Below are 144,179 nucleotides of genomic sequence, written 5' to 3'. Positions count from 1 at the left end.
ATATATATATATATATATAAATAACTCTTGTTCTATTATATTTTTTATATCTTACATGATACCAATATTTTGGTCATTTTATAAAAAATTTTCTAGCATTTGATTTCTCAGAAGCATATGATTGATCAAGTATGTTAGTTTAAACAAAGTAAATAAATGATAATTGGAATTAAAATACAAATTTCAAATTTTTTATTTTTTCAGGAAAAATACGAAATAGATTTTAAAATCTGATGGGAAAAAATGCATTCAGCACATAAAAAATGGATTTAAATGGTTTCACATTCTTCCTTAATCATTGCTTAAACATGCCAGTTTTACGAGTGTACACTTCTTACTGACTGTTACTTTGGATGCAAAATCTTTTATCTAGACCAATCATTAATACTGAACGTTCATTAAACTTTGTTTTCAGAAATGCGATATTAAATTAGAAGAAATAAATTAAAATTAGAATAGCTTTTAAATTAAACGAATAAATTTAATTTTACGTATGAAATGATTAAATTGTGCATATAAAGTTTTAACAATAGTTTTTTTATAGTTTCAGTGTGGATATTCTGGATGTAGAAGTTGCATCCTGTGTGAAACCTGAAATTGTGGCAGACAATTTCACCCATGAACTGGGTTATGGAAATGAGGGCAGAGAAAGGTATTATATTTTCGTTTGAGTTGATGGGTTTGTGTTTAAAATGTTACAATAGTTTCATCGGAATTTTTATTAGTTTAGTTTTATTATTTCAGTTTTTTGTGCAAAGGCATTAAAGTTTTTATGCTAAATTAAATCATGTTTGAATGACAAAAATCATAATTTAAACCAAAGCGGTTAAAGATTTGTTTTAATAGTGGTCAAAAAATCAAACTTCAAGTTTACGTCTACTTAAAATACGATAATTTGCATCAATTTTGTTAATTTTTTTTTTTATTTGAAATAATGTTTAAAACTGAGTAAAAATTTCTTTATTATACAATTGATATTAATTTCGAGAATTTTTGAATTAATAATGCAAAATAATAAATATTTATTCAAAATAGTTTTCTGCATTGAATTAATTTTGGAAAGGCGAATTTTATAACTGTGCGCAAAATGTTGATTCGCTTGAAAGTCTGGTTTTCTAAATTATAATTACATTCATTAAAAAATACGTAACAGAAAAGTAAATTTAACTGAATAAATTGTTTTTAATGCAACACACAAGGTATCATGATAAAATAACCAAATTTTTTCACATTTATTTATAACTTAAATTTAAATTATTAATTATCCATGATTTTTGAAAACTACGGATCCTTCAGCCTTCTTACGGTGTTTTTAGTATTCCTTTTATTACAATAGAGCTAGAAACCATATTCCATTCCATTTATCATATTTTGGTAGCTTTCACCATAATTTTTTTATCAGTGTGGTTGGTGTCCTTTTCTTTAAAGTATTTAATTTTTAAGTTACAATACATATTTATTACTCGAAAAATTGTTAGGACAATATTTCAGTGAAAACTGAGAGATTAAGTTTAAATCATACTTGAAACAGGTTTTAGTAATTGTTCATACGTTAGTATTTGTTTGTACTCAGAATCGTAAGGCAATCACTAAGTGAATAATTTAAGTACCTTAACAGCACTGCGAATATCACGTCCACTGCAGAGAATTTTGGAAAGTGTTGAGATATGTCTTAGTTGAAATTCGCTATGGGCTTTGTATTATTGTACGTTTAAAAGCATTTCGTGCATATGAATCATTTTTAAACTTAATTATAATACCATTATACTAATTGAATTGTAAAAGTTATTTTACACCATGCTGGATATACACAGAGCTGAGTATATTTTAATAAGATAGAATATTAATTAACGTGAAGACAACTAAATAAAACGCCGTTTCATACAGAGATTTTTTTTAATACAATTCTCTCGTGTACGTCTTTTATTTAACTTAGATGTATTAGTTGTTTTTGTTTTATTGTAACGGTGATATACTTTTGTTTCGTGTACTTGGCCAATTCGATGCATAATTAGTTTGTTTGCGTTCTACATAGCTAAGTGCCTATCTTTATGTTAAGTTAGAAATATATAGCAAATGAATTGAAATCTTTGTGAAAGAATGTAGAATGCGTCAATTAAGAGAATTAATATTTGACGGGATTGGATTACTCGAAATGGAAAAAACAGTTACGAATGTAAACAATTTCTACTTTTCAAAAACTAAGGCTCCTATACTATCAGAGCTGACCTATCAAGCAATATTGGAGCAAACAAATTCGCAAGTTATCGTTATGTTAGTATTGTACTTATGTTAGCTCTTTGCTCCAAAAATAGATGATAAGTCGGCCTGTCTAATTCAGGGGCTTTATCAAAAACCAATCAGGATCGAGATACCCACACTACGTTACTTGCAGGCATCCTTTTTATCAATATTCATATCTTTTTTCCCCCTAAAAGTTACAAATCATTAAAAGTTAAAATGCTTAATGATCTGCTGCTGCATTTCATTACTAAATTTCATTTAATGTTTAATGCTCGTAAAATTTAAAATAAATGATCAATAGTTTTTTATTTTTATATGATATAAATGTTTGTTTACTAACCTTGCTATACAGAATTAGAATACATTGATTCTTTTTTTTTAGGAGTGGTTGCTATGAGACTGCCAAAAATGAGATTGGTGAAGCAGGGGAACAGAAAAAGATTAAAAAGACAAAAAAGAAACGTGTTAGAAGGTTCTTCCGCAAGTTTTTCTGTTCCTGCTTGAGGAAAAACAAAGAATAGTTAGAGGTGAAAAGTGACTGATGAAACTGATTAACGCAGTCTCAGAAAGATATATTTGAAAGAAATCTCGTCGAAGCCATCGTTTCTGTCATTTATCGAGGCAGATGAATTTCATTTCATGTTCAAATGATGTAATTTTAGATTTAGGCCTTTTTGGGTATTTAATTAAATAAAAATGACAGTTTTCGACGATTATTGTTTCTGTTTTCTTATGTTTCAATTAAATCATAAAATTATTAGTAACTAAGTAGCTCAGTTGATAGCAACACTGAAAAAAAAGACCAATCTGGAAGAATGGTTCATATCCAGGAAAGTTGATTCTGAAGGGGGGGGGGACGGATTTTGCGGTAACCATTACCGCTTTTCCCCCAAGCCCACCCATCCTCTCCACGTAATAACTCTCAGGTATAACACCTTTTCATCGTTATAGATTTGACAAAACTTATTAATTTTCAATTTTAAACAGATTACGATCTAATCCCCATTTTTGTAAAAAAAAAATAATATTAACCGTTCTTTCCTCATGATCTTCAACCACTTTGCTATAGTTGAAAAGAACCACAATTTAAATACCTTATAATTCCGAGAGCGAGAGAGATCCAGTGATCAAAATATTGAACAATATTTAATACAATTTTGTCTCTAAGAATAATATTTTCGTAATAACACTTTTATAATTTTTATTTTAGTAATAATACTTTTCAATAATACTTTTTAAATAAAGATTTTCAAATCAGATTTTTTTTCATTAATTGTCAAATACGAAAGTAGGAGAAAAATGAGCACTACACTCTTCTTTCAGGGTTAATGAGCTCACTCACTATAGCTCTTCAGGATGAGCGCTACACCCAACTACCTCAGTATAGAAGAGAGTTAGACTCCACTGATAGCTCTTGTAGCATGGCATTTTACGTAGCATATGGTTTGGACAAAACAAATGCTTCTTAAAAATTTCGAGTACTTTTCTTCAAAACTATAAATATATATTTTAAAAATTTGATGCTAACTTTTAAATCTGAAACAAGTTTCATGTGATGAAACTTGTTTCTGACGCTTTATGATCTGAAACGAGTTTAAAATTATTTCCTGAATGCAAAAAATTAAAAAAAAAAATAGCAAATTGTCCTTCTTCACAATAATTATACATATATGCTCTTAACGTGATTAAACAAATCCTTCTTAAAATGTTGACTACTTAATTTCTGAAACATATTAGTATTTTTTAAAAAAAATGACGCTTTATTTGTAATCTGAGACAAGTTTCAAATGAATTCTTCATATCAAAAAATTATAAAATTAAAAAAAATCGCAATTTATCCTTTATTAAGATAATTACATTAATGCTCCAAACGTAGCATGGTTTGCACTAACAAATGATTCTAAAAAAAAATTGGGTATTTATTTCTTCACATTTGTGTGTATTTCTTAAAAAATTTTAAGTTTACTATGTAATCTAATACAAGTTTCAAATAACTTCTTCACTTCAAAAAATAATAAAAAATTCGGAAAGAGTTCTCAAATATGTTAACTATAAATATGTTTTCAATGCAGTGTTGTTTGGAGTTAACATTCACTTAAACAAATAAATTAACTAAAACTTCAAAGTTTTTAGTATTTATATCTTTACACGTATGAGTATTTTCGAAAAAACTGACGCACAGTTTGTAATCTGAAGAAAGTTTTAAATGATTCTCTCATTGCAAAAAATTCTTAAAAAAAAATTTGCAAAATAAACTAGAATATGTTAACGATAACATAACATGATTCTGACTGAAATGCTTCTTAAATATTTTGAGTATTTATTTCCTCACAAGTAAGGGCATTTCCGAAAAATTTGGCAGTTAGTTTTTATCTGAAAAAAGTTTTGAAGCAATTTCTCATTGCAAAAATTTATTAAAAGAAATTCACAAAGTGTTCTCTGTTATGTTACCATTAAATATGCTCATAATGTGAGTAAACAAATCCTTCTTAAAATTTTACTTAATTCTTGAAACAAATTTTTCTTTTTGACAAAAGTGACGCTCACTTTTAAATCTGAACAATTTTACTTTTTCCTCTGAAATAAGTTTCAAAATAAATTATAAAAAATTCGCCAAATGTCCTGCTTTGATCCTTATGTATGCTCATAACGTAGCATTGTTAGGACTAAAAATTGCTTCCTAAAAATTTTGAAAACTTACTTTCTGAAACACATTGATATTTCTGAAAAAATGTCGCTTTATTTGTAATCTGAAACAAGTTTCAATAAAATTACTCATTGCAAAATATTATAAAAAAATTTGCCAATTGTCCTCCTTTAGGATAATTATAGTATTGCTCTTAAAGTAGCATGCACTAACAAATACATTAAACAATGTGTTTACTTATTTTTCCACATCTATGTGTATTTTTAAAGAATTGACGTTTACTTTGTGATCTAATACGAATAAATTCCTAATTTCCAAAAATAATAAAAATATTTTAAAGTGTCCTCCAATATGTTAACTATAAATATGCTCTTAACGTGGTATTGCTTGGTCACCGCAGATGGCCAGCCAACCTGCGGAGCGGGTTTGAGGCATTTCACGGCCACTGCGTAAAACATCAACCTTTGCGCTCCCGGAGGTCAGAAGGACCCTGACCCCTCGGACATGGAAACCACCCAGCCGTCACCCAGAAGACGCGTGTGCGGTCCCGCTCACATAGTACCCAATCGTACAACCCTACAGACCCACTAAGCTCGTCTGTCTGATCTTGCTGAAAGGTTAGAACACAGAAAATAACAAAATTAAATTGAGATTACAAATAATCTAACAATAAGAAGCTATGGTAACACTAGAAATAAAATTGGGGATAAAATTTAAAAAAGGAGAAATTGAGATTAAGGAAGAAAAAAACTTTTCCCGGATATCAGTTGAAGTAAAAAGTATAAAAAGTGGATTGAAAATAGATATAGCAAATAAAATTAAAACGTTAGTATCGAGTGGGGAGAAGGGATCACAACTATCAAATAATCAGTGTTGGATGAACGGAAGTCTAGGGTTCAACAATGGTTAAATTGCAAAAATCACATAACATTCCAATGGTTAGAAAAATTAATTTGAAGTAGCATAATCGTGGTACAAAGTTAATAATTACTTAAATTGGTAGATTGATGGCATTACAATTGATAACGTTGAACATTATTTGAACCAGTGGTAATAAAAGATAACAGTACAGCAATTTAGACAACGTTTAAAATTGCATAAATATAAAAATTACAAAAATTGATAATGAATAAAATCGTTAGATTACAGACGCTTTGGAGTTCAATTTTACCAGTATGTAATACTAGTTATCTGATGGAACTATTGAGAATGACGTTAGTTGACGGATTGTAAACCATTTTCGGTAATTTGGAGTGAGATGTAAAAAATGAATTAGTTATGGTTAGTGTGAGGTTGAGACAAGGTGATATTAAGAATTGAGTAGAGATTGAGATGGGATTGTAGCCCTGGTCATTTAATCGAAATTTCAAAAAAAAAAAAAAAGGAGGAATTCTGCTTGGAATGGGTCTCTGGAAAATCAAAACTAGGTTTAGTTTTCGTCCTCCAGCGGAACCGACGACCGGATCCATAGAACTGACTCTGTCACGGACAGGGTGGCATTGTTACTAGTACGATGTTTCACCCAACTCAGCTTTGGCGAACCCGACACGTTTAGTGTACCAGCATGTTATATTGGCACTGAAAAATGTTTAAACTTGTTTCAGATTATAAGGTGAGCGTAATTTTTTTCTTCAAAAATACCCATATGTACCAAAAAATAAGTACTCAAATTTTTTAAGAAACAATTTTTAGTGCAAACAATGCTACGTTATGAGCATACCTATAGAAATAAAGCAGGATTTTAATAAGTAGCAATTGAATAAGCAGCAATTTATTTTGTCAATATTTTAAATTTTTTTGCAATGAGAAATCATTGACAAAGTGAACAAAGTGAACTTCAATTCTTTAAAAAATACCCATGAGTGTCAAGAAATAAGTACTGGAAGATTTTTTGCAGCAATTTTTAGTCCAAACAATGCTGCGCGTTAAGAGCACTAATATAGCTGACATAATAATGGATATATTACGAATTTCTTAAAATTGTTTGCAGCGAAGAAATCTTTTTAAATTTGTTCCAGATTACAAAGTAAGTGCCAATTTTTCCAAAAATATCCACATGAGTCATGAAATAAGAAATCAAAATGTTTCCGATGAATTTGCTTGTGCATGTTGACGCTCGTTTTTTAATTTATTCTGAACTTCATTCTTTTTTAATCCTTTCAAAATATTTTCTTGAAATGTGTCAGGAAGTAAATACTCAAAATTTTTAAATAGGATTTGTTTACTCCAAATAATACTATGTTAAGAACATATTTACAGTTAGCATATTTTATTTTATATCCGTCGTTGAACAGTCGACCCAATTTTGGGTTCACGACTACTAATGTTCATGATGGCGAGGTTATGGCTATTTATGTGGTACTGGAACAAATTGCCCCCAGATCTTACAATAGGGTAGTTATACTGTCTGTCTCCAAAGCTGCCATTCAAGCTAATAGATCTCGTGAAACACTTATCTCTGGAACTATCCAGGATTGCCAGGTTCTCCTGGAGAGTTTGAGGATAGAAGGGCGACAAATAACACTCCAATGGATCCCAGGACATTGCGATATCTACGTCAATGAACAGGCCGATATGCTGGATAAGAAAGGCACTCAAATAATTCAACAGCCGAGCACTATTAAATCATTTCATTCGACAAAACTCTATATCAAACATTTTATGAGACAAAACTGGAAAGCGCTGCTCACTTCTCGTATTTCTTCAAGAAGTTGGAGGAACAGATTAGAATAGGGTATTGCCGATAAGCCCCGCAACAAAGCTGTTGCAGAATTCAGACTTGCGGTGGGCCATGATTACCTGGCGAACCACCTCTGCCTCATCGGCAATCTCGCTGATCCAATTGCCCGTTATGCTCAAATAATGAACTTATGGACAGGAACCATCTATTGAGATGCTCGAATCTGCTTGGGGAGTCTGAGGTGAGGTGCTACTGGAGTGTCCGACATCTGTTAATGAGATAGTGACTTTTTTCTCTTACTTGTTGTTCACCTTTTTGTTCACTGTTTTTTGTAAGAGTTTGTCATTTTCTTTTGCCATTAGAAATAGAAACAAAATTTAAAAAAATATTATCAAAATCTAACTAAAACATTTGAAAAAATTTGATACATACATAAAATAAATTAGTTCTACTCTTAATAGACAAAATAATTAAATAATAATGTGTATTTGTGAAAATATCAACAAATCCTTATTGGAAGCTCTGCCACCCAGATGTTTATTAGTAAAAACAAATAAATTTTAATGTACATTAACAAATTTTTGTTTCATTATCCTGCTCTGTTTATGAAACAAGCATTATACTTTACACAGTCCAGTCGCATTAATGTGACCACCACCTACCTTCGACGTCAACGTGAAATAACCATTCACAGAAGGCAGGTGGCAGCATATTACAGTAGAGTGTATATAAAGGATGTCCTAGGACATCGGAAAGCATTTCAAGCGTTAGCGTAATGCAAAAACGTAGTGATTTATCCGGCGTCCAAACGGGCATGATTATTGGCTTTCGGGCCAAGTGTGGATGCATTTCGGAAACGGCTAATTTTGTGAACTGTTTGCATGCCACAGTGGTGAAAGTATACCGTGCATGGTAAAATGGCACTTTCCAAAATCAGCGGCTTGGCACATGCTGTACACCACGGGCTATAGATGACAGAGGCGAAGGAAAGCTACGGAGATGCGTTCGGGTGAATAGACGTGCAACTGTTGAGCAACTGACAGCCCAGATGAACCAAGGGGCTACCAAGTGTGTATCCTCAACAACGGTTCAGCTAATTTTGCTGCTCATGGGGCTCCGTAGCAGAAGCCTGGTTAATGCATCTATGCTGACTGCTGTTCATCGGCGACGAAGGCTGGAATTTGTATGCCAGTACCGCAACTAGACGTCCACAGAGTGGCGACAGGTGGCTTTTTCCGATGAATCACTTTTTATGCTCCATCGGACAGATGGACGTTGGCGTATACGACATGAAACGTCTGAAAGCAAACACCCTGCAACAATTGCCAGAAGGATCTAGGCTGGAGGAGGGAGCATTATGGTTTGGGGAATGTTTTCCTGGCATTTACTGGGTGCACTCATCACTGCGGAAGGGATGATGGACCAGTACGCATCTGCCCTTGCGGACCATGTCCACCCCTACATGTGAATGATTTTTTCTTAGAATGATGGCATCTACCAGCGGGATAATGCGAGGTGTCATACAGCTCACAGTGTATGTGCGTGGTACGAAGAGCGCAAGGATGAGTTTACCGTACTTCCCTGGCCAGTAAGCTCACCGGATTTAAACCCAATCGAGAATCTGTGAGACCACCTCTATCGGGTTGCTCGCGCCACATATCCTCAACCGCGTTATCTAGCGCAGCTGGCTATGGTACTGGAGTCGGCATGGCTCAGCATCCCAGTGAGCACCTTCAGAAACCTAACTGACTCTCTTCCTGCACGTCTTGCAGCGGTCCACTCTGCCAAAGGTGGTTATTCCTGCTTTTGACAGGTGGTCACATTAATGTGACTGGACTGTGTATCTACCTAATTAATATCTGAAGAAAAAAATCAAAAACTATAATGTGAATCATAATATATTATCGTTAGAGACATCATGCTCAACCACATACAGGATATCTGCGCACCTGGAAAGTCATGAAAAATCATGGAAAGTCATGAATTTCAGTACTGAACAAAATTTGTCATGAAATGTCATGATTTTTGCTATTTTTTAAAAAAAAAATAATCTGAAGTCATGGTTTTAGTTCTTTAGTGTTGCAAGTGCTGCGCCGATCAGAGCCAATTGTGGAAATTTGCGCCTACATGCTCCAAATTGAAGTAGTAGGCTTAAATTGCGCCGATCTGCACCAAAAGGGATATTTTCCCCTTGGTATCGCTACGTCACAATTTTGCGGCAACCCAATTACTGTCATGAGGGTGGTTGCTCTGGATTCAGTGGGAAGGATTCTTGCACTCTCATGTGCAACTCTGCTTCATTTGGCAAGATATTCTCTATTTCATGTTTTCTTTTTCCACTCTCTGAAACGGAACCGAAACTTCTCTCGAATTTTCGGGGACAAACTAAACATTGCCAAATTTTAATAGCAAAAGAAAATTTTATTTTTCTTGTTATTGAAGTGCCATCGTCTTCGTCAATGGCAAGCTAATGGCCTTCTTGCTCTATTCTATTTATAGAATAGTACCCATGATCTTGGAATTAACTTGGGGACCATTCACTGAGTACATATTTTCATGTTGATCCTCAGAGCAGTCAGGAATCACAAAGCTTCATAACCTCAAAATTTCCATCTCCCTTTTATTCATTTAATTTAATAAAAATAAGAATTAATTGAGTTTCTTAAATGTAAATTTTTATTTGAGGGACCATCCACTAATTGCATATTGTTTTTAAACATTTATTTATTAGTGAAAAAAAATATTAGTAAAAAAAAGTAATGAAACATTTTTTTTACTAATATTTCTTTTTACTTATTGCATTTTAATATTTTGTTATTACTTTCAAAATTTTCATTGCTCTTATTTTGTTTTAGCAAAAAACTTAATAATATTTAGAGTCAAGATTTCAAATAAGTATGAAGAGATGGGCTTTCAGAATTTTTTTTAAGCAGCAAAAAAATCTTAATCTAATCTTTTCAGATTTGTCTTTCAAAAATACTTTAATTCATCTCTTACAAGTTTTTTAAGTTTGGATTAAATTTACTGCCACTTCTACGATAAGTTTTCACAAGTTGTTTATTTAGAGGGTTTGGAGGATTTAAAGAAGTTTATTTAAGTTAAAGAAGAGTCCTTTGATATTTAGTTTCTACATAAAAATTCATTGCCAAATTTTTAAAGATTGCAAATTAACATTTGCTACTTTTACCTATAAATAAGCATAATTCAAACTAATGGATTATTGAAAACAAAATTGGTATTTAAATTCGGGTAAATGTACCTCAATTACTTTATGCATCGCTTGCTCAGGGATGTTTGGTATTGAACCTTTAGTAAAGGTCATATAATTAATTACAGTAAACTGATTTGCTTGTGGTAAAGTTCCTATTTTGATAATATTTAATAAAGTTTTTCTTTCATGGGGATAAGAAAGTTTTGTTATGAATAATTAAGACAAACAAACCACAAATCAACTAATAGTTATAGGAGCGGGACTTAAATTTAAATCGAAAATCACAAGAAAAGTTATATTAAATTTTTCAATTGTTACTCGTATAGTAACTGTATTGTTATCCTGAAATATTAGGGGAACATGGTGTTACGTGTGACAAAGCTCAAATGGCACTTTAATATGTGATGCTTGTTAAAGTTGAATATTTTTGGTGTATACATAACCAGATGTCTTTTATTAGTTTTAAAAAAGTTTAGTTTTGTGAAAACTCTTTTATTTTATTCAAATCCAAACAAACATGAAGACAATCTTGACACATCACTTTATGATAATCAATTTCCTTTAATTAAGGTACTGACAACTTGTAAACAAACTTCTTCATTTAATCACAATCCTCTATATTCTGCCTTAAATAAGAGCACTTAATTAATAGTTTTTTTTACTTTTACGACGCTTCAAAAATGAACATAGATATGTTTTTTGACCTCTGGATTATGTATAGTAATAAATCGCCATTTCATCAAGTGCTTTTCCATAAATTAATCACTAACAATCTTTTCATATCAAAAGAGCATCAATTTGTCAAATCCAATATAATAAAAAAATGAACTTGATAAAAAAAAAGACTTCAGATATATTAACTTAACAATTGATTTTTCTTCTTCCTTTTTTAAACTTAATGAATAATAGAATCAATATCTTCTAATGTTTCTAATTAAATGTATTTTAAAAGTTATGTTTAAAATACATATACTCCAAAGGAATTTTTTTTTAAAAAACTGGAAAGAAGTTCAGATTAATTTATTATTTTTATAGGTATGATATTACATTTGACGCACAAACGTTTTAGAGAATGCTGAGTTTTCAAGAAGATAACAGAAGTTCAATTTCAAACCTCTCGTATTAGATTTTTTTTATACTGCTACTTATATTAGTTAGCAAGAAGAAATATATCCATGTGAATTATTCATATTTTTTTCATATTTAAAATGTATGTAGTTCTAATTAAGTAGTTTATTGAAAATACTTATATATTTCTTAAACCCCTAAAAACTATGAAATTTTATGAATAATAAGGAAATTATAAAAAATTTAGATTCAGAATTTTTTGTTCGAAAGTGTTGCACTTGAAACTTTGAATATGGCTTGCACACCTTTGTATGAATGAAAAATAACTTTTAAATGACATCTCAAAATACATAGCTTAGTTATATAAAAAAACTAAAAAAGTGAAACGTTAAAAAATGTATAAATGTTTATAATACGTTAGGTTATTTCAATTTTATGTGTAGAATAACAAAATTTATGATAATATGCGTAATATTTAGTGCGTTTAATTAAAGCAGCTCATTATGTTTGCCCGATTGTTCTTGATTGATGTTACATTTTTGCAACATATTTAAATTCACTCTCAATGACAAGAAAATAATTTGTTTGGACGAAGTATGACTGAAATAAAATCATTGACCTTAGTAAATAAATAATCCCAGAAACTGAAACGATGAGATAGAACCTTATTGTAAACTTCATTCGCTTCAGAAATGAACGAGTACGGAAAAAAAAAAAAAACAGTCGGCATGTTTTAAGCGCTTTAATTTTAACTCTGAAATTAACTTCCTCCGTTCATTTGCTGCTGACTGTGGATTTTTCCCTCTATAGTTGATTCAACTCTTGTTGATATCGTCGACCATTAAGGCAGAGGGATTGCGATTGTTCTTGTTTTCCAGTGGCGCCATCTATGGTCGAAAATTCGATTTGTGCCTCACCCATAAGTCACTCCCGACACCCGTTTATAAGGCAGATCCATTCATACATTCTCCACAGATCGCAATTTTGAACTGAAACAGAGAATGATCAATCTCCAATTCAGTACCGCCAGAGCTATTGAATTGTTATGGGAACATGGAGGATTTTATGACCCGATAGATTTTAAGTGCACCAGTCACCCTTTACTAAACGGGGAGTCTTCGACCGGCTGGGTTCGAACTGCCGTTCTCACAAATGTGAGTCTAGTGCCCAATCCACCAGGCCGTCCAGGCCATTAATTGAACTCTTGCTATACTCATTAGACTCTAACGCCCCTTATCCATACAAAAAACCGGTTACTTTGCCGTTTTTTTCTCTGCCGTTTGTTATGAAATTGATAGTATATATTCTCTTCCGTTTCGGCTTTAAAGTCATTTTCAGGCCTGTTCACAAAATCAAATTTAAGTCTCATGAAGATCTTATTTGCTTTGATAATCGCTGGGGCATTTACTGCAATCCTTGTCAGTGTGACCTTAACTACATCGGGCAATTTAAACATGCTTTGAATTTTAGAATTAGGGAACAAAATAGATGTGTCCGTTATGATGAATTTGAGAAATCTTCAATTACTTCTCATTATTGGAATCTTGGGCATAAATTCAATTTCGACAAAGCTAAAATTATTTCCACCCCAGTTTCACTAGCTAATCTTGATGCCTTGGAATCCTGTTTTACTCATTTGAATGCTGATTTCCTTGTTAACGACATTAGTTCTTCCCACCTCCAGGGGTGAAAGCGAGACGGAAAAGAGGAATGGCTGGTAGTAAAACCATTTCAGTTATAGCTAGTTTTGGGGAGGAGTTTACTTATTCTTTTTTTTAAATTTTTCAACAATATCTACTTTATCTTGGAAAAGAAGCAGTTTTATATATATGCCAGAATAATAAAAGAAATCTTGATAGTTACAGATATTTCATTTTTTTCGAAAAAAATGCTGGAATGAAATGTTTTACGTACCAGAGGTTTTTCTCTTTTCCGTCTTGCTATATAAGGGCTTTCACCCATGCCCACCTCTCCTTAGCGCCGGGAAATAAATTTTACCCTGATTTGCCTCTCTGATTTTTCTTGTTCTGTTTTTCATCTTTTTTCGCTTTGTGAGGTTTTTCCAGTTTTGTTTCTCAGCTGTATTTTTCCATTTTTCGTTGGCAACGTTGCGTTTTTAATTTCAAATATTTTTGTTTCTTCGCATTCACATCTGACATTTCTTGAAAATAGGCGCCTACTTTTGAAGCTGTTTAAATATGTCAATTATTATTTTTTTTATTTGCTTATTTCTAATTTGAGCCGGCCAAGTGGGCGAGGGGTTAGCGTGCCTGACTACGAAGCCAATGGCTGCCGGTTCGAATCCCGCTCTGATCATGAATGTCTCTCTTTCTCTGTGTTGTCTTCCGATGCGTGAATGTATAAGTGTGGCCCACCCTATAAACGGGTATTTGTGGCAGTGTGGCGTGGGTAATGTTGCTCGCCTCCGTGACTTTGGTTCACTGGTGCTCACTGGGTGACGATAAATGAGCAACACTTGCGGCATCTTCTAAGGCGAAGTACGGAAGTTCATTGATTTTATTTTAAAAAAATTCTATAGTAAATAAGGTTTTTAATCCGGTAAAATTGATTTCATTGTAGCCTCAGGAGCATGAAAATACACTAATGGAAAAAAATCCCAACACTAAAAAAAATAGTTGCATAGTAATGAAATTTCTACAATACGTTAGTCTGAGTAACATATTTAATTGATTAAAGTTTTGAGATCATAGGTTAATGCAATTAATGGCAAAACCAATTCAGTTGCGAAATGTTGGTACATTAATAACCGATGCAACCAACAGAATTTTGAATGCAAGCATGCAAACGGTTATGCATTGTTTCATACAGATGCCGTATATCATTTCGTTGTTTGTTGTATTTGGTCAGTCAATAGGAGGACAGTTAATTCTGGTTGCGTATGTTGCTGAAAAGGCCTTCTAATGATGTCCCATGCGTGCTAAATTGGTGAAAGATCTCGTGATATAGCTGGCCGGCAACATATCGACATTCTGTGGAACATGTTGGATTACAACAGCAGCATGAGGGCGAGCGTTATCCTGTTGGAAAATATCCCCTTGATGGCTGCTCATCGATGGCAGCACAACATGCTCAATCACCAGGTTAGTATCACCAAAACAAATTTGCAGTCAAGGTACGTGAAGTAAGGAATAACCACATAGTTATCTTGCTGTCATATGAAATTGCTCTCCAGATCATAACTCCAGGTGTAAGTCCAGTGTGTCTAGGTCGGAATGCTGTGTGTGTTGGCAGGACTGCAACTTTTTTGTATCATACAATTGTTTGAAATTTAGTGCTTAACTCTGGCTGTGCACAATCTATACTTATATATATTTTCCTTATATTGCACCATAAACCCAGGTACGCTCTATCTATTGACAACACTATTATTATTCTTTTTGATAGGTTGTCTTTAGTAATAATTTTAGTAGCATTGAAAAATTTGTTATGCCTTAAGATTTTTTTTTTAAAATTCATTTCGTTAAGTAGTCTTAAGTGATAGTTCAGGTAATGTTGAATAATTAGTTGTACGTTAAGTAATTATTTAGAATAATTTTGTATTTTTTACAACAATAAAAACTCTGTAGTTACTGAGCAACGACGGAAAAATACTCAGTTTTCAATTATTCTTTTAAAAGAGGATGTAGAAATTTTAAACATAAATGGGGCTATGGTGTTGCGTACTCTCCTACTTATTTTTGGTGACGGTTTTTTGGAGCCTCCCTTTATACTATACTCAAGTTATGGTTCAAGAAGTAAAATAAGTAACGGAGAAATGGGAGGAGTTTTCTATCCTCTCTCACGACAGAGATGGAAATAATTTGAATACTTCTATTGCTTACTATGCTGAAATATCCCGAACTTATATTTAGGGTAGTTTGTGGGATTTAATGGCTGCCTGACAGATTTTAAATGTTAAAAATGCAATACATAAAGAATTTTGTCAATATCGAAGTTATAATTGCTAAAATTAATTATCACAGTTAAACAATTAAAATTGAAATCAGCGTACTTCTGCGCAGACTAATGCGTGGGTAGCTGCTAGACAGCGATGAGCAGTTAGTTTATAAGCGGTTTAAAATTAAATGAAGTGCTATGATTGGAAGAGAGATTAAAAATTTAGAATATTCAAATGCAGTTGTGCTGTGCATTTGGATTGGTTAACATTAAAGTTTGTATGTTGTAAAAGATACTGTTTGTATGTTGTAAAGTTCGTATGTTTTGAAACGTGACTAAGTTTATTGCCAAAGACGAGTAGCATAAAATAATATAACAATGGTCCAATTAATTCATAAGTCATTCCATGGTTAATTTTAAACAATTCAAAATGCATTCTTCAGTCCAACTTTCTTGTTCTGTGGTGATTAATTGGATAAAATTAAAGAATAACTATTTTTTGTACTATAATCAGAATTAAAAATTTGGGGAAAAATCATGTATTGACTGTTTTCATCTAATACGGTTAACTAACCATTCTTTTTTAACCAAATCAATAAGGCCAGCAGTTGAGGAGAATCGAGGGCACCTTCTTCGAAAGCTGGTAGCTAAGTCATAAGATAAGTATTAAACCTTATTAAGTTTCCTAGCTTCTTGCAGCTATCCTGGGAAAATACTTTACTCGAAAGGGTTGATTTCTCAATCTCATGACCGACTGGACGGGGATTCGTATTCCAGCGTTAACGCTACAATATTTCCACTAGTCCTTCAACACATAGTACTTTGCAGTGCTTTTCACTTCTGAATTGGTGACCCTGGTCTATTGGAATATGAAACTCTGATTTACGGAAAAGAGGCTGCAATACAGATTTGTTTCACAAGTAAAATCTAGTATATCCAATCACAATTTTCAAAGCTAATAAAGCCATATTCCACGTTTTATTTGACAAAACTCAACCCCTACCTAACTCCAATAAATATCACATAACGATAAGCCTAGAATGCCTAACGAAAGCTTAATGTCCAGTAAAATTTCATTTTTACTGTTTAGAAACCAATCTAGTTATAAACAGTTCAAAGCTGTATAATTTTCTTGAACATAATAAATAATCAAAACAAGCAAGCAACAACAATACTACCAAATGCAATATGCCTAAATATATATCTTAATCTTTATAATGATGATATAAGATAATGTTGGTGGGGAGATAGAAAAATTCGCTTTATATTAGGGAGATTAGAAATTAATGTCGTTTCGGTGCATTTTATATTTGTTATCAAGATTTTATTTTTAATCAATAATGTATTTACCCTCGTTAGTAACAACTTTTCAATGCCAGATCGAAAATGAGAAAAAATGGATCGAAAAAAATGAATTGGTTTTTAAGACTAACGATTATTTAAGGCACCGAAACGACATTACATTCCGGTCCCCCTAATATTGAAAACACACAAATAAAAGTAAATTTCCTAGAGAATTTCGCATTAAAAATAAATTTATTAGTAATCAGCATGTTTAATTGTACAATTACTATGTTTATTCTGTAATATATATGAATTTACTACATAATTTTGGAGTTTACGAACAAAAATATTTATTTGGAAATAATTAATAATTAGAATAAAAAGAAATTATTCTCCAATATAGGAACTTTCCAAATGGCATAAGATTGGAGAACAATATCTCACTTAAATAATTTCCGTTAATCGCAGTTCCGTTAATTAATGCTTTAATTCACACAATTGATATAAAGGTTTGTGCAATCGATTTCAAAAAGATATTTGTCTGATACGTTTTCGAGTGGAAAAATGGTTTTCAAAAATTTCTATTGGATATACTCAGCAGAAGAATTCAGCGTTTCATCATTTTCAACAGCATTGGGAAATAAACTATTTTGAAAATTAAATTTTATCGTTATTATTATTTACTATAATTTAATTTCAATATTTGTATTTCTTCCTTTTTATTCTGTACATCTAGGTTCAACGTTGCATTCTGTTTCAACCAAAGTTTTGTAACTGGACTTAGGCAAATGGAATTTTCTGGAATAACGTTTTTTCTCCACCCTGCAAAAATAAAAATTGGAATTACTATATTGATTTATTTTAAAATGACGATTTAAAAAGAATCAATGAATATGGCAAAAAGGAAGTTAAGTTTATAAACTACTATAAGAAATTAATTAACAATCACAACATTATCCCTACATCTTTAAGAAAAAAATTAGTCATGTAATGAATTTAAAATCTGCTACTTGAGGTCTTTTTACTTTAAGCGAATTAATTTTTAAAAAAATAAAATTAAGAGTTTAACGAATAATTTGTAATAAATATATCTAAAAAAATTAAGAACCATTATTTTTTCTTTTAAACTTGTCTTTTTAGCCTTAATTAGTCTTAAGACAAATTTTGTGAAAGAATATTTAACAAGACTGCAGTTATCCCGGATTTACTATGAACAAATTTTCTAAAGGCTGAACTAAAATTTTATATCAATGAGATAGTCCTTATAATCCTTTTTAAAACTTATTCACCCATCTATTATCATATTTTTACTGCGTTTTTAATAATTATCTTTCGCGTTAGAGGCGATGAAAATTCACTACCGAAATTCAAGTCACTTTCCAACGAGCTACAGCACTTAAATCTCCAATGGAATTCTGCGCTTGAAGACATTTTAACCGTTTCTTAATTGCTTCAAGTCAAATTTATTTCTATACCATCGCAAATTAAATATTATTGTCATTTGACATTTTAACTTTTTAATAGAATGACATAAGATTTTAGAATGTTTAAAGTTTAACAGGAGTAGAATGCTGGGAGGCTGACCAATCAAAATTCCAACCGGTGTTTCAGTAGCTAGAGCGTCCAACTGGAGAACTGTATCGAATAATGTCACAAGCTAACAATATTTTCTAAATGGAGTAAGCAAAATCTATCACCCGTTGACCAACTTTATTGAATATTCGGTAAAAACAAAACTATAGAATAATAAAATAAAAATTAAAACAAAAATTTTAAAAACTTCACTTTTTAATCAATCTAAAAAGGAGATAATAGTTTTAGCTCGATCAGATAAAATTTAATAAACGCAGGGTGGACACCGTAAAATATTCCGGATCAAATTACGTTAAAAATTACAGGCCCATAATTTTTTACAATAACAAAAATAATTAGAGCAGTTAATTAGAATAATTATTAGAGTAGTTAATTAGATTTAATTAAAGTATTTACGTTATTCAGTTAGGGACTCTACGGTAACGATTATTGTAAAAATCGCGTTATATCAGATTTTTAGTTCCGTAACACAGTCTGGTAAAAATGGATTGTATTGTAGAAAGTATCGGTACCCTTAGTACCGGTACTCTTAGAGCAAGGGAAATTCTGTTATTTCATACTTTTGCATGAAAAAAGTAACTATTGAAGTATTTCCCTTTTTTTCTTATTATTACACTTTCAAAAATAATAGTTTTGAAATTGCATAAATACCTGTTGCAATAACAGCTAAGAAAACAAGGACCAAAGTAAGTATACATCCGATGGTGCTATACCACACAAACGAAATTTTATATAGCACAAAAATTTCCCTGAAAAAAAAAGTTTATTACTTAAAAATATGGTTTGTTAAGAAAACTATTAAAAAGAGACGGAGAAAATGATATTTTTTTTTATTTTTCAGTTCGTGAATCTTCTATCGTTAGGGGAAACACTTTGGCACCATTGTTGTTTAAACTGTCAAGAAATTTTGTCATAAATGAATTCCCAAAGCTCTCAATTACACGAGTTTATTCTTTATCTGCTTGAATTTGTCTGAGAGATACCAATCTAATAAAAATAATTGAGGGTACACAGTGAGGTACATCTACTAATAATCGCTAAGCCTCATGTGTTAGAATCTCCTAGCCGTCGGGCTGACAGTAGGAAGTTTTCGTGGTTTTCTCTTCTATGTAACGAAAATTGTGTGTTAGTTCAATCGAAAAAATCACGACGAAGGCTATTCTGGTCGGCAGTTCAACGCCGATTAAAAATATTCCCTAAGACTTTCTCCCTAGACTATGTTCATATTTTCAGTAAAAATTATGGTCTCATAATGTTTGAATAGTCAGTTTTAAAAAAAAGCATTCATCTGTATAATGTATTATTTATGTCTTTTTTCATAACTAAAACATACCCAGGTGAATTAAAGGGTTATTAGCTCCTGGAATGATTGTCTCTTAAATATTATTTGTAATGGTGATGAAACAATCTGAATTCGCATGCTTACTACGACTTGTAAAAACTGAAAAAAAATTCAAATTACGTATGAACATCAGAAGACCAAAAGAAAAAAAAGCAAAGTCCCGGTATATTTACTTACTTATTAGTTGTTTGAGTAGGAATATGAGAATTCTTGGTTGAAAGTATTGAAGAAAAATTAAAAAGACTTGTGGCATTCAGGGGATCACAGTCATCAGTGCTAAGTGGCAACGTAGGGTGAGTATATTCGGAGAATAATGTCCCAAAAGACAGACAAGACATCAAGCTGTATCCCACAATCAGAGCAAAAGAAACACACTAAGCGAAGTAAATTAATTTTGTTTCATAAGCTAGATAAGAGCCAATACATCAATAAATTATCAATGAATATTATTACAAGCAAGCTAACATAAAATTACCAAAATAAAATAGAAATTGCGACTCAGAACTGATGATGGCAGTCATCAGTGCTGAGTGGCAACGCAGGCTGATTGTATTCGGAGAATAAAGTGGCAAAAGACAGATAAGACATCAAGCTGTATCCCACAATCAGAGCAAAAGAAACACACTAAGTGAAGAAAATTAATTTTGCTTCATAAATTAGGTAAAAGCCTATACATTAATAAATTATCAATGAATATTACTACAAGCAAGCTCACATAAAATTACCAAAATAAAATAGAAATTGCGACTCAGAACTGATGATAGCAGTCGTCAGTGCTGAGTGGCAACGTAGGGTGAGTATATTCGGAGAATAATGTCCCAAAAGACAGACAAGACATCAAGCTGTATCCCACAATCAGAGCAAGAGAAACTCACTAAGCGAAGTAAATTAATTTTGTTTCATAATCTAGATAAAAGCCAATACATTAATAAATTATCAATGAATATTATTACAAGCAAGCTAACATAAAATTACCAAAATAAAATAGAAATTGCGACTCAGAACTGATGATGGCAGTCATCAGTGCTGAGTGGCGACGTAGGCTGATTGTATTCGGAGAATAAAGTGGCAAAAGACAGATAAGACATCAAGCTGTATCCCACAGTCAGAGCAGGTGAAACACACTAAGTGTAATAAATTAATTTTGTTTCATAAGCTAAAGATAAAAGCCAATACATTAATAAACCACCAAAGTATATTATTATAACCAAGTTCACATAAAGTTGCTAAAATAAAATAGACAATGAATTCATAAAATTCCTTTGCTATTGACGCAACCAATAGGGAATACTCCCAGCGAACATTGAGGTAATTGCTATCTTCACTTGTTGGAGGATACGGATTTCTTCAAAAGCATTTAGACATAACGAGCAAAATCGTGGAGCACTCTGGGAACAAAAATACCGTATGTCCGTGAAAAGATTAGACAGATAGTGTTCTGACATGATGCATGAAATGTAGTTTAACAAATTTTCTTGCTAGCAACGCTATCTGGTGATGAATTCAGTTACTTATTTCGTAACTAAATTTATATTTTGGGGGAAAAAGAAATGGTTTTCTAAGCAGAATGTGAGACACGCATTTCTATATCGTTTCCATTCTCGTTAAATTTAACAAGAAGTGGAGATTTTGGACACTCCCAGGTAGAATTATAACAAAAATAATGTGGATTATCACATTTTCGTCCAAAATTACTATTCTTTTGAAGGGCTTGATTTTAATTGCTTTTTAAGATTATTTTGGAAAAGCGTGAATCCTTAAAAAAATGTAGCACACATGAAAATAAAATGTTACTTATAAAACGTTACTTACATGAATACTATTAAATGCACATCACATTTTCATAAATGTTTACATCATTAAAAATTAATAGTGCAACATGATAGTATATAAACTTCATTTGTTTAAAAACAATTATGACGGTGGTAAAAGACAACATGTTTTGTGAGTTCAAAAATAGATGCCCATTCTCAAGACTTGCTAGACATGTATGATTTATTTTAGCAAATATTAATTAAATAATGTATTAATTAATATAATTAATTGGCACTTTTGAGCGTTCATAAGATATCCACTTTTACCACCTTCTTTCCTTTTTTTTAAGCAAATGAAGTTTATATTTAATCTTTTATATCTTTCCACTTCAGTTTCTTGTGATTACTATTCATTTAATGGTTCGCCGTATTAGCTCAATTTTTCTTATTCACTATTAGAATTTTTATTCTAAACTTATGATTAAATAACCGACAGCAGTCTGTCCATCTAATTTACCTGAAGTTTACGGTAAAGGGAATTTTTTACTTTTATGGTTTTGAAACCATTTATAGTTACTATGGTTAAGAAACCATAAAACTATACGATTTTGTTACCGTTTACAACTAGCATGGTTTCAAAACCGTAAAAAATGAATCTGTCTGGACATTGGATATAGTTTAACAGCTTTATGGTGCTGCCATCCATGCGTGAATGGGAGTATCGTATTTTAATAGTCTAGAGTCACAAATTGAAAAGCACAGGCAGCTGGAAACTCTATATTGTATAGTGTCAAACCTGGAGCTCAAATCTTCGTTATGTTGATCGCGAATTTGACAAATAAGCCCGTTTTGCTATAATATATATCCATCCGCAAGAATTTAAGTGGCTTCAACAGGTGGGCCTAGTTGGTGCAATAAAATTCTGGTTGTTTAACCGTATTAGGTAAAAGCAGTCAATTAACAGTTATTCTCACAGTTAACAGTTTAAATTCCATCTTATTTATGGTTATTTGACTGTTTAGTTTGAATATGATAAAATTACAATTGAACAAATTGTCATTTAAAAATTTTTTTGAGAAATTTCTAACAATGTAGAAACTAGTTACACTATTTAATACAGAATTTTTTTTTTTTTAAAAAACAGAATAATTTATTAACATTTCTTAAATATTCCCTTCTTCAAATAGAAAAAAATGAAGGAATTTAAGTTTACAGGCCTTTAATTTTTATACTTAAAATAATCGTGGAAAGTTAATATTTGTGCTTCATATTAACGAAATTAATTTAACGTGAAAGTTTTATTATTAGATCAAATTAATACATTTAATAATTATTTAACTGTACCTTATCTGAAGCCTTCGTTGTTAATACCCCAACTGCAAAAATAGCCAGCATAGGTCCTTCCAACGAGCTTACCATAACGTTCATCAACTGCAAAAGACTCCTAACTTCCATAAAATAAAAGCTAAGAGCTACGCATAATCCTCCATAAACTAAAGCTTAAAAAAGAATGAATAAATGAAAATTTAAAAAGAACAAGGAATAAACCAAAGTGTCATAAATCAAGACAATTTGGAATGAAGTTAAAAATCAAATTAATATAGCAAAGGAGAAAACTATAAAGATAATGCCTATTACAATCATTTATATTACATATAAGCCGAAAAATTTATAATCTATAGTTTCTTTAAGGAATTTTAATTGTCAAAGTTTTCATTTGAGCTTAAACACATCGTCTTAAAGTTTTATTTTTACATTTTGGACTTTAACTAATCAGCTTCAGTAATAAAATAAATAAATAAATTCGTACATAATAAGTACGCGTCTTCAAAATTTCCATAGATGGATTACCTTTTAGGTATGATCCCAAAATTGTCGCCACATTCTGGCAACTATTACATGGTTGGTATGGTAAATAATACGATGGACATCGCCCATGCGATGAAAAACAGTTCGTGCAATGCTAAGGCGTGTGCGTATTAAATTATGAAGTTGATCTTGGGAGAGATTGCTCCAAGCAATAAGTAATGCTTACTGAAGTTCCGTTACATAAGTAGGAGGTAGTTGAGCTGCAATTCGTCCGTCAAATATGTCCTACACATGCTCTATCCGATTCATGTTGGGTGAGAATCCTAGCCCTTCCATGCGATGTTTGCTAGTGAGGACGGAGACTGTCATCCATAAATATAAATTAGGAGCCCCTGAAAAACAAACATGTGGTTCCAGAATGAAGTAGCGATAAATTTGGCCTGTCGTAGTTTCGATTTTAACATGCATTTTCGGACAACATTACACAAACCCATTGCAATGGTGTTCACGTTGCTTGTTCTCTACAACAGGCTAATCGCCTGCGACGGTGACTTGCCGTGAGTTTAGCACATCGAACTGGTCAGCGAGCATATAAATTAATCTTTCCCAAACGTCTCTACTCGTTTTGCTTAGAAACTGTTGCTCCCGTGACTGCAGATAGCTGATGAGATAGCTCGGATACTGTGGTACGTCGACTTCTTTATAGTTGCTGCCTAACGCTGGTCTTCATTTGGCGTTGTAACTCGGGAATGACTTGTACTCTAACGTATACTGCCATTTCACCAGTGACTGCAGATAGCTGATGAAATAGGTCGGATACTGTGGTACGTCTACTTCCTTATAGTTACTGCCTAATGCTGGTCTTCATATGGCGTTGTAACTCGGGAATGACTTGTACTGTAACGTATACTGCCATTTCACCCGCGACTGCAGATAGCTGATGAGATAGGTCGGATACTGTGGTACGTCTACTTCTTTATAGTTACTGCTTAATGCTGGTCTTCATATGGCGTTGTAACTCGGGAATGACTTGTACTGTAACGTATACTGTCATTTCAATAATCTTGAAATCATTGCCAAAGCCTAGAAATGACACTTTGAGAAAGTCCAAGCACCTTGGATACTTTCATATGAGTACGCCCATGTTCCTGGAGATCGATAATTCTACCATATAAAATCTTATTCACATGAGTCCTCTCTTTCATCACTGAGTGGGGCGCTAACTGAACTCTCTCTCTCTCTCTCTCTCTCTCTCTCTGTATATATATATATATATATATATATATATATATATATATATATATATATATAATTCGCTATAACTCGAAGTACGATAACTCGAATATTACTATGACTCGATTTTTTTATGAGGTCCCGACCCTTTTATCTTCAATTTCATGTTAATTATTCGCGATTACTCGAATTTTACTCCCTTTAACTCGATTTTTTTTGGATCTTCTGAAGCAAGAAAAAAAACCTAGGAGTTGATATCTTGTCCCTTCCATTGCAACACACACACAATGTCTTTCGCACTCTTCATGGAGAAGCTAAAGCTGTCCCTCTTGAAGTATGTGGACAGTGGTTAAATGAAACGTTAACAAATTTACTTCAAGGATACAGTTAAAATGATGTTTTCAATACTGATGAAATGGGTTTATTTTTTAAATGTCTTCCAAATAAGACTATGATGTTTAAGGATGAAAACTGCTCAGGGGGTAAAATGAGCAAGGAACGTTTGACTGTCCTAGTTGGAGGAAATGCGTCTAGGACAGAGAAATTGCCCTTACTTGCTATCGGAAAATGCCGAAATCCCCGATGTATCAAGAATGTAAAAACGTATCCTTTGCATTACAAGTCTAACAAAAAGTTTTGAATGACATCAGTATTATTTGAAGACTATGTAAGAAAATTGGTTCGGAAATTCTTCGCTGGGAAAAGAAAACTGATACTCTTTATGGATAAATGCACAGCGCATAGTGATCTACCTAATTTGAAAGCAGTAAACTTGCAGTTTCTCCTGCCAAACACAACAGCAAAGTTGCAGCCGATGGACCAGGGTATCATAAAGTGCTTCAAACAGTCTTATCGCAACTGGCTTGTCAGAAAAATGATCTTAAATATTGTAAGCAATTAGAAGATTTGTAATTATTAAGCATTAATTAAATAATCCGACAATATTTTGAAAGTCCAAAACCGAAACTAACGGTAAGTCGAACTTCCGATGTATCGAAGTTTTTCGTCAGTCCTATCAGATTCGAGTTATCACGAATTCACTGTATATATATTATGAATATATTTTTTTATTAATTTATTTATCTTTTACCTTAAATCAACGAAACACATTATGTTTCATAAGGATTACCATTTTGGCTAGCAGATAATATTTCATAGTTAAATTTCGTGTCTCTCCATTCCTTATTTTTCAGCATATTTCATTCTTTTTCTAGCCCTGAATTAAGACATCTGCTGTACGTATTAGCTAAAATCTAAAATTACATCTGAACTTACTAATTTTAAAATGGTTAAATGTCTTTTAAACTACGAATGGCTTTGAATGACTATGTTGAAAATATGCAAAACTTATCTCAAACTTTAATAATTTTGATTAGAGCACCAAACTAGTACTCATATGGCATTGTGATTTAACTAGAATAGTTGCGTACTCTTAAACTAAGCAGTATTGAAAACAAAAAAAAACCCAAAAGGGCAAGGGGATTTTATTTAACTGAAATTCTTATTTTTCTAGCAACTTACATAATATTTTGGCGCACCACACTACTTGTATTTCTGACATATTGCCTCTTCTATAAAGTGGCTTTATAATATCTATTACAGTCACACTGGCGATCGAGTTCAGGCACGAAGATATAGTACTGAGCGCTGCACTGAAAAGACCAGCAATACACAGTCCTGTCATACCAGGGATCCAACTAAATGTATTCACAATATAAGCTGGCACAATCTGAAATAAGTAAAAAAATGTAATTAGCTTTTACTTAAATTGCTATGAAATCAACCAAGTAAAAAATGATAAAATAAAAAACTGGTTATTTAATATAATATTAAATATTAATTACTGGAAAGATTATTGAATTGGAATAACTGAAATGTAAGCGATGTACATTTTTCAAGCATTTTTGAATTATGTGAATTGTTTAAAAAAAAATCCACAACTCATCAAATTAAATCAAATCAAATAATACTGTCAATACTCTGTTCATAAGTGCATAAGAAATAAAATACTGTTCAAAAACAATTGCCTTTATGCTCTTCTGTGTTATCCATTAACAATAACTTTCCAATATAAATTATTTCATTAAAGAGGTAAAACAGGAAAAGGAGTAAATGGGGACTGGTACAAGTTAAATCTGTAGGCTCACAAAGTCATCCATGTCCCCATAACAAATTATGCCACTGGGGGAACTGAATTAGAGATTAATTGTTCTCTGGTTGAGGTCAAAATTACGATCTGTGGATGAATTAATGGATGTATAAATGGGTACGGTGTATAAACGGGTGTGACGTGGGGATGTGGCAGAAGTGAAATTCTTGTTCATAGATGGCACTATTGGAAAACAAGAAAATATCGCAACCTTGCTTTAAGGGCCTATGATAACAGCAACAGAAAAATAACCTGAAGAAAAAAACCGTAATACATTTTAAGTATTTGAAATATTATAATAACATTTCTACAGGTGGAATTTTTACATAAAACTATTCTTTAGTACTATTTTCTGATATGCACCACAGTTTCGGGAAATTTAAATTAAATAACATAGCAAAACTCAGAAACATCTTCTTTTCTATTAGGAAATTGTAATTATTTCACCATAGAACAATTAGAAATTGTGGCTTATTCATGTCATCACAACCACTTGAATTACATAGTAACATTTTTATGATATTCTTTTAATGTTAGACCAAAGTCTTCGTCATGTGTATGTAACTTACTTTTTTTTAGTTTGATCAGTGTTTGTTTAGTGTAATTTTTTTCTTCAAAATACTTCTAATAACTTACCGATAATAACCGCTTTAACTTCGATACCATGCTAAGTTGAAGCATTCTTATTGCCATACTTACATTTCTTTGCGTGAATATATAGTCTAACTTAGCGAAAAATAAATTAAATTTTATACCTTTTGAAGTTTTTAGAATATTATGTTTCAATATTCAGTCGAATATTTTGAGTGTCTTTTTTGGGCTCAATATTTATCAAATTTTAAATATATAAAACTCAGTACTAAAACGCGTTTAATCCTTTTTTTGTTCAAATTACTCCTGTTAACATAATTTTTCGTGTTAAATAATAAACATGCGTACATAATTTTTTTAAACTTCTGTGAAATTTAAATATGGCTGCTAAGGACGTAATGCAACGTGTTGGGTTTATAATGGTCCCAGCTTTTAATTAAAAAAAATAAATGTCTAAATATTAACAAAAATTACAATGCTTAGTAATGATACCAAGAGTTATCGTAATAAAAAATATTTAAGCAGGATGATGTCTCAATATATTAGTTAAATATAAAATCTGAGTTAAATATATTTTAGAAAAAAGGATTCCTTTGATTTTATTTGCAGTATGGTGCACATAGAATAAAAGCTATTTCAAATTAATTATTAACTTTCCGCAAATTAAAAAATATATATTGTGCACAGTAAACTTAATATTTTTCATAAGTAATATACGATTGAACACAGCGAATTGAACATTGTTAGAATTTTCATGCTAAAACTATGGTAAAATAGCCGGCAGCAGTCTATCCATACAATTAACCATAACGTTTGAGGTAAATAATTTTTTTTTACCGTTTTTAAACCTGTCTCAACTGCTATAGTTAAAAAATCATGAATACAAAACTATACGATTTTTTTAACCATTTACAACAGGGGTGTCAAACTCAAAAGCTAACTTGGGCAAAATAAACAATGCTTAACTTTAGGTGGGCCGCAAAAAAAAACAATCAATGTTCATAGAAACAATTATTTTATTTTGAATAATACATTGTAATAAACATATATAAAGTTTAATTATTGTTTGATACTTGACATCTATTCTCTGCTACTATCTTTCCTATTTCGGGAGAAATTTTATTGGCCGTGAGTACTTTCAAAATTGACCCAACGTGAGCGTTATTAATACGGTTTCGAACAGGAGATTTATTTCATTCATTCATAACAGAAAATAATTGCTCGCACTGAATAAGTACTTCCAAACATGGAAATAATTTCATATGCGAATTTTCGAGTATTTTCAAACCTTGCCGATAAATATTTGTAAAATTCAGGCATACCCACTTCAATGAATTTTTCCATCAAACTTGAGTCGCATTGAATCTCAATCACTTTCATTTGCATATTACTGGGCACTGACTCTATATTTATTGAGAAAATCGACTAAAACAAACAAAATTTGTCTTCCAAAGAATTAAAATCTTTAAACCTTGTTTCAAATTCTGTTCTAAGATTTGAAATTTTTTCTGCGCATTTTTGATACGATGCAGTATCCCTGGAATGGCAGGTGCCGCAAGCCAATTACAATTTTACATTTTCGTGCGTACAATTTAAAATTATCCGTATAGTTTATAAATAAAGTATATTATAATTTTATATGAAATTTAACTGGATATTGGAGCTAGGCTTTTCATAAAGTAATGTGCATTGGACTTAGGTTGTGGTTCAGTTATGCTTTATCAAATGAACCGTGAAATATTGTTAGAATGAATATCATCTGGTTGTTTTACCTATCTTAAGAGATGGGAAATACGAGACTTTTGGGTCTTAATCTGCTTTATGGTGCTGCCATCTATGTGTGAATGAGTTTATCCGATCCTAGTTGTCCAGAATGACAAATTGGTGCGTGGAGGAAGCTGAAAACGCTTCATATGTCGAGGAGAATAGAGGAAATATTGCGGTGTCAACGCTAGCACTCAACCTCTCCCGTCCTGTCGGTCATGTGGTCTGCAGATAAGACCTCTCGGCTATAATATGTACACAACTGCAAAGAACCTAGTGGCTTTATCTATGGTTATACTCTGGATTTATCTACGTTATACAATCTAATCTATGGTTAGTGAACTGTTTTGTTTAAATATGGTAAAATAACAATAAAATAAATTGTTATTTAGCAATTTTTTCCTAGAAATTTCTGACTGACTATTATTAAAAAAAATTAATATCTAAGGTAACAATTACTGACGTGCTTAAAAAAACTAAAATATAACATTTTAGTAAAAAAAATTCGTTTAAATAAGAAGATAATAGAAAAGCAAAACAATATAGAATTTTTAAAATTGGATGATGCAAGAAAATATTATACCAATCAAATAAAAAATTAATATCATCTTCACGTAAAATTTATCTTTAATAATGTAGCAAATATTAATGTTAGTTTACTAGTTTGTAAAAGTGATTTAAACCCACATATTCCTATTTTTGTTGGATGCGGATATTATATAGATACTAGGAGGCTTCGCCCCCTGCTCGCTGGCGCTCACCAACCCCCGGAACTGCTTTCACAGTTCATTTCGGATTGCTTCGCAATCCAATGCTCGCTTTGCTCGCTCATTGGATACGTTCTTAAGGTCCAGTTTTTTTTATACTTTTTTGAATACTGAAGTTCCGAAAACTTTTCACTGTAGAAAATTCTAAACCTGTACATTTCAATATTAATTTGAAATTGCAAACAGTTCACATATTTTTTTTAAATCACACTATTCTGAATTTCAGTTGTTGAGAAAAGTAACTGTTGTAAGTTTTGTTTTAAAGTCTTTCCCACCAGAGGGCTAAAGCCATGTGTTGTAAAACAATAGGAAATAGTAGTCTGCCACTGAACGCAGGATGTAAAGCATCGGCTTTGATGAAGATAATTTTGTATTTTTAATTCTCTGAAGGGCGCCACCTTAATAATGTGGAACTTGTAAAATAAATGTATATATTTTTGATTGTTCATGAAGCTCATCATTTTGTGTTTTCATCAGTGTTCAGAAGCAGAACAACTATAAGTTTTTTATTTTATCAGAAAAAAAACAAAATGTATAAAAAAACTAAGAAAAGAGTAAGAAAATGAATATAGTCATAGAAAAAGTTAAAATTATAATATAGTATTTGTCAGTTAAAAATAAAACTTTTTGTTTAAGTCATTGCTAACAATTCAAATTTCTCCGAGGCAATTCTAAAGTATAAATTAAGGTAGTATTGTAAAGTTGAAACACAATATTTTTTAGTTTTGATGTCAACAATACAATTCAATTTTTCACAGAAACGATTATTTCCATTGTTAAGTTCAATGTCAACAATTCAAATTTTTCTGAGGCAACTCTTAACCTCTAAATATAATTTTTTTTATGTACACATTTCTAATTGTCAGTATTTTATTAGTTCCTCGCGAGCCGCTGCCCGGAAGTTGCCAAGACTTGGTGATTATTCTGCCTAAGATCACGATATGGAAATCTCCCTAATTTTTATGTTTCAATACATCTAGAATGCTCTTTTTCACTACTTGGTGTAAAGTCACCATTTTTTTATTTAGTTACACTTAAATTTATAATTGCAGCAAGATGTAATACACATAAGAATAAATAAAGTCATTTTAGCGATTCATTGTAGAGCAATAATCATTAATTAATACACACAATATTTCTTAAAATAAAATTAGTTTGTTAATTAATCATCCAAACAGCGCAAGTTGAATATTAATATGTAATGAAATAAGGCTTAACAAAAGCGAAGAGCATAGAAGTAAAATATTATTAAATTATTTTATACAATTGACAGATTTGTGTACAACTTCTTATGAGAACATAATTCTCATTATTATACATTTAAAAACATGAATTCCTCTGAATAATAATACTTCTATTTCTGTAGTATTTTCAGCAGCGTTCGAGCGAAATCATACTTTCACCTTCATGTAAACAAAATAATTCGATCCGTAGACAGTTGAAAAATTTACGCCAAGATTGGCGAGAATAATTCATGAATGTAGTGAGTTCGGTGTAAATTTATCATTTATTAAAGTTTATATTTAACTTAACCATTTAAAGTGTGTATGCTACAAATTTTACAATAAAGCAATTTTATTAAAATTTTGTAAAAGATTAATAGTCTCATAGATTTTTTACACCAATTTGAAAAAAAAAAATTTTTTCTTTAATGTAGTTTAGATAATCAATTTATAAAACTAAGAATTGGAAACAATAGCATTCTTTTGTAAATAACAAAATCAAAAAAAAATTTTTTTTTCTAAATTCGTTTGATGTTTGACTTGCTTTAAGTAGCTGGTTCAAAACATTTCTGAAGAAGAATTCTAATACAAACTCATTTGGAGGAAGTTTTTAAACTCTAAGTTATTAAGAACATACATTGATTATACAGTTGTACTAATTTATGTGTTAATAGTTAGAAATAAAAAAGATCAACTGCGTTGTTTCAGTGCTATTGCATAACTTAGACTCTAGGCTTCAAAGGATTTTTTGCATTTTAAAAGGAAATGTATGCTGTTAGTGTTAAAGAATAAATAGCTAGTAACATTCAATTTTGTTTTATAATTATTACTAGGAAATATCAGTAGGGGGCAATTAACATAGGACTTTGAAAAAGGAAGCAATAAATGAATAAAGAAACATATAAGTATGGTATATTTTTCAACCATTTGTTGTACCTTGCATGCCTATTTTAGTTGCGCTGAATATACTCTGACTCTATTTATAAACGCATCTTAGGATCTATAAAATGTTGAGTCCCACAGTGAACGGTTCCCACTAGACACGATTCTCAGTAGAACAGCGAAATCAAGCATTACTTGACTGCTGCCAGTTAGCGGGTGGGTGATGGGGTGCGATGTACTGGTAACTGTTCACTGTTTGACTCTTCGTAAAGTGATCGTCTTCGCGCTCAAGTTCTTGGGCTACCAAAGCGAAGGAGCTATCCCCCCTGCAGAGGAACAAAGCTTGGTGTTGTTTGTTGCTATGTCGAAAGCACAGTTAATGTTCTGCATAAAAACATTTCCAAAATCCCTAAGAGGGCAAAGACATTTCTATTTTACGTAATGTATGTATATTTTTAATATTTTATAATATATATATATAGCATAATAGATCAATACAAAAAGGACAAAAAGAAAAACAAAAACTAAGAAAACTAAGAAAAACAATAAGTTTTATTTACTGCGCATAAGCTGCAAGTAAATAGAACTCATGAAATAAGTTCAAAAAGTTTTGTCTACATTTTACCTACTACCATGCTTTAAACTTTTAATTTTATCTTAATTTATATATATATGTAAACTATTCAATAGTTTTTCTGTATTTAATTTCCACCCGCTTCTATTAGTGTTATGTCAATTAAGCAAAATTCTCTCGTCTATGTGTGCGTGTGTGAGAGTTACAAACTAGTTTTGTTTCATAAACTGGTATGTGTATGCATCCTAAATTAATTGTATCGTAATGTAATGTATCTTTGATGTAATGCTAATCATCTTTGCCTCCTTATCATCGCCATCATAAAAACTTGACCGGAACTTTTTTGCTTTGTATGAACAAATCTAAATACTAATACCAGATGTATTGAGTGACACTTAATAAATAGTAATGTATTTAAAACTCACGATTTGGCACGAGCAACGGTACTTAAACTTAGAACTCTTTGCACTTCTACTTGATTGGTTCCATAATAGCAGAGTCCAAACATAAGTCCACGGCAGAATGAACCCCAAACACTTAAGCGTTTCGTCAAGTCCAGCCGGAGACTAAAAAAGAGCGATTTTTTATTAAGTTAATTCTTAATTGAAATTTACAATTACATTCAAAAGAAATCATATTTAAAATCAGGCAATTTAATATGATGTATTAGAAGAAAACATTCAGAAATAATTTGACAATACTTGTAAAATGTCTATAAATAAAACTATAAATCGGGGGAAAACTTCGATGCCAAATATTTGGTGAACAAAACTTCGCGACCAAAACTTCTCCGATCCATAACTTTGCGACTATAAAACAACGCTGATTTAAAACTTCATCAAAGTAGAACTCAGCAGGCAGGGGTGTAGCTAGAAAGAATTTTTTAGAACGAAAGAATTGTCTAGTGAAACAACACAAATAATAAACACTTATCGTTATGTTAAAAATTGTTCAATGATGGACATTTTTCCTGTTAATAAATTTGATCACGATAATCTGTCTACAAACAGCGTTTTCAGAAACATGCACTGAAATCTGATGTTCATAAAACAATGAGAGATATGCAGTGGGCTTTTGTTATTTTGAACTTTTAATCTGTAATATTTTCTTTAAAAAAACTATCTATAAATTTTTAATCAGCTTGTCTCAAAAGCTTTTTTTAGTGATATAGATATCGATGTAAGGATGAACAAGCCAAATTGTTACATTATAACAAGAAAAAAATACTATGCTTTGAAAAGGCAACTAAATACTGCTTCGAATTTATAAGTGGTATTTTAAAATTCTAAAAATATTGTTACATTTCGTTCACAATGAATGAAAAAATATTATAATACTTTGTTAGATTTCAATTTACTTTTAATTGTTAATGTAAACTATTTGTTAATAACTTTTGGTGTAAAATTTTTTTAAGACAGCAAGCCAAGTGTTGCCTTCTCTTTAATTGGATAGTAACCTTTTCTCGATAAATCGCAGATCGTCGGGCTAACGAAGCGGGGGTGCCATCCCCTCCGGAGAGGATCAAAATTGCTATGTCGTGTCTTCGGATCATCCTCCGGGATGTTTCCCAGGCCGTCGCCAACAGTCCATTGTGCAGCTCTAGTGCGACGTAAATTAACAACAACAACAACATCGATAAATTGCTAAATTATAATGGGATACTTGCAAGTGACGTAGTGTGGGTATCTCTATCCTGATTGGTAGTTGAAACGGGGCATTTTTTTATGTTAAGAACTGTTCTTTCCATTCTATATCGAGTAAGCCAAGCCCATCAAGCATCAATTCTCTTAAATGATACATTCTATATTTTTACACAAAGATTATTTTACAAAGATCTCAATTCTTTTACTATATATTTCTTACTTACACAAATTACTTTGTGTAATTTATGACACAAAGACAGACTTTTTACCCTTTAGAATATAAACGAACTAATTATAAATTGAAGTTGCCACGCACACAAAACGAAAATATATCACGGTTACTATAAAATACATAAATAATAAATCTAAGTTAAGTAAAAAACGTAGACGAGGAAGAATTATATTTCAATAATTACGGCAAATGGTGATAGGGTATTGTATATAATTAACTTCACATTAATTAACATTCTGACTTTTGTGAAGAATTACACATGCCATTTTGTGCTTAGCTTGACATTAACATGCCATTTTGTGCTTATATACGATCAGCCGGTGCTGAATTCATAGTTCACATGTGTGGGTATACATAGTCTTCTTCTCATTGAAGTTCAAGTAACCAATTGCTTCAATAACATTTACTGTATGAAATATTATATATGTATTAGTTATTTAATAAACGAAATAATTAATTTTAAAGTGCACTCGATATTTGAAATAGTTTTTTTTTCTTTCTGTAAGTAGCATAAATGTTTTATAAACTTCTGACGCCCCCTAAGATGGTAGTGTCATATAAGCATATTTAATTAATTTACATCATTGTAACCTAGGTTGCGAGCTAATTATTTCTCTTCATGCTAATTCAAATTTTTCTAAAAAACACTCCTCTCACTTCCCCGGACTCATAACGCAACGAATAACTCAGCGCACATTATAACCTAATGAATAAAACGAAATCACAGGAATGCTTAACTGTAGGTTATATTATCCTTTTAAAATTCGTAAACATTGTTGTCATCTTGTACAAATTGTATTTTTGGTTAATTTCATCCCAAGATGCAGAAAAACTAACAAATTATATCAAATTTACAAAAAATTATTTAAAAAATTAAATAAATATGGAAATGCAGTCAAATTAAAATCAAAACTTACTTCACAATGCAAATTTAAAATGTGTATAAAAATATAATTCAAATTTCAGTTGCTTATTAAAATCATTATATAATTCTTATTAATAATTGAAGTAATAAAATATTTAAAAAAATGCAATTTAATATTCTTATTTCATTAAAATTAAACTACACTGGTTATCATAAATTAAGGAAAAATCACAAAAATAGCGATAACTCTTTCAAAAGTAAGCCAAACCGTGCAAAATTTGCATATGTTGTCCACTAAGAGTAGCTGAGTAAAATTGCAATATGCAAATTAGTGGCGCTGCACTCGGCTTACGTCATCTGCCTGGAGCATAAAAGTCCAAGTTTGAGAGAAAGCACACAAATTTTACTGTGATTGCGACATTGAAAATCTGAGATAGCCAATTCGTAATAATGACCTCTAGGCATCATTTGCCTGAAGAACTACGATGGAGAGCCATCGGGAGACTAGAGGCAGGGCAGAGTCAATCAGAAGTGGCCAGATGGCTAAATGTGAGTCCATCTGTGGTTCATAGACTTTGGAGGCAATTTCAAACCACAGATTCGGCATCTAGGAGGTTCAGTCAAGGACGGCCAACTGTTACGACCAGTGCCGATGACCGATATTTGACATTAAGTGCACGCAGGAATAGAACCGCTACTCCGACACATCTTAGATCCTCTCTTGCTGCAGCCACCGGAAGGTTGGTGTCAACGTCAACTGTGCGCAGAAGGCTCCACGAAGGTGGTCTGTATGCGAGACGACCAGCCATTTGCGTACCGCTCACATCACGCCATAGGAGAGACCGTTTGCAGTGGGCCCGACAACATGTCCACTGGACGTCAGATCAATGGAGGCCTGTTCTCTTTACGGATGAGTTCAGGTTTAGTCTAGAAAGTGACAGTAGACGTTATTTGATATGGAGAGAACCTGGGACCCGTTATCATCCATCAAACATCCGTGAAAGAGATGCATACGGAAGAGGCAGTGTCTGTGTTTGGGGAGGCATATCCTTAGGAGGGCGCACATACCTCCATGTCTTTCCAAGGGGAACCGTGAATGCTCAGGTTTATCGAGACAACATCCTTGATGCTTATGTGCGCCCATATGCCGGGGCAATTGGTGATTGCTTCCTGTTACAGGACGATAATGCAAGACCACACAGAGCTCGCATTGTTGATGATTATCTTCAACAGGAAACAATTACTCGCATGGAGTGGCCAGCTCGATCCCCGGACTTGAATCCTATCGAGCACGTTTGGGATGCTCTAGGGAGGCGTGTATCTGCCATCAATCCGCCCCCTCAGACCCTTGCCACGCTTGCAACTGCTTTACAAGAGCAATGGCTCTCACTTCCTATTGAACTGATAGACCGCATAATTGAAAGCATCACACATCGCTGTTTGTGCTGTATTGCTTCTAGAGGCAATCATATTCCATATTAAAGGTACTTTTTCTATTGCAAACCAATACTTCCAATTTGTTTATTTTATACATGTGCTAATTTCTATACTACTATTAATGTCTGATAATTTCTTTTTATGTTGTTTAATACCTTACTATGTGTTGTATATTGTGGGTAAGTTTCATAAAATTCCATGTGTAATTTCTTGAGTTATCGCGATTTTTGTGAATTTTCCTTAATTTATGATAACCAGTGTAGTTTTTAGAATTATTAGTTATTATAATTTAACGCTTTCAAACATTAAATTTTCTAAATTTACATTAAGCGTTTTTTATTCTAGATTTTAAATTAAAATTTTAAAAAAAAAACTACAATAAATAATTAAATGTTTTCAAAAATCAGAATAATTAGGAATTAAAAGCTTCCGAGCATTGACTACATTTCTAAATTAATATTAATCATTTTTATTCTATTGTTTTAATTAAAATAATAAAATATAAAAAATTATTTAATTTAATATGTTTATTCTTATTAAAATAAAGTTAATTATGAACTTAAATTATATGAAATATTTTCTTTTAAAATTAATGCATAAATTAATTATAATTTAATGTTTAATAATTTCTGTATTTTCCCGATCGAAGTTTTGTCCATGCGATGTTTGTCCGCGAAATTTTGTCCATGTGAAGTTATGTCCACGCGAAGTTTTGTACATGTGAAGACCCATTATCTAAAACTATCATTCGAATTATATTTTAAAATTATAAAGTGCACTTTATTTCAATTTTATAAAAAGAGCAATAAAATCGTAAAATCAAACATTACTATCAATAGTGATTTGCGTTTTATCCATTTTAGATAAAAGATAGAAGTCTTATAAATTTTATGACTGTGGTATTATTTTCATTGAAATATGCTTAAATTACATTCATTAAGACCCATTAAAAAACTTTCGTGCCTGAAAAATTGTATTTTTTTTTAAATATATAATGCTCTGCATATGTGCCATCAGCCCAATAAAAGGACGAATCAGTTATTTGAAAATTGTAACATTTGTTCGATTTATTTAAAGATCTTGTAACTTTTATTCATAATGAAAACATATAATAAATCGCAAAAGGAATAATTATACATTTTCAAATATTCAAATTTGTCATATACACATCATTGCAGTGATATCACATATTTTTGTCACATACATATGGTAAACGAATGACTAATCCCAAATGGAATAATTAAAAGATTTTCAAATATTCGAATTTGTCACATGCATATCATTTCAATACATTTATATCACAAGCATTTGCCACATACATATGATAAACGTAAAACTAAATTCAAATTTAATAATTATAAGTTTTTAAATATTGAAATCTGTCTACAATTATTTCAAATTAAAGAAAAAAACAAGCGTAGTTTAAAAATTACTTAACATTACGTAGTTCAAAATTACCAAAATAGTATAATTCAATTGAAATCAGAATCCTTGACAATAGTAGAAAAATAAAATAAAATAACAAATATAAGCCGCAGTTTTAATAAAAAATGCTCACTGAAATGGTGCGTTTACTCACTTTTGGCCGGAAGTGGGTTAAAGTAATTATACGCACCATATTAGATACATTTAAAATAACCGAACAGATTTCTGAGATAACTGTGCGTATATGTACTCTAATTCTTGTGTACACTTAAAAATGAGAATACTTACTCAAAAAAATCATCTAATCGATTCCCTTCTCCTGCTCGTTGATAAATGTTAGTTACTCCTCCTGCATCTTTAATGCCAGCTATGTATAAAGCTGCGGTGCATGTTAATATAAGTATGGCTTGGAAAACATCTGTCCAAAGAACAGCTTTTAATCCTCCCTAGAAATGTTTCAGAACGTTTCTAAATGACACATAGGAATGACTCGAGGAAGCTATTTTAAAACCTTTCTTCCTATTAACATATTAACATGATAATGTATAGAATTCATTTAAATTCTATCTATTGACCATTACTTAAAAGAGAGCAAGTTTGAAAACTTAAAAGTACGTGAAGAAAACAAAAATTAAACTATTAATTAAAAGTGAGTATTATTTGGAAAAAACGCAACATTTATATAAATGAAGAAGACTTACTTTTATCAATTATTTTTAAACAGCAGCTTAACTTTACGAGCAAAAAACAACTTGAATGTCTATAGAATGTTACTATGAATACCTTCTTAGAAGAATTCAATCGTCACATTCATTAACCCCTTACCAATCGGTTAATTTTCAAGAAAACGGTCATAAAAGTGCCTATTTTTCTTATCCTATCACAAATAGACGTATTTGATTAGTGCTGTCATCTAGTTTAGAATAAACTAACTATCTACAATTACCTTAAAAATATCCTGGTACTGCCAGCTGGTGTGTAAAATGAGAAATAGAATGTTTTCCGGGCAAAAGAACTGAATTAGTTTTATTCTTATTGGCACGTTACTAATGAGCACTGAAGCCCAGAAATATCACGGGAGCGAGAAATAGAGGGCGAAACCTCACTCCGTCATTTTCACGGGAGCGAGAAGGAAGGGGTTAATTAGTTCTGATACTCTAATTAATAACTGCTAATATTGTATACACTGATTATTCAATGCTAATATTAAGTGCTCATATTTAGCGCTAATATTTAGTGCTAGTATTAAAATACATAACAATGAATAATTCAACAAAATAAATGTACATTTTAAGGTCATGGATATAAAACAATTGAGAAAAAGTGGGCGGGTAACCATATTTTGGGTAAATAACAAATCTCGTCAAATAACAAATCTCGTCAATAAAGTGGTTTCATTCTTTCACCTCTTAATGTTAATAATGTATTCTTTGTTTTCAGCCATTTTTCTTTATTTTCAGGAATTTGTTTCTATTTTCAGCCATTCATTTATAGTAACAGAAGTAATTATTCATATATTGAAAAAGCATTTGAAAAAATAAAAATAATGTCAAAGGATCAAGGGACATAAAAAATCTTAATTGTTTTATTTTTTTCACAAATAGCACACTTGTTTAAATGCTGCTAACAAGCTGAAATTTACATAGATTTGTTCTCTTTCAAATTAATAAAATAAGATATAAAAGTAAAAACAAAATATTTTAATATCTTAAAACTATGCTTATGATGTATATTTTTTTCTCTACTATAACCAAACCTTCATAGATCTCTTTTGTTTTGTAAAGAAAGCTTACGCAGTTTTTATCTAGTACTTAACATTTAAATTTTGTAACTTTTCATTATTTTTTCATCATTTACATAGAGACTCTATAAATATATTTGCATGAAATAAATTCCAAAATGCCTAAATTTTAAAATTTTTGATATGTAAAATAGATATACTTAAACTTACTATAGAACAATATATTGTGCAAATGATCCCCAATGATATCATGGAAATTTCAAGAGATATATCAGTGACTGCGCTCAAGGCTAATACAGATCCATACAGACAAGTAACCATATAAAACATCTAGAACAAAATTCAGTATGATTTAAATAAACATGAACAATGTACTTATGCAAACTATAAATAAATGTTGATTTTTTTAAATTACCATTTGCACAAGGAACAGAGTTGAGATAATGAACCTAATTATCTTTCCAAAACGCATCTCTAGGAACTGAAAATGTAATAAAATAATTATAAAATAAATAAATTTCGAAGGTAAAAAAATATATTGTTTTCAAAAAACATGTATCTTAAAGTGTTTCCCATGGACTTAAATGTTAATCAGAAGTTCGAAAAACACGGGTGGTTTAACCTACCTTTTCTTTTTCTTATTTTACCATTTATTTAAGTGATGAGAATGCAAAATTGCAGCATGGTATCAATAACAATCACTTGTTTCTGACAAAAAGCAAATTTCAAGTAAAATGAAAGAGAAATCACAAAACAATAAAGTAGTAATTAGCAGAAGAAAATAGACAAAAAACCCAGCTTAGAAAATGTAGCTAATGTAGGAGGCCTAAATAAATTAAAAGAAATACTGCACAACTACAGGCCATAGTGATTAGTGAGGTAATTTCCTGGGAAAGACTATGAACTGAAAATGATATCAAGCCATTTTGGACATCTGAGTTTGTTCTTTATTAGTATTAATTATTTAAATATAAAAAATTGAAAAACAAATTTTATTTCCTCAAATCTTCAGTACTAAATTTTGGTGGTGGGAGCGTAGTCAACGGCGTTAGAGTTGGATGAGGAACTGACGAAAATTTTATTCCTGAAACAATAACTGAAACACGAGTATTGATGGAAGGTAAAGTTACCTTTACTTAAATGGCAACAATGAAAAACTTGTGTGTGAAGAGATAGCAAACAAAATGCAGCAGCTCTCGACCTAATGCAAGTGCAGTAAACTTTTAATTTAATTAAATTTTCTTTTAAGTATAATTGTTTGCTAAAAACTAACAACGTTTGAACTTATTATAGTTTGTTTCAAACGGAGTTTTTACTACTATTGTTAAACACCATTTTTTTTCATAATTATGAAATATGAAGTACTCTTAATTAAGTAATTTTATTTCTTTAACGCATTAAGCATATTTGTTTGTTAAAACTAATAACGTTTGAACTTATTATAGTTTGCTTCAAACTGAGTTTTTACTACTATTACTATAAACCATTTTTTTTCATAATCAGGAAATATGAAGTACTCTTATTAATTAATTTGATTTCTTTAACACATTAAGTATATTTGTTTGTTAAAAACTAATAACGTTTGAACTTATTATAGTTGACTTCAAACGAAGTTTTTACTACTATTGTTAGAAACTATTTTTTTTTCTTAATCAGGATACATGAAGTATTCTCTTAACACAGTTTTATTTCTGTTGAATTCGAACAACAATTTTAAAATTACGAAGTATTCGATAATTTTAAAAATGTCATTTTAATTCCTCGTTTCCCATTTCAAAAGTTTATCATGAAACAAGAACAATAAATAATTTAAACTTTAGTGTCATTTAACTTTACAAGACACGTGAGGGGCAAAAATTCACTATATGCATGGTACTAAGTTACCATATTTTGTTGTATTTAGTTAAAGTTTTTTAAATAGGTAGTAATGTCATCACAAAAAGTAATTTTAGTTAAATACAGGTTCTGCAACTCTGATTACCCTATTGGTATTATGTATTATTCTTGTCTATTTCTAGGTTTTACTCTTTTGCTTTTGAGTATTTTGAATAATATTTTATCGATAGCTCAAAGCTAGTAGTATCAATTATTCACTGATAGCAATTTTTCGGAAAAAAAAATGGTTAAATAAAAATTTATTTAACTGTTATTGCACCAAATTTAAACAAAACTGTCAAATAACCATAAATAAGATGGTTTTCAAACTGTTAACTGTGAGAATAACGTCTTATTAACTTCTTTTACCTAATAGAGTTAGATAACAAGAATTTTATCACACCAACTAAGCCCACCTAATATAGCTGCTGGGTACGTAGTATAGCCGAGAGGATAAATCTGTTAGTCTCATGACTGACAGAACCGGGGTTCAAGTCCCAGCGTTGACATACATAACATTTGCTCAATTCCCTTCACATGAAGAGTTTCCAGTATCTTGCATTCTCTAATCCCCATTACTTAACTAAAAACCTAGCTCCAATTTCCAGTTAAATTTCTTTTTATGACTTTGAAGCCATTCTGATTCTAAATGGTAAAAAAAAAAATCGAACAGTTTAGTGTTCATGGTCTTATAACCATACTTGTAAACGGTATCAAAACCGTAAAGGTTTAAAAAAAATTACCGTAAACTTTGCGATTAAATTGGAGGAACTGACGGTTACTTCACTTCACCATATTCTTTGAAGGAAAACTCTAACAGTGTTGATATTTTACTTTTTTAAATAAAAGCAAACATATAAACTTTCTTTACAAAATTTTCAATTTAGTTTTGTTTTGATTAGAATAAGGAATGCTTTATAAGCGTAATTTATATGTTAACCTGCACACGTCTCCATTTACTAAACGGAAACTTTTTGGCCGGCTGGATTCGAACTCCCGCTCTCACGAGCGTGAGTCTACCACCCTGCCAACCAGGCTATCCTGGCCGGAAGTTTAAATAAAACAGAGAGATGAAAAAAACCTGGTAAAAAGATCAAATGACTCAAAACAATAACAAAGCGAACTTTCAAACAATGTTCTAATGCTTGAGCCGCAATGGCTCAGGGGATAGAGCGTTCGCCTTCTAATGAGGCAAACCAGGTTCGAATCCCAGTCGAAACGAATTCCACATCCGGCTTGACGTAAAATATCCTCCGTGGTAGACCGATCAAGGGTTAGAGTCCCCTTGCCGTCAGGATAACCATGGGAGGTTCTCGTGGTCTTCCTCTCCATGTAACGCAAATGCGGGTTAGCTCCCTCAAAAAGTCCTCCACGAAGGCAAATTTCTCGCAGGAGTTCCCTTGTCTTCTGGATTAGGTTCAAAATTACATGGTTACGGATTTGAACATTAGTAGTCGTAAATCCATAAAATTAGTACTGCTGTTCAACGACGGTTATATTATGGAATAAAATGTTATAATGCTTGCTTAAATCAATATCTAGCTTAAAATGATTTAAAATTTAGTGGCAGATGAAAGTACTTGGTTTTATACTTTATCTATGATATTCTATATATATATATATATATATATATATATATATATATATATATATATATATATATATATATATATATATATATATATATATATATATATATATATATATATATATATATATATATATATATATATATATATATATATATATAATATTCTTTCGTCACTCTTTATGTGTAAGTAATAAGGAAAAAGCTATGTATTTACCTCATAGATGGTCGAAACGCCACATTGAAAATACACTGGTATAAATACCCAAGATGCTAGAAGTACTCCAATTGAAAGACCAAAGGGAAGCGTTATGAAGCCTATTCCATATTTGTAAATCTCTGCTGGTACAGCAAGCATTGTTGTGGGTGATACGAAAGTTACAAGAATAGACAATATGACAGGAAGCCTACTCATCTTCTTTCCAGCCAATATATATTCTTTTGTGGTTTTTTGTTCACCGGATAATAATCTCGAAGCTATTCCAATACCTATAGATATTAAGAGTGAAGAACAAATTACAATGTAATCTGTTATTCCTAGGTATTTTCTGTCGAACATATTTGTAGAATTTCATGAAGGCATGTGATTAAAAATGTGTGCCTTGTTTTTTGGAACGAAGTAAATAGTAAAGTATTAAATAATGGACAATAAATAAAGAATTCGCCGCAGAGAAATGTAATAAACATGAAAAGCTATAAATTAGAGATGATTGCACAACTAATGAAGGCAAGGATAATTAGAAGATTTAACTCTGAAATGACTGTGAATTGAAAAATAGTGTCAATTAATTCCAGGCTTCTGGATTTATTTTTTGTCTCTGCCCAAGTATTTTGCCCATTTCTTGTGCTTAAATTTGTAGGCATTAAATTATTAAATTTAGTTATACAAAATTATGCTAATTTTTAATTTTTTTGTCTAATTCTTTTTTAGCATATGAAATTCGTATTCGTAATTAAAGAATTTGACATAAAAGCACAAAATGAAAGTGGTCATTTTGACCACAAGTCTGTTTTGAATTCCTAGTTACAATTGATTCATGCCAAGGATAAATGAAATTACTACATGCCTGATGTATTTTTAAATACTTTACATTTATATTTTATTTATTTTTATTTATTTTTTTATTAGAAAAGAAATATAATTTTTTCTCTCCATGAACTGAAAATTCTTTTGTAAATTTTCCATGAGTGATAAATAGAGAAGATTTAGAGTAAGTGATGAGTGATAGAGTAAGAGAACTTTATATTTGGTTTCTTGAATTTTGGTTCCGTTGCTAGTTTGTCATGCAAGATTGTTTGGTAAATATGCAACCAAGAGTACAAACAATTTAACACTGTGCTTTCTAGAAATCAAATAAAGACCCTATGGAAAGATTTGTCTATGAAAAGTTGATACTCTAATTAATTTAAAAGTAACGTGCCCATGTATGGTTGCTACCATTTTAGGTGTTGTGATAAACAAAAATTTTTAAAGCGTGTTCTCATATTTACTGTTTCGGTGCTATAGTTTTACTTATTAATTAATTTTTTCTTTACTTGTTTATTGACAGTACATATTTTTATACGCGTTGGAATCAATTTACAGCTTTATTGCAAAGCCTTTCGTTTAAAAAAAAGAGACATTTTGAATAATATATTTTTACTAATTTCTTTAAACAATTGCTATTTTGTTAAATATATATAATTTTTGAAAAATAACTGTTCTGTGCTTAGAAATGTATTTAGTTTACCTTAACACCAAAAAATGGTGGCGACAATGCACCAAAATGCTTTTTCGTGTAGAATAGACCAAGTAAACCTACGGAAGAATTTTTGCTGCTCATTATAATTCCCATTTTGGACTGGCCATCAAGAGTTCTTAGCCGTTATCCCATATAAAACGTTTCGATGATAATTTTAAAAGTAAATTTATTTAAGTGTCGAGCTATATATTTATATAATTTATTAAATGTAATTTATGCATTATAAATCTTACTATACGTAATTTAGATTTATATAAAATTCTGATTCATTGTTCAAAGATGCCAAGTTTTCAAATGGACTGAAATTCAATTCGTTCCCACAGCCATTTCTTCAATTAAAATAATTCCTTAAAAATTTATGTCGTACTACATGTATTAGAGTTTGAATATATTTTCATCACTTTAGTAATAAAGTTGATTGAATTCTAAATTTTTAATAGTGAACTTTAGGGTTTATTAAACTCATTCATGCGTTTACCCGTTATGATAATCTCTGGGAAAATGCGTGCTAAAGTAAGTATATATCCCATAACGCTGTACCACAGAAAGCCTATTTCAAACTAAACAAAAACATGTCTGAAAAAGAATAAGTAAGGCTAAATGAAATTCGGAATTTTCTAAAAAAAGTTTACTTGCAGAAGAACATTACAGAAAAAATTATGGAAGAAAGCATGATTTTTTTTTTTACAAAAAAGTACTATTGCTTTTGTATATGAGATACATAAACAGTTGAAAATCAATATAATGATAAGCAACAGCACACATTTAAAATTGATGTTTTTGCATCAAATCGCTCTTCAGTACTTTTTAAAAAGATTTGTACCTTACACGTTTTCCTTATTTCCACTAGATAGCTGCACTATGCATAAAATCATATCATTAACTGAAACATAGTCGCTGTTTCCCTTAACCGAAAAAATTCTCCTAAATAACTTAACAATGTAGCTCATCATTATTTTGTAACATGTCGCAATTTATACTGAAACATGACATCTCTGCAAGGAGCTTTTCCTCAGTATTCTTCTCAGAAAGGTATTCAGATTAGTACTCTTCTCTTCATTCTTTTCAGAATTTCTACGAGACATCTGCGTATTACACGGAAGCATTTAATTTTAATACATTGACATAGTTTTTTTTTGCTAAAACCCTCTTCTAAACGATTTGAAAGTGTGGTTTATGATTGTATTTCCCAAAATCTTTCAATTTTACCCCTGAACTGTAGAACTTAACCGCAGCACAAAACTGTATTAATTGGTCTCTCTGTCTGTGGCATAGGTTTATTAATATGGCTAATTTTGAATTTTTTTTAATGGAATTTACGAAATTATAAAAGTTTTAAGAATATCAAAAACTGAGACGTCAAAAAAAATCCCTGGACAATACTTTAAAAAACTTGATTGTCCGTAATCTAGTAAAAACTAAATTGGAGTTGAATAAATTGTTTCTGAGGCAAGGCATCAATGGAATTACATTTGTAAATAGTCCTTGTCTATTGCATTGCGTATTAGAGAATCTTTAAATTATTTTCGTTACGATTGAAAGAACGATTTATTTTCATATAGGATTACTTAGTTTCAAAAGTTTTCTAATACATAATCTGGAGCCGTGATGGCTCAGGGGATAGAGCTTTCGCCTTCCAATGAGGTGGACCGGGCTCGAATCCCGGGTGTGGCTGGTAGATACGAATTCGGTATCCGGCTTGTACTGACCACAGTACTGATACAAAAATATCCTCCTCAGTGGTAGAAGGATTAGGGTTAGAGCCCCCTTGCCGTCAGGCTAACCGTGAGAGGTTTTCGTGGTTTCCCTCTCCATGTAGCAGAAATGTGTGTTAGTTTCATCAAAAAGTTCTCCACGAAGGCAAAATTTTTCCCAATACTTGAGCCAGGAGTTCCCTTGTCTTCTAGATTGGTTTCACAATTGCAAGGTGACGAAGTTTAACATTAGTAGTCGTAAAACCAAAAATTGGGTCGGCTGTTCAACGACGGCTATGAAATAAAATAATACAGATGTTACTCAATGTTATTTTAAATTATAATTTCTGTTCATGAAAAATAAAAATTGTCTGTTCTGAAATTTTCTTCATATAGCTTAAATGTTTCCAATTTATCGAAACCAATTCCAACAAAATATACACTACCACCATATTTAATGCCCCCCCAATGTTTATGTTGTCAGTGAAAATGTCGACAAAGAAAGTAATTAATAATCCTTTCATATGATAATTTCCAAAATAGTATAATTTTAGAAGTCAGAAAAGGACAGCAGTTTGGAATAACACTTAAAAACATGAAATCTCTCTTAAGCAGGAAAAATCTTACTTAGCAGTTTCTAACACTCGCTTATTCGTTGTTTGAACAAGTATATGAAATTTGTTTTGAGAAAATGATGAAGTTGCATTAAAATGACTTGCGGCCATTTGGACGGCACAATTGTCTGTACTGAATAGCAACGTGGATTGTGTGTAGTTAGAAAATAATGTTCTAAATGATAGGACATCAAACTGTATACCACATTCAGGGCAAATAAAATGCACTATTGGAAAAATAATAAAAACGAAAGGCAATTAAGGGTAGTAAGTTATGCATCATGGTCGTTTATGTTCAGCTAAGTTCCATAAAGTTCCTTATGTAGGATTATGTAACCACTAAACTAAAAATTTTGTAGGTATATTTTAATGCATATTTTGTACAAAACTCGAACATTTTATGATACTTATTGTCTTATATCCATAATAAAGATCTGATGTCAATACTGTAAAAATGTTCATTAAAATATAGCAAAAAATATCAGTGAGGGAGTGAAGGTTATCGAAAAAATTTATGTTCAGAAAATTTTGAATTCCAATGAAATGAAAATGGGTTTTTTTCATTTTGAATAGTTACGCTCTAGTACTATTAAACATTGTAATAAAACTACTGAAAGAGGTCCCATTCATACATCCACTCTATCATCCATAGGTCGTATTTTTGACCTGAACCAGAGAACGAGCAATTTCGAATTCAGTACCCCAAGAGATTTAATTTGTAATGGGAACATAAAGGGTTTTGTAACTCGACAAATTTAACATGCACTAGTGACCATTTACTACAAGGTAAGTCTCAGAATAGCTGGGTTCGAATTCCCATTCTCACGAACGTGAGTCCAACGCCCTGCCAACCAGGCTATCCGGCCCCTTCCTTTTTAGTAATTATTATAACTGCACTATCTGATATTGCATTCTAGTTTAGGCACATTTCTATCATTTTATTTCTTTTCATAACCAGCACTGAACAGCTGACTCAATTCTCCGTTTTTGGCTATCAATGTTCAACTCTGTAACCTTGTAATTTTGAACCCGACCTAAAAGACAGGAAACTACTGAATTAAACATTGAGATAAACAAGCATTCGTGGAGGACTTTTTGATGGAACTCACACGTATTTCCGTTACGTAGAGAGGAATACTTCACGCGGTTAGCCCGATATAAAAGGAAATCTAAATCAGCTTTGTGGTCAGTGCAAGCCAGCAGCTAAAATCGCATCAGCTAGACAACAATGGGATTCGAACATGGGTCACTTTATTGAGACACGAAAGCTCTAGTCTCTCAGCCACCACGCATTACCAAGCTGTTCTTTTTAAAATTCGTTGAAAGGCTGACCTACATTTTTGAGTTTACGGTTACTAATGTTCTTCCCCGCAGCCTTGTTATATTGAACCCAATCCAGAAGACAAGGAAAAGCCTGGATCGAGTATTGGGAGAAATTTGCCTTCGTGGAGGACTTTTTGATGGAACTAATCCGCATTTGCGTTACATGGAGAGGAAGACCACGAGAACCTCCCACGGTTTGCCAGACGGCAAGGGGACTCTAACCCCATGAACCGTCTACCATTGAGGATAGTTCAAGTCAGCACTGTGGTCAGTGCATGCCGGATGCGGAATTCGCATCGACTGGGATTCGAACCTGGTTCGCCTCATTGGAAGGCGAACGCTCCATCCCCTGAGCCATCGCAGCTCGCCTAGCTGTCATTGTTAAAAATATGGTTTTTATCACCGGTGGTGTCTAATTGTGCTCCAAGTTTAAGTTCAATTTCGAATTGCAGAGGAAATAAAATGGCATTTACGTAATACTGACCAACATTTTGATTTTGAAAAATACAAATTCTCAATTTCTATGACATCTTGGCCGATAGAATAACTGTTATTTGAGTGCTTCAATTTTTTAAAAATTTCATACAATGCACTCTGAGTATTTCTTTTTTAAATATGACTGTTTTCTTGCTTAATAAAATAATAAAAAATACGATTTTTATATTAAACCTTAAATATTCATTAAAAATTTGAAAATAATTAATTTACTCAATTAAATTCACGCTGATCGCAATGGAAGATATCTGGACATTCTATATTTTCAGAGGATTCGTTGAAGAGAAGTAATAGTTTCAGATATCAAATAAAAAGTATGTATTACAATTTTTCAAAATAACTTTAATTTCAATAAAACAGATAGGAAACATGTCAACAGATACAAAAATATGATGAATGTCTTATAAGTATCATACGTACATCAAAAATAATTTACATCCGTGAGGTTGAAGTAATGATATCATTATTTTCTTTTTCGTATTTTAGTTCCTTTGTTTTGAGTGAAATTTTTTGTTTCATCCATAGCCGAGTAACTGGACTAAGGCAAACGGAATCCTCTGGGATTTCATTGTTTTTCCACCCTGTAAATATGAAATTGCATTAATGAAAAAATAAAAATTCAGCATTATAAATCATTTTATAAAATTATTTGCTATGTAAACTGTATAAAGCGCGTTTCGATATTTTAAACCATTGGCTTATTAAACGTTTACTTATTTAAAAGCATTGGTAAAAATAACGCTCAAATCAGGTCGAATTGGGTTTAATGCTGTCAAACGTAAGAACCTTCATTACAGTGTACTTTCATGTCTTCTGACATTCAAAATTAGCATTTTATTTAAGATTTATACGAAAGGATTTAATAAAAAAGAGAGTTTTTATTTTCCTTTCTTCTTATTTTGTCTTCCATTATGAGGTCGTGGAGAATAGTCAGTGTTTGGTTGAACCACTGACTAAGACTCAGCATATTAGCTGGGCAGTGTTACCCCAGAAATATATATATATATATATATATATATATATATATATATATATATATATATATATATATATATATATATATATATATATATATATATATATATATATATATATATATATATATATATATATACAGTGAAACCCCGCTATAGTGATTTCAAGGGATCAAAATTTCGGTTCACTATAACCAGTAGTTCACTATAATCGTACTGCAAACAATTTTAACTAATTTTTCCGAACTGCTCCCTTTAATTACACATTATTTAAATAAATGACCAATAAAAAGAGATGCAAAATTGATTAAAAAACAATGCGCAGTAACAGAAAATGCGTTAACCATTATTTTTTATTACTCTTCGTCGTGCGTTCAGAAAATTTAGGGATGGCCTTTATTTAGGGAGGGGAAGCGCAGATAAAAGAAACAAAGAAGAAAAAAATGCTTATGGCTACTCAATGGAAAATAGGTACCAAAAAATTGGGGGGGGGGGGGAAATCAGTCGAAGACAGAAGAAAGTTCAAATATATATATATATATATATATATATATATATATATATATATATATATATATATATATATATATATATATATATATATATATATATATATATATATATATATATATATATATATATATATATATATATATATATATATATATATATATATATATTGAAAAATGCATGTTGAGTTTAAAAAATGTCATTTTTCTTGCTAATTACAAACAATATTTTAGATAATTTCTTATTTAAAAAAAAACTTTTTGAAGTTATTTTAAAAAGTAAGTAGGTTTTTATGATGTAATTTTTTTTTGTCATCTCTAAATCGCTATCTCACGACAACTTATCATTGATGAGCCGTATTAACTGATTTTGCATGAATGAAAAGTGAATCAGAAAGTTCATTTTTCACATTCCATATTTAGACCTCAATTTTTCACCAAGAAAAAGCCTCAGTTAAATTAACGACATAATTTTTTCGATTCAATATCTTCAAATTCTTTTTACGTACAGATAGTAGGAGGTAAATACGGAGCGATTGATGAAAAAGAAAGTTTCAAACAGAGTGAAATGTTGTTGCCCTAAAAGCATTCTACTGAAAGATAATATAAATACTCATTATTTTCTTGAAATGACTCAAATGTTTGATACGATCTCCTGAATATTTTTAAAGTTTCATTTCAAAATATACTGATTATTAAAAAGGCAAATTTAAACTATTAGCAAAAATTAAAAAATTTTTAAATCCTTTTTGAAATGAAAAATGGATTTGCTTCCAGTTTTTTTTAAGTTTTGAAAACAAATTGTAAGGCTTACCTGTGAGGATAACAGCTAGGAAAATAAGTACTAATGTAAAAATAAATCCAATGGTACTGTACCACAAATAAGATAATTTAACCAACACAAAAACGTCCCTAGAAAAAATATATTTTAATGAGCTAAAAATGGTTTATTAAGAAATTTGATTTCAAAACTGATTTGGAGACTCTTTTTTATTTTAAAAGAAGAAATAGAAACAGAGCATAATCTTGAGAAAACTTCAAGATTATGTGAGTCATAATTACAAAGATGATTAAAAATGAGCAAAGTGTGTTTTAAACTGGCTTTAAAAATCATTTTATTGGTGAATAATGAATATTTTTTCATGTTTTGGATAACTGATAAAAATGCGTAAATTATAAAGCTCAGAAGCACATGAAGAGACAGTTCATAATAGGTAAAGCACCCTTAACAGTGTATGGTGACACTTCTGGGCAAGGGTTAATATGATATTTCAATCCTGGTGATGTTCTCGAGCTCCCAAAAAAATTTGTGGCAACATGTATGCGACTTCCTGCTATAACTTTTGTAAACTTGTACATTTCGACAAAATATAGATTTAAATTGTCGCTTTAATTTTAAAAAAAACTGCATCTCTGAGTGAGAAAGCAATTACAGGTTTGAAATCGCCGTCGTGAAAATATCCAAAATTCGTTAAAGAAAATCTTGCGCTACTGAAAAAATTGTAATTGTAAACCAGTGCGATCCACCAATTATATTTTATAATTTCATAAACGTCGTTGAACAGACGACCCAATTTTATGGGTTTACGACTACTAATGTTCCACTCCGTAACCTTTTAATTTTGAACCCAATCTGAGAAGACAAGGCAACTCCTGGATCGATCATTGGGAGAAATTTGCCTACGTGGAGGGTTTCTTGATGGAGCTAACCTGCATTTGCGTTACATGGAGAGGAAGACCACGAGAACCTCTCACGGTTAGCCTGACGGCAAAGGAACTGTAACCCATGATCCGTCTACCACTGAGGATATTTCACGTCAGCACTGTGGTCGGTGGGAGCCGCATGCAAAATTCGTATCGACTGGGATTCGAACCCGGTTCGCTGCATTGGAAGGCGAGTGCTCTATCCCCTGAGCCATCGCGCCTCCCTAAAATTATATCAAAATTTTGGAAGGCACATAACTTTGCAAGTTAAATTTTGTTTCCTTTTATAATATTAGTCGAATGGTATAGCTTAAAAATTGTGCCCTTTGTATAAAAAAAATTTTAAAAAATGTACATTTTTTATAATTTTTGGAAGACTATTTAATAATATTGAGAAGCCTTATATTCTTTCCCTAAGCGTTACACTGAGAAGAAAAAATAGATTAAAATTAAAAATAGGCTGAAATATTGCTATTGAAACAAGTGAGGTATTTTCCAACGCAATCAACCTTGAACAGGGGTGTACAACTATAGTGGTTATAGCATTCTCCTGAAATCTCGGAGATCTTTAGTTCGAATCCTACCACCAAACATCTCTCTCACAAATTTCACCCTCCACATAGTTTTTGAGACTATGCATTTTGCTAAGAAATTAATATATACTGCTTCAGTTTTCTGCATGTCGCTATACTCAATAAGGAATACTTGGGTTATTCAAATTCGACTATGTTTGTTTCGGATCTATTTTGACACACTTTTAAGAAACCCTTTAATACAGTGTATACAGTATAAATTATACTTTGAACACATAAGACTTACGTAACGATTATAATTTTCTGATTATATATTCCATCAGTTTAGTTATGACCTCATCTGGTTCAGCATAACAAATCACAATGGAAACAATCTCTCAGTTTCTTTATTATAAATGCCAGATACATAATAGCTGCGGGCAAAAATCTGTATATTCATGCATAAAAATCTGTACTTTTTATGCATGAAAACTTTAAAAACATTTAACCACAGCAGAAACAGTATCTCACTCGTCGAAATGTCAATATTTAAGAAACTCTTTTACTCCTCTCTTACCACCAGTTTAAGTAAAGAGGTAATGTAAGAAAAACAAATATCTTAAAATCATATTCATGCAATGTACTAACAGTGATAAAAATTGCATGCTTTTATAACAAAGTGCATAATTATACCATGCTACTATCCTACATTTCCCACTTCAAAAAGAAAAATCGAGCGAAATGAGGCAGAAGGCAGAATATAATTAAATTAATAAGTTCATTGACTCACTTATTATTATCCTGAGAAGGTACAGGAGAAATTCTTGTTGGAGCAACAAAAGTACTATTCCCATGGTTTGTAACGTTTTGGAAAATGCATTCTTCAGTACTGAGTGGCAGTGGAGGCTGAGTGTAGTTGGAAAATAATGCTCCAAATGAAATGCAAGACATCAAACTGTATCCCGCAATCAAAGCAAATGAAACACACTAAGTGAAAGTTATTAAAGTTCAGTGCACTAATAAATACTGCATTATTGAATATTGCATTAATAAGCATTGCATTAATAAATGTTGCATTAATAAATATTTGATTAATAAATATTGGATTAATAAGTATTGCATTAATTAATAGTGCATTAAAATATTGCATTAATAAATATTGCATTAATAAATGTTTCATTAATTAATATTGTGTTAATAAATAGTGCATTAATAAATATTGACTTAATGAATATTGGACTAATAGATATTGCATTAATTAATAGTGCATTAAAGATATTGCATTAATAAATATTGCATTAATAAATGTTGCATTAATTAATATTGCGTTAATAAATTGTGCATTAATAAATATTGCAGTCATGAATAGTGCATTAAGGGGGGTCAGGACCCTTAAAACTCTCAAAAAATCGATTTTTCAAGAATCATTTTTTTTTATTCCTTGCATTATTCTGCGCATTTTCATATCTTACATTTCGAAATCTTTCAATTGGTTCAAAAGTTATAAGGGTTAGAAGACAAGTCACTCACCAACAATTGCTTTAGTGGGCGTGGTCGCGAATTGCTTCATTTCGGGCTTATCTTATAGTTTCTAATAATAATCTGAGATTTAAAGTGTCTACAACTCAACTCTGCTCCAACCCTTTGCAGATTTTATTTGTTTATATTCGAATTGCATGCGTTTTTTAATCTTAGATTAATATTTGTACATTCGTCTATTAGCTTTCATTTTAGTCAAAAATCTAGTTTCGGTTTGATTTATTTATTATAAATAATCATGAATAATCCTCGTAGATCTGGTCAGAGACCAAAAAAGAGAAGATTTCGTGGAAATCAATTTCGGCAAAGTGTAAATGTGGGCAGTTGCAATGTTTTTATTGAAAAAGAGGATTTTAAAAGTGCTTCTAAGAAAAAGCTTTCGATGTCATGTTCCAGTTTCAAGGATATCGAAACTGAAACTACAGAGACTTTTGATGGTTATCGCCTTATTGATGTTGCTTCCTTGATAAGTTTTTTCAATAATGTAGCTGCTTGTGGAATTTGTCATGCTTCCTTGAAAATGACTGAGAAATCCCAGTGTGGATTGTTGTCTTCTTTTGAAATAACATGTCAAGCATGTCAGAAAAGGGATGTTTTTAAAAGCTGCAAACTGATAGGAGTGAATAAGAACATTCCAGAAGTAAACAGAAGATCTGTTTTTGCAATGCGGTGCATTGGTGGTGGACTTTCAAGTCTGCAGACATTTTGTTCTGTGATGTGCTTGCCCAAGCCCATAACTCAGAAATCTTATGATAAAATTAATTCTAAAATATTGGAAGTATCAAAAGAAGTTGCTTTGTCATCCATGGAACAGGCAGTTAACGAGGAAAAGTGTCTATCAGATAATCCAAACAGTCTAACCGTCAGTGGAGACGGCACCTGGAAAACCAGAGGTCATACGTCTTTAATAGGCGTATGTACCCTGGTAGGCGGCGAGACAGGAAAAGCTGTTGACATAGAAGTAATGTCGACATTCTGCAAAGGTTGTGCTTCGTACAAGGGTCCAAAGTTTGGCTTGAGATATCATAAGTGGCTATCTTCTCATAAAACAGTGTGCCAGAAAAATCATGCCGGCTCTTCTGGAAAAATGGAGGTTGACGGCATGAAGAGGATTTTCCAAAGATCTGAAGAAAAATATGACGTCAAGTATGAAACATACATTGGCGATGGTGATTGTAAAACTTTCCAGGCTATTTGTGAGGCAAAGCCATATGGAAAAGATGTTTCGATAACCAAAGTGGAGTGTGTGGGACACATACAGAAGAGAATGGGCACTCGTTTGCGAAAACTCAAAACTTCATATGGCAAAAAAAGGCTTTCAGATGGTAAGACGATAGGTGGTCGGGGAAGACTGACAGACGTAACAATAAATAGAATTACAAGTTATTATGGCAATGCAATTCGCCAAAACAGCAATAACTCAGTCAACATGCGAACAGCGATTTGGGCCATATGGGCTCATACTTGCAGCACGGATAAAGAGCCGATGCACTGGTTTTGTCCGAAAGGCGAAAATAGTTGGTGCAGCTATAATAAAGCTGTGCATAACAACAAAGTGCATGAGTATAAGCACCCAATGCTGGTTGCTAAAGTTGTTATGGAGGCAATAAAGCCAATATTTAAGGATCTGTCTCATCCGTCTCTTTTGAAAAGATGTTTGGGGGGTAAGACCCAAAACCCAAATGAGTCGTTGAACTCACTCATATGGAAGTTTTGCCCTAAATTTGCTAGTGCTGGCAAAAATGTTGCCGAAATAGCTGCATGTATGGGTGTTTGTGTTTTTAACGATGGAAAAAAGTCTTTGATGTCTATTATGAAACTGTTGGAGCTACAAATCAACAAAAAAGCAAAGCAAAACTTTCATGCTCAAGATAAACTCCGCGTAACAAAAGCTGAAAAGCGAGCTAGTGAACAGTCTATTGTAGCTCGTAGAGTGAAACGACAAAAAAAGATTTGTGAAAATGAGAGAATGAAAAAAAGTGAAGGGGGGGATATGTATATTTCTGGTGGCTTTTAATTTTTAAATGTTTTTTTTTATATTGATTTTATTATAAAATAATAAAATGTAAGAAACTTATTCCTTTATATCTATGTCTTTGAGGTTACTTAGGATTTCTAGATAAACATAAAAATGGATATTGTTATAATAATCAAAATTTTAACTTTGTGGTCATTTTTATAAACAATTTTTTAAAAGTTACTAATTTGAAAATCTTTTGTTTGCTTTTGAAAATTTATTTTAAAACATCATCTTTTAGATTTTTATAAATCTCAAAAATCTATCATTTAGGTTGGTTTGGTTTTTGTATCAATCATTTCTAATGTTTGAAAAGTTGATTACTATTTGACTCGATGCTCGTTATGTGACAAGTCGTTGTGAAATGTTACTTTATTTTGTTTATAAGTCAAATTTAGTTAATGTATTACTGTTTAAGTTGTATGTAGGTATTGTAAAATGATTTATTTTATTTATTTAGGCATTTTTAGAAAAATATATTGAGTGGTATTCGAAAAAAACAAATTTTTAACTTTAAAGTCATTTTTCTCAAAATGTGATATGTTGAACTTGTGCGCACTGCGTACAAAGAACTAATTGATAGAATTGTACGAAACTTTAGGAAAAGTTTTATGATATGGTTTGCTACAACTGGTACCTACTATAAAAACCATTACTCTCTTAAAATTTTTTTAAATAATTGTGTAATGTGCCAAAAATATAGAAATTTGAAAAACTTAAACTTTTTTAATTTTTAGAAAATTAAAATATATGTATATCAAAATAATATTAGGTAACACAGGTTTAGGGTAATTATAACTTTAATTTAAAATTAGTTTGACATTATTTTGATGATATTTGACTCGTACGCTTTGCGCGCAATGAAACTCACTTTTTCGAAAATAAAAAAATTTCACTATATTAAAAAAAGTCTGTATTTTTTTTATGAATGATTTTTTTTGAATTTAGCTATTTAATTATATTGATAATAGTGCTAGTAAATGATAAAAAAATTTCATAGCTTTAGGATAAATTCAAAGATAGTTACAGTGTGTCGAAAATATGGTATTTCATTGTATCGTTTAAGGCGTTAAAGGGTCCTGACCCCCCTTAATAAATATAGCATTAATAAATATTGAATTTACATTTCCTAACCGTTCATGTTTGTTTATTTCTAGCAAAATTACCAGAGAATACTAGTTGAATATTTTTGCTCTGATATTAAATTTCATTTTTGACTTACTTCGTTATCATAAATAACACATCGTATTTTATTTCGATCTCTAAAACTTAGAGGTATCGAAGTCAAACACTGAACTAGATCAGTATTTCACAATTGAATCGCGATCGCAACGAACTATAGGGGGCGTTGTTGTATGAGACTAATACCTGCGATTTCTATATGAACAGTCATTCAGTTACTCTAGAGACGTCGTTAATGTAGCACGTAGCATTGCAACGTTCCTTCTTTATTGTGGCTAATTAAATTTAAAAAAGAAAAATGCTTGATATTCTTTCTTAATCAAACGAAAACAAAATGCTATCTCTTTTTATTAGAGAAGGAATATCCAAAACACATCGGAAAAATATTTGTACATTAACAGAAAAAGATATGTATATTCTTATAAGAGTTAAAACCCAATGCCCGATAAATAGTATTACTAAATTTAATGATATAACATGAAAGGCCCATTTAAACTTTACATTCTATAGTTTTAAGAATCATATTACTTCAAAAATTAAAATGAACAAAAAGTATACATAAGCCTCATAATTTTATGAAATTTAATTTTGTAAACAAAGTTTTTTGACAACAATTTTTATCAAAAAATTTCAAGTTTCAATAAAAATCATTATTTAAAAACTAAGAAACGTAAAATAAATGCTGACGAAACAAAAACAAAAAAACAATTCTTTTTTGTCGTCATTTTTAGTACTACGAAAATTCGTCTTTGGGATTTGCCAAAAACAAAACGTGATGCAATTTTATCTTTTCAGGAGGGAAATAATTTACCGAAAAAACGAAAATGTACCAATTCCCACAACATGAAACTTTATCTTAGTAAACGTACGTTTTGGAAATGTTATTTCATTTGGAATCTTATTTATCAGAGTTCATATGGCGATATGATTGTTTTGAATCTATGCTAATCTCTATATCGGCTCATTTTCCACTGAAATCCGATTGACTATTTTAATTTTAAATAAAGTGTTTTATTTTAAGGAATTTTAAGTGTAGATTGGCGGCACTTAAAAACCGCCAAATCTGTAGCGGCGGTGGCGTTAATACGTAAGTACCGAATTTTCATTCCATACTTTTCTGAATCATATTACTTCAAACATTGGAATATATAAGAAGTATGCAAAAACACATAATGTTATACCATTTAATTTTTCAAGAAAAGTATTTTGAGAACAATTTTTATCAAAAAATTATAAACTAAAAAACGGAAAATAAAGAATTCTTAGGATAAAAAAACGATTTTGAGAATTCTTTACATTGAAGTAAAAACTTTCATATTGTTTCTTTTTTTATTATTCTTATAGTTCTTAATCAGACGTAAAAAACCATCCTGTAGAGAACCATCATCAAATGGTAAAAAAAATATTTACAAGCAAATTTTTTATTGTAAAAATCATTGCACTCACCTGATTTATAATTCCCGGAGAATTCCAAAATGATAAGTTTCTTGTTTGAAAACTTTATTCTCAAATAATAGATACATAGTTTATCCCTTCATTACTTTTAGGTAACATACTACACAGCAAAGTTTATAATTGTAAGATCTTGATATGAATTTGAATATGTAGCTAAAAGCAGAATGGCTGAATTCTAGTTGAAATTATTCTTTCAAAACAAAAAATTATTACCAAGAAAGCGATAAAAATTAATTAAGAATCAGCCCAAATGGCACTATTTCAAGTAACTTGGATAATTTTTTATTGTTGTTTTCCGAATTACAGAAATATATACTACTAGGAGGCTCTGCCCCCTGCTCGCTGACGCTCGCCAACCCCCCGAGAATTGCTACGCAATCCTATGTGGTTCACGCCGTGAACCATGGGTCGCTCCTCTCGCTCGCCAATGAGCACAATGTTCTAGCACAAAGACATAGTATATTATCATCAAAGACATAGTATTTTATCATCAAAGACATAGTATTGTACTTATGTAGAAGAATTCTATCAATGTTCTTATTGGCTTTTAAAAAAGTATATTAGCTATTGCATGGTACCTATTAGCTATTACATTAGCTATCACCTATGTACATGGTGAAAAAATCAAAACATTAGCTAAATGAGAAACATATTAGCAAAATAAATTATCAAATATTGCAGTTACTCACCTAAATTCAACTAAATGTGCATAATAAATTAGTTAATGCTAGAAATTCTGAAAGTTTTAGAAAAAAATTTTATTATTTAAAAATATAAACTTTAAACCCTAACTTTTCCTGGTGAGATAATAACCCTCAAAAAGACTTTCATTTTCAAGAACACAAAAAAATTTGTTTTATCGCCAAATGAAATATTTTTTGGTGATCAGTATTATTGAAATCAATTTCTATATTAATTAACATTTGTGATAAAGTACATAACATTTTAGAACAAAATAAGGATGTTTTACATACAATAAATTAAAATGCATGACTGTTAGCATTACCCGAGAAATACTAAACTGATTTTCTAAAAAGTCTGACCTTGTGACTTATTTATAGTCATGGAGAAGGCCAGCCTAATTAATTCCTAATAATTTAAATTAAATATTATCATGTTTTTAGGGCATGAATCTGATTTGAGCAACCTGATAATGCTCACTCTGGTTATCGTTTCCGTTTTTAAGAGCGCTATATGTTGAGCCACCTCATGTGACATTTGCCATGTGACATTTTTAGCAGCAATCATTGGCCGATTTTCTGACGTTGCCATTCGGGGAGTTGTAATGAGGCTTTTTTTGGTGCCGTGTAAGAGAAATATATATATATATTCCATAACGAAGAAAAATATGCTATAACTATTACGATTCTGTATGTTCTGAATTCATATTTATTCACCGGAATGACGAAAGCAATGTTGACTTCACTTTAATTCGTAATGAATTGAAGACAGAAGAAATGCATTTTACCTTAATACACACATCTGTAACAGTATCCGAAATCGGAAGTCATCAGTTGCAAGTTATTGAGGAATTTTTCTTCAAATGTTTGGCGTGTTCTGTTCCTGAAAGATTTACTAATATTCTGGAGATTTTTTTCAAGTTCTTCGGCCTTTTCCTTAGGGAAATTTTGTTTCTTATTTGCTGCTAAAAATGGCGTCTGATTCAGTCAATGATTTCGATGGAACTAAATGAAAACGTGATAAATTAATGTCTGATATTTACAGGCTCCCGCTAGACGGCGTACTCGAGCGTTGCGATCGCGAATTGTTTGGAAAATTCGTGTTCTTTTCATACTAGAAACGTATTCCTATTGGATGCATGTTTATGCGTACTTCAACTACTTGGTAATGGATTTCCAATGAACCAGTAATTGAAATAGGCTTAGACGTCTCTAGTATGATCAGTTTTAAATTTTGTAATAGCAATAAAAATTAGGAAATAAATCACACAGCAAAGCATATTGAAGAGTACAAAATATTTTTAAAAAAATAAATGGACGGAATTAAGTTTCTTTTTCCGAAAATTTTCAAATGCAAATAGTGAAAAAAATTTCTTTTCTGAAGTAAAGAAATGAAAACTAAATGTTACTTAAGAGAAATTACCTTATCTGAAGCCTTCGTTGTCAGAACTCCAACTATGAAGACAGCTAACATTGGTCCTTCCTGAGAACTTATTAATACCTGAGCTAACTGCTGGAAACTCTTAACTCCAATAAAGCAAAAACTGAGGGCTATACAAATTCCTCCGTAAACCAATGCTTGAATTAAAAAAATAAGAAGACATAGGCATGTTGCAAAAGTAAGTAAATTTAATAAAAAGATTAGTAAATAATACGACATTTTACTTAAATTTTCCCTCCAACTTTAAATTTAATAACTATGAAGTGAACAAAAAATATATTTTATCCGTGTATTTTTCGGAGGTATAGACGTTACTTGAAAACTTATTAGGGTAAAAATATTCTTGAGGGTGCCCCTTGCCGAAACTGGCGACTTATGTTTGGCGAGATTCCTGTTTGCGAGGAACACCGTGGCAACAAGAATGGCGAACAAAACATCGGCCAAAGCTTTATAAAATTGCATTCAATCCACTATAAAATTAATAAACCCAATAAAATGCATTTTGAAACAGAACAAAAATTAATGGAGTAATCACAGAAAATAAAGGAAGAAAACAACTCACTTCTTCATTAAGCTTGAATATCCTCAGATTTAGGTGCACAGAATTCTCTAATGGCAGTTAGATACTGTCTAAATTTATCATGAATAGAATCGTCACATAAATTCGGCGAAATACGAATCGAAAATGGCGTCTGTGGTACCGGAATGGCAGTGACATTTTTTTCTGAAGTCCTTTTTATGACTGCCCGCATACCTTCGATCTTATTGACCAGAAGCAAAAGTAACCTTACTAGCCGGTTTCCAACGTCGAACTAACGGATCTCTGAAATTACATACGCCGTTGAAAATTTAAAAATAACGCTAAACGCTAAAATCTAAACCAATGAGAATCACGATTGGGTTCCAATATCGCCCAGTCTGGCGATGAACCGCGATCACAACTTGGCGAGAATCAAGGGGCACACTCAAATATAGCATATCCCTTACTAATATGAGCAACTCATTAACTTACTTAAATAAACAATTTATTAATTTCATATTGCACTTTTTAGGTTTTCATATGATTTTTGTATTTATAAGCTAAATTTTATCTCGCTGTTGCATTAGATTCTCGTATAGATCATAGCGGGCATCTTATAAATGACTAGCGAATTGAAAAATCAATTAAAAAAAGGCAAAAAGCGATAACAAAGCAGGTGCATTATGATTGGGAAACTAGAGTTGCTCAATAAGTTTCAAATTTAGTAACAAACGTCATGAATTAGTAACGTTTATAACCAGAAAAATCTAAAAAATCATATTTTTAAAGTAACTACCATTTGCAGTGTCACCAGAGCACAATATAAGATAAAAACTGTCATATAAAAGTGGAAATATTTTCAGTTAGAATGGTTTGACTTGCCGAAGCTGATTTTTAAACCTGATAAAAATTATGTATATATATAATTATTACATTAACGTATCTTATGCTGATATACCCTTAAATCAAATGCGAGAAAAAGAATTTTTCTAACTTTTGTTTCACTATAGAAGAAAATCGTCAGCATGAAAAATTATTTATTATTCTTTCATCTGCTTTCTTTTTAATGCGAACAGAGAAACGTATATTTGTCATGATTTTTAGATATCACTTTCATTAATTCTTAATAACAAAACAATAGCTTTTCTTCAATAAGTTTTATTTTCCTCATTTCACACGATTTAAGGAAACAACCAAAAAGAAGGCCGTCCAACGTCATTTTAGAGTTCTCGATGTTGATATACGAAACTCAACGCAAAGGTCTAATTTTAAGCTATAAATATTGTCTTTTTGCAGAGGTCTTATGCACGCTTTGGAACAAGCAAATAGGTTAGAGTTTAGAAATAAAGTAACATTTTAAAATTAAATTGTTTTAGAAGTCACCAATTGGATTATACTTTTACATCTAGGTACAATGACTTATCGTGCAATTTCCATCCGTAGCATAGGTGGCGTTAGCTAAAGAAAGGCAAAGTTCAACATTAGAGTCACGGATAGCTGTTATAAACTCACACAGTTATAAAAAATGGTATATTATTCGCTCAAGGGATAATTTCATGTCATGCTAGAGCCTTAGAAAAACAGCCTTAAATAAAACGCCCATTTCAGAATACGTACATAGTATTTTAGCACACCAAACAACTTGTTTATCAGACATGTTACCCTTTCTGTAAAGTGGCTTTATGATATCTACCACTGTCACACTGGCTATAGAGTTCAGACACGAAGATATAGTGCTGAGAGCAGCACTAAAAAGACCTGCAATACACAGTCCTGTCATACCAGGGATCCAATTGAATGTATTTATAATATAAGCTGGAACAATCTGGAAAGAAGCAAAATAAAACGTAATTTTAATCGCTGTTACATTAGTACAAGCTGTCACAATTCAGACTGAGAAATTATAAAAAATTATAACAGGAAAGTGGTAAAATTTAAGAAAAATATCTACTAATTCTCGTAAAAGGGCTTACATTTCTAAAGTTTCTGTTTTTAGTTCAAAACTTTGCAAAGAGATTGCTCTACTACAAATTTATCTTTTAATTACTACATGTGATTTCAGCTTGTTGTCAGTACACATTTAAAGGAAATATAAGGATATTTTCATTTGTTAAAGGATTTCAATAAATTTTAAAATGGTTTTCAAATAATTTCTTTAATTTTCACGTTTAATACTTGCAATGTGCCTTCTGCTGAACTGAATCCAGAATCCCTGGAATGAAATATTTATGCTCTGGTGCGTAAGCATGCATCAAAAGTTTATTAATCTTAGCCATGTACCAGTTATGAAGTTTGGAAAACCATCCGTCTAATTAAGGATAAAAAAATTTTACGCGAAAAGAAACTTTTAATAAAAACTGCTATTGTTGCTTCAAATAATAAAAAATAATACCACCATGGAAAACTCAGTCGTTAAATTAGAACGCATTTTTTCTAAAAAAAAAAAAAACAATGAGAAAGTAAAATGTCCGTATTAAAAACACTTTAAATCTTTATTTCAGTTAATCTCTGTAACTTTTTGAACTTAATAAGTTAATTCCGAGGGAAAAAATTGAATAGTTGCTAATAAATAAATTTTACATTAACCTTTTGCATTCGGCTGGTATAATAGTTGGACTTGATTCAAACAGTTCATCATCATAAGCAAAAAACTGAAAAAATATTGTTGATTTATCGCTTGAGTTTCCTAGATGGCGCACTAACCTTATTATGCATAGTATTTGGCAGTCGCTATTAAAGGAAATAATGATAACTGTCCTAGATAGCCTGGTATGTTGGGTGTTTGACCCATGTCCAGGAGGACGTGATTTTGATTCTCGCCTGCCGAAGACTCTCAGTGTAGTAAATGGTGACTGATGCTCGTTAAATCTGTCAGGTCATTAAATCCTTCATGTTCCCATAAAAAATCAATACTGAAAAGCAAATACTTATCAATACTGGGTTACTGAATTGTGATTGTTCGTTCTTTGGTTCTGGTTCAGGTCAAAATTATGATATGTAGATGTATGAAAGGGTCCCCCTTGTAAACGGGCTGTGACGTGGGTGTGCCTAAAGTATTATTCGTGGCCATAGATGGTGCCACTGAAAAATAAGAAACTCGCCCCTTGCCTTTAAATTCGCCTGGTTTAACAACAGGCTTGCTTATATTGGCAAGTAGCAGAAGAAACAACAACGACGACGATAACACATTTTGTTTTTGAACTTTTATTTTATTTTAATATTTTTTTATTTATTTTATATTTACCGATGCCATAAGAAAGCTGCCACTTAGTAATTAAGCTGGGACGTCATCTACCTTACTCAAGAATCAAAATCCTCCAGATTGATAGACTTTATGGGCAAACATATGAAGTTGTGCTTATAAAGGTAATAATTTTTTAGCTTACTGATAAGAACACTTACTTGATCATATCTTTCCACTCCTGTTTCATTCTTGTTTAAAATCGGATCACATTTGTAGTAAATGGAGTATAATATTACGCCTAAAATACTGTTCATAACATATACAAGAGTCATCGGTAAAATACTCATTTGTAGTGTACTGAAAAAAAATATTTTTGTTTCGTCAGAAATGCAGTAATGAGTATAGCGTCACTATGATTTGTAGTTATAAAAGAAGGTAAAAGGAGTGTAACCACAGATTTCGAGTTGTCAAACTGAATTTTAAGTTTGTGATCTTCATTTTGGTCACCAATGTATTGTGTTGTAAATGTAAAACAAAAATAATGCATTATTTGATCACCATCTTTAATCTCAATGCTCTGAAGTTTGCTTACTTAGAATTATTTGCTTATTAGGTTTTTGTTGCTGTTAAAATGAAAATTCCTAAAGGACAATTTAGTATCCTAAAGGACATGAATTACTGTTATTTTAGGGCTACATTAAAGCAGTGTAATCACAGACTTCGAGTTGACAAACTGATTTTAAGTTTGTGATCTTAGTTTTGGTCACCAATGTATTGTGTTGTAAATGAAAAACAAAATAATGCATTATTTGGTCACCATTTTTAATCTCAATGCTCTGAAGTTTGCTTACTTAGAATTATTTGCTTATTAGGTTTTTGTTGCTGTTAAAATAAAAAATTCCTAAAGGACAAAAATATTTCGTGAATTATGGTTATTTTAGGGCAACATTGGCTGATTCATTTTATTACGTTTTTTAATAGTAAAAATCAGCAGAACTGTTTTTTTCTTATTTTTTTTACTTCGACAAAGGGTTGAAAAGATTTTACAGATCGTAACTTTTCGAATAATCTATTTCTTTATTTTTGGCAATCATTTTACCACTATTTTACGTGCTTTTTGACTAACTCGACCTTTCAATTATTTTTTAGGAAATTTTTTCCTTAATTTTAATCTTAGTACCCTCTGGATACAAACAGGTTTAAACCAATTTTGAAACCATTTACTCTAAAACCTATTAAATGGTACAGGGCTCGCTTGGCAAGTAAGTTAAGTTCTTAGCCATAAGTGAGAACTTTTATCACTTTATATTTTCCAACAATACAGTAAAAACAGGATTTAATCCTCATCGCTTAAAAAATGCTCTACGCAGAGAAAAATTTAAAAATCGCTTCTTAATAAATAGTAAAAAACTATACGACGATATTTTGGTTCCATCGATAACTGCATTGGCACTAAGCAAAAAGTTTTGGGTGCAATCTGAGCATTTTAGCAAAATTGAAAGTTGGTCGACTTTTCAAAAATAATAGCTTATATTTAATGATAAAATAATTATAAATCTTTAATTCTATTTGTTTTAGTTACGATACGTATTAAACTTTATTGTCATCAGACTAGGAGCTCCAGTAATTATTTTAGCACTCTTGCTTATCGGAAACTGATTGGTATTTCAATAGCAAGTTTTACCCACACATGCATGAATAAGATTTAATGAAAATGTAGTAATAAGTTTAAAACTCACGATTTGGCTCTTTGAGAAGTACTTAAACTGAGTACTCTTTGAACTTCCACTTGATTAGTTCCATAATATGAAATACCAAACATAATTCCTCGACAGAAGGAACCCCAAAAACTCAAGCGTTTCGTGAAGTTCAGCCGGAGGCTACAAATAAAAATATATATATATATATATATTTAGTTACCTCACAGCTTCAATGAGATAAATAGTTTGAATTAACAGTATTTATATATATATATATATATATATATATATATATATATATATATATATATATATATATATATATATTAAAATTGCTACACCAGGAAGGAATGCAAACAACAGTATGATATTCATTGGGCACATACATATAGATGAAATAACAAGTGTTCCCCCCTGGCAACATTAACAGCAATTATTTTCCTGGGCATCGAGTCGAACAGAGATTAGATAGCATGGACGGGAACAACATGCAGCTTCAACATTATGCCCAATTCATCGACCGTAGTGACTGATGAGTTGTGGCGTGCCAGTCGTTGGGTAACCATTGACCAGACGTTTTCAGTTGGTGAGAGATCAGGAGAACGTGCTGGCGAGGGCAACGAGCGAACGTGTTCTGTGTCAAGGAAGGTCAGGACAGTGCGGGCAACATGCAATCGTGCATTGTCCTGCTGATACGTAACATTATGGAATCATCGAAGATAAGGTAGCGCAACTGGCCCTTACACATCAGAACTGTAACGTCTTAATCTTATATTCACCATAGAATAAAATCAACCTCATCATTCAATTTTTTTTAACATCGAATTAATAGAACTAACACAAAACGATAAAAGTTGCTTAAAATAAAAACTCATAGATAATAAAGGTTGAAAAAAATTATTTTATTGGAGGGAGGGGAATTCTATTTTAGTTCTTATGTAAAAAATGTTTTTTTTTTCAGAGTGATAAAATGATACATAAATAAAGGGCAATTTTTAACTCAAATTTTTAAAAATGTTAAGCAGTTAAAATTTTAAAGTATGGATATTTTTAAATAAATTAAATAAACATTATTCAAGCATTTGTATCAAAATAAATTAAATCAATTGTTAAGTACATTAATATTTAGTAATTAAATTTACAATTATTATAATAATTTATAAAAATTAAATTTATATAATAATTACTTAAAAATATCAATATAAATTACTTAAATAATGAAATAAACCAAATTATACAATTATTAAAGCAATTATATTAAAATTATAAAAAAAAATAATTAAGAATTCCTTTATTTTTTCTTTGAAGGTCAATAGGTTTGAATGTTAAAATTTTTCTATAATAATAATATAATAATGAACAAATAAAAGACAAAAGATTATAGTTTCAACTATAGAATTTTACAAAAAGCTAAAAAAATAATAATATTCTTGTTTAAAATGAATGCAATTCCTTTATTTTAGGAATGAAAAACTTCTAAATTATAATACTTTTAATTTTAGAATTTTTAAGAAGTTTCATTTAGTACATGAAGAATTTTCAACAGATTTTTTTAAAAATAACTTACTTTATTTTAGTTTCTTATTATAAAAGCATTTAAAATACATTTTAAATTTCGTACACTAATCACAATGAGTTTTTTTTAATTTATCACTCTCGCTATTTTAGAATTAACTTCAAAGAACTTATTAAAACTGTGTTTTTTTAGCAATAAAATGTCTAAAATAATTTTATGTATAAATAACATTTTGCTTGCTCTAAGCAACAATAAAGCTTACTGCCAATGTAAAAAATAGTCTTTAACATAATATTACAATCAGGATCTTATTTTAGTCTCGTATTATAAAAGCATTTAAAGTGCATTGCAAATTTAGTACACTAATCGCAATGATTTTTTTTTAACTTATCACTCTCGCAATTATTTTTAGAATTAACTTCAAGGAGCTTATTAAAACTGAGGTTTTTAAGTAATAAAATGTCTAAAATAATCTTATGTATAAATAACACTTTGCTTGATCTAAGCAACAATAAAGCTTACTGCCAATGTAAAAAAAAATAGTCTTTAACGTAATACAGTCAAACCCCGCTATAGTGTACCTTCAAGGGATCGAAATTTCGGTTCACTATAACCGGGAGTTCACTATATCCGTTACGCAGGCAACTCCCAAACTCCCCCCTTTTATTACATTATATTCATATAAATGACTGAAAAATATTATGTAGTAGCAAAAAATGCGTTATTTTTCATCACTCTTCGTCTTGCGTACAAATAAAAATTAGTATTCTTAAGCTGATGAGCAATCCTCAACATCAGATATGGAAACACTTCCCGACTCTCAGATAATTATTCCTGAATTCCGCTTTTTAAACCTGTCTAACCTGCCATTCGAGCACATAAAAGTAGTTTCTATAGATGGTTTTAAACAACGGTATATGTATTTATTTTAAAGTAGAATTTTCAAAATTATTACAAAGGAAATAGAGGGGGGGGAATCAGTCGAAGACAGAAAAAAGTTTATTATATCCAACTTCCTCACTTTTTTGGTTCACTATATCCACTAAAAATAACATTATACGCGTATAGCAAGGCACGGGACCGAACATTTCGTTCACTATATCCGGGAGTTCACAATAAGCCGTGTTTAGTTTCTTATAGTTCCTTATTATAAAAGCATTTAAAATGCATTGCAAATTTAGTACACTAATCGCAATGATTTTTTTTTTAATTTATCACTCTCGCAATTGTTTTTAGAATTGACTTCAAAGAATTTATTAAAACTGCGTTTTTATAGTAATAAAATGTCTAAAATAATTTTATGTGTTGCCTTAAACAACAATAAAGCTTACAGCCAATGTAAAGAATTTGTATTTAACATAATATTACAATCAGGATCGGGTTTCGTCAGATTTCAACAGCTTTTTTGTCGTTTTTCCTTCAATTCCCTTGTGTTCGATTCCCAAAATTCGCTCTTACGAATTTTCAACAAGAATTCTAAAAATACATTTCGTGTCCGTTATTTCATAATATCCTGCACAATAATGAAAAGTGCTTACTCAAACAGATCATTCAATCGTCCGCCATCTCTTGAACGTATATAAATGTCTGCTATGCCTCCGGCTTCTTTAATACCAACTGCGTATAAGGCTACCAAGCATAATATTATGAGCATTGCTTGGAATACATCTGTCCAAAGAACAGCTCTTAATCCTCCCTAAATGTATTTAGGAATATTTTTTAATCATATTAACAACAAAAATTTATTCGAAAATTTTTATTATTAGCCTAATTGAAAAAATAACAGGTATGTAGAGGTAGTAAAAACAATATATCCTATTTTCAAAGAAAAGGAAACTAACACTCTCAAAACCAAAAATGCTGCCAACTACTTTAAGCAAAAGTGGTGTAGTAAAATACCATGCATAACTCTTGGTTCTAGTGTTTTCCTATCCCAAGAATATTCTTTTACGTAGCATGATGCAAATTAGCAGTCACGGCTTTTGTTACGCAGTAACACTAAAATTTGTAACTACAGTAGGATATGATACACATAAGAGTCATTAAATTTATTTTTGAAATTCAATATAAAGCAAGAATATTTAATTTGAAACGTATCTATACATTGTTTCCTAAAATTAAAATAGTTTGTTAATCAAATGTACACACAGCGCAGAGAAAATATCAGTAGGAAATCGAATTAGGCTTAACAAAATAGAAGCGGATATATATAAAATAATATAAAATTAGTTTTTAACAATTTTCAGATTTATGTAAATAGCAATAAATGAATAAAAAAATTATTAAAATTTAACATTTGATTTAATGCTGTTTCATGAGATAACAGTCGCCTCATGGAAAAACGCTTTTCAGCTCTTGAAAAACGATATTTTTAGATGTGAGTTTAAAACAGCTGTTTTAAACTCAGAACAAATTAAGCATGATACATTAATTAAGTTTGATACTTAAATTAAGTTTGATACATCTATTATTAGCATATTTAATGCTAAATATGAAATGGCGCGAAACATCAATATGAAGAGACGCATAGAATTATGAAAATGAAAATTTTCTTTTAGCTAATTTTTAAGTAACAGAAACGTTATTACCACACTTAACACCTCATCATGAAGTCCGAAACAAATCATGTTATTTAGATACGTATAAATTAATAATTATTTCTTGTTCTTAACTAACTTCATCTGAGAACCAATTGCATTTTGCCAAATCATCATTTTTTAAAATTCTTAATGACCTTCTTAAATATTTAACATTTATTTTTCTTATAAAGTTTAAACAGTTCTTAGCTATAATATAGTCTTCACAATGTAGTATGAATGATTTTTTTTTATTTAAGACATTCAAATTGTGTATTTTTTTAAATTTTTTTCAGAATAAAAAAACTCCTTAAAACATTAAATATTTACATACTTTTTTAATATATTTTATAGCCGTCGTTGAACAGCCGACCCCCTTTTGAGTTTGCGAGTACTTATGCTCATCTCCGTAGCCTTATAATTTTGATCTCAATCCAGAAGACAAGGGAACAAGGGTTATATGGAGAAGAAAACCACAAAAGTTGAGGTGTAAAATTTTGATGATAATATAATAATAATGATTTATATTAGTTGAAGAAAAGAATTAAATAAGATAATTTTTAAATATTAGAAAATATGTTATGCATATTTTTGTTTAACAATTTGAAACCCTGTTTAAAACCCATTCAATCTTATAAACCTACGTCTATTCCACATCATTCAAAATCTTACATGTTCTTAGATTAATGAAATTCACGGAATTATAACAACCTAAATATTTATGTGAAATAAAGAAAACTTACTATGGAACAATATATAGTGCAAATGATCCCTAATGATATCATGGAAATTTCAAGAGATATATCTGTGACAGCGCTCAAGGCTAGTACGGATCCATACAGACAAATAACCATGTAAAACATCTAGAAACAAAATGCGATTTATTTTATAAGTATTAAATAATATTTTTCAATGGCGAAAAAAGTTCGCAATGGTAGTTGGTAGTTACCATTTGCACAAGAAACAGGATTGAAACAATGTACCTTGTCATTCTTCCAAAGCGTATCTCAAGAAACTGAAAATAGCAAAGTAATAATCATAACGTTAGTAATTTTTGAAAATTAATTTATTTATTTATTTATTTATCTTTTTATTTACTTATTTATTTCTTAATTTATCTATCTATCAATCAATCCATCCATTGACCGATTCATTCATTCAATCTTTATTCACCCACTCATTCATTCATTCATTTAATCATTCATTCATTCCTTCAGTTATTTATTTATTTGAAAAATACATATCGACTGAATCCAATTGTTATGCTAAAGTCCTTACATGAAAGTCGTTTAACAAATTTGTAAATCATATGTAGCATGTGCAAAAGAGAAATTAATAATAAATAAATGAATAAATAATAACGGTAAACCCTAAAGATTTTTTGACTAGTGATCGGGAATTTTTCATTTAGTAAGATTTAATGGTAATAATTCACAGGCCTAACAAATATGCTAATTAATTAGTGCAAATAGTATTTTATGCTACGAAACAAAACATAAAAACGTACTTTCTCTGAATAAACATAATTTTTGAGACAAGTTTGGATTTCTGGCCCTCAAAATATAAAGGAGATGGCTGCAATCTGTAAAACACGGTCCCAATAGTTTATGGTTCTGATGGTCAGGAATTCGGTCAAAAGTTAGTACCCCTTAACATTAATCTTACTTTTTGCGTAATTTGCCTAATCTCGAGAACTATTTCGACGAAAAAGAAAATTTGCGCACGTAGTTTAAATCGTTATTATTACCAATTTATACGTGTCATTCTCATGCATGCAATTTTAAAAAGCAAAATGAAAATTTAAACGAAATCAGTCGAATAGTTCATGTGAAATCGAATTTTAATTTAGTCCCATATTTTAGATACGATATCTCGGGATTATAAATTTTATATTTAAAATTCGATTCCCTAAAATGACGTCACAACTTGAATGCCTAAAAAAATTATTTCGTTTAAGTTTATAATTATTTATGATGAAAAATAATAAACAACTTTTAAAAATTATTTTTCGCATGGAAATACTTTTGAATAAGCGAATTTTATAATTGTGTGTAAAAATGTTCGGATTTGTCTTAACGTTCTTCAGATATGAAAAATATTCAAGAACGAAAATTAACACTACGATGACCAATCTCTTGACCAAACTATTAGGACATATTTTCCAGATTGCTATTATTCTGAGGATCAGGAATCATATTCCGTCGAAAACAGATATGTTAATTTAGAGAAATTTCATCTTTATGTCTAATTTCGTAACTCAAATTGTCTGCATTAACTAATTTGCATATTTGAGGTCACCCTTTAAACTATTAAGTCCTAGTACGTTAGCATATGATCACTTAGTTAAAAGTACATTTAGGGTGTTCCAAGTTTTTTAATGCACGCTAGTTTATATTAAATGGTTATGTTCGTTGTATTTACCATCGTTTGATGTTTATTGTTTCTTATTGTGTGTTTACCGAAATCAGTTCATCCATTTGCAAGATTTTTTTAATTTTGAAATCGATAAGCAATTTCTTAAAAATGAAAACAGTTTTTCAAAAATTGTCTAACTTCTGGAAAGAGCAATTTAAAAAAAAAAACGCACACTACGAAAAAAATTTAAATAAATCTCTTTTTTTTATTTAGGTCAAGAGTATACGCATTTTATATCACTTTTTAGAAACATAAACTGAAATAAGTTATCAAACAGAAACGGAACAATGGTAAGAAACTTTAAATAAATATTTCCATTTTAATTAGTTACGCTTTTTCAGGTCTTGAACGTTGTCTAAAAAGAGCTCTCTTTATATTTTTTAAAACCTTTCAGAATTTTGAGACATATTTCGTAGATTTTGTACAAAAGACATATTTGAGACAAAAATTACAAAATCGAAAGGCAAATTTAACAGAATAAGGGATTTTTATGCAATGTTCTTATTTATCACAGTAAAATTGTAAAATTTTACATCATTTGCACAACTTTATCACAGAGCCACATTTTAATGGTAAATTTACTAAAATTATTACCTTCGATAAAAATTATCTATCCTTTTAGTGTTCCCATAGAGCCAGAAACACGGTAAGTATTACCATATTGTGATAGTTTGACCATACGTTTTCTCAGTGTATTTAAGCAATAATTAATTAATTTTATATTTACCTCATAAATCGTTGAAACTCCACACTGAAAATACACTGGTATAAATATCCAAGATGCTAGAAACACTCCGATTGGAAAAGCAAGAGGACTCATTACAAAAACAAACCCATACTTGTAAATCTCGGCTGGAACTGCCAGCATTGTTGAAGGTGATACAAGAGTTACGATAATAGATAAAATCACAGGAAGCCTTTTCATATTCTTTCCAGCCAATATATATTCTTTTGCAGTTTTTTGACCACCGGATAATAATCTTGATGTTATTCCAATACCTACCGATATCAATAGCGATGAACATATTACGATATAATCTGTTATTCCTAGATATTTTTTATCAAGCATTATAGTGAGAGTTTAGATAGTAAGTGCTCAAAACCATATGATTTTTCTTTGAAAAGGAAGTAAATAAAGACATCAGTATTTATTAACAGATGAAACTTAGACAAAGGATTCAACAGAGAGAAAACCAATAAATAAAATTGTCTTAAATCAAAAGAAGAATTACTGTAATAATGATCGTCTTGACAGTTAGTGTATTCAACTTCAAATATTTCTGGAGAATATTCCTAATAATGTAAGTTAATTAGGCTGTTTTTGTCATTATTTTAGCCGACATACTTATGTGTATAAATCTGTAAGTAACGATTATTTCTGTCCACGTTACATTCAAATTTGTTATTTAATGTCATTAAAAAATCCTTCATTCTTGCACGTTTCATTCTTTGTTAATAAAATATAAGAATACAAGAGAAATTTATAAGCTAAGTAGTCACAAAAATAGAAAAAAGTTTTTTTTTTATTTGTTTTTTTTTTGTTTTTCTATACGTAGATGCTTTTCTATAAGTTGATTATAATTTTTTTTAGCTAGTTGGACCTTCAAGACGCAGCTTTTTTCATAACAATATTGAAACCCCTTCTTAAAAAATTAAGAACAGTACAAAATCTACATATTAAATTCGATTCTGCATACCTAACATATCATGCAATAGAACCCGATAAACTACTCGATAAGACCCTACATATTATCTAATTCTACAGACTCAGAATTTGATGAACATGAGTGTTTTATCTGCGAAAATTAAATACAATACAACTAAAACTAATGACTGGATAAAAAGTGTAAATTGCACGCAGTAGCTCCATGATACATGTACAAACTTTGAAGATCTTCGCCAAAAACGTTTTTTTTTCGAAAGTTGATGAGTAACTCTGCACATTATATTTCATTTATTAGATTCTTTTTACTTATTTTACAAAATAAAATCCTTTCTTTACAGCACGTTGTAAGTTTTTTAAGGTTAACTGCATTAAATGCGTTATTTTTTATCTTTTAATTTCACTCTTCCTTTACTGTATTAGATGACCATATTTCGTCGATATTATGGAGAGATGGCCACTTCTTAGCTTCAACTTAAAGATTTTTCTTTCTTATTTTGTTCTCAACATTTCATCATTTTTTGCTCAAAATATGCTGAGTAAAAGCATGAGAATTTAATATATTTTTAAACAATGCTTGTATCTCTATTCTCATTGCTTTTATTTCCTTAGATGTAGGTTAGGTATAATTTTGATGATATGTATATTATAGAACAGGTATAAGTACAATTTTGTATCGGTTAAATACCTCGTCATTGAAAATCTGTTAATTTATTTAGTGTTTCCTAATAAGCTTAGAGGTTTTTTTCAGCCTTCACTCTCAGAAATAAAATATTCGCTTTTGACAATTCAGCAATCCTCGAGCTATATTTCGTTAACTTTGAGAATCATTTCGTCACGAAATCATGTGATTTGTGACGAAATGCGAACTCTCAAATATATCACGAAAATCTTTCTTGATTCGAAACTTCATTGTAGTGCATTGTGGGAGATTGTTAACTAAAATGACGAAACTAGAAAAGCGACTATACGATCAAAAATAAAGTGACGGAACAAGCCATTAGTTCATTGTGGTGGTCAAGGAATGAGACTCGAACCAGAAGGATTACGGGTTCAAATCCCATTTTGTCCAATCCATCTATCTGTCCTTCTCTTGTTTGCTTAGGTGACATTGGTCTACTTATATAGTGACCGCGATGAAGTGATTATAGGAAATTTAAATACATTGAAGCCCACGAGATTTAAAAAAAAAAAAAAAAAAAAAAAAAAAAACAGAATTACGAAATACTTCTTTAATTTGGATGAAATTTGTTTCCTTGAAATTGTGACGGCGGTTATTTCGTCACTTTGACGACATTTTTGCCAGGAGCATATAAAAAAAAACGGTTTCATCAAAAACGAAGAAAATTTCCTGAAATTTGAACATCCATTTCTTATTGTTTTAAGCTTTTTGGTAAATTTTATAACTCAAATGATTTAAAACGACCATTTTTGAACATTTTTTTCAAGATTTTCTTTCCAAAGAGTTTTTTTTTCCAGAAAAATTCTTCAATGTAATATTTTTGTAATGTAATATGTTTGTAATGTAAATTGTATTGTGGTTTTACAACAAAAATCTTGCTTTAAATTACACATTATACAATAATAATAATCTTTATTAAAGTTGAATAAATTTATATACTTCCTAAGCTTTTATTGATAATTCAGCTGAAAATTAAAATAATTACTCTCAGAAAAATTGTGTATTTAAAAGTACCAAAATATGGTAAAATTTACAATGTTTCTAGCTTTTTGAGAACACCATAAAGTCCGATAATTTTTACCGCAGCGGTTTGGTAATGATTTAGTAAAATTAACTATAAAATATGGTTTTATCATGTGTGATTTAATTTGGTAGTTTTATCATGATTCCCTATAGCACGCATAAAAACCATTTAATTGGGCTAGTTACTTTTCAGTTTTGTATTTTTTTCTAAATGCGCGTCAATATCAGATATAATTTTGAAAACCCGAATTTCCGGTAAATCGTTATCATATAAACGGAAAAAATACCGAATAAATAGTTTAATATGTATATTTTTGTTTTTATATTACTAGAAATATGTTGTGATTTTACTAGAAACATCAGTACAATAAAGTATGATAGTTTTATCAGAATTTTTTTCGTCAGTGTAAGTTTACTGTATTTGTACCAGCAATTAGTTATGTCAATAATAAAAATTTATTAAATTTAATTCATTGTCCTTAAGTTTTGTTCACTTTTAGATAAAATCGTTTTCTTTGTAAAATGTCAATTTCAGTACATATATGCCAACACTATTGCTTGTTGATAAGAAGATAATTATATTTATTTACGGGAGCAGAAGAGCAAAATTAATCCTACCACTAAGTCTCAATAATTAGCTTAAGGAAATAAGCATGATTTATTAATTGTTTGATTTATGAAAGCCTAATAGATTTCCAAATTAACTGATTAATTGCAGAGAATGTCATTATTTGACATCGCATTTACTATAGTAGAGTATTGATCATAAATAGCTTTAATTTCACTGAAAAGAAAATTATTAGTCGGAACAATGGAGGAAAAACTACTTTCTTACACGGTGTGCTTTTTATTCATTGATAATTTTTTGTTGTTATTTTTCGTATCATTTTTCAAAAGTGTGTGATAGGAGAAAATAAAAAGATTTTAATCTTTGATATCTGAAAAAATGCTGAAGTATTATTATTTTAGTACTTTAAGTATTATTGTTTTATTAATGCTAACACTTGTACTAAAATAGAAATAAGACATATATAAAATCTTTACAATTAAAATATGAATGTGTGTTTGTCCCCTGATGGAGTACTGTTTTGCAAACACACATTTATATTTTCATTTTTATTTTAATTGTAAAGATTTTATATATGTTTTACTTCTATTTTACAAAAAACAAATTTGGTTTCAGCTGCCTCGTGCACTTTTCCGATTTGATTTAATGATTTAATGCTTCAATGTGTTTATTTACCTTTTATGTATCAAAATTGACTTCGTAAATTGAATTGATTATATGATTAGACTTGTACTAAAACTAGTACCTATCGTTATTTTTAAATCGGCAATAGCAATAAATAAAAAAAGGAAGAATTTCAAATTAATAAATATTTATAATTCTTGATGTATTCTTATAAGAAATCATTATGAGTGTCTTTCCGCTTTTGTTCTGCTTAAGCTAGAAGGCGAACAAAAAAACATTAATTATTTTTCAACGTATTTATTCATATAAGGCAGAGAATAAATAAAAAACATAAACAATGATGGTTTAACTGTTCACATCTGAGACTTTGATGCTCTAGTATCGTTAGTTTCTTTTTCATGCTTCATTTCCAGTGGTTTGCACAAATCCTTCATCCAAATTCGAGTAACTGGACTAAGACAAATAGAATCTTCCGGAATAACATTGTTTTTCCATCCTATAAAAATTATTGCAAATAATTTAATAAAACCAATATATTACAAAAGAGAGAGAGCATCGTGATCACCTTATTGCAATAACTGGTTAACCATTGGTCAAATGATTTTTTCTGAGTAGACTTTTGTACAGCACAATATTTCAAGTAATGGGGTGCAAAAACTGCATCAAATGAAGGTTGCGTTCTTGTCATCCAATAGGCTGAATTTGTTTTCAATTGGGTACTTACACTTCAAGAAGAAGAATATGGATACCCACTAGAACTGGGCGATATAAGATATTTTATATCGTGATGCATCGTCAGTTTTGCATCGCGATATAGCGATGTATCGCGATATAGTATTTTTGAAATTCATTTACTTGTAAGGCGCAGAATGTCGGATTTCTATCAAAATTTCATACTCAGATTGATTTAAATCAATTTATGAATTTGATGTATATGTTGATGTGTATGCATTCAACTGACAATATTGAAAGAAAATTAAAAAAAAACACGATTATACTCTTTAATAAAACGAAGTGCTAAAAAAAAGAAGTACTAATTTTTTTGATTAAACAAAGTTGATTGACTTATATCGAAATCCAAGAGAGGAAAAATAAGTTTTGTTATAATTTTATTTATAAAAATGAAAACAACTAAAGATTTATAAATTAAAAACCAGTAATAAAAACCCATTAAATTATTATTTTATCCAAAAAGTTGCTAATAAATTAAAATAAAGTAAAAAATAGCCTAACAAATTTAATTACTTTTTAATTTAATTCTTAATGGGCACTTTAAATTAGATTTCCGTTTGTAATAAATTCAATAATGTAAAATAATACTTAAACATATAATATCAAGATTAATTTTCACATTTAAAAATACGAAAGAAAGTTCTGTTTAAAAAAAAATTTACCTAATTAATTAAGAAACACTTCTTTCTATATTCTTTTCACTAATAGATTACGTTCAGAACAAGGTAACGACGGCTATCACAAAGTCAGTCCCACTGAAAATAATCTACAAGAAACGATATCAAGTCGCGACAAAGCAGAAAAAAAAACTAGACGTGGGGGGACGAACATGCGAGATCACGATATATGTTCTCAAAACTGATTCTGATTCTACCGCTCATCAATCAAGGCCGTTTCAATATAACGATACGTACATCGTCTTCCCCAGCGCGAATTGGCATCGGAACGGAATATTATCCTTGCGTGTCTTGTATCGCTATATCGTTCGTCTTCTTTACTCGACGGCTTAAATCAAATTTCTGATGCATCGCCTGGAACGGAAGTCGCCGTATCGGCCTGCCGATACAAGCGTTAAATCGATATGCCGCGATATATCTATTTATAACCCAGTCCTAATACCCACACATGTGACCCATAACATCAGAAACAACTGATCGCTTATAAATAAAATGCCGTGTTAAAGTTTAAAAGTTTCTCCACATAAGCTGGAATGTTCATTAACGTGAAGTTAATTAAAAAAACAACGCCGTACAGCAACTCGAATTTGCTGTAATTCTTTATCAACTATGTCTTTTAGCTAACTTAGATTTATTTGTCTATGTATTTTTCTTGTAACCGTGAAATATTTTTGTTTTTTTGTACCTGGCAACTAAGATGCTTAAATAGTTTGTTTATGTTTTAAGTGGCTTCGTGCTTCCCAATGCATTAAGAAGATATATATAGTAAAAGAATTGAAATATTTGTAAAAGAATCTTTGTGTAAGAATATAGAATGTGTCACTTCGGAGAATTTTAACTTGACAAGCTAGGCTAACTTGATATTGAATAAAAATAACAGTTGCTAACGTAAATAAATGCAACATTTCATTAACCTATCACAATCGAGATACCCACTGCACCATACGTCAGTTGCAGGTTTCCCATTCTAGCCAATGTACGTTAGGGCAGTCACAAAAGTCTATCCTTACTTCAATATTCATACTTACAATAAAATCGCCGACGAGATAATTTATATGAATAAGTTAATAATTAAATAGTAAAGCTGACATAGTAAAGCTGAGATAGTAAAGCTTTTCTATAGTCAGTGGTTCAACCAAATCTGTCTGCGCTCCATAATGGAAGACAAAATAAGAAAAAAAATCGAGTTTTTATTCTGTTTTATTCTTATTTTGTCTTCCAATATGGAACCTCGGGGCATATGCAGTTTTTGCTTGAACCACTGACTATAGAAAAGCTCTTTTTGCATAATTCCAAATCACCAACAATATTTTCTGTAATTACTTGTTCAAAAAAAATCATTTAAAGAGATTTAAAAAAGGAAGTAGGTTTTAAAGTTATCAATGTTTTGTCTTCTCTCGTCATCTCAAGACAATTTATGATTAAGAAGTTGATTGATGCGAAATAATAATTGATTTTACAAGAATGAAAATTCAATCAGAAAGCTCTTCTTTCACATTCCATGTTTAGGCCTTAATTTTCCACCACGAAAAGCATCAAACCACACTGCTAGATGAACGACGTAGTTTTTTCTGTTCAATATGTTCAAATTCTTCCAGTCCTTCTAAGTTTTGATAACAAAAATTTAAGACTTACCTGTGAAAATAACAGCTAGGAAAACAAGCACTAGTGTAAAAATGTATCCAATGGTACTGTACCACAAATAAGATATCTTAAACAACACAAAAACATCCCTAGAAAAAATATATATTAATAAGTTTAAAATATTTTATGAAGAAATTAATGAAAAAAATGGATATAAAAACTATTTTGGGGGCTCCTTGTTATTTTAAACAAAGAAAAAGAAAAAAAGTATAGTCTTGAAAACTTCTAGATTACGTTAGTTATAACTATAAAGGTGAATAAAATGAACAAAATACTTTTGAAACTAGATTTGAAAAACATTTTATTAGTGATTAATGGATATTTTTAATGCTTCTGTTAACGTGCGAAAGTGCGTTTAACTTATAAAGTTCAGAAACAAATGAAGAAACAGTTCATATTAAGCAAGCGCCCTCAGTGGGGCATGATGACATTTCTGGGCATGGGTTCCTATGCAATTTTAACCATGGTGATGTGCCCTTGCTCAGAAACAGTTTGTGGTAACATGTATGCGACTTCCTGTTAAAACGTTCTTAAACATGTACATTTCGATATAATGCAGATTAAAAATGTCTTTATAATAAAAATAAAAATAATAAAAATAAAACTGTAGCATGGTGAAAATGTGTAGCGTGGTAGAAAGTGATTGCAAGTTTTGAAATCAGCCTAGAGAAAATAGCCGAAAATTGTTTTTAAAAAAATCCTCATTCAACAATAAATAACTCATATATTTAAGAATCTCTTTTACCCCCAGTTTAAGTAAAGTTAAGAAGAATGTGAGAAGAACGAATATCTTAAAATCATATTCATGTCCTGTACTAACAGTGATAAAAATTGCGTGCTTTTACCACATAGTGCATAATGATACCATACCACCATCCTACATTTCCCACTTCAAAAAGAGAAATCAAGCGAAATATGGCAGAAAATCGCAAATATAATTTAATTAATAAGATCATTGACTCACTTATTAATATCCTGAGAAGGTACAGGATAAATGTTTGTTGGAACAACAAAAGTACGATTCCCATGATATGTAACATTTTGGAGAATGCATTCTTCCGTACTGAGTGGCAGTGTAGGCTGAGTGTAGTTGGAAAATAATGTTCCAAATGAAAGACATGACATCAAACTGTATCCCACAATCAAAGTAAATGAAACACACTAAGTGGAAACTAATAAAGTTCAGTGCACTAATAAATATTGCATTATTGAATATTGCATTAATAAGTATTGCATTAATAAATGTTGAATCAATAAATATTGCATTAATTAATATAGCATTTACAAATATTACATTAATAAATATTGCATTAATAAACATAACATTAATAAATATTTCATTAATATATATTGCATTTGCATTTCCTGACCATTCATGTTTGCTCATTTCTCATAAATTTACCAAAGAAAACTAGGTGAATATTTTTGCTCTGATATTAAATTTCATTTTTAGATTACTTCGTTATCATAAATCAACACCGCGTATTTTGTTCCGATCTCTAAAACCACTTAGAGGTATCGAAGTCAAACGCTGAACTAGATCAGTATTTCATTACTATTCAATTAAATATCGTTTGCACTATTGCTTGGAAGATTCTGGTAACTATTTAGTAGTATTTAGAGTTACTTAGTCTAAGAAATCTCGATTATGATGAATTTTAAATTTTTAGTATCAATGGAAATTATGAAACAAATCTACAGCAAAGCATATTGAAAAGTACAAAATGTTTCCACAAAAAAATTTAAGCGATTGAGTGGGTGGAGTAAAGTTTCTTTTTCGAAATTGTAAGAAAATTACTTTTCTGTAGTAAAAAGGAAAAAAAAGAGAAAAAAAACTAAATGTTAGTTAAGTGTAATTACCTTGTCTGAAGCCTTTGTTGTTAGAACTCCAACTGTGAAGACAGCTAACATTGGCCCTTCCAGAGAACTTATCAATACGGTGGCTAATAGCAGGAGACTCCTAACTTCCATGAAACAAAAACTGAGGCCTATACAAATTCCTCCGTAAACCAATGCTTGAATTTAAAAAAGGCATATTGCAATAATTAAGCAAATTTTCTAAAAAATTAAATAAGTAATTTCCCCCTCATGTCTACATTTAATAACTATAAAGCGAGGTAAAATATATATTTTTCAGTGGTTTTGGAGGTATAGACATTGTTTGAAAGATGACTAATATTAACATTTTATTAATTTACTTAATAAATGAACAATTTATTAATTTTATATTGCACTTCGTAGTTTTTCATATTGCTTCTGTATTTATGAGCTAAATTATCTCTCGCGGTTGCATTAGATTCTCTTATAGATCATAGAGAGTATCTTATAAATGACTAGACAGTAGAAAAATTAATTAAAGAAAGACAAAAAGAGATAGCAATGCAGGATCCACTGCATTCTGTTTGGGAAACTAGAGTTGCCCTATAAGTTTCAAAAAAAAGTAACTAAGTTCATGAATTAGTAACGCTTATAATCAAAATAAGTAATGCTTATCATCAAAAAAATCTATAATACCATATCTTAAAAGTAACTACCATTCACAGCGTCACCATGGCACAATATGAGAACAAAACTGTCATTTACCAGTGGAAATATTTTCGGTTAGAATGGTTTGACTTGCCGCATGTCATAATTTTATTTTTATTGACAGCAATGTCGTCTGTTGACAAGTTTTGTCTTGTAGCTGATTTTTAACCCTGATAAGAACAATAGTTTAGTTTTTCTTTTAAGCAGAAGTCAAAAAACCGTACTTATCAGTTTCTTTGTAAAATGATCAACGATCTTTAAAATTTTCGGTTAATTTTGGAACACCCGTATACATATTCTGATTGTTTTTTTTAATAATTATTTTGAAAGACAAAACAATGGAGCGTACTAGCGAAAGAAAATGTAGTATAGATTTAAGAGGATAACACTGAAGGTGCCAATGGTAAAAGGAAAGAAAGATGGGAAAGAAAGATGGGAAAGTAGTGTATAGCAGATAATATTTAACTAAAAAACCTGTTTGCATAATGCGAAGTCATGCGAAAGATGGGTATGTCCTAATCAGAATATCTTACAAAAAAAGCAATTTTTAGTGGCAGATGGTAAACGGATATTTATCATCTATGATATCCGCACAGCTTTCTGTTTGAAGAACGAAACGGTGCTACCATCCTCTGCTATATTAAAACACTAAACAACTGCAGACTGCTCAGTCTTAACGACAATTAATTACATGCTATCTCTGAAATGCATCCTTCTTACCTTATAACACCGAATAACGGTGGTACTATCAAATCTATTTATGATGCTAACACACGTATTCACTTTTTATTTCGGCAAACTCCCACATTTAAAAATTTGCTAAGTAAAATACATTTGATGACTAGAAAACTACTTAACTGTTAAAAATAAATACGATGTCATTATAGACATTACAAATTCTCTAGTTTTAAAATTTATTTTATTGCATAAATTTATAATAATTTTAATCATTTCTAATCTCATTCTAATTTTTTAAAAAATCAACTAATTACTTATCCCATTTCATGAAAATAAATATCAAAATCTTTTTTAAATTTATAACTGCTGTGAATTTGCAACTGTTACTCATGACTGTTAGATTAAGTTTAGCCTATCTAAGGGCAGTGCTGCCTACACTTATCTAAAAAATATCGCAAAGCGTGATTATGGAGAACAACCGCAATTTCGTGAAAATGAAAAGAATTTATCTAATATTTTAATATTTAAAAACTGATTCCAATGCTGCGTAACCTGAGCTCATAAAAATTTACAGAAACCGAGAATAAGGTAGTGGTTTTGATAATTTTCATCTAGATGTAGAAATCTTTCAAAATTGATGATTTTGAAGAAAGTTCAATAACTTTTTAAAATATATAAGTTATTCGTCTGTTCTAAAGCCTAGATAATTCTTAATGGCAAGAATACATATATCGCTTAAAATCATCGCATTGCCTCAAGTGTAAGGCACTTAAACTATGGCTTCTTTATTTTCCTTGGCTACAGAGCTTCGAGAAACAGCGTTAGGAATGTGGGGTTAGCTTTATTTTTTGCAGCACTATTTACCGATTTATCTCCTCTTTTGGATCTCTCTCTCTCTCTTTTTTTTTTTTTTTTTTAACAAGGGTTTATCTTGCTGATTAAATCTTCGCACACAATTGGGATTTAAAATTCGTGAAGTTAGGTCTGGGAGGTTAGGATGCCCCTCAAACTAACAGTTGTAAATAGCTCCAAAATTTATAAAAATTCGTATTTTGGATCTGGTTTTAACAGAAGTACCTGGTGAAAAAGTACTGATATTAAAAATTTGGAGATGCTCGTGCTAAAGTCGTTAAATTTGAAATCATGGTGCATTGGTATTAAGAAGGAATTTCTCCGTGATGGCACTATTAATGAGTGACTCCCTTTTTACTCAATTTTCATGAATGAACGATGTTATACTCTGTTGAAAGTTAAAAGACCATTGCGGTATAGGATTTAAGTAATCATCCGCGACTGTATATAGTATATAGTTTCGCTTTATTTAGTTATCAAATTATATAAATATGAGTTCAAAGCAATATAAAAGCGTTTAAAAGTTAAACTCGGCGGACAGAAATTTAATTCGTGCTATCTTTTTTGATATATGTATTGGGATATAGTTTCTTGTTCTTACTAGAATCCTAGACTTGGCAACATATTTTGATAAATACTGAGAGCATTCGCTCTTGAAAACTTTATGACGTTGTAAAAAGCTTTGATTTGATTGGACTGTGGAGAGCGTGTTATCTATCGACCATGTCAACCTTCATCGATCAAAAGGAACCTCAATATAGAACGAAGTTATTATATCTTATATACTAGTGAATTCTTATTTAATATTTGTAATGGTGGTTACGCCACATAACTTGTTTCCAGATTTTGACTGTTTTAATTTTAGTTTAGTTTCAATTTTAAGCAATAAATATTGTCTTTCCATCTAGGTCTTATCTGAGAATTAGAACAAGCAAAAAGATTATTGTTTATAAATAAAATAAAGTTTCTAAATTAAATTGTTTTAGAAAGTCACCAATCCGGTATAGTGACTTATCGCGCCATTACCATCCGTAACATAGGGGGCGTCATCTAAATATAGGCAAAGACCAACATTAGAGTCATGGATAGTTTTTTTGAAATTCATACAATAATAAGAAATGGCATATTATTGGCTCAAGGGTTAATTTCATGCGGAGATAGAGCTTTTGAAAAGCAGTTTCAAATAAAATTCCCATTTCAGAATACGTACATAGAATTTTAGCACACCAAACAACTTGTTTATCAGACATGTTACCATTTCTATAAAGTGGCTTTATGATATCTACCACCGTTACACTGGCTATAGAATTCAGACACGAAGATAAAGAGCTGAGAGCAGCACTAAAAAGACCTGCAATGCACAGTCCTGTCATACCGGGGATCCAACTGAATGCATTCACAATATAATATGGAACAATCTGGAAAGAAATAAAATAAATTCATTTTTAATCGCTGTTACACTAATACCAGGTGTCACAATTGAGACTGAGAAATTATAAAAGTTATACAAACGGTAAAAGTTAAGAAAAAATCTGTAAATTCTCGTTAAAAGGATTACATTTCTCAAGTACCTGTTTTAGTGCAAAACTTTGCAAAGAGATGGCACTACTACTATTTTACCTTTCACATGTAATTTCAGCTTATTGAAAGTAAAAATTTAAAAGGAAATGTAATGCTATTTTTGCTTGTTAAAAAGTTTCAATAAATTCTAAAGTGGCTTTCAAATATTTCAAATATTTTTATTTTATTTTTTCGCTTAATACTTGCAATGTGTCTTCTGCCGACAAAGTTTTGAACTAAATCCAGAAGCTTTGGAATGAAATATTTATGCTTCGTCGCATGAATTTGCTTCAAAAGTTTGTTAATCTTAACCATTTTCCTCTTATAAAGTTTTGAAAACCATCAGTTTAATTTAGAATGAAAAATATTATGCGGAAATAATAAAAACTGCCTTTGCTGCTTAATTAAACTGTGTCCCCTTTTTGCAGTCTCGGAATAATTAAAAGAAGAATACGAATGCGTTAAACTCAGTCGTTAAGTAAGAATAAATTTTTTGAAAAATCAATAAGAAAGTAAAATGTCCGTATCGAAAACACATTTGATTTTCTTTTTAGTTAATAAGTGTAACTTTTTTAACTTGAAATTTCTCTAAAGTTAATATTTAAAAAAATATGTATTCAATTTTAAGGAAAGATGCGGTCAAAAACTTCCTCAGACACACGCTATGTTTTATGTGAATAGTTTATGTAACCTTATAATAATATTCAAAGATGATTGCCATTATGTCAATAATTTAATTAGAAGGAAGAAATAACTTAGTCTCGAGGGAAAATATTGAACAATTGCTATTAAATATATCTTACATTAACCTTGTGCTTACTGTTTTTACAATAATTGGGTAAGATTCTCAGACTTCATCATCATAAGCGTCATGAGCAAAAAGCTAGAAAAAAAAGTATTATTGATTTATCGCGTGAGTTTAATAAGTGGCACACTAGCTTTATTATGCATAGTATTTGCAAGCAGCTAATAAAGCTATTCAACTCTAGATTGCATAAGAAAGTAATTTCGACAGCATTTTAATTTCAATTAGAAAAACAATGATGACACAATTTCTTAGAATTTTGTGACTTTTTGTACAACACATAATTCTTTTTATTGTTAATATTTACTAATAGCATACTATATAACTGTAAATATTATAAAAAATATTAAAAATTAATTTTAAACTAATTTCTTTACACATTAGTTATTCTTTCACATTCCATTCATTTCGACTGCTTTCGAGCAATATAGGTATTTCAGTCTTTCTAGTGTTAAAGGATATGATGATAACAAGCCGGGATTGCCTGGTTGGTATGGCGTTGGGCCCTAGTATAAGAGGACGTGATTTCGATTCCTGCCGGGGAAGACTCTCCGTGTAATAAATGGTGGCTGATGCTCGTTAAATCTGTAGGGTCATAAAGTCTTTCATGTTCTCTTAATAAATCAATACTGAATAACAAATACATATCAACCCAGATCGTACTTTGGTTCAGGTCAAACTTAAGATCTGTGGATGAATGAATGGATGCATGAAAGGGTCCACCCTGCAAACAGGCTGTGATGTGTGTGTGTCTGAAGTCATATTCTTGGCCATAGATGGCACCACTGAAAAAAAAGACACGCACTATCTGCCTTTAAATCGCTTTGTTTCACAAAGCAGGCTTGCTGACATTGACATTACTCGTAGTAGCAAAAACAACACAATGTATTTTTTATCCATTAATGATAAATTAATAAAATTTTAATGTTAACCTCATTAAGATTATGGTCTGCCTACAAAAAAAAAATTTGTCTTAATAAAAAAAATATATATTCATATATTTAAAATAATTTTTTTGTCTAACATGATACATCATAGTTATGTAGACTTTCTTCATTCTTTTTCTTTTTTATTTCTCTTTTTTAAATTTTTATGTATATAACAAAATTCCTTTTTTTTTATTGTTCATGTTCCTTTTTCTTCATTTTTTGCTTCAGTCATTGTGTTTTCTGAAGCAAATGTGTTGCACTTCATTGTCTTCTGCAAGACTTTCAATGTTGTTTTTTTATTGTAAAAATGTTTACATGTATTACGTAATATAAAAAAGAAAAAAAATTAAATAAATTCCTAATTGATCAGGCTAGCTCGCCGGGTTGAGGCGAGCTTCACTGGTAGCCAGATGTGGACTATACGGGTAAGGGTTTTGCAAACCTGGGTACGTGTCCACGTCTGGAGGAAAGAAAGAAAAAAGAAAGTAGCAAAAACAATGATAACATACAGAAATTTCATTTTAGAAATTTTATTTTTTTATTTTTTTATTTATTTCATATTTGCCGATGCTATAAGAAAGCTGCCACTTAGTAATTAAGCTGGGACGCCATCTGCGTTTGTCAAGAATCACAATACTCTAGATTGATAGACTTTATGGGCAAACATATGAAGTTGTGCTTTATTAGTGGTTATTATCAAAAGGTAATAATTTTTCAGACTACTGGTAAGAACACTTACTTGATCATATCTTTCCACTCCTGTTTGACTCTTGTTTAAAATAGGATCGCATTTGTAGTAAATGGAGTATAATACTACGCCAAGCATATTGTTCATAAGATAAACTAGAGTCATCGGTAAAATACTCATTTGTAGTGTACTGAAAGAAAATGATTTTAGTTTCGTCAGAAATGCAATAGTGATTACAGCGTCATTATGATTTGTAGTTATAAAAGAAGGTAAAATGAGTATAACCACAGACTACAAGTGTCTGAATTTTCATTTCACATGAGAGAATCATAAAAAATCCTAAACGGCAAAAAAGATTCTGGAATTATTTTTATTGTTTGCACGACTCGAACTCGTATTTTTTTCTGGGTGCAATAAAACTCGATTTATAATCAGTGATCATTACTGGCCTCAATTTGAGCTTTAAGTTGGATGTGTTTATTTCTACTCGAGTCTGTTTGCTTTCATCAGATATTTTCCAACAGTAATTTCGAAATTAGGGTACTGTAATTTTTTCTCTTTAAACATGGTATACCAGTTTTATTATAATTATTTGAAAATATGGAAACTGTTTGCAAGCTCAAAACTAAGCGAATGCTTGCTAGAGCCAATGGATTGCATGGACAGTGCAAGTTGATGTCACACTCTATATCAGACATACTTTTCCCGAGATAATGGTTTTCTGATTCGTGATTAAACATTTTTTCATATGCCCTGTTCTTTTATTCTCTATTAATTTTTTTTTCTCTAATGCAATGTTTTTATATTCTTTCTAACATTGTAATCTATCCTTATAAAAAGTTTCGTGGTAACACAGTAACGGTCAGTTTTCACAGACTTTATGCTTGCGATCTTGGCTCTGTTTACCACTGTATTGTATTGTAAATGTAAAACAAAATAATGCATAACTTGGTCACGATTTCACGTGCTTTTTAACGAATTTGAACTTTCAAGTATTTTTTGGAAATTTCTTCCGTAATTGTAAACTTAGTACCCTCTGGATACAACTAGGTTCTAACTACTTTTAAAACCATTTGCTCTAAAACCTACTGAATGGTACAGGGCTTGCTTGGCAAGTATCAGTTCTTAGTGAACTATTTTTTAACTTAGTGTTTTCCAACAATACAGTAAAAATAGGATTTAATCTTTATCTCTGAAAAAAATGCTCTACGCAGAGAAAAATTTAATAGTCTCTTCTTAATATATAGTCAAAAACTGCATGATGACATTTTTGCTAAATCGATAACTGCATTGGCACTAAGCAAAAAGTTTTAGGTGCAATTTGAGCATTCTAGCAAGTTTGAAAGATGGTCGACTTTTCACAAATAATAGCTTATATTTAACTCCATAATAACAATAAATCTCAAACTTTATTTGTTTCAGTTATTGAACGAGTTAAACTTTATTGCCATTGGACAAGGAGCTCCAGTAATTATTTTAGCAACCTTGCTTATCGGAAACTGATTGGTATTTCAACGGCAAGTTTTATCTCACACAGGCATGAATAAGATTTAATGAAAATGTAGTAATAAGTTTAAAACTCACGATTTGGCTCTTTGAGAAGTACTTAAACTGAGTACTCTTTGAACTTCCACTTGATTAGTTCCATAATATGAAATACCAAACATAATTCCTCGACAGAAAGAACCCCAAAAACTTAAGCGTTTCGTAAAGTTCAGCCGGAGACTACAGATAAAAGAAATATATATTTAGTTACATCACAGCTTCAATAAGATAAGTGGTTTAAATTAAAGGTATTTTTAAAAAAGGAATTTTATTCAAAAGAAAAAGACAAAGCTCTAAATTATTAGTCTGTTGAATTTCAAGAGAATTTTCTAAAATTAACAGATTTCTTGAATTGAACAAAGAATAAAATCAATCTCATCATTCAATTTCCTTTTCTAATATCAAATTATTAGAACACAAAACTATAAAAGTTATTTAAAATAAAAACTCATAAGTAACAAGAGCTGAGAAAAAATTATATGTGATATTAGTAATACTTATTTCATTGGGGGGAGGGGAATTCTATTTGAGTTCATCTGTCCAACTTTTTTTTCACAAAAATTAAATAATACATAAATAAAGGGCAAAAAATTGAATTTTTAATTCAAAATTTTAAATATGTTAATATCTAAAATCAGTTAAAAGTTTAAAGTATGAATATTTTAATGTAAATTAAATAAACATGCTTCATTATTGAATCATTTCTATGAAAATTAAAGCTATTGTTATGTACATTAGTATTTAGTAATTAAATTTATAATTATTATAATAATTAAAGACGTTAAATTAATATAATAATTACTTCAAAATATCAATATAAATTACTTAAATAATGAAATAAAGCGAAATCATACGTAATTAAAGCAATTGTATTAAAAATTATTTTCAAAAAAAATTAAGAAATCCATTTTTTTCTTTGAAGAGGAATAATAGGTTTTGATATTGTTACAATAATGATAATGATAATAAATTAATAGGAGGCTATAGGTTATAGTTTCAAAAGAAGAGTTTTATAAAAAATTAAAAGCAGGGATTTAATGCAATTCTTTTATTTGAAGAATAAAAAAACTTCCAAGATTAAATTTCTACTTTTAAATTTCAGAATTTTTAAGAAGACTTATTTAGTAATTGAAGAATTTTCAACAGACTTTTTTGTTTAAATAACTTGCTTTTTTTCATTTCGTATTTTAAAAGAATTTTAAAAACATTGTAAATTAAGTACACTAGCAATTGTATAAAAATTATTAAAAAAATTAAGAATTCCGTATTTGTTTCTTTGAAGAGGAAAAATATCCTTTGATATCAATTCTTTCAATAATAATAATGATCCTAAAAATAAAAAATTTCTAGACAATAATGCTTTTAAATTTTAGAATTTTTAAAAAGTATTATTTTATACTTAAAAAATTTTCGACAGATTTTTTTTACTAACTTACGTTTTTTTCCGCTTCCTGTTATAAAAGAATTTAAAATACATTGTAAATTTAGTACACTAATTCCATTGATTTTTTTTTAATAATTTATCCTTCTTATAATGATTTTTAGAATTTACTTCAAGGAATTTATTAAACCAGTTTTTTTTAGTAATAAAATATGTAAAATAATTTTAGGCGTAAATAACATTTTTCTTACCCTAAACAACAATACAACAAAACAACAACAAGCTTACTGTTAATTTAAGAAAAAGTTGTTAACATAATATTACAATGAGGACCGGGCTTCGATAGATTTCTGAAGCTTTTTTGTTGTTTCCATTATATTCTCTTATGTTCAATTCCCCATATGTATCCGCTCTTAAAAATTTTGGACAAGAATTCCAAAAATATTTTTTCCCGTTATTTCATAATACCCTGCATTATAATGAAAAGTGCTTACTCATACAGATCATTCAATCGTTCCCCATCTCTTGAACGTATATATATGTTTGCTATGCCACCTGCGTCTTTAATACCAACTGCGTATAAAGCTACCAAGCATAAAATTATGAGTGTTGCTTGGAATACATCTGTCCACAGAACAGCTCTTAATCCTCCCTAAATATATTTAGGAATATTGCATAATCATATTAACATCAGAAAATCATTTGAAAATTATTATTATTAACCTAATAAAGAAACAACAGGTATGTAGAGGTAGTAAAAACAATATCCAACTATCAAAGAAAGGGAAACTAATACTCTGTAAAAAAATTCTGTTTTTCTCAAAACCAAAAATGCGGACTACTTTCAACCAAAGTGTTGTAGTGAAATGCCGTACATAACTCTTGGCTCTAGGTGTATCCCTATGCCAAGAATATTCCTTTACGCAGCATGATGTAATTAGCAGTCACGACTTTTGTTAAGCAGTAACACTATAATTTATAATTACAGTAAGATATGATACACATAAGAGACATTAAAGGTATTTTTAAGATTCAATATAAAGCCAGAATTATTAATTTAGAATGCATCTATACAATATTACCTAAAAGAAAATGGCTTGTTAATTAAACGTACACACAGCGCAGAGAGAATATCAATATGAATTTTAATTAGGCTTAACAAAATCGAAACAAATAGATAGTAACTAACATAAAATTACTTAATATAAAATTATTATATAACAAATGAAGACAAAAAATTATCGCTTCTATTTTAAACCAAATTCGTGACTAAGTTATTTCATCAAATTTGATAAATGATTAAAAAAATCTTTTATTTGTGAAGAGATATCCAAAGTAAAAAAAGCATTCTTCATTTTTTATATAATTATTAATAAATTTCGAATTCAGCCCGGAGGCTGTGACTGCAAGGAGAAACCCCGCAGGATGTCTAACTCCAGAAAGAAATAAAAAATACAAGTGTTATGTATACGTTAGAATAATTTTCACTAAATATTGGCTATTAAACTGCTGGGCCTTGGTAAGACAGTGGTTGAACCACGGCTCGATCCTAGCCTTCACTACGACCCATTGAGTACATTTCAATTACGTACTCGGTTACATGTGGTCGATCCTTGATCAGTACCATGGATGCAGGAAAATTCAGAAAATTTCCTTCCCCTTCAGATCTATATCTAAATTGATGAAGTGCCCTTGCAAAAATTGTGATGGCTTGTCTTCGGATCATCCTCAGGCGGGTTTCTCAGACCCTCGCCAATAGCCCATGGTGCAGCTCAAGTGCAACGTCAATAAAGTAATTAGTAATTGCTTTAATTTAATGCCAAAGCTCAGCTTTACATATTCAAATAAGTTTGCAGAAGAGATATAATAACGAATTTTAATAAAATTAAGACATTTAGCAACTATATAATGGTTTTCAAATTCTATGCTAATAGGTAAAGCAGATGTAGAGGGAATCTCAAAAAATAGACTTATACTGCCCTCAATTCAGGGTTGAGTTACAAAAAGATTAACGATGATATAACATTATTATTTTATATTAATTGAAGAGAAGAATTAAATGAGATAATAATTTAAATTTTAAGTATTAGAAAATATGTTATGCATATTTTTGCACAGCATTATGAAAATCCAGTTTAAAACCCATTCAATCTTAAAAACCTACGTCTATTAAAAATCTTGCATTTTCTTAGATTAAAGAAGTTCAAGGAATTTAAACAACCTAAACATTTTTGTGAAATAAAAAAAAAACTTACTATAGAACAATATATAGTGCAAATGATCCCTAATGATATCATGGAAATTTCAAGAGATATATCCGTGACAGCGCTCAAGGCTAACACGGATCCATACAGACAAATAACCATGTAAAACATCTAGAAACAAAATACAATTTTTTTTATAAGTATTAAATAATATTTTTCAATGGAGAAAAAAGTCCGTAATGGTAATTGGTAATTACCATTTGCACAAGAAACAGGGTTGAAACAATGTACCTTGTCATCTTTCCAAAGCGTATCTCAAGAAACTGAAAATAGCAAAGTAATCATCATAACGCTAGTATTTTTCAAAAAATTTTTATATGCTTGTTTATTTATTTATTTATTAAATCCAATTTTTATGCAAAAGTTCTTATGAATGTCGTTTAACAAATTTGTTAAGTATATGTACTATGCGCAAAAAATAAATTAATAATAAATAAATGAATGAGTAATAACGGCAAATCCTAAAAGCTTTTTATCTAGTGATCGGGGTTTTCATTTAGTAAGATTTAATCGTAATGTTTCAAATGCCTAACAAATATGCTAATTAATTAGTGTAAACAATATTTTATGTTACGAAACAAAACATAAAATCGTACTTTCTCTGAATAAACTTCATTTTGATTTCTGGCCCTCAAAATATAAAAGGGATGGCTGCAAAATATTGTCCCAATAGCTTATGGTCTCAATGGTCAAGAATTAGGTCAAAAGTTAAGACCCCTTAATATTAATCTTACCTTTTGCGTCTTTTGTCTTATCTCAAGAACTGTTTAGACGAAAAGGAAATTTGTGTACGCAATTATAAAAGTCATTTATCCAAAGATGTTTTGTAGCGAAAAATAATTTTTAATGATTATGCATTATTTTTATTACTTATTTACATTTTTTTGATAATAGTCGAAAACATTTTGAATTGTTATTATTATAAATTTTTACGTCTTTCTTAAGAATATATTTTCATAAGAAAGAATACAAATTTTGTACGAAATCAATCAAATAGTTTGTGCGAACTCGAATTTTAATGAAATCTCATATTTAAGATTCGATTTCACAAAAACTCATTTTTTCTGATTTAAATTTTATATTTTGCCTTATATAAAATAACATTCTCTAAAATGCCGTCAAAATTTGAATACCAAACAAAAAGTTTATTTCGACTGTTAATTAATGTGATGAAAAATAAAGAGCAGCTATTAAAAATTATTTTTTGCATGAAAATAATTTTTGATAGACGAATTTTATAATTGCATGCAAATTTTTTTGGATTTGTCTTAAACTTCTAAAGACATGACAAATATTCAAGAAGTAGAATAAACATTACGATGACCAAACTTTTGAGCAATAGCTTGAAAAAACTGCTAGAACATAAGTAGTATAGGCGGCACTACAGCGTACAGCGGGGGGTCCCTATTCCTGACGTCATTGGAAAGTCAAGGGGTGCTTATTTCTGCCTCAACTGGAAGTGGCTTATTTCTGCCCGCCTATAACCGGAAGTTGCTTATTTCTGCCCGCCTGAAAATCGAAACTTCGTCTGCAGCGTCATGGGGAGCTTATTTCTTTTTTTCTTAAGTCTAATATATTTTTAGTTTCGGTTTCTGTTTTTAATTTAGTTTCGTTTTTTAAATACTATTTTAATTTATTACTTTTTTTGAGGGTGGTAACACTTATTATTTTTAATATTAGTTTTTAAGGATGGCAACACTTGTAAACTTTGTTATTTGGGGGAGATATTGAATATTATGAAGTTATGACGTCATCTTTTATTACATAATGAATAAATGATATCATACTTTAACTCTAGTGGGGCCATCTATGCGAGAATAAAATGACTTTAAATCCATTTTAATATTTAATTCTGTTTTGTTATTATTTATTAAATATAATTAAGGCTGAGGATCGAACTCACGCCATCAAAAAGCCTTCGGGGGTCTGTAGTTGGATATCATAACCACTGACCCACGAATGCTTGGTTAGATATGTGTTAATAAGTTAAACTTTTGTATTCTGAACACGTGTATAAATGATTTGATAACGATATCACCCTACTGTTTCATCGATATATTTTTCACTTAACCTTTTAACAGTTATTAAATAATTATTTCTGCCCCTCTTAATGTTATTATAACTTTCTCTGGTTGGCAACGGTACAGACCATACGCGTGTTAATTATTACATAATAAATAAATGATATCATGCACATGCTTTTTATTCTAATGGCTCCATCTATACTTAAATATTAAAAAGAAAATATATTAATAACTCTTAATTTTAGTTATTTTTTAATATAAATATAGTTGATAAGACTTTATTATTATTAACCTAATCAATATTAATGAATGCATTTTAAAATAAATTAATTCAATATAAAAATAAAAATTTTATTTATTTAGTACTGTGAATATTAAAAGTATTAGACTTAAAGGTTTATTAATTTTAAATCAATGAATATTATTTTATAAGATTTTATTTTATCATCTTCGTTTGGATTTACGGATATCAATATAGTCTTGTCATTTTTGAACCCAGAAGACAAGGGAACTCCTAGATCTTGAGACAATGCATGTGTTCGAAGTGGACTTTGTGAGTACGCATGTTATATGAAGAGGGAAACCACGAAAACCTCATACGCTTAGGCCGACGAGAAGTAGTGGGCTTGGTTTTTGTTAACCAGTATCCTGTGAATGTACAGAGATCAGAGGAAAAACTTAAGGTTTTAATAAAATAAATGTTATCAAATGATATATATTCTAATGGTGTCATCTATACTTAAAATGTTAGAAGTTTAGTTATTTTTTGATATATGTATAGTTGATATAAATGACTGTAATTATTATTAAACTATTCAATATTACCTATTATTATTCTATTCAGTAAGAGAGTACACCCTTTAATAATTAATACAAAAAAAAGTTTCAGAACAATATATAGAATTCTCTGAAAAAAACTAGAAAATATAAATAACTTTCTTTTAAAAACTAGAAAATTTTTACAAAAAGCAAAAATATTTTACTAAAAGAGAGAAAATTTTCATAAAAATAAGAAATATTTTCTGAAATGTTAGAAATTTTATACGAAAATAAAAATATTTTCTGAAAACTGGAAAATGTTAATAAAAAGTTTGAATTATTTTTACAAAACTAGGATATTTTTTACAAAAAGCAAAAATATTTTACTGAAAGATAGAAAATTTTTACAAAAAGCAAAAATATTTTACTAAAAGATAGAAAAATTTCATAAAAATAAGAAATATTTTCTGAAATGTTAGAAATTTTTTACAAAAATAAAAAATATTTTTTGAAAACTGGAAAATGTTAATAAAAAGTTTGAAATATTCTTACAAAACTATAATCTATGATTTAATTTATCTATTACGCAATCACACTAATGATGAAAAAATGAATATGATATTAGCAATGAATGGTTGTTAGTTGAAAACTGGACAGATGCCTTTGATTTCACCTAATTTTTAGTTTTGCAAGAGCTCCAACACGTATTAATATAGATATTTAAAAAATATAAATTTTATTAATTTTCTATAAATTCATTTATGAAAAAAATTATTATCTAATTGAAAAACTAATATATAACAATATATCCACGGTGTTTATTCAAACATATTTTTAAATACATTAATAAACTTTTTTTCATCTTTAAACTTATAATTTTATCAACTAATATAGTTTAATTATTATATTAAAGTACTTATTTTTCAATCTCATGAAAAAAATATCTGGATTAATTTTATTTTCTATTAGAAAATGAATAATGACATATTTACATAATATTATCAATTATATATTAAATTTCTTTAAAATTACAAATGAATTAATTTAAATCTAAGAAACACATAAAAGGAATTTTTGCCGCTATAAATTCATTTATGTTCAAAAACATATTCATTTTATTTTTATTTAATATTATAATAATGCAAATAGCTTACTTTATTTTGAAAAATACTAGTAAATTTAAAAACTATCTATAGCCATTCTATTTGAAAGTATATATTTAAATGATACTGATTACAGAACTTGAACATGATATCTATTCCTCACAAAAGTTTACAAAGATAATGTCTGTCCAGGACGTTTGGGGTTTATCCACGTTTTATCAATTAGTCATAATATAAAGTGTAACATACTTGTTATAGAACGTGGGAATACAACTATTTCTCAGAAAATTGTTAAGAAACATATGATGTATGCTCGCAGAAGTGGTTGGATGAAACTTTGAATGAAATGTTATTTTATTAAAATATATTTTGTCTTTATTGATCATTTTCACACGTGAAAAAGTTTATATTATCAAGAAAAAATTAGACTCTTTAATAATTAATACAAAAAGTTTCAGAAAAATATATAAAATTCTCTGAAAAACTAGGAGGTTTTAGCAAAAACTGAAATATTTTTATAAAACTAACAAATTTTTCACAAAAAGTAAAAATATTTTCTTAAAAGAGAAATTTTTTGTTAAAACATAAATATTTTTCTTGAAAGATAGAAAATGTTTAACAAAAAGTTAAATTTTTTTCTTGAAAGACGAAATTTTTATAAAAACATGAGCATTTTCTGATAAAATAGAAAATTTTGTTAAAAAGTTTGAAATATTTTTTATAAAACTAGCAAATTTTTAACAAAAAGCTTAAAATTTTTCTTAAAAGGTAGAAATTTTTTCCAAAAACATAAATATTTTCTTAAAAGATAGAAAATTTTGTTAAAAAATTGAAATATTTTTATAAGACTAGCAAATTTTTAACAAAAAGTTAAAATTTTTTCTTAAGAGCTAAAATTTTTGTAAAAACGTAAATATTTTATTAAAAGATGGAAAATTTTGTGAAAAAGTTTGAAATATTTTTATAAAACTAGCAAAATTTTAACCGAAAGTTAAAATATTTTCTTAAAAGAGAAAATTCTTTTGCAAAAACATACATATTTTCTGAAAAAATAGAAAATTTTGTTAAAAAGAAATAAAAATGTTACATTATTTCCTAGTTCGTTAAGATTTTAAGATGATTACATTAAGTTAGATCAATAAATATTTTCTATAAAATCATTTTAACATTAATTTTAAATCATGAAGGCAGGAGAATCCGGTGGTTCTATGAACCATTCAGAGTGCGGGACAAGGACCCATATTTGAATACTACTTTCTACAAAGTTCATCCTCCATCCAGACTCCCATCTCTATGAATTAACTGGAAAAAACTTTCCAAAAAGCTTGAGATATGTGGGACTCGATCACAACTTTATAGTTTCCTAATTCTCGTTGACTCTTTCTTAAATACTTCCAATGCATTTTCACAATTTTTTGTTCATCTTTTTATTGTTATTGATGATCTATATTTCTTTTAGTTCATTCCACAAATAACAATAAAAAGATGAACAAAAAATTGTGAAAATGCATTGGAAGTATTTAAGAAAGAGTCAACGATAATTAGGAAACTATAAAGTTGTGATCGAGTCCCACATATCTCAAGCTTTTTGGAAAGTTTTTTCCAGTTAATTCATAGAGATGGGAGTCTGGAAGGAGGATGAACTTTGTAGAAAGTAGTATTCAAATATGGGTCCTTGTCCCGCACTCTGAATGGTTCATAGAACCACCGGATTCTCCTGCCTCCATGATTTAAAATTAATGTTAAAATGATTTTATAGAAAATATTTATTGATCTAACTTAAAGTAATCATCTTAAAATCTTAACGAACTAGGAAATAATGTAACATTTTTATTTCTTTTTAACAAAATTTTCTATTTTTTCAGAAAATATGTATGTTTTTGCAAAAGAATTTTCTCTTTTAAGAAAATATTTTAACTTTCGGTTAAAATTTTGCTAGTTTTATAAAAATATTTCAAACTTTTTCACAAAATTTTCCATCTTTTAATAAAATATTTACGTTTTTACAAAAATTTTAGCTCTTAAGAAAAAATTTTAACTTTTTGTTAAAAATTTGCTAGTCTTATAAAAATATTTCAATTTTTTAACAAAATTTTCTATCTTTTAAGAAAATATTTATGTTTTTGGAAAAAATTTCTACCTTTTAAGAAAAATTTTAAGCTTTTTGTTAAAAATTTGCTAGTTTTATAAAAAATATTTCAAACTTTTTAACAAAATTTTCTATTTTATCAGAAAATGTTCATGTTTTTATAAAAATTTCGTCTTTCAAGAAAAAAATTTAACTTTTTGTTAAACATTTTCTATCTTTCAAGAAAAATATTTATGTTTTAACAAAAAATTTCTCTTTTAAGAAAATATTTTTACTTTTTGTGAAAAATTTGTTAGTTTTATAAAAATATTTCAGTTTTTGCTAAAACCTCCTAGTTTTTCAGAGAATTTTATATATTTTTCTGAAACTTTTTGTATTAATTATTAAAGAGTCTAATTTTTTCTTGATAATATAAACTTTTTCACGTGTGAAAATGATCAATAAAGACAAAATATATTTTAATAAAATAACATTTCATTCAAAGTTTCATCCAACCACTTCTGCGAGCATACATCATATGTTTCTTAACAATTTTCTGAGAAATAGTTGTATTCCCACGTTCTATAACAAGTATGTTACACTTTATATTATGACTAATTGATAAAACGTGGATAAACCCCAAACGTCCTGGACAGACATTATCTTTGTAAACTTTTGTGAGGAATAGATATCATGTTCAAGTTCTGTAATCAGTATCATTTAAATATATACTTTCAAATAGAATGGCTATAGATAGTTTTTAAATTTACTAGTATTTTTCAAAATAAAGTAAGCTATTTGCATTATTATAATATTAAATAAAAATAAAATGAATATGTTTTTGAACATAAATGAATTTATAGCGGCAAAAATTCCTTTTATGTGTTTCTTAGATTTAAATTAATTCATTTGTAATTTTAAAGAAATTTAATATATAATTGATAATATTATGTAAATATGTCATTATTCATTTTCTAATAGAAAATAAAATTAATCCAGATATTTTTTTCATGAGATTGAAAAATAAGTACTTTAATATAATAATTAAACTATATTAGTTGATAAAATTATAAGTTTAAAGATGAAAAAAAGTTTATTAATGTATTTAAAAATATGTTTGAATAAACACCGTGGATATATTGTTATATATTAGTTTTTCAATTAGATAATAATTTTTTTCATAAATGAATTTATAGAAAATTAATAAAATTTATATTTTTTAAATATCTATATTAATACGTGTTGGAGCTCTTGCAAAACTAAAAATTAGGTGAAATCAAAGGCATCTGTCCAGTTTTCAACTAACAACCATTCATTGCTAATATCATATTCATTTTTTCATCATTAGTGTGATTGCGTAATAGATAAATTAAATCATAGATTATAGTTTTGTAAGAATATTTCAAACTTTTTATTAACATTTTCCAGTTTTCAAAAAATATTTTTTATTTTTGTAAAAAATTTCTAACATTTCAGAAAATATTTCTTATTTTTATGAAATTTTTCTATCTTTTAGTAAAATATTTTTGCTTTTTGTAAAAATTTTCTATCTTTCAGTAAAATATTTTTGCTTTTTGTAAAAAATATCCTAGTTTTGTAAAAATAATTCAAACTTTTTATTAACATTTTCCAGTTTTCAGAAAATATTTTTATTTTCGTATAAAATTTCTAACATTTCAGAAAATATTTCTTATTTTTATGAAAATTTTCTCTCTTTTAGTAAAATATTTTTGCTTTTTGTAAAAATTTTCTAGTTTTTAAAAGAAAGTTATTTATATTTTCTAGTTTTTTTCAGAGAATTCTATATATTGTTCTGAAACTTTTTTTTGTATTAATTATTAAAGGGTGTACTCTCTTACTGAATAGAATAATAATAGGTAATATTGAATAGTTTAATAATAATTACAGTCATTTATATCAACTATACATATATCAAAAAATAACTAAACTTCTAACATTTTAAGTATAGATGACACCATTAGAATATATATCATTTGATAACATTTATTTTATTAAAACCTTAAGTTTTTCCTCTGATCTCTGTACATTCACAGGATACTGGTTAACAAAAACCAAGCCCACTACTTCTCGTCGGCCTAAGCGTATGAGGTTTTCGTGGTTTCCCTCTTCATATAACATGCGTACTCACAAAGTCCACTTCGAACACATGCATTGTCTCAAGATCTAGGAGTTCCCTTGTCTTCTGGGTTCAAAAATGACAAGACTATATTGATATCCGTAAATCCAAACGAAGATGATAAAATAAAATCTTATAAAATAATATTCATTGATTTAAAATTAATAAACCTTTAAGTCTAATACTTTTAATATTCACAGTACTAAATAAATAAAATTTTTATTTTTATATTGAATTAATTTATTTTAAAATGCATTCATTAATATTGATTAGGTTAATAATAATAAAGTCTTATCAACTATATTTATATTAAAAAATAACTAAAATTAAGAGTTATTAATATATTTTCTTTTTAATATTTAAGTATAGATGGAGCCATTAGAATAAAAAGCATGTGCATGATATCATTTATTTATTATGTAATAATTAACACGCGTATGGTCTGTACCGTTGCCAACCAGAGAAAGTTATAATAACATTAAGAGGGGCAGAAATAATTATTTAATAACTGTTAAAAGGTTAAGTGAAAAATATATCGATGAAACAGTAGGGTGATATCGTTATCAAATCATTTATACACGTGTTCAGAATACAAAAGTTTAACTTATTAACACATATCTAACCAAGCATTCGTGGGTCAGTGGTTATGATATCCAACTACAGACCCCCGAAGGCTTTTTGATGGCGTGAGTTCGATCCTCAGCCTTAATTATATTTAATAAATAATAATAAAACAGAATTAAATATTAAAATGGATTTAAAGTCATTTTATTCTCGCATAGATGGCCCCACTAGAGTTAAAGTATGATATCATTTATTCATTATGTAATAAAAGATGACGTCATAACTTCATAATATTCAATATCTCCCCCAAATAAAAAAGTTTACAAGTGTTGCCATCCTTAAAAACTAATATTAAAAATAATAAGTGTTGCCACCCTCAAAAAAAGTAATAAATTAAAATAGTATTTAAAAAACGAAACTAAATTAAAAACAGAAACCGAAACTAAAAATATATTAGGCTTAAGAAAAAAAGAAATAAGCTCCCCATGACGCTGCAGACGAAGTTTCGATTTTCAGGCGGGCAGAAATAAGCCACTTCCAGTTGAGGCAGAAATAAGCACCCCTTGACTTTCCAATGACGTCAGGAATAGGGACCCCCCGCTGTACGCTGTAGTGCCGCCTATACTACTAACATATTTTCCAGATTGCGGCTGGCCTCTTTATTCTGAGGATCAGGAATCATTTTCCGTGGAAATGCTTATTCATAGAAATTGCATCCATGTGTCTGATTTCGAAACTAAAAATATTGTCTGTATTAATTTGCATATTTAAAGTCACCCTTCAAACCTTTCTGTCCTAGTACGTTAACATCCGACGACAAGATTAAAAGTATATTTAGGATATTACGATTTTTTTAAGTGCACGTTACGTTTTAAATGATTATGTTCGTTGAATTCACCATCGTTTGATGTTTATTGCTGTATGTGTTTATATCGAAATTAGCAATCATATCAAATTCATCCCTTTGCAAGATTTTTTTTAAATTTAAAATAGATAAGCATTTTTTAAAAAAAAAAACAAAAAAAAAACAGTTCTTTAAAAAAGATGCAACTTCTGGAAAGTGCTAATTTTAAAAAACGCATACCAAGAAAAAACATTAAAATAATTTTCTTTTATTTATTTAGGTCAAGAGTATACGCATTTTATAACACATTTTAAATGCATAATCTGAAACAAGTTACCAAACAGAAACGGAATAATGGTAGGAAATTTTAAATAAATATTTCATTTTTAATTAGTTACGCTTTTTCAGATTCGAAACGCAATTTATTTAAAATATCCTTTTATTTTAGCGAACTCGGTAACATCTTCCACTGGAACAATGTTGAACGTTGTCTAAAAAGAGTTCTGTTTCTAGTATTTAAAACGTTTTACAGTTGTGAGACTCGTTTCGTAGTACTACACATGTATTTCGAGATGTATCAAAGTTTAACTTAAAAAAAAAAGAGAAAGAAAAAGAAAGGAAGAGCAAACTTGATAGAAATCTACAGGTCCATCTCCTGAATGACTGAAGACTCCGTGTTCCGATTTCGAATGCGATTCGATATGTGAGAAAATGTATATTACAAATTTCCTATTTCTCATCTTGAAGTTAATGCTAATAAAAGGGATCCTTAAATTCACATTTATTTGCTCATAATTTATTATACTTTGATGCGACAAAATAATCTTTGGAAAATAACAAAGATCTAACAAAACCAAATTAATATTAGTATGTTCAAAGTTCTCTAAACCTACGGACATCGAAAATTAAGGTATCTTCTTATAGCTTCCAGTCTGAATGGCAAAATCTTACTCAAATAAATGCACATTTCAGGCATTTCACACTAAGTCAAGTTCTCTAGAATTTTAGGCAATTTTTCATACTAATGTAAACAATATTTTCTCGCATTAAATTAATTATGGATGCTTTTCACCAGGTGGCTCTGTAAACGGCCTTAAGTTGATGGGCGCAATGCGTATTAACAGTTTACTACACTTACAATTATAACTAAAGCTACCGTCAGATCTTAGCGAGCATCTTGTATTGAATTGGGTGTTCATCACTTTTAGTATTTTTAACCTTCTTGCAAAGAAAACAAACTTTTATTTACATTTTTTTTTATTTTGTGAAACGAGTATAAGATAAGAGAATATCCCTCTAATATTATACGGAGAAAAAAATTCAGGCAAAATTACTTTATTGCGTGGTAAGGGATTTCTAGTAAGAAGAAAACCATGTTTCTGGATAACAAAACATCTTAAATCGTAATCAAATGTATTTAAACCATTCCTATGGTAAATTTTCCGTTCATATGGTAACCACTTACCGAAAATTCTGATTTTATAAAATTATAATTTTTACTTCCGCATCTTTTGTATAAAATTACAAAATCGAAAAATAAATCTAACCGAATAAGGGATTTTTATGCAATGTTCATATTTATCATAGTAAAATTATCAAATTTTACTTCATTTACAAAACTTTATCACAGAGCCACATTTTAATGTTAATTTTATTAAAATTATCTAATTTGATAAAAAATTATATATTTTTTAGCACTTCCATAGAGCCAAAAACACGGTAAGGATTGCCATATTATGATAGTTTGGACCACGCATTTTTCTCAGTGTATTTAAACAGTTCGTTAATTGGTTTAATACTTACCTCATAAATCGTTGAAACTTCACATTGATAATACACTGGTATAAATATCCAAGATGCTAGAAACACACCGATTGGAAAAGCAAGAGGAACCATTACAAAAGCTAATCCATACTTGTAAATCTCGGCTGGAACTGCCAGCATTGTTGAAGGTGATACAAGAGTTACGATAATAGACAAAATCACAGGAAGCCTTTTCATATTCTTTCCAGCCAATATGTATTCATTTGCAGTTTTTTGCTCACCGGATAATAATCTTGATGTTATTCCAATACCTACCGATATCAATAGAGATGAGCATATTACGATATAATCTGTTATTCCTAGATATTTTCTATCAAACATTATAGTGAGATTTTAGAGAGTAAGTGCTAAAAACCATATGATTTTTCTTTGATAAGGAAGTAAATGAAGACATAAAGATTTATTAACAGACGAAACTTAGACAAAGGATTCAACCGAGAGAAATCTAACAAATAAAATTGTCTTAAATCAGAGAGAGAATTATTGTAATAATGATCCAATTTATGGTATTCAACTTCAGATGTTTCTAGTGACTTTCCTAATAATGTAAGTTAATTAGACTGATTTTATACTTAAGTATATAAATTTGTAAGTAATGATTATTTCTCTCCTCGTTACTATAAAGTTTGCTTCTTATTTCCCTTAAAAAAATTCCTTTCATTTTTGCACGTTTGTTTATGAAATATGAGATTACAAGCGAAATTTATAAGCTAAGTAGTCACAAAAATAGAAAAAGGGAATGGGTCGTTTTATCCATTAAGCAATTTTGCTAGGAGGCAATTATTAATCTTTCGTGCACTCATATAAAAATTACCTGCATCCCAAATTTTAATGCAAAAAGTGTAATTCTAGGGTTGATGATCGCAGAAAAGAGATGTCAGTTTTTGTATCGCCGCTATTTGTTAATATATTGCACCCAATGCAATTTTACAGAAAGCAATTTATCTTCTTTGTTATTTTGGTCATATTTTATGGTATTTATTTCGTTATTATGTTGGTCATTTGGCATATTTACACCATATTTAAAACATTGATTAGATAATAAATTCGTTTTAAATTAAATTTAAAGAAAACTCACTTCAATTTTCTTATTTTTTATTAGTTTTAAAATTGGAAAAAAATAAAATATTTTGCATCTTTTTTCGCGATAACATTGGGGTAAATTTTCTGTTTAGATTTTTTTATGAATGAAAAACATAATTCGATTCTTCACAGTGTCCCCCAGGTTGTCTGATGATACTTCGATAAGTACAAGGTACCCCAAATTTCGCATCGTTTTTTACAACATGTTCTATCAAATCAGGTGCAAACCATCCTCTTATGGCTTCCAAATTTTAATACTGTATGGCCTAACAAATCTCCTGGTCCTGACGGCATTCCATCTGAGGTGTACAGAGAATTATACTACTGCAATAAATCTTGGTTTAGGGCAATCCTCAACAAATGCTTTCAACTAAGAATTTTACCCACATGTTGGAAAACCGCCCTGGTATGCCTTATCCCCTAACAGGGAAGGGACCCCTGACTACCACAGAGCTATCGACCTATCTCCCTGCTCTCTACCTGGGTTAAGAATTTATACAAACTATTAACAGAACGTCTAGTATAATTCCTGGAATCCAACAATAAGCTAAACCCCAACCAATATGGCTTCAGGAGAGGCAGAGGGACAGAAGAGGCCTTAGGTGCAGTGGTTGATTTTGTAGGTCAGGCTAAAAGTGAGGGGAAACATACCGTGGGGGTAGCCTTGTATTTCGAGAATGCTTTTAATACAGTTGATTGGCAAGTCCTGAAGCACTGCCTCAATAACCTTGGGCTCAGTGATCCGGTGTTGGCACTTGTATACGATTTCCTTAACAACAGATATGTCTGTTATTATTTTAATGATCAATTTGTTATTTTACCAACTAATATTGATGTTCCACAGGGATCATCACTGGGACCAATTTTATGGCTAATTTTAATTGATTCTCTTTTAACTAGTTTTGATTTTAACGATTGCAAACTACTGGCCTTTGCTGATGACGTCTTCCTTTTAATGAAGCACACCATTCTTTATAGTCTCGATAAGCTGGGGACCGAAATTATTCAAAATATGGTTAATTGGGCCAGGAGCCACAAATTAAAATTCTCACCCGACAAGACAAAACTTATACCCTTCCCCAAAGACGCGAAATGTATTAAGAGAACACCTCGCTTAAAAATGGAGGGGACCAGGACGGCCTATGTAAGATGCGACAGGACATTGAAATACCTTGATGTGGTGCTCGATCCTCGGCTGAGCTGGATCCCACACCTGGAGTATCTAAGAACAGATATCATCACGTTCTATGACAGACTAAAACAGTTCAGTAGAGCCACATGGGAACTTAGTCCGAATATCTTGAAATTGATATACCTGCAGGCTATTGAAAAGAAAATCATTTATGGTGCCTCCATGTGGTATAAAAATAAAGTTAAAATAAACCAGACGCTCCTAACTATCCAAAGAATTCCATTGCTCAACATCACTAAATGCTACTCTACAACTAGCACGGAGGCACTACAAATACTTGCAGGAGTCATACCTATTGACTTAAAAATTAGAGCAACTATTTCAATTAAACGACATACCTGGTCACCAGAGGAATTTAATGACAGCGATTATCAAACAGATGAACTTAAAAATTATATCCCTTACTCAGACCCTGTGTATGACCCTACGAAGTTAAAGATCGTTGGTAGGGGTTTCGGCTCACCGAGGGGCGTTGGCTACGAGTTCTACACTGATGGCAGTAAGAAACAGGTGACCAATGAAAGCACAGACGCTAATGAAGATCGGGTGGGTTGTGGTTTCTGTGTGAAACTGGATAACCATACTATTTACGAACAGACCGCACGTTTAAATAATGAGTGTAGTATCTACTCCGCCGAACTTACGGCAATGTAATTGGCTACCCTTTGGGCAAACAATAACAATATTGAACAATACACCATCTTTTCTGACTCAAAGTCCTCGTTGCAGGCCCTTGAAAACCCAACCCTAACAGACCCCCTTATAGAAGAAATTAAGGCAATTGTCCAAAACAAACAATGCTTATTCAATTGGATTAAAGCCCACTCGGGGGAGCCTGGCAACGAGGAAGCAGATATTTTAGCCAAAAAGGGCACCTTATTAGAAAGGGTGGACTTTCACTACAAAATAACAAAACCCCAGGTCAAACATAGACAGAGGCAGGTCAGTAGGATTTTATGGCAGGACAGGTGGAGCAGCTCTGCAAACGGGAGACACACACACTATTTGATACCTACAGTTAACGAACGTTTTTTATCCAGCGATTTTTACTTTAATCAGTTCTTAACTTCCCATGGTGTATTTGGCGATCACCAAGCTAGGATGTTTCAAAAATCCTCCACGTGCAAATATTGCGGTCACTATCAGACTATTAAACATCTGATGCTTGACTGTCAAAAATTTTCAACCATTAGGGGAAATAGTTTTGACAGAAGTGGCGACATAAGATCTTGGTGCAGGACTAATAAACAGAGGCAAATTATTAAAGACATCATTAAACGCACCCTGGAGGACGCACTCGCCCCTGACGACATTTTGGATCCACTCTACACGAACTAAACTCAATCCCGGTTGTTGGGCTGCCCGCCTCTACGCTTCCCGTTATTTTGACAATGTTTTTTTGTTTTATCTAACTCATTCGCTTTTTAATTCTGTTTTAATCTATTTATTCACTACATTGTGCTTTTTAATAGGCTTATTTACATTACCTTTCCTTGCTTTGCAAATTTTAGCGTCGCCTTTTAATTGTATTTGATAATCGTTTGTTTTACCACTTTACATCTTTACCTCCTTTTGTTTTACATTTGAGATTTTAGTGGCTCCTTACGCCTTGTTCTTCTGTCTTACCTGATGTCAATTTGTCATCGGCTGTATTGGTTCTTTGACCTATATTAACTTGGGATCTCCGTTTACCTGTGACCTTTTAATGTTTTCTTACGTTCACTTCAGGTACACGTTTTTTAATGGTTCTCTTTATGTTTTACTGTTCTTGAATACATCAACAGTTTATACTTTGTGTCATTTATATCCTGTCACAATGTTAATGATCGCTTTGGTTTAGCGACCCAACTTACTCTGTATTATTACTCGTTTTAATCCTATGTACTGCCTGCACATGATGCATTGTATGTCATACTGTAATTTTCTGCGATGTGTTGTAAGATTTTCATTTGTGTCTTTGGCTCACTATAAGGGAGGTCCCGTCGGCTTCGGCACTATAAGGCTCTCGGAGCATTTTAATTATTTTGCTGCTGTTGCCATCAGACTCTGTAATGTTTTCGTATTTTTGCACTTTTTGTATTTTATGTACTTTTCTGTTTTTCTTGATTTTAATAAACATTTACCCGTATGCCCTAGATTGGGGCAGGTCGGGGTAAATATTTCATACTGTATGGCTGGTTTAGTGCAACGAAAAGATAGTTATAGGTAAACTCTTAACTGTAGCTTCTGAGGAGTAACAGAGTCTTCTTTGACTGTAATGATTAACCAGTCATCCTACTTTAAAAAAAATTCTTTGAACTACTATAATAGCTAGCCTTTAACCATTTGATCATGAGATATTACTGGGTTCAGATGTCACGAGTTACTTAAAACATCAGTTTATGGGTCACTCTTAACATTCAGTTCTTGAATCTTAACAAATTTGAAGTCCTGGAATGCACATAAAAAGTTAGAATTCAATAGTTGACGAATCAGTCAATCAGTGAAATTACGGTCGTCAATCAGTGAAATTACGGGACTTTATCATAAACAGATTAATTGCCGAATGAAACGGGAAAATTCTTGCTGTTCTTAGGAAACCACTTTTAAACTGAAGTTAAACCAATGAAAATGAATTTTTATCATTTAATTATTTAGTTGTTGTATTATCACTTCTAAAATCATAAACATTTTTGACTTACAATTTCTCAGTCTATTATGGCTGCAGCAATAATTCACATCAGAATAAAGTATTCTTTTGATTTATATGCGTACCAATTTCTAAACGTATTTCTCGTAATAGATTATCTTTAGATGTAGGTTAGGTGAAATTTAGATGATATGGGTATTATAGAACTAGTATAAGTACAATTTTGTACCATTTAAATACTTCATCCTCTAAAACCTGTGCCTTTATTTAGTGTTTCCTAATATGCTTAGAGATTTCTTTCAGCCTTCACTGTCAGAAATAAAATTATTACTTTTGATGATTTAACAATCCCTGAGCTATGTTTCGTTAATTTAAGAATATTTCGTCACGAAATCAAGTGATTTGTGACGAAACGTGAACTCTCAAGTAAATGACGAAAATGTTCCTTTTCGAAATTTCATTGTAGTGCACCGTGGAAGATTGTTTACCAAAATGACGAATCTAAAAAAGAGATTATAAGATCGAAAATAAATTGACGAAACAAGCCATCAGTTCATTATGGTGGTCAAAGAATTTGACTCAAACTACGGAGATCATTGGTTCAAATCCCGCTTTGGGAATGGATCCAATTTATCAATCTGCCTTTCTTGTGTTGTTCAGGTGACATTGATCTATCTATGGTGCCCGCGAGGAAATGATTATAAGAAAAATGAGAGACATTTTTTACTAAAAACGTCATTACAATGCAGTATGGTAATTTTATCAGAATTTTTTTTTCTCAGTGTATGTTTACTGTATTTGTTCCAGAAATTAGTTATGTCAATGAGAAAAATATATTAACTTTGATTCATTTGAAAAATTGTCCAATTTAGTTTATTTTTAAATAAAATCGTCTTTTTAGAAAAATGTCAATTGTAGTACTTATTTATGCCAAGACTAGTGCTTGTTGATAAAAAGATCATTATTTTTCCTTACTGTAGCAGAAGAACAAAATATGTCTTATCATTAAGTTCCAATAATTAGCGTAAGAAAATAGGCATGCAATAATTTTCTGATTTATGAAAGCTCACTAGTTTTCCAAATTAAACTGATTAATTGAAGAGAATGTCATTATTTGACTTCGCATTTAATACTTTTTATTATTAGTCGAAGCAATAGAGGAAAAACTATTTTTCAATATGGTGTGCTTTTTATTCATTGAATATATTTTGTTGTTATTTTTTGTATTATTGGTCAAAAACTTGTGATATGAGAAAATAAAAAGATTTTAAACTTTGATATCTGAAAAAATGCTGAAGTACTACTTTTTTAGTACTTTAAGTATTATTGTTTTATTAATGCTAACACTCGTACAAAAACCGGTTCCTGGTTATTTTCTAATCGAAAAAAGAAATAAATAAAAAAGGAAGTATTTTGAATTAATAATTATTTCTCTATGTACTTTTGTTAGAATTCATTGTAAGTCTCTTTCTGCGTTTTGCTCTGTTTAAGCTAGAAAACGAACAAAATTACATAAATTATTTTTCAATGTATTTATTCATATAAAACAGAGAATAAATAAAAAAAAAACATGAACAATGATGGTTTAATTGTTCACATCTGTGACGTTGATGTAATAATATCGTTAGTTTCTTTTTCCTGTTTCATTTCCAGTGGCTTGTCCAAATTCGTTTCATTCAACCAAAATCGAGTAACTGGACTAAGACAAATAGAATCTTTCGGAATAACATTGTTTTTCCATCCTATAAAAAATTTATTACAATTATCTCAATCATAATAAAACCAATATATTACAAAAGAGAGAGAAGTCATCGCGGTAGCATTATTGTGGTAACTAGTTAACCTTAGGTCAAATATATTTTTTTTTCTGTATAGACTTTTATAAACAACACCAAATTTTTAGTCATGGATTGAAAAAATTGCATCGTTTGATATTTGCCTTTTTGTCCTCCAATAGGTTGGATTAGTTTTTAATTGGGTACTTACACTTCAAGACGAAGAAGAACATGGATATCCGCACATGTGACCGATGACGTCCGAAACAGCTGATCGTTAATAAGTAAAATGACGTGTTAGAGTTGAAAAGTTTTTCCACATAAGTTAGGACAGGGATGGGCAAACTTTTTTGGTCAAGTGCAAAAAATCGAGAAAAAAATGTTTGCTTTGCCAAGTTAAAATTTCAAAATTTAAAATTAAAAAAAGCGATATACAAGTTTTAATTTAAATATTTAGTGAGATGAATGAAATTGCGATTTCATTTTTAAGAATTCCTTATATTGAGGTTCGAAGTGAGATGTGCTTATTTTAAGGAACGAGGCTAAATGCTTGTCTGTTAGTCTACTTCTGAAATGATTTTTTCCAAGGTTTATAGTTGAAAACTCTTGTTCACATATATAAGATTAAGCAAACATAGCACTGATTTTCAGGGTATGAAATATTAGATTTTGGAAACTAGCTTTTGGTAATGATTTGTAAAACTCCAACTTTGGCATATTTAGAAACAACTGCTTTAGATGATTGTTAGATTGTCCGCTCGTTGGAGCTTAAAATGCGGAGTCTGCCACATGTGAAGTACAATTCACCTATATTAGATTCCATAAGTTTGCTGCTCGAGAGAGACAAACGCTAGTTGAAGCCAATCTACGGCTATTCTATGAAGAACTGCTGTTTTCAGCATTTTACCAATTGAAGCTGCCTGTGCTAACTATTTCCATCAATTTATGTTTTGTAAAACAAAAATAGAGAAAGTAAAAAGGTCATCAGTACTTTGTTAAAAAAGAAAGAACGGATATAGCCTCAAAAAAATCGACAAAAAAATGGATGTCCATTGTTTTTTATTTGCCACGGATCGGCAAGCTGAAATTCTGTCCGCGGGCCGTATAAAACCTTCCGACGGGCCACAGTTGGCCCGCGGACCATTGTTTGCCCATCCCTGAGTGAGAATGTTCATTAACATGAAGTTGATTGAATACAGTGCCGTACCGCAACTCGAATTTGTTGTAATTCTTTATCGCCTATGTCTTTTACTTAACTTAGATTTATTATTTGTGTAAGTATTTTCTTGTAACCTTGATAGAATTTTGTTTTTTTATACCTGTCAACTACGATGCATAAATTTGTTTGTTGTTGTTTTAAGTGTCTTCGTGCTTGTTATTGCGTTAAGTAAGAAATATATAGTAAGAGAATTGAAATCTTTTTAATAGAATCTTTGGGTAAGAATATAGAAGAATATTCAGAGAATTTTAACTTGACAGGCACGGCTAACTCGAAATAGAATGGAAAGAACAGTTGCCAACGTAAGCAAATGCATTGCTTCAACAACCAATCACAATCGAGATACCCACACCAAGTCACTTGCAGGTATCCCATTCTAGCCAATATACATTTAAGCAGTCACGAAAGTCTTTCCTTTCTTCAGTATTCATATTTATAATAAAATCGCAGCTAAGACAGTGAATGTGTATAAATGTAGTGTATAGGAATAAGTTAATAATTAAAAAAAAAACATAAAAATATTTTTAATAATTATTTCGTAAAAACATTGAAAATTCACGCAAAATAAAAAAAAGTTACCAAGGAAAACAATCAAATTCCAAAAAGTTCCAAAATTATCGCGTGCTTTTTTATTTGATCTTCTTGACCTAATTTTTATCAACGCTTACATTAGCTTGATTTCTTTTACCTTCCACATTTTTTTTCGGTTCTGGTATTTAAATTAATCTAGTCGAAAAGTGTACGGGCATGAAAAACATAGAACAACACCAATCTCCTCAATGAGTTTAAATACCTTTATAGAAAGGTAACTTATATTTTGAATTTTCGTTCTTTGTATCGAACATTAAGCAGAATAATAAGGCAGATTTCTAAATACAAAAAGTTATTGTCTTTGAATTAAGCAACCTACTATTACTGTTTTTATCTAAACTGCTGATTTTATTTTTATTTGCACGATACAAAGTAATAACTAATACAATTGTAGAACGTAAAAAAAATACATTTTTGAAAATGAAAACCTTAAACATTCATATCAATCTTTTAATAACATCATATTATCTTTCATAAAGAAAAAATTTTAATCATTAAGTGAATGTTGAAAAATCTTTCTAAAACTAGAAATTAATAAAAAAAAATGATAATGGTTCTGAAAAGCTATTGAAAACGAATAGAAAAATCATTTTAACTATTAAAAACCAGTACAAGGACCCTCAAAAATGTAATTTACTTTAGTTTAAGAAGTTGTTAATTGAGATGAAAAGTATTATTATATAATGAAGAAAAATATCAATTATTTATGTGTTTTAAGTCGATTAATACGATGACACCATATGCCAAATTGCAATATATTAGCATTTCATATGGCCCAATATGCTGTTCAATGTGAAAAGGATTGTTAATTTAAAATGAGAGAGAAATGGACTTACCTGTTACTAGAACACTGAGGATGATCAAGAATTGAGTTAAGAGAAAACCCATCAAAGCATACCACATGAAGGATATTCTGTACAAAACAAAGGTGCTTCTGAAAATTAAAATAAAAGATGACATATACTGAAAATGCTAATAGGATTATTCAGTCAAATATATATTAATATATTCGATATTACAATGATCTAATATAATCTAATATAATAATATATTCTATTATAATATATTCTATAATAATATATTCCATAATAATATACACTCTATAACAAAAAAATCGACGCACCAAGAAGCAATCATCCGATTGCTTTGAAATTTCGGTTACAGTGGTGCATGGCTCGATCAGGCGGAATGATGCTGACTGGGGACGTATAGTCTTTAGCGACGAATCCCGCTTCCAACTGTGTCCTGACGATCATCGGAGACGTGTTTGGAGACGCACAGGACATCCTGCCTTCACTATTGCACGCCACACCGGCCCTGAACAAGGCATTATGGTCTGGGGTGTCATTTCCTTTGACAACCGGACCCCTTTGGTCGTCGTTAGAGGTACACTTACTGCGCAGCGGTGTGTCGACGGCATCCTAAGACCTGTTTTGCTACCGTTCCTTTTGCAGCGCCCTGGGCTGGTTTTTCAGCAGGATAATACCAGAATGCCAGACCACATACGGCACGCGTTGCTATTAACTGTCTGCAAGCTTGTCAAACTCTTCCTTGGCCTGCCAGATCACCAGATCTGTCTCCCATCGAGCATGTCTGGGATATGATGGGAAGGCGATTGCATCTGGCACGGAATGTTGATGACCTCGTTCGACAATTGGATCGAATTCGGCAGGAAATACCGCAAGAGACCATCCGGGAGCTTTATCGGTCTATGCCACGCCGTGTGTCAGCTTGTATCCAGGCTGGAGGCGGGTCAACACCTTAGTGAACTTGTTACTGTAACTCTGCAATAAATTATTCAATTGTTCTGAAATTTTAATCGTTTACTATTCTGTACATTGTCTTCCTATCCACCAATTTTCGTTTCAATCGGACAACTGCTTCTTGGTGCGTCGATATTTTTGTTATTGAGTGTATTTCATAATAATATATTCCATAATAGTATATTCCATAATAATATATTTCATAACAATATATTCTATAATAATATATTCTATAATAATATATTCTATAGTAATATTTTTTTATTTCCAATGGCAGATTATAGACAGTAACAGCATACATAAACATCTAATAAATAAGAACAGAAACAAAAGATGCTGCAACAGAGTCCATTAATCACAACATGTCTCTAGCTTCCCAATAGCGTTCAATCATAGAATTCCTGCCAAGTGCAGAGCAGCGGAGAAGGTGCGTGGAATCCATGTCCTCACCACTGGACTGCAAAGAGTGCATACCGGGGAAGGAACGCTACCAAATCCAGACAGATGTTTCCGCAGACTGTCATGACCGGTAGCCAAGCGGAATTAAGCCACCGCTCTTCGTCTTGGGCTGTTTCTCAAATTTAGGATGGTACCCCTCCAAGACTTAATAGAAGTACGGTCGATAAGTTCTTCATGAGCACAGGTCTTAAAGGTCCTCTTAATAAGCTGTTTGAAGGAACAGAAGGGCATAAAGTGCGCAGAAGTCTGAAAAATTAAGGCCCCCTTTTTTGCTAAATAGTTTGCATTTTCGTTACCCGTAACCCCGCAATTGGCAGGAACCCACTGGAGAACAGTGGTTTTTTTCAGGGATGCTAGGTATTCAAGTTGGAGGCGCAATCCAAAATGTCTCGAGTTAAGGGATTATTTAAGGATGCAATGGCAAGCAAAGCAGCTCTTGAGTCGCATAGGACAACAGCTTTTTCAAAAAGATTGATATGACACTGTAACTAGACTAGAGCTATTTGGATTGCAGCTATCTCTCCATCAAAAGCAGATCCCTGTCTCACAGGGGCATAAAAGGAAAAGGCCTTATTCTATAATAATATATTCTATAAACATACATACCTCAGTTTTTCACAATGACAGTTCTGTGCCTAAACTACTACGCCATCACGGATTGAATGTATATTTACAGAATATATTATTATAGAATAAATAAATATACATTCAATCCGTGATGGCGCAGTAGTTTAGGCACAAAACTGTCAATGTGAAAAACTGAGGTTCGATCTCCAGTGACGGGAAAACCTAACTTTATATTATAATTTAGGTAAATTATCGTCTTGTTTACTTTTGTTGTACTTTCTTTCAAACTAATTAAAATTTCCACTAAAATGTTATGTATAATGTAATATTAATCTTGGAATAAGTAATTATGAAGCTACAAATCTTGCCAATGAAAATTCATGGATGAAATGTAAAAATTAAAGGATTTTCCATGTGGTTCAAAAAGAAAATACCTGTTGATTTGAAAAATCAATTTAAAAAAAGAAACTGCATATAACTTAACAGTTTTCTCCATCCTCGGGAAAAATCAGGATATTTTTCACTGATTTTATGTATTAGTTACAAAAATTGACAACAGATGACATAGCTGACTGAGAAAAAGCATAAGCAGTTTTATTTTAACAAGCACCATTTGCAGCAACAACGTGGCTTAATCAGAAACCTAAAACTAAACAGTCTCTCTCGATTGGTAATTTCAGTTGGAACTATTTCGCAAGCAGTAGGAAAAAAGCAGCAGCTCTGATGTCACAAACAGCAGAACCGAGTCATCTGCTGATGGATCTTGTAACCGATGTTTAAGCTCAATGGCAATAAATAATCTTAGTTTCTATGCACGAGGCAATAAACCACACATTTACATCATTATCCGTTTTCTTTTAATTGATTTAAAAAATCGTTGGTCTCTTCTAGAAGACCCTATGATTTGACCAACTCACATTAAATAATAGAACTAAATTTTTCCATCGAATCTTTCATAATGAGAACAGACTATTTTCCATGTATATGTAACGTTATTATAGTGTATAAATCTAGGTAATGTACCTATTTAAAGGAAAGAATTCCGATGGGTCATAGGTTAAGGCACTGAACTTCCATTGTGGAGAACTGGGTGGCAGCTTGAATCTCACCCAGCTTTAGGTCGATTCCAACTTGTCGTTGTCGTAGTACATTTACGTTGCACTAGAGAATGCACAATGGGCTATTGGCGACGGTCTAGGAAGCATCCCTGAGGATGATCCGAAGACATGTCATCACAATTTTGATCCTCTGTAGAGGGGATGCCACCCCCGTTTCGGTAGGCCGACAACCTGCAAGTGAAGTCGAGCACTTTACAGTAGAACAGTTTAACGAGGACCTATACCGCACACCCTCGGTCCCTACGCAGACTGATCCAAGTGGTCCCCCACCCGCACATTGGCCGCAGCCAGTGATGCTTGATTTCGGTGATCTGCTGGGAGCCGTGTCCTAACGGTCAGTCCACTACGGGACGATTCCAACTTGTCAGAGGAGTAAAGAAGGCGGTGTGCAAAGCTGACAACATTGATACCACCATGCTATTGGTCACGAAACTATGGAGACTTTAACACCCCTGACCCTTTTGTCCCAAAATGGGTAGTTGCGGGATTTATTTACGATTGTTATTGTTAATTTACGTCGCACTAGAGCTGCACAATGGGCTATTGGCGACGGTCTGGGAAACATCCCGGAGGATGATCCGAAGACATGCCATCACAATTTTGATCCTCTGCGGAGGGGATGGCACCTACGATTCGGTAGCCCGACGACCTGCGCGCGAAGTCGAGCACTTTACGGTAGCACAGTTTAACGAGGACCAATACCGCACACCCTCGGTCCCTACGCAGACTGATCCAAGTGGCCACCCACCCGCACACTAACCGTAGCCAGTGATGCTTGACTTCGGTGATCTGCTGGGAACCGTGTCTTAACGATCAGTCCACTGCGGGACGATTTATTTACGAAGCAGAGTTTATTATTGTACTTACTCTTCCGGTATTTGTGTTGAGGACGATATTTTTAAAGCGGAAGTAAAATTAAAGCTGCTGGTTAGAGAAATATTGTTTGAAGGACACTCATCTGTGCTTAGAGGAAGTGGCGACTTGACATATCCAGATAGTAATGTTCCAAATCCTATCCATGACATTACTAAATATGACGTAACGAGAGAAAAGGAGACACACTAAAAATAAAAATAATTATTATAATGCATATCTTTTTTAATATACATCATTATTTTAAAATTCTGAAGTATATATTTATAGATTAAACTATTGGAATCGCCTTTTTAATTGGTAAAAGATACTGTGATCATGCGATAAGATTAATTCTCATTCGACTAAATTCAAAGAATGCTTTATGAATGGACTACTTATAAAAGAAGCTTAAAAATCAATAGACTATAAAGTTACAGTGAAATGATTTTTAAATTGCAATAGCTGCTTATTTCCACAACAGAGAAACAATGCTGCCCGAAATAATGATGCAGTCACTTTTTACCAAACATTTAAAAGAAATGTCGGAAATTTTTTTTAAAAATTTTTTTACAATTTTAAAAAATAAATATTGCTGAGCAATATTTAATTCAAAACTTAAAAATACAAGACACGTTTTTCGTTGAAGTTATAGAATCATAGTTATTCTATTCAAAAGTCTATTTGCACATAAAATAAAAACGAAGTCAAGAATTATTCTGCAGAGTTTTTATAACCTTCTTCTATTAATTTATGACTCTAAATGTAAAGATATTTTTTTCTTTATTTACTAATAAGATAGATATCTGACTGTCTAATCATGAAAAGGTTTGGATAATTTAATGAAGTTTGATAGTTTCTGTGCAAAATAAATTCTCAAACATAAATTATTATTATATTTTTAAGATATTATATTTTCAATTTTTATTTTAAGTGTTAAAATTAATTAATAATCAATTCGTTCAGTGCTTTTATTAAGTGTTTGTCAAGTGCTATTCTTATGAAACGAAATATAAATATTTAATTTACAATTATCAATAGCCAAGGATATTACTAAATGAATTACCTTATCAGACGCTTTCCTCGTCAAAACACCGGTTAAAAAGACGGCAAGCATTGGACCTTCCAATGACGTTAACATGATGTTTAATAATTGTATTAGACTTTTCACTTCTAAGAAACAGAAGCTGAGGCCAATACATACACCACCATATATCACAGCTTTTGAAAATAAAAATGAATTATTATATTAAAAAAGAATTTTGCGTAAAAGAATAAACAATTGTCGTATTGATAGCTGAATTTTGAACAGATTTTCCGGACCGGTTAATTTTTGAGTGAAAGTAGACAACATTTGTGTTACAAGGAGAGAAAAACCACGAATCCATTGAATAAGCGGACAAGATGTAACTATAATCCATGATCTGTTTATCTCAAATATAGACATACCAATAATTCTAAGATGACGGGGAAATTTGAATCACAGTTTTACTGCAATAAAAGTGGTTTTTGTCATAACTCATGAACATTTTCATAAGTACGAAACAATAAATATATTTATACATTTAAATATAATTGAATCAATTATGTACTTCCTTACCATTTTATGTCACGCCCCTTTTAATTCGAGATGAAAAAAATCTTAAAATGCGAAATATAAGACATTATAACAAAGACAGATGGAGCAAAAATTTCTTCTATGACATAAAATATATCCTAAAGTTCCTTTTCGTACAATAGTCTAGGAAAAGTTTTCGTGGTTTTCCTATACTTATAACACAAATGTTGCTTACTTTAACTCAAATGTTCTCCAGAATGGCGAGTTTGTCGCCAAAAGTTCGTAATCCAACTTTATAATTCCGCTATTTTATTATTCGTATTTTTGATTATTTTTATGCTACAAATATTGATTAGAGATATGCGTGATACCATACGCGTCTAGTTGTAGAGATCCATAGGCTTCAACACCTGCGGTATCTTGAAGGTAATTTCCAGTTGTCAGGAAATTAAATGCAATACTGACCACTTTGACGTCAGCATTCTATTTAGGCTAACAACAGCCTGTTGAGGGTCTGCTTTTTTTATTGATTGAAGAGTAAGAGCATGAATAATACCCTGAAAAAATTATGGTAAAAAGTACAGGTACTTTATACGTAATCGCCATTTTCTCCAGAATATATTGCGGAACAAAAATCTGATATACCACAGTATTTAAAGAAATAATTACATTAAAATCATTGAATCACTCCAATTAAAGAAAATATTACTGTAAAAGTTATGGTATAATATTTACGGTAAAAATGGATTTTACGGATGATACAACCAAAGTGCTGATACCTCATACCGTAATTTGATCCGATATCTTTTGCAGCGTAGGTGATAACTTTCAAGAGCAATTAAGCATATTTTTTCAATGCAAATTGTTATTTTTGGGGGAAAATATTTTATACATGCATTAAATAAATAAGAAGTTTCATATTCAACAGCCTTTTCTATCTGATTTCATCTTACTTCCTTTTCAAATTCAAAATTTTCTGTTCAAACCTAATTACAAAAAGTGATTACAGAGTTAAAATTACTTGATGAAGACAAAAAAGTTATAAAATTACAGAATAGCTTTACTAGAAAGACTGTTTTTAAATCCGAAAGTGTCCCTTTCTTGTAGAATGGTTTAATGAAATCGATTACAGTCACAGTTGAGGCAGAATTGAGGCAGGATGACATCGTACTTAAGGATGCACTGAAGATACCGGCAATACAAACACCTGTCAATCCAGGAATGGAGTTAAATCTATTGACAATGTATGCAGGAACTATCTAAAATTATAATAAAAATTTAGGAAGTATAAGACATGAAGCAACGTGTATTCTGGATATTTGATGCTTATTTTTAGAATTTTTGAAGAAATTAAAGTGTAAAGCAGACAGCCATGATATTGGGCTCAAATCAATACTAAACCTAATAAATAATAAAAGCATTATTAAAATCTGCCGAATTATTATCGAAGTCACTTATAGTAAAGGCTAGACTTAATGTTTGAATATCAATTTATACAAATTCAAAAGCATTAACATGTGATCATGAGTGACATCTTGAAGTTTTATTTAGAAATCGCACTTGTTTTCACTCTTTCAAACACTTGATATTTTTCTGAAAATCTTTAAAACAGATCTAAATTTTTTACAAAGATTCCATTCTTGTATTTATTGAAAGTATTCAGTAGGGACAAACCAGCATAAGAGTGTAACTGAATCAATTATTACAACTATTTATAACAACTAGCTCGTCTCAAATTTGACAAATTACGTAAAAGGTACCTATGTTTCAGCTATTTCAATTTGATTCAACTTCCTCAGAGTTTCCTCTCTATCTAATTAAAATAAAATTGTTTTCGTAAAAACATGGAACTTTAAAAATGTTTTTTTTAAAAAATTTTTAGAAAAATTATTGAAAGAATACTAAAGATAAATACAATACTCGCAGATTAAAAAAATATACAATGTAAATTATACGTCAAACACACAGTTTGTTTAATCGGGACAATCCTTTTAATCTGAGCAATTCAAACGTTTTAACCCAAAATCTACACAAAATTTAAATTAATAAAAAACAATAAAGCAATGAATTTTAAAATATTTTGTTATTATTTATTACAAACATTTAAACCAAAATGGATCTAAAAGAAAACTTTCATCACAAAATCAGTTTAAAACTGGTTTTCAAATTTTAAGCTACTGATGGCGAACCAATGGCACGCGTGCCATTTATGGCACGCGACACAATATTTTGGGCACTCCACAGATCACAATTGTTGTTACACTATGAATTGTTTTTACACAAATGTTATAACGCTATGAAGCATATGTAACAATTAAATTAAAATTCACAAAAAGCAAACAAAATATTAAACAAATATTAATAAAAAAATTAAAAATTAATACTAAAAAACAATTAATAACCGTAAAAAACAAGCTAACAATAAGTAACTAGCAAAACAAAATCAACAGTCCTGCTTAAACTTACATCTTAGAACCTCTAATCTGCAACAACAAAAGTCACATTGATGTTACTTTAGGTTGAATTACTTGTATAACTGAGACATTGCAAAATGTATTTTTTTTCAATGAAAAATAAAGAGTTTTGAGTTGATAGTATTTAGTATTACTATTTTCCCAATAATCACGAAGTCAAAATTATTTGACGGCACGTCTATGACCTCATTAAGCAATTTCTTAGAGAAAATGGCACGTTGGTGTATAAAGGTTCGCCACCCCTGTACTATGATATCTCTTTGCAAACTTGTATTACATTGAATACATTTTTTATTTTATAAAATGTTCATAATTGCTTTGATATTTTGTTTCTAGGATATTAAAACTATGCAAAAATTAGCATTTAAACAAAACTTTTAAATACGATTTACATTGTAAATTAACACCTGATCTTACCTGATCATACCTACTTAATCCTGTTTGATTGACATTTAGAATCGGATCACAGTGATAGTATACAGAATAAAGTACAATACCATAAATGTGGGTGAGGAAAAATATTGCCGATGCCGGCAAAATAGTCAGATGCAAAGTTCTGTAAGTAGAAAATCATTTTACTCCTTTAATAAATTATATTTATGTTTGTCAATTTCAAAAAAACTATTATAAATATCTGTTAAATAATGAACTTGTATGAAGACAATTTAGCACTTATTGTCCAAATTATGCAATTTGTTAATCCTAGTTTTTAAGATGTTTAATGAAAATACATCTTTTACGTATATTAGAAATATGTGTTTAAATAAAATTGAGAAGGAAATTAATGTTTGCTTAATGAGGAGCTTATTATTAAGTATGTGGGGAAAATCCCTCATGAGTTCATAAAAAAATTAGGAAATTTATTGCATTTATTTAAAAATTTATTAAAAAAATTATCGTGATTTTTTATAATTACGAAATATTTTTAAAAAATTCCCAAACCTAAAACTTTGCTTATTATCTAAAACTAAATGCATAAATATATTTAAATAATTTTTATTTAGCAAAGTCTACTCCATATGCATCGAAATGTTTGAAAGATTTTAAATTTAGTTTTTGATTTTTAAAAAAAAAGCAGCAAAGCAAAAATGTGTGAAAAAATTAAGCCTATACAGTAAGATCTTTAAACAAAGTTGAGTTGCAATTCTACGTACATATTTTCACGTGCTATTTCCATGCAATAAATAGATCAATAAGTCGTCGAAAAATTTTATATTCTCGTTATAGCAATTCAGTATTTAATTACCAAGTCAATTACCTTCAATTATTCCTCATACAATTACTGACTGAATTTTAACCGCCGTTTTTAAAATGCAACTAAGCACTCAGAACCATGCATATTTACCAAAATAGCAGTTGGTAAAAACTTAAATTTCATTAGTAATTTATGCGTAAATGGTTATTAATTAAGAGTATTGTCAATAAACAACAAGTTTAATGAGTTAATTACACTCATTTTCACTTTTGCGCACACTGTAAAAAATTCCAGATTGAATTTCTGAAGGAAAACACCGACACTCAGGTTGCCGGTGCATTTTACCATAAAAACCATTTTTACCGGAAAATGCTAGGTAACAAAAAAACTTATATTCCGTAATTTTTTATACAATAACATTTACACTAAAATCTCCAAACTTAAGTTTAATATTAATTACGCTGTTAATATTAATTACAAGTTCAAAGTGTTAATTACACTCACATTCGCTTTTATGTGCACTGTAAAAAATTCCAGATCAAATTGCTGTAAAAAATACCGACACTCAGAGTGCTGGTACATTTTGCCGTAAAATCCATTTTTACCTGAAAGTATTATGTAACAAAAAATCTTTGATACCGTAATTTTTTATACAGTAATGTTTACTATAAAATCACTGGAATTAAGTTTAATGTTTATTACTATAGTTTAATGTGTCAAATACTTATTTTCACTTTTGTGTACACTGCAAAAATTTCCAGGTAAAATTACTGTAAAAAAACACCGACACTCAGAGTGCCTGTACATTTTACCATAAAATCCATTTTTACCAGAAAATGTTAAGGAATGAAATATCTTATATACCGTAATTTTTTTACAGACATATTTACCATAAAATCACTGAAATTAAATAAATATTACTTTAAAAATTACAGCATAAAATTTTAGGGCAAAAATGAATTTTATGACGGAAAGGATTTTACAGATTTTGCAAGCAGAGAGCAAAAGCTTTTTACCGTTATTTGATATGAAATATTTTACAGTGTAGAAGACTTAGATTAGTCCATAATTTATGATTATGTTTCAACGAAAAGGAAATGGGTAATAATCTTTTTAAAGCAGATAAATATATGTTAATGTTGGTGAGAAATCAAAAAACTATTCTTTTTTAATCTATTTGACTTTTAATTTTGATCTATTTGATTTAATACCTAAGACAAAAAGAAGTTTGCTTTAATAAAATTTTCACTCTAAATAAAATTAAATAAATTATACTAATATTTATAAAAATTATGGAAGTAAAACCTACAATATTGCAACAGATTTATATTTAGTTCTTTTTTTTTTCATAAAATAATTTAGAAAATGCGCAAAGTGTACGTTCGTGGCTTTTATGACTTCATGAATTATTGAAAATCAGAAACATAATAATAAAAAAAAGAAATCTTATGTAAAGATTGTGGAAAAATTAACATCGAATGATTGATTTACTTTCAATTTTTTTTAAAATGCAAACGCTTTAAGTATTGATTAAGAGCAGTTTAATAGGTAATTAACAAAATTTTAAAAATAACTAAAATATATATTTCAAAATCAAAAATCAAAATATCAAAATATTAATAAATAATTATAAAAATATATTAATAAATAATTATAAGTAATTATAAATATATTCAAAATCAAAAATCAATATACCAAAATCCAAAAAGGATAGGGTATATTTTGAGCAAGTTAGATTACTGTTAAATTGATCAAGAATCTCAATACTGTGTTTCATATTTTAACTTGATAACTTCTGCTTACAGCATAATTACTTAGGATAATTTTCTTTTATTTTGAAACAAAAATAGTTAAAATTCAAAAAAATTTTAAAGCGCCTTTAGCAATATGAGCGAAACATTTTTATGATTCAAAATTTTAGTTTTAACTTACGATCTTGCTCTTTCAGCGGTACTTAAGCTTAAAACTCGTTGAACTTCAACTTGATTAGTTCCATAAAATGCAATTGCATAAAGTATTCCGCGAATCATACAAGCCCAGATATCGTGTCGCTTAGTGAAATCTAATCTGAAACTAACAAAGGTTTATAAGCATATTTATAAGTTTTAAATTTTTTATTGAAAAAAAAAAGCAGAAAATGGACGAGCGATTAATTCTCACTTGGGCCGGATCACGCTATTGGTCGAAAATGACATCACTGTTTGGGGAAGGGATATACTGTGTATTGCATAGTATTTTGGCGACAGATTTTATGTTTAGTTTTCAAATGCGCTCTATTTACACGTGGTATTAATGTTTAGTAATAAAGACAATATTCACATTTCGCACAGTTTTGTGGTAATTTTTTATTAGAATCTAAGTAAGTGAAATTAAGCTATACTGCTTTTACGTTAGCAACTGGGGTTGTTCTAGAAATGCAGGGGGGAGGCTAGCCCAGAATTTTGGATTTGATTATGAAGTTTTTAAAATTATTCATAACACAACTTAATTGCGATGTATGAGTAAATTTGAGCTTATGTTTATTTCAATTTTTGTTACTTCATAACTGCAAAAGATAGTTCTTATGAAAAAACAAACAAACGAAAAAAAAAAAAACGTATTTGTAATATTACTATACCATCTTATATTTGTAAAAACATTCATTATTTTTAGCTTTGATGAATTTAAATCAATTAAAACACAAATATTTTCTGAAACGCTGAAGTGGACATTTACCTATCTCCCCACCCTAACGACGACATAATATTAAGTAAACATTTGCAAGGAATAAATAAATTCCGAGCGAGAAAGTGTGCATACGAAATTTGTCGCCAAACTCATACAAACACCAGCCACCATCTCCCTCCCCCCAAACAGTGATGTCATTTTCGACCAATAGCGTGATCCGGCCCAAGTGAGAATTAATCGCTCGTGAAAATAGTGCTAAAGACGAATTTTCTTTAAAGTTAGAACATAGAGAAACTCAATATCACAAATTTTTAGGCAAAAAAGGAAACTAACCTCCAAATTCTAATTCAAGTCGCTTATAGAGACAATTAATTGCTGAAAATGCATAATATTTCATTCATGAAAGGGATTAAAACTAAAAAGTTAGAAAATGAAACTAAAAATAGAAATTAGATTTTACACTAAGGAAAAAAAATGGTCAAAATTAGCAAAAATGATAAAATTTACCGTGTTTCTGGCTCTATGGGAGCACCAAAAAGCTCGGTAATTTTCACCGAAGCGCTTTGGTAATGATTTTGGTAAAATTAAAAATAAAATACGGTTTTTTTAATATGTAATAAAATTCGATAAATATTTGGTAGTTTTATCATGACACCTTTGAACATGGCTTAAAAAATACAGTCCCTGGAGAAATTATTTGACGCACTTTGAGATTCTGCCGCATCTTTCCTTTTGCTTCTGGCTCAATTCGTCCCCTGACGGATTTTTTTTCTCTATGCGTCGTACACTAGCTTCAGAAACCTTCCATTTTCGTGATATTTTGCGGTTTGAAAATATTTTAGCATTCACTAGGGTTTTTAGCTTTTTTACATGGTGAAAGATCGCCATTTTTACCCATGATAAAAATGTTCTAATTGATTATTTATACACTGCGCACAAAATAAACAAATAACTGCGTAGTTTAAAATTGCGAAACATATAAACACAGAGCATAAAGTCACACACTGTTAAAAATTCCTCGGAAAAAATGGTTAAATAACAATTTATTGAATGGTAATTTTACCATATTTAGTCAAAACAGTCAAATAACCATAAATATAACGGTAATCAAACTGGTAAGTTTGAGAAAAACCGTTTATTAACTGATTTTCCCTAATACGGTTAAACAACCAGAATTTTATCGCACCAACTACAACCGACCTAATGAAGTTACGTAGTTCTTTGCCAATGCGTACATATCATAGCCGAGTGGGCTTATCTGTCGATCTCATGACTGGCAGAACTGGAGTTCGAGTCCTAGTGCTGACACTGCAATATTTCCGCCATTCTCTTCAACATAAGAAGAATTTCCGGTGTCCAGCACTCTCCAATGCCATTACCTAACGTAAAGGTGGACTCCTATTTCTAGTTAAACAATAATTTTTTTTAAAAGAAATGCTAGTTGTAAATGGTTACAAAATCGTATAGTTTTGTATTCATGGTTTTATAAACATACTTTTTGTAAATGGTTTCAAAACCATAAAGGAAAAAAAATGTTCCTTACCGTAAACTTTATGGTTAATCGGATGGACAGACAGCTGCCAGTTATTTTACCATAATTTTAGAAGGAAAATTTTAACAGTGCAAGAACACTTTCGCAACTGACACACGTGACAACTGACTGAACCGGTTTGCACTTTGTTTATGTTCGTGTATAAATTAGTTAACATTGTAATGCAATACATTAAGAATAAATACAAATAGAAAATATATAAAAAAATCTCCTGCATGAAAATCCATTACATTTATGTTTAAATATAAAAGCATTACATACGAACCCGTTCAAAACATGTAATTATTAAAAAACTACAGTGTGTCGAATATTTTGGTCAGAGACAGTAGTTATTTGATTAAATTTACTTTTCAGTTATGTATTTTTTACTGAATGTGTGATAACATAAATTGTAACTTTGAGAGCCAGAATTTCCGCCAAACCATATGAGCAAAAAATTTCCTAATGAATGGTTTAAGTACCGTATATTTTGGTTTAATCAACCAACATTATATTTTTTTCTCCGCTTACAGTTCGAATACAAAGTGTATGATACCATTTTGAAGATTGGCACTCGAAAATATTTATGACTTAAAAATCATAACACATGTTTTTGATGCAGATTTATGAAATTATTTTCTTCACGGAAATTTTAAAATTGAAAATTTTTCTTCGTGAAATCAAATCCCACTGTCAATTTTGGGGGGAAAAAATACCCTTTGGATGCAACAAAAATAAAGCGCCTTTTTAAAAATGGGCAATTTAAATAAATATTTTTATCAAAAATAATAATTTTGTGGAAAAAATTTATAAAATGAATTATTAAGAAAGCTCTTGCAACCATGAAAGTTGAGTGACCTACACAGTTTTTAAAATAATTGCAACTTGAAGGCAACGACTATGATACCATATGAAATATTGACATGCTGCATATTTATGCCATATATGCTGTATATTTATGCATAAAAATATAAGTGAAGGTTGTAGGAAAGATTCATGAAATTAATATCTAAAATATCTCTCATAATATCAAAAGTTTAGAAAAGTTTAGAAAACACAACATTTGAGTAACATTGTTGAAAACATAAGCGACTCGAAGCCAAAGCGTATAGAACCGTTTAAAAAATTAACAATTATAATATATATGGTAAAATTGTGACGAAGATTTGTGAAATTAATTTCTAAAGAGTCAAATGTGACGTAAAAAAGTTAAAAATAAATGTAACGTATTTTTATAACTCTTTTACGTTTGGCTACCGTTTTTGAAGCTATATTTATGTGTGATACTCATATAAATAATTTACATCTTAATATACTTTTTTTCGGTAGTAATTTGTAATAATGTTTTCTGAAGTGCCATTTTCCAATATTAAAAGCTTAGCTAAGTTTGACCATAACAGATGTATTTTTGAAAATTGATTATTTTTAGAATTTTAAAATTCAGTATTTATTAGTTTAACAATCGTTTGTGCAAATTATTGCTTGTTCACAACATAAAATTTACATATAAAAGGCAGTTTTTTTTCCAGATTATCAGAATCTTTATCCGTTGAAAGCAAAAACTTTATTGTTACTAGTTACTACTTCACCACAAATCAATTTGATGAGATATTGGATTAGTTAGGATAATATAAACATATTAAGAAAATGTGAAAACTCCATAACAATTTAATTTTTTTATTCAGCTAAGAAATCTAGTATGTAATTATTTTCAGTGCTACAAATTGGTGCCATTCTTAGTACACTGTAAGAATTTCCTGATCAAATTACAGTGTAAATTACTGGGACTGGATTTTATGGATGATTGCATCATCCATAAAATCCATTTTTACCGTGAAAGATTATACCATAGTTTTTGCAGTGATAATTATTTTCTCTGAGTGAGTCAGTCCTTTTATGGTAATTATTACTGCAAAAATTACGGTGTATAAGATTTTGTTTGTTCCGAAACATGTTCCTGTAAAAATGAATTTCAAGGTGCCGGAATTTTTTTAATTCCAGCACCTTGAGTGCCGGTACTTTATACCATAATTTGATTCGGAATTTTTTACAGTGTAACAGTTTCCAAATTTTGATTGCACGTAATTTAATATAACTATCTCGAAGTTCGAAATTTTGGAAAAAGTAATCAAGCTGCAAAAATAAATGATAAAAAAATGAACAAAAGTTTAAGACTTTACTTTTGTTTCTTGTTGAGGGAAATAGAAAGGTTTTTATTTTTAAAATGCTTACTCAAAAAATTCAAGTCTGCCACCCCCTTTTGCGTTGTTGTACACATTTACAAAACCACCTCCATCTTTAAAACCTATGACATACAAAGAAATTACACATATGGTAATAAGAGCAGCTTGAAATACATCTGTCCATAAAACAGCTCTTAAGCCACCCTAAAATATAATAATATTTTTATTTAATCCTGAAACATAAAAATGTAATAAAAAGTATAAATCTGAAGTTAGAAAATTTAGGTATTTATGTGCAATGCACAAAGAAAAACTGACCAGCCAGAATGACTTTTGATCTAATGATCAGAACTTAATGACTCAATCTTAATGGTTCAGTCTAATGCACTAAATCGAAATGTCGAATTTTTAAAATTCGATTTTTCTGAAACTATTCGACCAATTTCAGTCAGAATTGGTATTTTGCCATATGAAATTACATACTTTAGAAAAATGTAAAAGTTTTTATGCCTCTCAATAAAAAAAAATTCGACAATTATTAATTAAAATAATAAAAATAATAAATATTTACTTAAAGTCATTATTTACATAGAATTACATTTGGATAAACGAATTTTATAACTGAAGAGCTTAGTGGAAGATCCGTTAAACAGACATTTGTAAAAAAAAAAAATAGATTTCTCGGGAAAGTTCCTATTTTAGCTTTATTTAAATATATAACATCCATTTATATTGCTAAATTTATTCATTCTGAAGATACTCAATAGAAGAACCAGATAAGTGACTTGGCAACAAATAGTCTGTAGTGTGTCTACCACTATAAAAATACAATTCCAATTCACTAGCATATAAGACGCCTAACTCGATTCTATAAGGGGGCAGGACTAAAGAGAATAGAAGGGCTGGTTCACTCCTTTGAAGTAGCTCTCGCCGCGCCAATCCTGCGATTTTCTCTAGTGACGTCACTTTGGCGCAAAGCTCGCTCTTTTACTTCAAGAACGGAGTGTTCGGCCTTACTAGTTCTAACTAATATTGGAGCATTTCTTTTTGTGAGATATTCTAAGACATTTGTTATTTTCTATAATGACTTTCCTCAGTTTTTGCAGTGAATTTACAAGAATTTAAAACTATTATCGAAATGCCAGTTTGTGCGATAGGAACTTGAAAAAATTCTGATAGAAAAACAAAAGAAAAAAATATAATTTTCCGCGTGTTCCCTAAAGTAAATGAACAACTATGCAAAGAATGGATTTCGAAATGAAACAGTTAATATAAAACCGCAATACGTTTATTCTGTCGTTAAGAACTTTTATAAAAATTCATTATCTAAATAGAAACCGCCTCGTTACTTCAAAAAGAAAGGCTGGTGAAAAAAATTAAAAAATGGATAAAGTCAAGGAAAATTAAAATGTACATAAAAAGTATAAATAAAATATATAGTATATAGTTGGAATTCTCCTAATTTCATAACACATTTTTTAATGTAGTTATTCTAAATATTTATGATTTTTTTTAAAAATTAAATTCTCCTTATCTATAAATTATATAATCGTAAATTTAAATATCTATAAGCAATTGTAAAATTTCTAATGTCATTATGAACCTAAATCTTTATTTTGTTTCAGTAATTAGCGTTTAAGGTTGATGTTTCCTAATGATTAAGTATGAACAAATTGCTATTAACGGCATATTTTAAAACCAGGGATTCTAAATTTAACTCAACTTATTGTTATAAAAGAATATGTAGATAAAAAAGGTGTCGATATATGCTTTCATTTTTCTTAATAATTAAAGTTAAAACAGAACTTTTTAAAATAAAGTAGTTATAGTGTCATTTTCGCCAACTAGTAAAACATTTTTATAAGTTTAAAATGGTATTTTTCTTAATATAATGGCCAAGAAAGTTTTTTTGAACTATGTTAATGAACGGAAATATTGCGTTAATTACGTCAAGTTTGAAAGCTAATAACCAGAAAAAGTCTAACTTATTTTTACAAAAAGAAAGATGCAAAGTTATCATAATATCTTTGCTTGCGATGTCCGAGTTCTGTAGACACAGTGACGTCATGAAGAGGGAAATCGTAGCTTCATCTCTAAGATTCATAGATGGAGGTTGACATTGTCTGTAACTTCTCTCTCCACAAGTCAGCAAACAACCCTAGAAAAGGTTGGCTACCCTAGAAAAGGTTGACAACCCTGGAAGGCTAAGGCGCGGGGAGAAAAAATTGTCGAAAATGAAAAACTTGAAACATTAGCTTCCATTCATTAAAAAGAAATTTATGTTTTCTTTAGAATCAATAATTAAAAAAAAAAAACAGGAAAATATAACCCTTAAACAGTTTCTACATACTCTTCTTTTTTTAATTCCTGGTTCGCATTAGTTTGTGTTTCAGACACATTGTGCATTAGGTTGTTGGCATATTGAGGTCATCCCCTCGAGCCATTAAGATTGAGTCTTGGAACTTGAAGTTACGATGATTAGCTCAAAAATTATTCAGGGTAATACGTTTTTTCTTTTTTTTTAACATACAATGCATAGATTAAAAATGTTAAAAAATTTTTGCTATAAGGAAATAGTAATGATATAAACTTTTAATAATTTATGACTAATAATAAAACTTTCAATTCTAAAATGTAGAACTAAGAGCATTTTCTTGTATTTTCTATAACTTGGTATTTTTAAAATAGTATGCAGATGCACACAATTTAATTGTGAGAAAAATCCCAATCAAAATTGTTTGAGTTAACCGCTATTGTTAGAATTTAACAGTTTCTTTTCTTTTTTTTAAATTTAAGTTAATTTTTAGTTATCTGGTCCCATTTGATCATGACGAAATATTTCCTATGAAAAGTAATCGTTTGATTCACATATATTTACTAACAATAAAATACTAATCTTAAGTTAGATTTAAATTGAACGAGAAAAAATACTTAGTTGTTAAATTTTTATTTCATGTAATGCTTGTCATCAAACTTTTACTTATAAAAAAGGTTCACTAAACTCTTTACTAACAGATAAACTTAATGTTTCGATCTAATTTAATGTTTCTCTAAAGATACAATCCGCAAATTACTTTGTTTAAAAAGTTATTGATATACGATTGAGTGTTTCAAAATAAATTACTGAAATTGTGGGGAGGAAGAGAAAGCATGCAGGTTTGCTTTGAAGAAATTACTATCAAGGCTGCTGTAAAACTATCTGTTGTATCTGTTCCCGTCAAGTAACAATTTTCTTCTTACGTAGAAGTAACGACGCGCATGCGCACTGCCAAAAACAAAAAAAGAACTGAATATTAATATTCATTCGATGTTTAGAATTTAATGTAATTGTTGAGCTTAAAATTGCAATGTAATCTCTTTTCTTTTCTCTTATTAAATACTTAAAATAATCTTAGATTTGACTGTTGAATTAGAATTGCGTTGATTTCCTCTTGGTCGAATTTTTAGAGTTGCTTTGATCACTTCCTGATAGAATTTCTAAAATCAGATTTTATAGATGAACCACCGTTAGCATTTTTGGTGCATCGCCGCCGCGAAACAACATTCTTGTTGTTATAGATTGTTTCGATTTCGGATTGATCAGGAAGTGTAAAGAAAAGAAAGGTAGGAAGATTTGATAATTTGATCTATATGAAGATTTAGATAATTTGATGCTTCAAATTTAAAGTAGTTGTTTTGTTGAAAGTTGTTTTGTTTTGATTGTGTGATGCAGTATTTGTTTACATATTTTCTAAATATTGAAGCATCATACAAATTATAAATTTGATTATTAGTGTTGATAAGAATTTTTAAAATATGGAAGAATTAACTAAACAGAGAAAAATTAGAGGCGTTTTGCGTTCTAGCATAACAAAATATATTAACAAATTAGAACAAGAATTTGATGAAATAAATACTGATACTGAACTAGAACAACATTTAGATTTTTTGACTAGTAGATTAAAACAAATAAATGATTTAGATAATACTATACAATCTCTAATTGTAGATGAAAATGATTTTGATGCAGAAATTGAATCTGCAATGGAATATGGTCAGAAAATTATTTTATGGAATTCGAAACTTTCTTCTAAGATAAAATCCTTTCTTCGTAATGCAACTGCTAATAATTATGATAGGGTAAATTTAATTCAGGCACAAGAACATTCCAACAATACTATAGCCACAGAAGTTTTGAATCGGAAAATAAACAATAATGTTAAACTTCCTAAATTATCGATAGAAAAATATTATGGAGATCCGTGTGTTTGGATAGAATTCTGGAATCAATTTCAAAGTACAATTGATAAAAATGAAACATTATCTGTAATAGACAAATTCTCGTATTTAAAATCACTTTTAGGAGGTGCTACAGCTAATGTTGTTAATGGGTTTTCGCTTTCTGAGGAAAATTATGGAAAAGCTGTTAAACTATTAAAAGAAAGATTCGGTAGAGATGAATTAGTTATAAATGCTCATATGAACAAATTGTTAAATCTCTATCCTGTTAAAGATGCTAATAATGTTTTAGGATTAAGAAAATTATATGACACTTGTGAAGTACAAATTCGAAGTTTGGACTCTTTAAAAGTAACTTCCGGAATGTATGGACATTTATTGTACCCCATTTTGATTAAATTAATTCCTGAAGAATTAGCTTTAAGCTTTAACCGTAGAAAATTAGATAATGCAAATCTAAGTGATTTTGATGTAATGGAACTGATAAATTTTCTAAAAATTGAAATAGAATGTAGGGAATCTGTTTCATTCCAAAACTCGAGGGTAGATAGAAAGAAAAACTTCATTAATCATAATACTGTCGCAAAACAACAATTTGGCAATTCGCGTGAGTCACCTCGAAATCAAAATCGCCCTTTCAATTCAAATGTAAACAAAACAGTAGAATATTTAGCTCCTGTCACAGAAAGTAATTGTATCTTTTGTAAAGAAACTCATAGTTCGGAACACTGCAACAATGTAAATATTGATGAAAAAAAGGATTTGTTAAGAAAACAAGCTCGTTGCTTTTTGTGCCTTCAAAAAAATCATAGAATTAGAGACTGTAAGAAAAGGACATTTTGCGATATATGTAATCATAAACACAACAGAACAATTTGCTATCAATTTGGTAAAGCTGAGGATAAAAACGAAACTAAAATTGTTACTGCTATTTCGCAATGCCATGAAGTTTATAAAACTGATTCGTTGATTAAATCCACTATTGGAATTTATTTGCAAACATGTACCGCTATGATTAAGTCATCATTAAGTGAAGAAACTTCACCTGTTAGAATATTATTAGATAATGGATCCATGCGAACATTCGTTTTAGAAGAAGTTTCAAAAAGATTAAAACTTCCCATTGTAAGATCGGAAACTTTATCTGTTTATGCCTTCGGAGCTGATGGAGCTCAAGAGAAAATTTATGATGTTGTTAAAATCAGATTAGCTAATAGGGATCAACCTTCTTTAAATATTGAACTTGAAGCTCTAGTCACCGATCAAATATCTGCTACTAATTTACCAGCACCTGATACCAACATTCAAAAAGCATATAAGCAGTTGAGAGGCTTACAGTTAGCTGATTCCTATGACTCTAAAGAAAATAAGATAGAAATTTTAGTTGGAGCTGATTTTTATTTTGACATTGTCAGTGGTAGAATTAGAAGATTGAACGATAAACTGGTAGCTTCAGAAACCATTTTTGGCTGGTGTCTTCAGGGACAAGGAAGCATTCATAAAAATCTATGTAGCTTCAAAATTATCGTCGAAGAAAAATCCATCTCCGATCAACTAAGAGAATTTTGGGAGCTGGAAAACTTAGGGATTAATGTGGACTCAGAAACTAAATATAATGTTGAAAAGGAGATAATGAAAAATTTTGAAGAAGGAATTTCATATGCAAATAATCGCTACAAAGTGAAGTTGCCCTGGAAACCTGAATTAAAGAGTATGTTACATAATAATAAGGTAGTCGCCAGTAGAAGATTTCAGTCTTTGAAAAAATCTTTCATCAACGATCCAGTCTATTTTTTTGAATACAACAAAGTTTTAAAAGATTATCAAAAAGAGCACATTATAGAGCCTGTTACAAAGGAAATCGAAACTTTGAATGAAGAGAATTGCTTCTACTTGCCTCACAGAGCTGTGGTCAGAAATGACAAGAGTACAAGTAGATTACGAGTCGTCTTTGATGCATCATCGCATTCTGCTGGACAGATTTCACTAAACCAATGCTTGTATACTGGACTTAATTTATTACCTGATCTTTTTCTTCTTTTGATTAGATTTAGACTTCATCCAGTAGCTGTGACTGCTGACATCAAGCAAGCTTTCCTGCAGATTGAAATTGATGAAGAAGACCGAGACTACACCAGATTTCTTTGGAACAAAAGCCCAGACGATTTCAGTCCTGATGAGACCTACCGGATGACAAGAGTTCTGTTTGGTGTGACATCTTCTCCTTTTCTACTTAATGCCACCATAAAACATCACTTGAAGAGGTATGTACAGAAATTTCCTCATACTGTTCAACTGTTAAATAAATCGTTGTATGTTGATGATTGCCTCATAGGCGAAGATGAGGTAGAAAGTGCTCTGACTACCTGCTTAGAGAGTTATGAAATTTTTAAAGATGCTAGCATGTGTTTGAGAAAATGGAAAACAAATTCCCCAGAACTGTTTCACAAGTTGAAAGAACATAAATTAGAAGTAGATGACATAACTGATTCTTTTGATCAAACTTTAATACCTTCAAAGGTCCTGGGAGTTGCATGGAATCCCAAGGAAGACTATTTTTACTTTGATACTCGAAATGTTGAATTATTCCTTAAGAAAAATAAGGGGACTAAAAGATATATTTTACAAATTGCAGGTCGCATATTTGATCCTATTGGATACATTGGGCCATTTACTATTCGTATCAAATGCCTGATACAAGAAATATGGTGTTTAGGCTTAGATTGGGATGAGGTTGTACCAAATAAAACCATTGAGGCATTTAATAAATGGTGTGATGATTTAAAGAAATTGAGTAACATTCGATTACCGCGTTACTATTTCTCACATGCATTACCTAAAGATATAGACAATATCCAGTTACACCTATTTTCAGATGCTTCCATCAAAGCTTACGGAACGGTTGCCTTATCTAAGAGTAAAGCTAAACGATGGAAACATCATTACTAGTTTTGTTGCCTCTAAAGGACGAGTTGCGCCGTTAAAGATGCTCTCTTTACCTAGATTAGAACTTATGGGAGCACTTTTATCTGCTAGACTGAGTGAAAAAATCATAGAAGGTTTGGAATTTCCAGTTGAGCGAATTTTTTGGACTGATTCGTCTATTACGTACTTTTGGATAAGAGGTTCACCAGATAGGTTTAAAATTTTCATAAAGAACAGAATTCAGGAAATTCACAAACACAGTAATCCTTCAGAATGGTTTCACTGTCCTGGAACGGATAATCCAGCTGATTTAATATCACGTGGACTTTCAGTTTCAGAATTAGAAAACAGCGACTTTTGGTGGCAGGGTCCACTGTGGCTGAAAGAAGATGAATCGTCGTGGCCAAAATCTTTAGAAACACACAAAGAACTTATTGCAAATCCAGAGACACTAGAAATTCGGAAAGTTTTAACTTTAAACACAAACGTCGCAGAGAGAAACGAAAACATCAACAATTTCCTTAATCGATACTCCTCTTTCACTAGGTTGGTTAGAATTACAGCTTATTGCTTAAGATTTCTTAAAAACTGTAAAGATACAAATAGAAAAAGGGATAATTTAAGTACATTCGAGCTACAAAATGCTACACAGGTGTTAGTAAAATGTGTGCAATCTATAGAGTTTAGCTCTGAGATTAAATGCCTAAAAAACAAACAGCCAATTCCTCAAAATAGCAAAATCATATCATTGAATGTGTTTATGGACGACAATGGACTTATGAGAGTTGGTGGTCGCTTGAAATTCTCCGAGTTAACAGAATCACAAAAATATCAAATGCTTTTACCGAAATCTCATCACCTTACACAATTAATCATCGAACACTTTCATAACAAATCATTACACTCGGGAGTTCAGACAACACTTTATTTGATTAGACAATTTTACTGGATACCTTCTGGACAAGATAGAGTCCGAAGATTCATACATAAATGCTTGACTTGTTTCAAGACTAAGACACAAACTATTCATCAAAAGATGGGTAACTTGCCCAAAGATCGGATCGTACCCTCACGACCCTTTGATAAAGTTGGTTTAGACTTTGCTGGTCCCATATTAACAAAACCTAATTTGAAGAGATCTAAGGTTGTAATTAAATCTTACATCGCTATATTTATTTGCTTCAGTACTAAGGCTACTCACTTCGAGGTTGTCTCAGACTTGACAACAGATGCTTTTTTTAGCTTGTTTGAGAAGATTCATTTCGAGACGTTCAAAACCGTCGATTATTTGGAGTGATAACGCATCTAACTTCAAAGGTGCAAGAAATGTTTTGAACTTAATGCTTGAACTTTGCCAGTCAAACTCTGTGAAGAACTTTAGTGCTGAAGAGGGAATTCAGTGGCATTTCACACCGCCTGCGTCTCCTAACTTTGGTGGTCTGTGGGAAGCTAATATTAAATCCATGAAGAGAATACTCTTGAAAGTCACAAAATCTAACTTACCAAATTTTGAAGAACTGACTACGCTCGTAGTGCAGATCGAAAGTATTCTCAACTCACGCCCACTTTCGCCCATGTCATCAGACCCTAACGATCTGCCGCCGTTGACACCAGGACACTTTCTAGTTGGAGCTCCGATTATGTCATTTCCTGAACATCATACTGCTCCAGATTCTTTTTCTCTTTCTTCTAGGTGGAGCCTGATTCAACGTCTGAAAGACAGCGTTTGGAATAGATGAAGCCATGAATACCTGAGTCAACTACAAACACGTTCGAAATGGACTTGTCAACAAGAAAATCTGAAAGTTGATCAACTAGTCCTTCTTAAAGATCCTAGTAAGACAGTAATGCAGTGGAATCTGGCTAGAATTGTGAAAACTTATCCTGGAGAAGACAATCTTGTCAGAGTGGTTGACGTCAAAACAGCTAGAGGAACTTTTCGTCGAGCCATCTCTAACATACTTCCACTACCGGATGATGTTGGACTAACATCCAACGGGGGGCGGGATGTTCCCGTCAAGTAACAATTTTCTTCTTACGTAGAAGTAACGACGCGCATGCGCACTGCCAAAAACAAAAAAAGAACTGAATATTAATATTCATTCGATGTTTAGAATTTAATGTAGTTGTTGAGCTTAAAATTGCAATGTAATCTCTTTTCTTTTCTCTTATTAAATACTTAAAATAATCTTAGATTTGACTGTTGAATTAGAATTGCGTTGATTTCCTCTTGGTCGAATTTTTAGAGTTGCTTTGATCACTTCCTGATAGAATTTCTAAAATCAGATTTTATAGATGAACCACCGTTAGCAGTATCAATTTTCAGCATATTCAAAAACATAAACATTGAATATCTGATTAATTTAAATTTATTTTATGTTGCGAAGTGACAGAGAGAAACGGACAATTTTGGAATATTTATATTTTTCTGGATACAATAATGGGGATATACTATTTTCACAACATTCGAGCTCGTCTCAAAAGCGGCATATTTTTTTAAACTCTATTTTTATATTTGTAACTAGTAGAGGTTAAATCATAAAATTTTTATTTTCTGAGTGTATTTTTATTTCTCTTCTAAGCTGGTGATACATTTTTAGATAAAAAAAATTTCATTCTTCAAAATCAAAAGTTTTAAAGAGGAGTAAAAACACTACATTTATTTATATATGAACTTATTTATTAATTTATTTATCAATTAAATTTATTAAATTATTTATTTATTAATTTAATTATTTATTTATTAATTTAATTATTTTTTAATTCATTTATTTATTAATTTATTTATTTTTTTAATTTATTTATATATTAAATTATTTATTTATTTATTTATTTATTTATCTATCTATCCATCCATCTATCTACCCATCTATCTATCAATCTATTCATCCATCCATCCATTAATTTGGTTCTTTATTTACTTCAAAAGTGTTACTACAAAGTATTTTGATTTTTCTCTTTTCCTTTTTGTTAAGGCAATATTGCAAGCTACTTTTCTTTAAGAGTGATTTCGGAAATTTTATATATTTTTTCCCAATAATTATTTCAAAGTTACTTCATCAACTCTATTTCTTATAAAAATTGTTTAAATAAAGCTTTCAAAAATTAAATAAGACAATGTTTTCAACAAATATGTATACTTACAAGTGATGAATAAAAAGTACAAATGGCCCCCAAAGATACGAGAGAAATTTCAAGTGACAAATCCGTGACAGCACTAAGAGCTAGAACTGCCCCGTAGAGTGATATCACCATGTAAAATATCTAAATTATAAGCATGTGAAATTATAGTTATACATGTTAAAGTTATATAATAAAATATGACTTTTAAATCAAAAGTTTCAAATTACCATCTGTACCAAGAACAGAGTTGATATTATGTACCTTATCATCTTCCCATACCTTATTTCAAGAAACTGTGAGGAATTAATATAAAATTATAACATAAGTATTAAAGTGATTAAAACTATTAAAATTGAAAAAACAGTATAGTTTTGTTATATGCGATAAAATTTGGTAAATATGATAAAATTTATTAATTTTGCAAAGATTATTTAGTGCATGGTAAAAAAACCGTTCATTCGGTTAAATTTACGTTTCAGTTTTGAATTCGTTAGTAAAAATATGGAAACAAAATCTATAATTTTGAAAAACAGAATTTCTGGTTAACCGTCAGCACATGAGCAGAAAAATTACCAAATGAATGGTTTAAATACCATATATGTTGGTTTTATCGTAGAAACTTTTTTTCTCCGAGTATAATTACCTCGTAAATTGTTGAAACACCACATCGAAAGTAAACGGGTATGAAAATCCATGATGCCAAAAACATGCCAATAGGAAACGTTAACGGAGCCAAAGACAACTCATATCCGTAAAGGTAAACTTCAACTGGCGTTGAAAGCAATGTAGACGGTGATACTAGCGTAACTACAACTGACAAAACTACTGGAAGTTTAGTCATTCTTCTACCAGCAAGGATATATTCCTTCGCTGTCTTCTGTTGTCCAGCATATTTTCTTGAAGCTATTCCAATCGATATTGAGATCAATAGCGAAACACATATCACAACATAATCAACTGTACCCAATATCTGTTTTGTCACCATTTTTTAATTTAATTTTTCAACGAAGAATCCTCTTTGCTTTGTGAATTTAAGTTAAAAAAACAAATGGAAACTGGAAGTACAATAATCAGAAAACGGTTGGGAAAATAAATAGGAGAAAGAATTAACTCAAAAAATAATGGCGTGGCAGTCTGAAAAAAAAGCGAGCATAAATCTTCATTCAAAATATATTTTACTGTCGCCTTGAAAGAATGAAATATGCCAATGGTTGTAATTATGCTACCAGAGATAAGTACAGTCGAACTCGTTTATAACGAGCTCGGATTTAACGAGAACTCGGATTTACCGAGGGAAACGAGATTATTTGGTTGGATCAATGTTAAGTCTATGGAACAGAAGTCGCTTTTAACGAGCAAGACCCGGTTTTAGCGAGCAATATTTTTCTGCCTTGCTATCTTTTTTCTCATCTTTCTAGTCTTTCTGTCTTATCTTTTTTTCAAAATGATAAGAAATGTTCGCGAAATAAAAAAAAACGCGATTAAATTAATTAATGTAATTAAAGTAAGTAATTATTAATTAAATTTTAAGTAAATTCAATCATTTGACCTCCCAAGCCCCCCCCCCCTCTTAAGGTTGCACGCCTGTCTTAAGTACCCGTTTATTACGAGCACTCGGATTTAACGAGTAAATGTTACGGTCCCTTTGTGCTCGTTATAAACGAGTTCGACTGTATTTATCTTATCAATAACATATATATTTTTAAAGAATAAGAATTTCTTTAATTGCTACATTATTTATTTCGAATAAAAGTTCTTTTGCAGAAATAATTGTCGGTTAGTAAATAATATGTGTACATAAAAAAAGATATTTCCCAGCTCTTTGAATCTTTTAAATAATATCGTAACATTCATTCATAACTAATTGCTTTTTTTCACTTTAAATATTGATCTCATTTCGAAAAAATAAATTAATTTCTTTGCTTAACTATTCCCTAAAGACTGAAATTTTTTTGACATAAATAAAATTTTAAAACAATATTCAGTTCTTTTTTCTTCCGGATTGGGTTTAAAATTGCAAGGCTAAAGAGTTTAATTTTGATAGTTGTAAACCCAGAATTGGATCGGGTGTTTAACGCCGTTTATAAAATAGGAAAAGCCTGGTTTAAAAAAATATATATTGCGAAGTTTTAAACCATTTGAAAACTAGTCATTAACAGTTCAACACATAAAAATATTCATTGGAAAGGGCTAATTGAATATATTTTGCATTGTGCAAAAATGTACTTTTATTTAAGCTCAAATAATTCGTTCTTTTCTTAATTGTTAAATACAAGAATTACATTTTGTTGTTTTCAGACAAGAGTTAGTTATAAATTAAATAACTTACAAATTAAGTAGTTTTTTACCTTTAATAAGGATACTATTTACTCAAAATGAATATTATCATATCCTTCTAGCCATAAAATAATCATTTCAAGACTTAAAATAACCTTAAAGCAGTCAACTGAAAGTCTTAGTAAATACTTGCAGTGTTTAGTTAAAGAAATTTGACGGGCTTACACAATTCTATGAAATTTTTAAATTCCTGTTAACATTCCGCTATCAAAATGAACAAAAAGTGAAAGATATGATGGATGGGAATGGTTTGCTTTCATTCCAAACGTTGTAACGTCACTGACTTATGTATTGAAGTAGTTGAAGTTACGCACTGTCAAGCAAGATAGTACCTATAAGACTAACGATAAGGGAGTTTAAATTTCTCTTCAAGTCGAAATATTTCTGAGAATTTTGTTTTGTAAAACATGACGTACTGAAAAATTAATAACAAGTTTAATTAAACTATTTACGTAAGTGAGTTTTCTTTTTTTGTGTACAAATATTTATCTCACTCTCTCTCTCTCTCTTTCTCTGATATGTTTATAAATATGTCTTAATTTTGTACACTAATATAGCAAACATAGTTCACAATTATAACTAAGCTTCAATTTTAAGAAATTCAAAATGTTGCTTTTTTTTATTTTCCTTGGCGAAAGTGATGCGAAAAAAAAAATTTATGTATTATTTGCAACTACTTTTGCTTAATCAAATGACCCGATAGCTCAAGAAATTCCAAACGAATACCTGCCTTTTTAATGACATTTCAAACATGTTATTCTTACGCTCATTACTATACTATTTTAAAATAATGTACAGTACACAAAAAAATTAAACGAACCACTCTGAATAACTTCCGATCTAATGATCAGATCTTTTCGTTCTAGGACTCAATCCAAATAGTTCGAGGGTGTGACCTTAAATATGCTAATTATTTAGTGCAGACCATATTTCAAGTTTTGAAATTAGACACTAAAATGTGCTTTCTCTGAATAAACATACTTTTTTTCGACGGATATAGTTTTCCGATCCCAAAATATAGGGGGTAGCCACAATCTAGGATATATGGTCCTATTAGTTTGGTTAAGAGAGCTGTCCAAAGATTAAACCTCTTAACGTTAAATTAAGTTTTTTCGTATTTCACCATATTTTGAGACTTCGTATTTCACCATATTTTCACCACTTTTTATACGAATCGAATAGTTTTTGCACACAATTATAAAATTTACTTATCCAAAGATAATGCCATGCAAAATGAAACGTTTAG

General features: G+C 30.4%; 6 protein-coding genes across 6 annotated transcripts; all 6 read right to left on the bottom strand.

Annotated features, from left to right (window-relative positions):
- Window positions 1–17,416: 17,416 nt before the first annotated feature.
- On the bottom strand, window positions 17,417–20,349 carry LOC107443412 (uncharacterized). Its single transcript, XM_087153013.1, has 3 exons — window positions 20,144–20,349; window positions 19,276–19,373; window positions 17,417–17,853 (listed from the first exon to the last, which is right to left on the bottom strand). Exons 1-3 carry the CDS (start codon window positions 20,302–20,304, stop codon window positions 17,708–17,710), a joined length of 405 nt encoding a protein of 134 aa, XP_087009139.1. The 5' UTR covers window positions 20,305–20,349; the 3' UTR covers window positions 17,417–17,707.
- Window positions 20,350–20,964: 615 nt separating this feature from the next.
- LOC122269402 (putative sodium-dependent multivitamin transporter) lies at window positions 20,965–27,604 on the bottom strand. The gene is made up of 4 exons (XM_087152870.1): window positions 27,548–27,604; window positions 26,284–26,491; window positions 23,065–23,219; window positions 20,965–21,090 (listed from the first exon to the last, which is right to left on the bottom strand). Exons 1-4 carry the CDS (start codon window positions 27,602–27,604, stop codon window positions 20,965–20,967), a joined length of 546 nt encoding a protein of 181 aa, XP_087008996.1.
- Window positions 27,605–32,322: 4,718 nt separating this feature from the next.
- On the bottom strand, window positions 32,323–46,345 carry LOC147803061 (sodium-coupled monocarboxylate transporter 1-like). Its single transcript, XM_087152869.1, has 6 exons — window positions 46,309–46,345; window positions 43,736–44,007; window positions 40,266–40,385; window positions 38,603–38,760; window positions 33,138–33,278; window positions 32,323–32,497 (listed from the first exon to the last, which is right to left on the bottom strand). The coding sequence occupies exons 1-6, from the start codon at window positions 46,343–46,345 to the stop codon at window positions 32,323–32,325; spliced, it is 903 nt and encodes a 300-aa protein (XP_087008995.1).
- Window positions 46,346–49,710: 3,365 nt separating this feature from the next.
- On the bottom strand, window positions 49,711–74,455 carry LOC122268339 (sodium-coupled monocarboxylate transporter 1). Its single transcript, XM_087153255.1, has 11 exons — window positions 74,038–74,455; window positions 71,845–71,910; window positions 71,639–71,758; window positions 69,858–70,015; window positions 66,843–66,983; window positions 65,322–65,460; window positions 63,537–63,744; window positions 61,382–61,536; window positions 53,876–54,072; window positions 51,684–51,781; window positions 49,711–49,967 (listed from the first exon to the last, which is right to left on the bottom strand). Exons 1-11 carry the CDS (start codon window positions 74,377–74,379, stop codon window positions 49,819–49,821), a joined length of 1,773 nt encoding a protein of 590 aa, XP_087009381.1. The 5' UTR covers window positions 74,380–74,455; the 3' UTR covers window positions 49,711–49,818.
- A 3,699-nt stretch (window positions 74,456–78,154) lies between these two features.
- Window positions 78,155–105,827, bottom strand: LOC107443831 (putative sodium-dependent multivitamin transporter). The gene is made up of 11 exons (XM_043042319.3): window positions 105,454–105,827; window positions 94,349–94,414; window positions 94,143–94,262; window positions 92,382–92,539; window positions 90,546–90,686; window positions 89,013–89,151; window positions 86,190–86,397; window positions 82,784–82,938; window positions 81,888–82,084; window positions 80,915–81,012; window positions 78,155–78,366 (listed from the first exon to the last, which is right to left on the bottom strand). Exons 1-11 carry the CDS (start codon window positions 105,793–105,795, stop codon window positions 78,224–78,226), a joined length of 1,767 nt encoding a protein of 588 aa, XP_042898253.3. The 5' UTR covers window positions 105,796–105,827; the 3' UTR covers window positions 78,155–78,223.
- Window positions 105,828–111,895: 6,068 nt separating this feature from the next.
- LOC122269404 (putative sodium-dependent multivitamin transporter) lies at window positions 111,896–141,653 on the bottom strand. Its single transcript, XM_071184227.2, has 11 exons — window positions 141,240–141,653; window positions 140,824–140,889; window positions 140,618–140,737; window positions 130,380–130,534; window positions 125,882–126,022; window positions 123,172–123,310; window positions 121,332–121,539; window positions 119,789–119,943; window positions 118,738–118,931; window positions 114,800–114,897; window positions 111,896–112,120 (listed from the first exon to the last, which is right to left on the bottom strand). The coding sequence occupies exons 1-11, from the start codon at window positions 141,579–141,581 to the stop codon at window positions 111,972–111,974; spliced, it is 1,767 nt and encodes a 588-aa protein (XP_071040328.2). The 5' UTR covers window positions 141,582–141,653; the 3' UTR covers window positions 111,896–111,971.
- Window positions 141,654–144,179: the final 2,526 nt, after the last annotated feature.

The sequence above is a fragment of the Parasteatoda tepidariorum genome, chromosome 10 (assembly GCF_982258835.1).
Source record: "Parasteatoda tepidariorum strain Cologne lab strain chromosome 10, Ptep-v5.0, whole genome shotgun sequence".
Lineage (NCBI taxonomy): Eukaryota > Metazoa > Arthropoda > Arachnida > Araneae > Theridiidae > Parasteatoda > Parasteatoda tepidariorum.
This window is presented reverse-complemented; position numbering and strand designations above follow the sequence as displayed.

Excerpts from the sequence above, each read along its gene's own strand:
- LOC122268339 (XM_087153255.1), bottom strand. The coding sequence starts at position 74,379 with ATGCTTGATAAAAAATATCTAGGAATAACAGATTATATCGTAATATGT. Across the intron at positions 70,016-71,638 it reads GCACTATATATTGTTCCATA|GGAGGATTAAGAGCTGTTCT; the intron begins GTAAGTTTTCTT and ends AAATACATTTAG. Across the intron at positions 54,073-61,381 it reads CAACGAAGGCTTCAGATAAG|TGTGTTTCATTTGCTTTGAT; the intron begins GTAATTTCTCTT and ends ACTTTCACTTAG.
- LOC147803061 (XM_087152869.1), bottom strand. The coding sequence starts at position 46,345 with ATGTCTCGTAGAAATTCTGAAAAGAATGAAGAGAAGA. Across the intron at positions 44,008-46,308 it reads TGAAAAGAATGAAGAGAAGA|GTATTGGAATAGCTTCGAGA; the intron begins GTACTAATCTGA and ends TAATATCTATAG. Across the intron at positions 38,761-40,265 it reads GCACAATATATTGTTCTATA|GGAGGATTAAAAGCTGTTCT; the intron begins GTAAGTTTAAGT and ends AAACATTTCTAG.
- LOC122269402 (XM_087152870.1), bottom strand. The coding sequence starts at position 27,604 with ATGGCAATAAGAATGCTTCAACTTAGCATGGTATCGAAGTTAAAGCGG. Across the intron at positions 26,492-27,547 it reads AGTTAAAGCGGTTATTATCG|ATTGTGCCAGCTTATATTGT; the intron begins GTAAGTTATTAG and ends TACTTATTTCAG. Across the intron at positions 21,091-23,064 it reads CAACGAAGGCTTCAGATAAG|TGTGTTTCACCTGCTCTGAC; the intron begins GTACAGTTAAAT and ends TATTACACTTAG.
- LOC107443831 (XM_043042319.3), bottom strand. The coding sequence starts at position 105,795 with ATGTTTGATAGAAAATATCTAGGAATAACAGATTATATCGTAATATGC. Across the intron at positions 92,540-94,142 it reads GCACTATATATTGTTCTATA|GGAGGATTAAGAGCTGTTCT; the intron begins GTAAGTTTTTTT and ends AAATATATTTAG. Across the intron at positions 82,085-82,783 it reads CAACAAAGGCTTCAGACAAG|TGTGTTTCATTTACTTTGAT; the intron begins GTAATTACACTT and ends GTTTCCACTTAG.
- LOC107443412 (XM_087153013.1), bottom strand. The coding sequence starts at position 20,304 with ATGTCTTGTCTGTCTTTTGGGACATTATTCTCCGAATATACTCACCCT. Across the intron at positions 19,374-20,143 it reads CCTACTCAAACAACTAATAA|GGAAATTTTTGTGCTATATA; the intron begins GTAAGTAAATAT and ends TTTTTTTTTCAG. Across the intron at positions 17,854-19,275 it reads CTTAGCTGTTATTGCAACAG|GGTGGAGAAAAAACGTTATT; the intron begins GTATTTATGCAA and ends TTATTTTTGCAG.
- LOC122269404 (XM_071184227.2), bottom strand. The coding sequence starts at position 141,581 with ATGGTGACAAAACAGATATTGGGTACAGTTGATTATGTTGTGATATGT. Across the intron at positions 119,944-121,331 it reads CTTTCTAGTAAAGCTATTCT|CTGTGATATATGGTGGTGTA; the intron begins GTAATTTTATAA and ends TATTTTCAAAAG. Across the intron at positions 114,898-118,737 it reads TCAACACAAATACCGGAAGA|AAGCACCTTTGTTTTGTACA; the intron begins GTAAGTACAATA and ends TTTAATTTTCAG.